This window comes from Myotis nattereri (assembly GCF_964212035.1).
Source record: "Myotis nattereri genome assembly, chromosome: 8".
NCBI classification, from domain to species: Eukaryota; Metazoa; Chordata; class Mammalia; order Chiroptera; family Vespertilionidae; genus Myotis; species Myotis nattereri.
In genome coordinates, this window is record NC_138083.1 from 5,703,387 (window position 1) to 5,847,565 (window position 144,179).

Genomic DNA, 144,179 nt, shown 5'->3' on the forward strand with positions numbered 1-144,179 from the left:
CTGGAGGGTTCTCCAAGGTTCCACAGGGAGTTGGTGGAAGAGCCTCCGCGGGTGTTTTTCTTGGCCACGCGGTTCCCCTGAGGGGTTCTCGCCTCCACCCCCCGCCCCCTGCTGAGCGGTCACTCTGTGAGCCCCTCGGCCAGGAACCGCTGTTGGCTCGAATCCTGCTTTCCCGCACAGCCCGGGGGCCGGCAGCTACCGTCCGAACTCGGAAGCCGCTGGACAAAACAAGGGATGGGAGGTGGAGGTGGCCGTCCACACCTGGGCTGTGGGTGCGGAAGGGCAGCAGTGAAGGCTACTTCTTTGTCTGAAATGGACACACCGCCTGACAAAGTGAAAATTCCTGTGACCACTGACTCCATGAATCCATCTGTCCAGTCCTCACAGACCGGCTATGAGCCAGGAGCTCATCCAAGCGCCCCGCAAGCATGATATCATTGAATTCTCAACATGGCCCGTGTGATCAAGGTAAATGACCACACGGACCCGTCACATGATGTGATGAGAAGGGCACACCTCCCCCAAACCCAACCCCAGCCTGATCCTGAGGAAGACATCGGACAAAGCCAATTGCAGGGACACCCACACAACACCTGACCAGTCCTCCTCCAAACTGCAAGGCCATCAGGGCCAAGGAAAGCCTGAGAAACCGCGACTGGCCAGAGGAGCCCGAGGAGACAGGACTGCCCAGTGCGAGGTGGTGTCAGGATGGGTCTTGGACCTGGAAAGAGCCGTGGGGTGAAAACTAGTGGAATCTGAATAAGCTGTGCGGTTTAGTTACTAGGAATGCACCAGTGCTGGTGCTGGGCTAGTGAGCAGTGACAAACACGGCTTAGAACAGGAAGACGCTGCCCGGCCGGCGTGGCTCAGAGGCTGAGCGTCAGCCTAGGAACCAGGAAGAGAAGGAAGATGTGTAAACGGTGTGTAGGAACTTTCTGTGCTATCTTTGCAACTTCTCTGTACATATAAAACTACCTTAAAATAAAAATGTATTGAAAAACTTGCTAAAAAATGTAACGCTCTAAGGTAAGCACTATTAATTGCCCCAATTGGATGGGTGAGGAGAGTTAAAAATCACGGTCTCCAAACCTGATTGTCATTCCAGCAACTTCTCAGACGCTGCTCTACGGCTGCTGCTGACTCCGCAGAAACCCTCCCAGGGCTACAGAGAGTTAGAGCCTGAGAGATCACAAATGGGCAGTTTCTCTGCTTGGAAGCTCAACCGGTGGGTAGCTAGGGAGAGAGACGACAGGGAATGAGTCTACGGGTCATTTTGAGGATTCAGTGTGGGTGCTGGGAGCTCGCTCAGTAATTTAACTGCTTGAGCCCTCCCAGGGGAAGACGTGACAGGATTGATTGAGATGGATGCTCAGAGACCCCCTCATATTCCTGAAAGTCTTGGATGTCTGAGGAGGTTGAAAAATGGCTCCAGTTCAGTGGGGCCTGGGTGGCAGGAGAGCATCCGGAGTAACCTCTCACACCAGCAACACACCAGACTCCCCCTCTCCAGGAGTCAAAGGCCACAGCTGCTTCCAATCAGCGAAGCAACCTTTCCACTCCCAGCACCGAGCACCGAGCACCGAGCACCGAGCACCACGCTCTCACACACCCACCCATCCCTGGCTCTTCCAGCACAGCTCCCTCGATCGGTGCAAGAAACAAAGCACAGGCCTGGCAAGATATAGGACTCATGTTCCCTTTCTCCTCTCCACACCAACCTGCTGCCTTTCTGGGTCCTCGGCCACCCCCAGCATCACCCCCAGGGGTTTCTCCCACTGGACACTTCCTCCCTGTACTAAGAGCTGCCCCCAAACGTCCCCCGTGGCCTTCAGGGTCATAAACCTCCCGAGCCGCACAAATGCGCGGTGCAACCTGTGGGTTCTGCTCCCTCCCTCCCATGCAGGTGGGCAATGCTGCGCCCCACGGGGCAGCTCTAGTCCCCGGGTCCCTCCTGCCTTGTCCAGGCCTGGCGAGTCCCAGTCCCGTGAATGTTGGGCTCTAGGGAAGGTCCTAAGAGCCAAGAGGGTTTGACTGGAATTCTGTCACCAGCCGAGGAGTGTCCCAAGTCCTCTTGGTCAAAAAGGAAAGCCCCCTGGAATGTGCCCGGAGGCTCGAGTGGCTTCAGGTCAGTACCTGTTGGGCAGGTCTGGCTCTGCCTCTTTTACTCTCAAAGGGGGCCCCTTGTTGGCCAGTTAATTATGTGACCACCTTACTTATGATACCGCCTTCCCGTGAGGAAGTCACCATCAACTCTTCACACATATTCTTCCCGCTATTTTCTTCTAGGCTCATCGCCCACACATTATTCTTTGTGCTTATTTTTACAAAAACGCAGGCACCCTACAAACGTTGCCACACACTTTCTTTTAGGATGAGGCCTCCCTTCTCTATCACGTGTGTCCATCTACTTGTTCCTTTGGACCCTGCAGGGTATCCATTGAGTGCACTATGGTTTATTTCCCATTGACTGTTGATGGGCATGTAGGTTGTTCCCCTATGTCACGGGGCTGCATCACAAATGGTGCTCATCCCCAGGAAGATGTCAGCCGCCCATGGGAAAACGTGTTCTTTTTTAAAAAAAAAAATATATATATATATATATATATTATTGATTTTTTACAGAGAGGAAGGGAGAGGGATAGAGAGTTAGAAACATCGATGAGAGAGAAACATCGATCAGCTGCATCCTGCACACCCCCTACTGGGGATGTGCCCGCAACCAAGGTACATGCCCTTGACCAGAATCGAACCTGGGACCCTTCAGTCCACAGGCTGACACTCTATCCACTGAGCCAAACCGGTTAGGGCGGAAAACGTGTTCTTATAGAATGAATGTCTGGAGGAGGACCCGTGACTGGAAAGGGAAAATGAGCCCTGACCGCACGTGGATAGACCTCAGGGGCTCACGACAGCTGCCCTTGATCGAGGCTCCCCATGGCTGCCATCCCGAGGGGACCTTGTGGCTGGAAAACTGAGATGAGCTCACACTGAGAGCACCTTCTGCTGTTGCTCTCAGACAGGCTTCTCCGCCTTTCAAACTCCAAGGACATGGAGTCCTGGGACTCAGGAATGGTTACTACCCATCTTACAGATGAAAAAACTGAATCTCAGGAAAAGGAAGGGGTTTGCCCCAAATCATCCTATATAATAAAAGCCTACTATGCTAAGTATCCAACTGTTTGACTCTTCAACCAGTAGCTATGATGCACACTGACCACCAGGGGGTAGACGCTCTTGACAAGTAGGTTAGCTTGCTGCTGGGTCTGGCTGATGGGACTGGGCAAGATGGGCTGGACACGCCCTGGAGCCTTCCCACGGTCCATCCCCAACCCCAATTGTGCATTGGTGGGGTCCCTCAGCCTGGCCTGCACCCTCTCACAATCTGGGACACCTCAGGGGATGTCAGAGAGCTGGTTTCAGCCTGATTCCACAGGCCAGGCCGAGGAACCCCACCGGTGCACAAATCCGTGCACTGGGCCTCTAGTATACTATAATGACACAAACACAGATATGGGTTTGACTGCAGTCCTGCCTGACCCTGGGGGTGCCCATCCCCATCCTCTCACTCCCAGTGGCTGCACACTTGGGCGCTGGGTGCATGTCACCGTCCACCTGCCTCCTGGACTCTGTGAATGCCCTTTCCATAATGATTGATTAGAAATCAGAGCAATTAGTGAGGGCTTGGACCTGAAGTTCTCTTCATCTGGTTTGAATTATTATAAAGTCGGGATTATGCTGGTATTTTTCATGCTACAGCCCAGAGGACAATGATTATTTTCCTTTATTCGTTTATTTTCTTTTTCTGTCAGCTCCGGCTACTAAATCCCCCTGTATAACCTCCCAGATCGCCATGAAATTGCACAGGATGAGGGGCTTTCCTGTGGCCTGCGCCAGTCGGCTTCGCTGGGCGGGTCTGGAGGCCTCACAGGCAGAAGGGCACTTACAAGGTCTTTTGGGCTGTTCTGTCCATAAACTTTTGCCTTCTGCAGGGGAAAATGTGATTCTTCCACACCCCGCTCCACAAACCTCCATGAACAACTTCACAAACAGAAGTTGTGAGTCCAAGTAGAAGAGTGTGTCTTCCAGGGCAGTGGCCGCCACGCCCCCCGGCGCTCATGGGCAGTGAGAGGCTTCATGGACCAACATGTACTGTTCTCTCACTCGTGCTTCCTTCTCTGGGCCTTCCACTAAAGACTTGTCTTGGAATTTCTGGGCTGCTGAGGGGCAGGCACGGTGACAAGCCACGCGGGAGTGATGGTGTGAGCTCACCACAATCACAGTGTCATCTGAGCATAGCTCAGAGGCAGGAGGTGGCAGGCTCTTGTGAGGGGTGAGGAGAGGAGGGTTCCACACCCAGAAAGGAACCCTTATTGAGAGGGAGGCACTAACACATTTAGCAAAAGCATCAAGGACATAACATGTATAAGAGGTTCACTTGGTAAACCTCCACCCCCATCCCAGGGTTAAAACTTGACTTTATCGCGTGTCAGCAAACTGAGAAATGCAGCAGATTTCCCACATACAAACACTGGAGACATTCCCAGCTGCATCACAGAGCTGAGCACCCTGGAGAGGGCAGGTGTCAGCAGCCAGGGCCAGCACATTCAGTCTTGTATGTTAGTTAGAAATGATAGGTGCGATGAACACCTAACAATACGGATGGATCTTAACAACACAGGACTTCATGAAAATATTGAGGAACAGGACAAGATACATAAGATCATTTATATAAATTGAAAATGCATGCCCACAATTTATCTATGGTGATAGAAGTCAGGAGAGTGGTTACCTTGGGGGTAGAAGGTGCAGTAATTGACTGAGAAGGACATGAGAGAGTCTGCTGGGCCCTCAAGGTCTTCTGTATCCTGATCTGGGTGGTGGCTATGAGTATAGACATACGTGAGGTCCACTGAGCAATACATTTCAAATTTGTATGTAAATGTACATGGATATAATGCAACAAAACATGTTTTCCAAAAATACGAATAAAATAATTAATACATTAGTATGGGCTGGGAGAGAGGGAGTGCAGTAGGCTTGCTGGCTGGCTGGCTGATGGATGGATGGATGGATGGATAAATAGAAGCATCAAGGGGTAATTGAGTGGCTGAATGGATAAATTGAGAGATAAAGCTAGTTGGTGGGGAGGATAATGTGACAATTCTTGACCCACCATAGTAGACACGGTCTATGTGGCAGGCATCAGAAGCTGACTCCGGCTGGCTTAAGCATTGAAGGAATTGATCAGAAAGGACATTGGTTATCTCACAGAACTTACAACAGTGTTGGAGAATTTGGCTCAGAAAGTAGGCCAGTCCTGAGGGAGCTGGGAAGGTCTGGCCTCAGAAGTCATGTTCTGGATTCTACAGCTGGCCCTGCTCTCAGAATGCAGACCTCCACTGCCAGGTCCAGAGTGGGCACTCGTGGTCCCAAAGTCTCCACATGTCTCCCTAAGATTCAGAGCCCTAGGGGAGAGCAGGCAGTTGCCCAAGGGAGGACGCATACCTGAGCTGAGTCCCAGGGGCGAGGAGAAGAAACCGGCACCTTTGGCTCCTGCAGTGATGGAGGAGGACCACACCAAGGGGATTGCCCCCAAGGAACATGGGAGTCCTAATGCCGCACCCACTCCTGCCTCACTGATCCAACAGGCAGAGCGAGGGCGGGGTGTGGGGTGAGGGCTGTAAGGCCAGCCCTTGCCAGCAGCCCAAATGCATTTTGGAAACATGAAGTTCCAGGCCAGCAGCAGCCAGGAGCAAAGTTTCAGATGATGGACAGAGCGGGGGTGGGTTCAAAGTGTGTGCCATCATCGGGAATTGCTGAATGTAGGGTGACCAACCTTTTCTGCTTCCCAGGACTGAGCGGGATCCTGGACACTGGGCTCCCCGTGCTGAACCTCAAGAAGTCCCAGGCGAAGAGGGACAAGTTGGTCACCTGGCAAATGGCTCCACCCAGTTAAGGATGGGAGACCCCACCCAGGCTCAGGCGGGATCCCTCCCCAGAGCTGAGCCTGTACCTCTTGATTCTCAAATCAAGTTCTGTAAAAGTTTGAGTTTGGAAATGCAATAAAAAATGTTAAATATTAATGACTTTTTCCCTAGGAACTTTTGATTGAAACTAGAGTGTTTGTCCATGACCTGGGCATGGTGGTCCTAAGGCAGTGATGGCGAACCTTTTGAGCTTGGCGTGTCAGCATTTTGAAAAACCCTAACTTAACTCTGGTGCCGTGTCACATATAGACATTTTTTGATATTTGCAACCATAGTAAAACAAAGACTTATATTTTTGATATTTATTTTATATATTTAAATGCCATTTAACAAAGAAAAATCAACCAAAAAAAATGAGTTCGCGTGTCAGAGGTTCGCCATCACTGTCCTAGGGTAAAGTCCCTGGGCCAGCCGCTGGTCCCAGCCAGGGCAGAAACGCCGTTCCATGCACCTCTGACAGCCCCTGGAGCATATGGGAAAGGCCTTGTAAATTGTAAGGCATTATGCAAATGTAAGTAAGATATCATTCTCATCCTGGTTTGTGAAGGTCCTTGCTGGTATAGATGATTTCTTGTATGACAGATATCTATGCCTTTTCTGTGCTGGATGAATAATATAGTTATGCTCATAAAACAAAGAAATTCAGTTGCCAGTGTCTCAAAAACAATCTCATTTCATCACATAAATTCTTTTTTAAAAAATTTTTTCCTTTTTTATTGAATTTATTGGGCTGACACTGGTTAACAAAATCATACAGGTTTTGGGCACATCATTCCACATCTTCCCATGAATTCGAATGTGTCTGGTTTTTTTCTCTTCTTTTTTATTTTTAATTGGCAAATGGGAAGAGTTGAGTTGTAAAGTCAGTGGAGAATTTTAGGCCAAAAAAGAGTAAATTATCCATGAGTTTATATATATATATATATATATATATATATATATATATATATATATATATATTCCTCTGTTCTTGGAAGAACTCAGGTTGTCCCCTCAGCTGCAGGTCATTTGAATCAATGACCCACCTTTTTGGTGAAAGTGTGAGACACTCCAGCTGGTGTGACTCTTTTCTCCCTGCCCCTCAGGAGTCCTGTTTCCTTGTTCTGCATAAATGTGCAAAGTCAGCCCTGGGGGCTAAGAGCTTCTCTGATGGCCAGCGGATGTCTGTAGCTTCCCAGCATCAGACAGACAGACAGACAGACAGACTCTTTCTCGGTGGGCATCTTCTAGTCCCTGGAGATGTTCCAGAATGATTTGGGTGAATAAAGAACGTTCAGATTCTTAGTGACTATTTCCCAAATCCTCAAATCTCAATCCCAGTGGGTTCTCCCCCGCCATTCCCCGCTCCATCTACCTCTCTGCGCACGGAGACGAACTGGCCCTCGGAGGGCGGGACAGAGGATGACCCGGCCCTTCATGCTGTCCCAGCTGCTCACGGCCCCCGCGAGCGTCCTTTGGCAGGCGCTGCTTGGCTTTCTCCCAGGACGGGTCGTAGTGGGAGGGGGGCAGACCGCTGGATTTCAATGCCAGGTCTGCTGCTCTTCCCTGTGTGGCCTCGGGCAAGATCCTTAATCTTTCTGTGCCTCGCTTTCCTGACCTGTAAAATGGGAATGGAAACAGTGCCAGCCTGAGGGTTGTAGTGAAGGCTGAATGACGTACCCCAGTGGTGCTCCTTGCAGGGTGTTGACACTGTTTTCCCAGTGACTCAGAGATGCCCGGCCTTTCACAGCACCCAGCTCCTCTTAGGAGCACACACAGTGGCCTTTCCAGAGGCTACACGGAGGGGATGTAGCAACAGATCTTAAAGAGGTGCAAACAGAAAACAAAGCCCTTCTTCTCGCTAAATTCGTGGTCTGGAAAATATTGCTGTTTTTTGTAAAAAATATATGCAATGGGTTTATTACTGCTATTTTTAAATGAATTACTGAATAGGGTTAAGTGTTTTCAGTGTTTTTTATCACACGGTAAGTACGGATCACTGTTTTGTGCTGGGGACTCAGTAACAAGAGCTCTCTATTACTTTTAAAGGCAACGAGGTGTCCTGAGACCCAGGCTGCTGACCAATAGATGTGAAGCATAGATTAATGCAGTAAACCTGAGAGGTGGCTCTTCCTACCCCCATTGGACAGAAGGGGAAACTGAGGCATAGAGCAAACTCAAAGCCACACAGCCATTCAGAGCAGAGGCAGACATAAGCCCAGGTGTGTCTGATTCCGAAGCCTGTTTGTTTAGCCAGACATGGAACTTCCTCTCACTCAATCCTTCGTTCAGCTTACACAGGACAACTTACACAACCGATTTGGAGCCTGGGCTAAAGTACGCTTCCCCAGAAGGGACCAAGCCTGTTTTGACCTGTGAGTGTGGTGCCCTGAGCCGATCGGGTTCATATTAGCTACTCAATAGGCAGATCAGCAAGCCAAGGTGAGTGTGTGTGTGTGTGTGTGTGAGGGGGGGGTGGGGGCTGGGAGGGGGTGTCTCTTCTCCATGAAAACAAAGGACTTTCTCAATAGAGGAAACCATTGTCTCTTCTTATAAATCAACCTCATCACAAAATCGTAGTCTTTCATTTAGGAAAACTCTGGAAGGCTGACAGAATCTTCCAAACTTGGATACCAAAGCATTCATATTAGTTCAGAAAAGCTTTCCCGGGTGGCCCCTCATCTTACCTCCACACTGAGTGAGCTCCTGAAATCCGAGGTAGCGCATGGCTGAATGCACCCCGAGTGCGAGCGGATCTGAAACCTCTCCAGGCCGGGCCTGTGCAGGGCTGTGCTTCCCGGCTATCAAGGTGGTTGCCCTTATACTAGGGTTTTACCCTCTCTGCTGTGTCCCCAATACTCTCTAGCTGCATTGTTTGGTGGGGTGACGTCCACACGGGGTGACAGTGCCCCAGCACACGAATTCCCTCTGGTATCCAGGTAGTCATTGGAAATTCCTCTGGATGTCACTGAAAGTTCCATTTCCGCTGGACCTGATGTGGTGACTGATGGTCTCACTTCCCCACCCCCAGCTCCCAGATTCAGGGGAGAAGTCAATTCAGGGGAGAAGTTTCCACCTTTTCGTTCCCTGCTGCTCCAAAGCATAGTATTTTATTCAATCTGTCAGTCACTTCCAACAACCTGCTTATACAATCAAAGTACAATCTGTGGGTTTTTCCCTCCATCCACCCTCCCTCAGGCCCTTTCTCCCCAGATGAAATAGTGATGAAATGTGCACAATGAGGTTCTGATCCTTTGTTGGAGGTCGTCCTTGCATGTCCCATGTCCACGGCTTTCTCCTGGGAAAGGACTGCTACCTCCCCAGTTCTCTGTTCATGTTGGTGGCAGACGTGTCCCACGGGAGAGGACCACAGCTTGACTCTCATGGCCACTTGTGAGAATTAGCTGTCACAGTTCGGGGAGTTGGCAGTTACTTCTATTCTCCCCCTTCCCCTACCACTGGGAAGCATTCAGCTTTGGATCAACTGCACAGGACAAGGCGGGTACCAGGACAGCTGGGACAACAAGCCATCTTCATCATCAGGGCTTCAGCCACCCACCTATAAGCCACCACCATTTAAGATATTAAATGTTCCTCACTCTCAACGCGGCCTTAATTGGAGGCCAACACGCATCTTCTGGTCCAGACTCCCGGCCCACATGTGTTAGTTATCTCCTGACATTTGAAGCCAGCACATGATGAAGTGTTTTTTCTGATGCGGTCCTTGTCACGTGTGGGCCGTTTTTACAAATACCAAATAAAGACTACTCGTTCTCGTGGACCGGAGTTGGCTTTTAATTGGACGATCTCTGTGGAGGAGCGCTCAGCTACCAACTGAAAAGGTTACACTTCTCAGAAACCTGGGCTACATAAGGGCTGAGACTTCAGAAGGAAGGAAAGTGCTGGGTTGGGGAAGTGTTCTGGGAGAATCCTGAGTAGGACCACAAATGGTCGGGGCCTCCCGCCAAAAATCCGCTTGTTTTTCCAATGCTTTTCCACCATTCTCTTTGAATGAAGAGAGAATGAGGGAGGGAGGGAAAGAAAGAGAGAGTTCGAATCTGAATCTACCCTTCTGGAATTTTCTCAGATCCCAATTCATCTCAACTCTGTTCTTACATAAGTCAAAGAGAAACTTCTTATTCCATGAGTCCCTTGAGACACAACACTGACATCAGGCATCTGGAATCTTCTGGGTGTTACAGTGACTCTTTTCTTTCATCTTTTCTTCCAGATGAAAGGCGATTCGAGCTGTCTCCTCCTTCATCAGAAGGTTTATGGACTGCACTTCTCCAAGATTATGGCTGATTGCCCCTTTAAGTATTGCATGGTATCGCTTCAATTATCCCATATGGATGAGCACCTGTGAAAATAATGGTTACATTACTTGCGATGCTGAGACAAGACACTGCACATGTCTGTATGGAATTTTTAGTGGCTCTGAACAGCTCCCCCTTGAGCCACGTTGACCAAAGCTATTTTAATTTTAGGCACTGCCCATTCTCCAGAACAGTACAAACCTTGCAGGCAAGAGTATGCATTGAAATTTTAAGCCAGCCCGGCTGCCGTGGCTCAGAGGTTGAGCATCAACCTATGAACCAGGAGGTCACAGTTCAATTCCCAGTCAGGGCACATGCCCAGGTTGTGGGCTCGATCCCTAGTGTGGGGCATGCAGGAGGCAGCCAATCAATGATTCTCTCTCATCATTGATGTTTCTTATCTCTCCCTTTATCTCTGAAATCAATAAGTATATAAAATAATAATAATAAAAAATGTTTTAAAGTCAGTTTCCAGTTTTCTGGGCCCAGGAAACCTTCTTCCTGGCTCTCCAAGCATGGTGTATATTTCTTGGTCACGGTGTAGTGTTTAGGATAAAAGTGTACTCCTTAACTCCGCCCACAAATCCTCCAGATCCGGCCATTGCCCGCTGCAAACACAGCCCACACCTGGGGCTGCACCACAGTTCTTTCCTTTCCTCCAATCCAAGCTCCCTCCACTGGGAATCCCTCTTTCTCTCTGGTCCTAATTCACCCTTTGGAATTCAGACTAAAGATTCCCTGATTCTATTGGTTCCCCTAATTCCTTTCTTTTTTCTACCTCATATGGCCCTTTTCACCATTTATCAATTTTTAAGTAGATAATGTGTAATAGGTGGTAGATGGCAGATGCTCAATAAATATTGGTTGGATGGAGGAAGGAAAAAAGAGGGAGGGAGGATGGACGTGCACAGAGCGGAGCCTCGTTGAGTGGATTCTGTGACGTGCCTCCCAGCTCCCCCTTAGGGAAGGGTTGTGCCCAGTTGCTGGGAGTACTGTTGGTAGGCAGGCTTTAACCATTGGTCCCTTCAGAAAGTGCCTCAGCTGCCGAGCTGCCTCCTCCATGGTCAACCCCTTCTCCAGTGTATCCCCTGGGTTGGCCAAGGCTGTCATTGTCCGTATTAGGGCTCAACCTCTCCCTCTCCCTTTCCTGCTTCCCTATCTTCCGCACAGGTGTGAACCCCAAGGGCCTTCCAAATAAACCTCTGGCCCACTACCCTGTGTTCCAGAGTCAGTTTCCGGAAGAGCCAGCCAGAAACTCTCATCAACCCCAGTCAACCAAGGTCCTCTCTTGGCAAATGGATGCTCCCCACAAAGCTTAGGATGAACCAACCCTAAAACTCAGGCTCCCGGGGGGGGGGGGGGGACATTGAGTGATAGTCCCTGCTGCACTTCTAAGTTTTGGGCAAAACCTTAGAAGAAATGGCCTTTCTGGAACCACTGCTGGAATCAGCAATGAGACATCTAGAAGTTTCTTTCCCATGATGGAAAGTAATTTTTAAAGAAGGAAAAGTCACAGAAAGTCTAGCCTGGTGCCTGGCAACAAACTCAATGCCCAATAAATGTTTGTTGAAACATGAAAGCTTCTGTTTTTTCCCCCCTTGTTCTCTCTTTCTCCCCTTACGAATTTAAAACCAGAAACGATAATAATCCTAACATATTCAGCCCATGCAGTTTCCTCCAAATCACTTGTTTTTAACACATAGGGACAACCACTTGTGATGTACTTTTCCATTACTTTCTTTGTGCAGGAGGTTTTAAAATTAATGTATTCTCTGTCTGTATCAGGTTGTCTTATAATTGAAGATGTGAAGTGTTTGTCTTCTAAAGGCTTTCTGGTGATGTCTTCTTTGCTGTTAACATCTTCTTTGTCTACGCTTGTAATCCCTACCAAATTGCCCACGGAACAGAACTCAAGTGCATAAATTATAATGCTGCTCACATCTATTTGAGTTGAAATGTCTTAGGAGAGAAGTTTTCTTTTTGCAAAACAAACACAATTAAACCTTGATTAACTAGAACATTTGGGGAATGGGATAGTCTGGATAATTTCATTTTCTGGGTAATTTCCAGGTAATCAGAAATCCATTGATTATTTCAAACCCTGATGCAGAAAATCCTTGTAAGATATATTGTTCCCTTTTATACTCTTAGCAAGAATAGTAGAACATAACGGAAAATTTCAGCGACAGAATGTGGTCATGTCATGGCAAGAATGTTGGACGTTAGGGCTAAAACCCTGGTATTAGTCACAGCTGTGTCCCTGACTCAAGCCAGGACAAAATCCTCTGGTTCTCAGATTCCCCTAAAAAAAAAAAGCAAAACTAGGCACAAACCAACAGACTAGATCATCCCAGTGAAATCTGAAAGCTTTCTGGTGCCCAGCACCTATGTTCACCCTCATCTGTCCCATTTGGCTCTGGAGGTCAAGGGAAACTGTGTGTGGGTTGTAGTTATCCTTACAGTCAAATCTGACCTCTTGACCTATAAATAAGTCCTGAATGTCTACTGCATAGTCATGCACCTGTGCACATAAACTTACCTTCCCGTGTCCACGTTCTTTCTTTTCAATGTGAATTAAAGAGTGAAAAAATGAGATTTGGAGTTCATTAAACCATAATCAATAGGAGGTTCATTGTGTGTAGACTCTAGAAGCATGCCCTCACGTGAAAGTTCAGATGTTACGCTGTGCAGAGAAAACAGGCCTGGGATTTGGAGCCTGGACCTACTTTTGGTCCTGCCCTGGGAAAGTCTTTCTCCCCACTCCTGTCTCATCATCAGTGGGAGGACTGAGCTGTTCCAAGGTCTCTAATAGATGGTAACCTCATTCCTTAGTCCAGGGTTTCTCAGCCTCAGCACTGCTGGCATCGTGAACTGGATGCTTCTTTGGGGGCCATCCTATGCATTGTAGGATGTTGAGCAACATCTCTGGCCTCTACCTACAATAGCATCTTTCACCCAAGTTGTTAAATCAAGACTGTCTTCAGACCTTGACCAAAGTCCCCTGGGAGGTAAAATTGTCCCCTTATGAGAGCACTGCCTTGAAGGGTGATCTCAAGCTTTCCTGAGAAAAAGAATTCAGGATTGAAAGTATCAAGGCATCAAATATTGGATGGCTTCTCTCCAGGAAATTAGATCTAAAAAATAGCATCCACCTGGGTTTCTTTGCTACTGCGGGATCCAAGAGGCATTCATTCCCTACATGCTGAGGTGCCTAGAAATCAGCATGTTAGTGCAGTAGACACAAGTCACCATGCTCAGGTGGAGGAAAGCCTATGAATGCTCATCAAAGCTACCAAGAGAGCAAGAAAATCTATAAACAGAAGAGGAGTGAGACATCACCCTGCAACGTTCTCTGCTTTGTGTGAAAGGAATCAGATTGTTGGATGAAGTGGAGGCAATGGATCTTGACATATAGGATGATTTCTCCTTCTCTACTGATGCCATCAAAAGAAAATCTTTGTTTTCAATCAATGTTTTGAATTACAGTATCTTTCTAACATCCCCTCAGCTTTCTTAGTTCTAGATACCATCTGATATTATATTCTTTATATATTTGTTGGCTTGGTTGGTTCATGAATTGATACTCCTTCCCCCTCCCGCCCCCCCCCCCCCCCCGCCAAATAAAAGCTCCATGAATCCTGTATGTCTTGCTTACTCCTATATCATCCTGTGCATGCTATATACTTAAACACTCAATAAATATTGATTGAACAAATGGAAAGTCATTGCTAAATTCTGAAATCGGTAAACAGAAACTTCTCTAGATGTCTTTGCGCATGTCTGATAATGAAGTAGACCCTCATGAGAACAGGGAGTGGGCCATGCTCCTCATCTGAGAATCTCTCTTTCCTCTCCTTGACTCACAATGGGCCATTTCCATTCATTTATTTAGCAAATGTGCAACTCATACCTTCTGTGAGCCAGGCACTGTTCCAGCTGCCAAGAACAAGATGAAGACACCTTGAGGCCTGCCTCCAAGAGATCTCTTTTGTGTCATATATGGCTGTCTCATATCCTAGATAAGTGATCCCACTACACCCACATTCAGTATTTTAATGAGAACTTTCTGGGTAGCTCTTCAATGTATGGTGTGTGTGTGTGTGTGTGTGTGTGTGTGTGTGTGTGTGTGTGTGAAAGAGAGAGAGAGAGAGAGAGAGAGAGAGAGAGAGAGAGAGAGAGTTTGTATGTGTAGTGGGAGCAGTCCTTAGAGTAAACATGTCTGACTGAAACACTTCTAATAGAGAAAAAAGCCTGCCTATTAGGCATTTCATTTGTAATGAAGTAATGAAGCTCATTTCTACTGAATTAATTATACCCCATTTCACACAATGTACACATAAGAAGACAACCAGATCTTCAGTATGGTCAGAGGTAGGGCTGGGCCACTCTTTTCCTGATACTAGACATACAAAATCACCAATTTCCTGTAGAAATCCATTCAGTTATTCATTTATGCCAAAAAAAAATCTATCTACTTCTGGACAGAAATTGTATGGACTAACGCCAGGATGCTCAATGATAAACGGTGTTGAATTTGTCTCTGAAAGAAGCTGAGGGAGACTAAAAGCAGATGTTGTCACAGCTGGAGACAAAGGTCTTGCACTACAGAGAAAGTCCTTCTGTGTTCACAGCCCCAAGACCAAGAGGCTGTCACCAAGCATCAGAATGGACAGTCACTGTCTGTGGCTGTTAGTACAGCCAAATCCATTTGCTGTGCATTCAAAAGTATGAAGAAGGTCTTTCAGTAGAATTAATGGCACTGCTTGTGATTGAGTGTGAATCCCTAATGATGCTTTCCTGTATATCATTTTGTACTCACCAACTAGACACCAAAACACCAAAACAAAAATGTAGATATTTATGCAATAAGACATTATATGATTAATCTTTTGAGACCAAAACATGCAATAATCCTTTGACTTGGAATGTTATTAATGCAACTGTGCTGTTTGGCTGAAGAAACTTACCTGATAAACCTACAACTCTACTTGTAGAGTCACTAGTTCTATTGCTTCAGAGGGAAAATGGGGAGAGAGCTGTGCTTAACAGAAATTAGAATAACTAGAGAAACTAACAAGGCATGTACCTTTTAAATTCATTCAATGTTTCCCCAAGTGTGGAGATGTACAACTGGCAGTATAAAGATGATGTTTGGTACATGGATGAATGATTCTTAATAATTTTATTTTACTTTAATGCATATCAGAAAATATACATAACTACTAAATCAAGACATATTATTGCCCTAAATAAATTAAGGGCAATAGTAGCTTTTTTAAGACAGAGATGATTTAAATAAAAGTATTAAGCAAATAATAGACCCAAAAGTGGACACATATGGCAATAAGCATTAAAATGGTTCTCAAATGGCTGAAGTTTAGAAATAGTGGATTAATTTATTACTAGTAGAGTTTGACGGGTTAGCAAAAATGCTATTAAGATCCATGAATTAGTATATCTGTTCCTTCCATGTTACCACCCCCATTTTTTTCTCCCTGTGTATTGTGTCTCCATTGACTTCAAGTGGCTTCAAGAGGTATAGACAAAGAAGAATAGTATTCTGCTGCTATGTAAAATAAGTCCACTTATCCTTACAAAGAGTGCAGGAGTTATCTTCATAAGGAAATTTTATTTTGAATTAAGGATGTTTCTCTCTATTAGTGAATAATATTAAAAATCAAGGGACATCAACTCTAAGGGGGAAAGTTTTGGAATAATGCACTGTGGATAGTGCCCTTGTGTGGCTTCAAAGTTTAGCTACATTCCAAGTTATGGAATCTAAAATATGGCAGACAATGACAAAGGAGACATGTGGGGAAAGGAAATGGCACAAGAAAATGTGATTGTTTGCCACTACCAAATCCTTTGGTTGAGTGGAATGGGTCACCAATATGGCAGACAGGGTGGCAAGTTCTTGGGGATAATCAGGATATTGCTTGTGGTATGTTTGGTCCTTTATGTTCACAAATCACACAAGACATTTTCATTTTCAGCTTTATTTTTATCAAAACAAAATAATTTAACCATATAAAGAAACAATCGGTAGAGTAGCAAGTTCTGAACAGCTGACTGCACGCAAGATGTTGAGTCATCCTCTATGGCTCCAAGTGACAGAGACTATTTTCCCTGGCTCCTTCTCTTCCCAGGGTGAAGCATTATGCTAGAATGTTCCTATACTTCCCCAGAATGAATTATGTATATTCCCACATAAGTACAAAGCATGGATAAAGAGAATGGTACAAACCTAGCACACAAGATTTGCTGGGTCCTGATACCTATATATAATGAGTTCTGAAATATCAGGATAAGAAATTGTGCTTAAGTATGGAGAAACATAGTGTTTCAAAAGCCAAAGAGCTCCCTCACAAGAGCTATAGGAATCACAACGGAAGTGAGCAAAAATACCCACACCCTCTTTGCTGCAGTGGTAGGCGAGTGATGGCCAAGGCCAGCAGACCATTCTCGCCTCACATATTAAATCACATCAGGGGAGGTGAGCAGCCGCGCATGCCATTGACCGTGACAGTTTCCCTAACTATAAAAATCTGCTGCACCAGGCAAATTGTGTGCAAAATGCAAATTTTTATGCTGGGCGGGGAGTGGCGGGGAGAGAATGGGATCATTCTAAGTGAGGAATGTAAAGTCAACAGGAAACTATGTGGTGTGAGGTTGCAAATCCTTTGTCTCGCATACCCAAGACCTGGGGTCGCCATGTATTTTATTTCTGCAAGGATGCTCCTCCCATCAGAGCATCAGGGGAGGGAGTTTACCTTGCCCTTCGATACTCACCATGCTGAGCAGGGTTTTTTGGTTGTTTTTAAATATATTTTTATTGATTTCAGAGAGGAAGGGAGAGGAAAAGAAAGGCAGAAACATCATTGATCAGCTGCCTCCTACATGCCCCAGCCCACAACCTGGGCATGTGCCCCGACTGGGAATGAAACCATGAACTCCTGGTTCATAGGTCTGACATTCAACCATTGAGCCATGCCAGCCAGGTTGAGCAGGGTTTTGATTCAAATCCAGAGGCACCCCCTGCCCCCATCTTTTTTTTTTTTACCTCTTAGCAAATGAACCATAGGTTCTGCTTGATTGTGAACTAAAGGGATGTTAGCTTTATCCAGAATCTCAAAGGTTGTATCTAACAGGACAGATGAGTTGTACTACATCATGCCTTCCGACAAGGAGGATTCAGGCTGTCCATCACAACCCACGTGACTATAAGAGTCCCTTAACAGTATAGGTTGCCAAGGGAGGACATAAAACCTTTTTCCTCCACACACCTCTAACAAGTGAGATCTGGCCAGGTGTAGGTACAGTGGCAGCAATAAACCTGATGGTGAGTCTTGAGCATCTTGGGTCATGGTACTTGTATACTTTGCCCCATGAGAATTGCAAAGGATTCTAAGTGTCCCTTGCCTTAGCTCACGTTGGCATTCCTGGATTTCTTCTCTGTGGAAGAAGCTGAGGAACCAGTGGTTAAGACCCTTACCTGAAGGTACAATAAAGTTAATAGCACTCGGGAGAGTAGGGGCCCTGACCTTTAAAGTATGGTTGGCCCTATTCTGAAATAGATTCATTTTTCCCTTACCTAATACAGAGCACACATTTGCAGGGTATAAAACTGTAGAAATGACAAATTGAGAATATTGAAATTTTATTTTCAGTAACCCAAACTGGGTTATAGATTATTCATGTTATCCTTAAAGATGTATCCCTAGAATTGAATTCTGCTTTTTTTAAAAAAAACCCATAGGAAACTAAGATTTATAAAAATCAGACACTGTTGGTTGCTTTATAAAAGGACCCTTCATTAACAACAACAAAAATCTTTACCTTAGGATGATTTTCAATAGCTAAGTCCTCTAGGGTCATTCAAAATACATTTTTAAGACATTGGAATATAGCTTTGCACAAATTCATGTTGATAAAAGTAAGGTACACTTTACTTTATATCAGCCACCAGCTAAATGACCAGCTGTGACAAGGGGTTTGTCAACCTGCTCACCTTTATAAGAGAGACACAGGGAGTTAGAGGTGAGCTCAACGTGCCTTATTTAGTCTAGGTTGGGATGCAGCAGCCAAAGTGGTGGCTTGTAGAGGACAGAGCTTCCGCCACCATGAGTTGCTGACTTGGATCTGGTCAACTAGCTGACAGCTTGGCAGCCCCCAGGAGCAAAGGATCTGGAAGGTCGTTTTCTCACCCTGACCAGGCCTCCGGAGACAAGGTAGCCAGTCCAGCCTGCAGACACGCAGTCTCCACTCACACAGTAGGTTATGGTTTTGCTTTTCATTTCTGAATGATGAACCAATGCTGATCAACTAAATGACTGCGCCCCCAAATCTGGAACTCTGGGGGTGAAATAGGTGGGGCATCTCTGAGCTCACATTCTTCATGGAAAAAAATGGCAGAAGGTGTTTTGGCTTCGGGTCCCCTCCCAAATAAATATCTTGGGTGCAAGACCCCTCCGCAGGGCGACCCCACCCAACCCACCCAGACCTCCTACGTGAAGACGAGGCAGCCCATGCATCCTCACAGGATCGGAACTTGGAGACACATCAGTTCACCTTGTCCACCTCTCTCACACTCGTTTGGAGAAACTTAGGCACAGGGAGGGCATGTGCCTTCACCAAGATTTCCCAGGTGGTTAAGGGCAAAGTCAGGCCTTTGCTCTTCCTCCCTCTGCACTCAGGCCACTTTTCCAGACAGCCTCGCTTATCAAGGTAGTGCAGATAGCTCAAAGGGTAGGTAATCACCACATCACTTTTGTTTGGTTCGGAAAGCACAGAAGGAAAATACCTAACCTCCTGTTCACCTCCCTCCTCATGTTTTTCTTAGATGGGCTTGACATCACTTGAGTATTTATGACCTCATATGAGATGACCACGGACACGTGCTAAGTCACCAGGGGGAGGTGGCCCCCCATTAATGTTTGCCATCAATCACCCTGAAATTGAAAAATTCACATGAAGTTCCTTGCAGTGTGACCATCCATAGTGACAGGCAAGGCCATGTTAAAGTATACCGTAGGTGTGAGATGTGCATCACACCATCTGAAATATGAGAGGAGGGCATAGGAACATTCTTACATCAAAGTTAAACCAAAAGAGCTGAGCTATAAATTTCAGATTGTACAAAATCATAAAGTATAAAATGTTACTGAAATGCAGCAGTGTAAGTCTCTTTAAGTTTTTCCTCTCCCATTCAAGGAGGAGAGGAAGGCAGGACTTCCCAGGCTGCGCGCTGAGTCGGCCGACACAGCCCAGCTATCTTGTTCTGCACTGGGGCGCATTGGCTTGGAATATTGGGCGATTTTTTCTGTGCTGTTCTGACTTGCACAATATAGAGGCTGATTTAATTTGACAGCAAAGTAACACTAAGCCCCCAAAATAAAATTACTGAGATGTACAACAGCGTCAAAACTCCAATTAGTTTTGTATCCTTGAAGCCTCGAGAGGAAACGAAAAGGCTCCGTCACGATGAGCAGGCAGCGGTGAAGCGCAGAGATCACTAAATGTAACCCTCTAATTGAAAGTGCTCAGCGCACAGTATGACACAGAGAATCAGAGGGAAATAGGTGGGTTTCCCCCCTCAATGACTCATTACAGAGACGGTTCTATTAACTTTCAATACAACGTTCCTTTGCAAGAGTTGGAAAAACCAAGAGTTTCAGAGGTCTCGACAGAAAAGGCACCAGGCACCAGACAGTACATGCTTGTGTCGCTGACTCATACATAAACATCAGCCACTGAGCGACACGGAGAAATAATCAGCATTTCACCAGATCACGCATTTTGAAGTATATTTACAACTTCCGAGGAGGAGGAGAATTATTCTGACCAAACTTCAGTTTTTTAATGAATCTGAATTTTGTCTCCAGAATGAACAGAAGTAATTTGGTGCTCGATTCACCCCCTAGTTCACGCCCCCACCCCCCGGTGCTTACCCCCAGTTGCTAATGAGGACATCGTTGCCTTGGCTCTGTGGGGTGAACTTGTTGGTAAACGTGGCTTCCGTGGCTAGTGCCATTTTACGGAGGAGGCAGTGAGGACTGAGGCAGAGCGTACCTGGGAGTCCAGCCACAGTCGCGTGTGCCAAGCGGTCACGGCCACCTTTGCCCTTCCTGGCACCTGTGGACACCAGCCCAGGGGGTCTGGGAAGGGTGAGGCTGAGTCAGGGGTTTGGAGTTGGTTGGGGATGACTTGGAAAGAACCCAACATGGCTTTCCCAATCGTTAGGTGCTTCATGACAAGGGCCCGGGAGTCCGCCAGCAGACGGCATTCACGGCAGCATGGCCAGTGTCCGACCGCAGACACCCTCTACCCGGGAGCATCAGATCTCTATCACCAGCCGGTCTTCGTCGTCGCTGCTGGTGTCACTGAACTCCACTCGCGTCTGCTTCCTCATTCCTCCCAAACTCCTCTTCTTGATGGTTTTCGAAGAGGCTTCCTGGGCACCCGCAGGCTGCCCTGGTGTTGAGGGAACCACACCATCCTTCAGAGCCATTAGTCCGGATTCTGGAGTTTCCTCAGTGTCCTTTCCTGCAGGAGGGCCGGGGGCCAGCACTTCCCCGCACTCTAAAGCACACCCGGGCGGGTGAGCGACTTCTTCCTGCCCCCCGGGGAGGCAGCGCACCTCGGGCCTCCCTTCCTCTTGCTGTGAACTAGCTGATCCTGGCCCTGAGGTTGGCGTGTCAGGATGAGCTTTCCCAGGTGACCTCAATGGGACCGAACCTGAAAGTCTTCGCCCCGGTGAAGGCTTCCCTGGCCTGAGTGACGGAGACAGGCCCTGGGCCAGAGCTTTGCTGTCCGGAGAGCTCTGTGTCTGAGTCTCCCCTGCAGCCTGCCCATGGCCTTGTGGCTCTGCACTGGGAGCTCCCCGGGTGGTGTGACCTCCTCCTGTCCCCAGAGAAGTACCAATGGCAGCCACAGAGGTAGCAGTGTCATGGCGGGGAGAGCTTCCTTTGGACTCAAAGGCTAAAGGCTCCTGAGCATCTGAGAAAGCGCGTGGTTTGGGATCTGCCGAGACTGGCTCCTGGGAAGGCAGCCGCTGAGTCTCAGGAATCCCCGGGTCGAGACCTTTGCCACGGGAGGGAAGGCTGTGGTCACCCATGTGCATGCGGGAGTCTGGTGGCAGGGCCAGTCCTGACCCCACTGCGGCGTTCTGAGGACAACGGCCACCACACTCACCGGCAGAGGGAATGATGTCCTGTAACGAAGTGCAAAGGGAAGCAGATGGAGGAGAAAACGTTAATTGGTACAAGAAACTTGTGGTCAGAAACATGGTCCTCAATGAAACATGGGCTTGAGTCCTTAATGATTCTTTACTGAGCGTGACCTTCAATATCATGTTCTCAATCGGTTTCCATTAATAACTAATTGGGGCATTAAGTTGACACAAAATCACCTGACGAGACTGCCCTGTGTTTTTGTCTGGCTTCGTGAAAACGCAAACCCCTCCATGACCCCACCAGTCCCGAGCCCACTGAGCACCAACAAGGACAGGAGAGCCATAACCCCAGACAACGGACAGACAGAGACGGCCCGAAGTCAGAATTCCCACCTGCACGGTCCAGGTGTCTCTGTCCCTCACAGCCCTTGGCCTTGTGCTGGGAGAGCTGCCTCCTGAGATTGGTCTCCAGGTCTTCTCCTCCTTCTCTCTGTCCCCACAACCAAGAGGTGATGCTGAGGCGGCACAAGATGACTCCCCTTGCAGACTTAGCCCTAAACGTGGGAGGCACATGTACATACACCTGAAATTATTAAATCAGCAAGTAGTAATTTCCTAGGTTACCTGTACTCTCAAGACGAGCTCTGAGCTCATAAGCCCTCATCTCACACGGGAAAGCGAAGTCCCTTGAACCAATTCCCGCCACCAAATAAAGTATCTCCAGTTCTGCTAAGACGAGAGGAAATGGGGCAAAACCAATTCCCAGAGGCGGGAAAATCCCTAAACCTTCCATGTGGCTCTTTTGCATCAGAGTCCTCTTCCATTGGTGAATCTCAGATTGAGTTCTCTGACCACAGAGCCAAGAAAATCCCCCCTTGGCACGCAGGAGTCTTCGGAGCACTGGGCAGCCAGCCGCGGGAGGCTAGTCTTGTGTTGCTGTTGTTCTGCGATGGCGATGGTTTGATTGGGGGGTCGGGGGGGCGGGGGGGAGACAAAGGTGTGACCTTCACAACATCCACAAAACAGCCTCCCCTGGAATGCAGGTCCGGGCACCACAGATCTCAGGGAAGGTAGATCCCATCTTGAGTTAAGATGAGAAGAACATTCTAGAATCGCTGTGTCCCAGAGAAAGCATTAGGCCCCATTTAAAAGTTGCTTTTAGGTTGATGAAAGCGACAAACGCACAGACTTTAAAAAAAACCAAACCTTTCTACTTATTAAGAAAAACAGCAGCACCTGTCCACCCACTCCTCTTCGCCTACTGGATCCTGGCAGCGGTTCTCAACCTGTGGGTCGCGAACAATGAAAATACATCCTGCATATCAGATACTTACATTATGATTCATAACAGTAGCAAAATTACAGTCATGAAGTAGCAACGAAAATAATTTTATGGTTGGGGGTCACCACAACATGAGGAACTGTAGTAAAGGGTCGTGGCATGAGGAAGGTTGAGAACCACTGTGTCTCCTGTCCTCCACAAACACGCTCAGAGCACCATTTCTTGGCTTGTTTTTGGTTGTTGCTTTTATTTCCAGTTTGGAGGACAGTCTGTGACTTCTATGAGGGATCAGGATGAGCACACCTTCTCCACAACCCTCATCACCACACAGGTATGCACAGCCCCCACCCCCCTCTCTTCTCAGCAGTGAGGTCACGGCTGTGGCCATCTGGCTGGAATGCTGACAGTTTCCACTGCTGTGCTCAGGAGTGCGCTGTCCGCGCCAGAGCCTCGGTGTGCTAGGAACGGCCTTAATTACCAACACGGTGTTCCCTGGAGTCAGTTTTTCTTTTGCTGAGTTTTCTATGGACTTATTACTAACATCACCCTCTAACCTCCTTCCCAATGGTCTAAGGTTTCGTTTTCTTAGAAGGATCTCTCATGAGACTACTCTCCTTTTTTTCTTTAAGCTTTTTAAAAAAAAATTGTATTGAATGCATTGGGATAACCCTGGTTAATGAGATTATATGTTTCAAGTGTTTAATTCCCGAATGCATCATCTGTGTATTGTGTGTTCAGCACCCAAAGTCACGTGTCCTTCCTTCACCATTTGTCCCCTTTACCCTCTTCCACCTCCACCGCCTCCCTTTCCCTCCGGTCATCGCCGTGCAGGTAGAAAGGGTCTCGGGCGGCGTTCCCAGGCCGATAGGGACGAACACCACTCATGCAACCTTCCGGCCTGCTCCCTGGACTGCAGCTCCAGCCCCCGCGAGGCTGTGCCCAGGCCTCCCTCCAGCCCCGTCCTTGGACCCCAGGCCCCGCAGTCCTTTCGGTTTACTGTCTGGCTTCCCTGACCCAAAGCTCCTGGTAGCTGCATGAGAAAGGGTGAGTGGGAGGAAACGTGGAGCCCTTCCCCGGCTGCTTGTCTGGGGAGAACATTCGAACGGGTGCATTCCCCTTCCAAGCGGGCACCGGCTGGCTCCGTCCCGGACTGAGGAGTCTGCAGCCGCAGGGCGCGCGGTTCGGGACCCTGGGGGGAAGGCGTTTGTTGTTCTCGCTCTGAGCAGTCCTGCTTCTCCTCTGGGTGTCACCTCCATCCTGGTCTATTTTCCTTTACCGTCTGGGCACTCGGTGCAGCCTTTTGATCTGAATCACGTCCTTCAGTCTCAGAAAAATACATTGTCTTTGATTTTTCCCTTATGTTTTCTTTCCACTCTCCGTGTGAAGTTATTGGCCCTCTTGGTCTCATCCTCGATTTTTCTTATCTTTTCTATTTTCTATGCTTTGTTTTCTTTCATTTTACTGTTGGGAGAATTCCTTCGATTTTCTATTCCAACTCATACTATTTCTGCTATCATGTTTTTCATTCCTAAGAGCCCACTATTAATATTAATCATTATTCCTGCTTTGTAGCATTCTGCTATTATTTCATGGCTCCAGCATCTTCTCTTACTGGCTCTGTTAATATGAATAATGGTTGGTTGATGTTGGTGAAGTTTGTCTCTCCTTACATCCGCTCCCTTCTTTCCAAACTCCTTGTTTCTGTTGCTTTTATCTTTTTTTTCATAGTAAAGACTTTCCTGAGGGATTCAGCAATCTTCACCACCATGTTCACCAAATAGGCACATGAGCGTTGGTTGGGCGCTCCTTCCAGTGCAATCTGTCCCTGTGGGCCTCCCTGCACGGTGACTGGCCGTCCCGTGTAAGTGGCAAAGCCTGGCGTCATTCTCTTTGGGTCTCCACGGGGCCTGGTCGGCGCACCAGGGCACAGCCTCCTGCCGGGGCCTGGTTGGCACACCAGGACTCAGCCTCCTGCCGGGGCCTGGTCGGCGCACCTGGGCACAGCCTCCTGCCGGGGCCTGGTCAGAGCACCAGGGCACAGCCTCCTGCCGGGGCCTGGTCAGAGCACCAGGGCACAGCCTCCTGCCGGGGCCTGGTTGGCACACCAGGACGCAGCCTCCTGCCGGGGCCTGGTCAGAGCACCAGGGCACAGCCTCCTGCCGGGGCCTGGTTGGCACACCAGGACTCAGCCTCCTGCCGGGGCCTGGTCGGCGCACCTGGGCACAGCCTCCTGCCGGGGCCTGGTCAGAGCACCAGGGCACAGCCTCCTGCCGGGGCCTGGTCAGAGCACCAGGGCACAGCCTCCTGCCGGGGCCTGGTCAGAGCACCGGGGCACAGCCTCCTGCCGGGGCCTGGTTGGCACACCAGGGCGCAGCCTCCTGCCGGGGCCTGGTCGGAGCACCAGGACGCAGCCTCCTGCCGGGGCCTGGTCGGTGCACCAGGACGCAGCCTCCCGCTGGGAAGCGCAGCCAGGCTGCCCGCACTGGAGCTGAAACTGGGACTGAGAGTCGGGGGACCGGCAGGCAGTGTCAACCCTTTGGTTGAACCCTCTGTGTTCAATGTGGTCCCCCACTCCCAGCTCAACTGACTGTGCCCGGTGGCCCCAGCATTTTGGACCCTCTCCAGGACTGAGCCCCCAGCATTCTGCCGGGGAGAGGGAGAGGGGTGACCATGCTGTGGGAGGGAGGAGTGGTGGAGGTTCGGGAGGTCTGCTGGGCTGTGGATTTCGGAGTTTTGAGGTGTGCCTGGATCGCTGTCCCTGCCGAGTCCATGTCACTGGGGCCTGCTTCCTCTGTCACTTTGTCTTTGAAAGCGGTGCCTCACAGACACAGTTCCTTCCTGACTCCCGGTTGTTAGAGGAAAGTGGAACCACATGAAGGTGTTCTGTCCTCCATCTTGTACCAACAGGACCGACCTACTGCTTCTGTCTCAGGGGCTTCTTGCCTGGTCCCCGGTACGCTAATCCCGAGCAAAGCAGCTTGGAAGACCCGCGAAAAGGGCATCAGTTTGGGGCCAGACGCCGTGGCCTTTCCTTGAGCACGGCTTTCACTGCGGCTCCTGTGCACGGGGTTTCCGATGGCACAGACCAGGCCCGTGGCATGCCATCCATTTTCTCAATGCGCTTCCCCCAGTCCCTGCTGTCACACTCCATCCAGAGGAGTCGGAGAGCCAGCCCAGGCGCCCTGGCCTTTGAGCTTCTGACCTAACAGAGGAGAAACCAAGGGAGCAAACTGGAGGATGAGATCGCTTCTGGTTGACAGGGTCATGAAGGACATAAACACCTGAGCCTCATGATGAGAAGGAGGCAGGATGGAGCTGCTGAGCATGAACAGGGAGGCTATGGCGGGCGGAAGGGAGCGCCTCCCATTCCTAAATCTGTGGAAAGGTGGCACCTCCCATGGAAATGAGGGTGAGGGGGACCCCCAGGGGGGCAGACCAGGGCCTGATGGGCAGCCAGGTGGAAGGAGGGTGCTGAGTGGGGCAGGGGCGCGGGAAAGGGGGGAAGCCCAGGGGCGCAGATCTTGTGGGTGCGGGCAGGTGCTGGGAAGGGGGCTGGGTCTGTCACGGTGAAGAAGCCAGCATGGCAGCAGGATGCCACAACATTTACGATGCAGGCAGCTCCTGTCTGGAGACTACATTTCCGGGAGAGGGGAGCAGAGCGGGAAAGCCACTTTCAAGGTCACCAGTGCGGTGGGGTCAGGTGGGAAGGCTTGGCTAGGGCAGAAGTCAAATAGATGAACGTGGATGATGGAGGACAGTTTCATTGCCACCCATGAAAAATCACCAAAAGCTAATAATGATGATAAATGTTTCACTAGCCCCACAGCTTACCAAGCGCCTCCTCTCCTTCTAAGTGGATTAAGCCGTGTCTCCACATTGACAAAACAACCAGACAATTCATTCAATTCAATGAAGTAAAACCAATTAGTAAGAGGAAATAATCAGATTGGTCAAATGTCTCTTCGGCAGCTCGTGCGGGTTTTTCAGTCTAACGGAAAGGCCATGTGCACATTTGACCAATAATTTCTGACTCACCTGAGAGCGAGGGGGGCAAATCCATTGATTTAATTTGCTTCTGACCTACAGTCTACAGAGAAAAGTGAGTTATCTTTAATAATTGTGTGGGGGGAAATGCCCAAATAATGTCACCGAAGTGTGTTAAATGAATTTGGGTTCTTGGAGCAGGACGCTAACTTGCTTTGAAAGGAATGGCCCTTTTCAGGAAGTCAAGTGCTCTGGTCACACGTTAAGGCATGTAGGTTTCTGCATCACGTAGGAACCTCTCCTTCCATCCTGAGAAATTTCGGATTCTTTCATCACCGTGCAGTCATCAGAAACTCCAGCACTCACGCAATTATGCAAATCTTATTAGAAAGCCCGTCTCTCATCACAGCTCCTTTGCCTCCCTGCCCTCCCTCTGATTAAAGCTGCGTTCTTAATAATTTTCCTCAGAAATAATTGCCCAACCATGCTTAGAGAGGCAGAGACCACTTAAAGCATCATAGCACACTTAAATTTAGCATCTTGAAAAGGCTTATAAGAAACTGCACAACAATTAGAAAGAAAGCAGAGTAAAGCAACAACAAGGCAAAGCTTCCAACATGGCGCAGACATCGCTCAAGGCCAATCTGCTCCCAGCTGTCCAACCCTTAGGCCTGACTGAAATGCTAATAGACACATTACTCTAACATCATTATCTGAAAACTAGAGGCCTGGTGCACAAAATTTGTGCACTTGAGGGGGGAGTCCCTCAGCCTGGCCTGCACCCTCTTGCAGTCTGGGACTCCTCGCTCCTTACCACCCACCTGCTCGCTGCTCCTTAGCACTACCATGGAAGCAGGAGAAGCTCCCGCCACCACCGTCACTGCATTCACCAGCCATGAGCTTGGCTTCTGGCTGAGCGACGATCCCCTGTGGGAGCACACTGACCACCAGGGGGCAGCTTCTGCACTGAACATCTGCCCCCTGGTGGTCAGTGTGCATCATAGCAACCTATCGTTCTGGTCATTCCACCTTAACGGACACTTAGGCTTTTATTATAGAGACTAGAGGCCTGGTGCACAAATTCGTGCACGGGTGGGGTCCCTCGGCCTGGCCGGTGATCAGATGGGCCAGAGGGGAGGGGAGAGACTGGGGGAGGTTGGCTGGCTGCAGCAGGTTGGCTGTGGGAGTGCACTGACCACCAGGGGGCAGCTCCTGAGTTGAGCGTCTGGCCCCTGGTGGTCAATGCGCATCACAGCAACCAGTCAACTGTCATTTGGTTGCTTAGGCTTTTATATATCTTGATGGAAGTAATTGGATACAGTTCTTTCGGTTGCCCCAATACACCAAGAACTCCATTGACTGGGAGTCCAAAAGACTGTGTTATAAGGAAGGGATAAAAATGAGCCTACCACATCGGCCTTCAAAGCAAGCTCTAAGCATAAATAATAATGCAACGTAATCTCCTATTAACTGATCTCAGATGAAATGGTTTCGCAGTGTCCCTGACATTGGATGCACAGGCTGCTGGCAAATATAATTTGCAATTATCTAAGGAAAGCTGAGCAGAACTCTCAAAGTCACCATTGCGTGGGCAGTGACTTCCTCATTTACTCAAAGGTTTGTTAGGCCCATTTTTTTGAATCCATATTTTTGGAGCCCATATTACTGTACCTAAGTATATCTTGAGTCCATGTTTATGGAGTATTGAGCACGGCCAATATTCTGTGCTAAGAATGGTGCTGAGGGCAGGCTATGGATGTGTCCAGGGGCAAATGGGACAGACACCCTCATGGAAATTATAGTCAAATGGGGGAGAAATCCAGTCCTCACATAATTACACAAAAATGTCACCAAGCGTGCCTGGCCGTGTCTCAGTGAGTGGAGTGTCGTCCTGTGCACTGAGGGGTTGATTCCCAGTGGGAGGCATGCAGGATGCTGCCAAACAATTGTTCTGCTCTCACATCTCTCTCTCTCTCTCTCTCTCTCTCTCTCTCTCTCTCTCTCTCTCCCTCTCTCTCTCAATAAAAATCTATTTTTAAATTTTTTCCCACCAAGTAAATGCAATAAATGCTATGAAAAAGCAAAGTGTGCTATGAGATGGTGACACAAGGCCCTGGCCCCACCTATATGATGGACATGCGTAAAATCACACATTCTGACATTGTCCCTATTTGGGCTGCTTTTCTCTCTAATAAGTTAATATAATTAATTCATGTAATTATTCAAGCAATATATATTCTCAAGTCTCTGTTGCATCTAGACATTGCACTAAACTGTTTTGGAAGTAAATTTGTTTCTTCAATCCTATTACAATTTTTGTTCACAAAGTTCCTATGGGGGAAAATATTTGGCCGAAAAGGATGGAGGAGACTCTTCCTTCCTCTCTGGCAGGGGCCAGGGGTCCTCCATTCCAACCAGAGAATGAACTGAAGTCAGTGGGTGGCCTCGGCAGAGGGGGCTGGAGAAAGGACCAGAAAACCCGTGTGTCCAGCGCAGCTCAGGTTCTCAGCCCTGCCCTACTGCAATCTTCTGAAAGTTTGCCTCCAAGCTATCACAGACGCACAGATCTTTTATTTCAGAAACTGCTTTTCTTAGTGGCTTTCATCTCTTTTCTATTTCTTTGAGGAAAGGCAGCCGGACAAGAACCCTTCCCACACAGGAGTACTCCACTAACCACAGGGAGGGTGAACTGGAGCTTCAAACCTTGCTTTAAGTTAAAGCCATTATTGTGTTCAGACAACACGAGTGTGACTTTAGCACATGGAGCAGAAACAGGACGATGGGATCTTGGGAGGAAAAAAGAAGAGAGCAGAGGAAACACCATGGGAGAGGGCAAGGCCGCGGCCGCGCCCCGCCCGCTGCCTCCTGCACCAGTATCTGAAGCTTCCGCTGCTAAATGAAACCTGTATGTGGGCTCTTCCTGGGGAGTAATTGATAGACTCGCAACAGTGTCTCATCTTTCCTCAAGGTTTACACCTGAAAATGAAGGAGAAATTATTCTGTTTCGGCAATTTCAGCGCATGATGACTCAACTAATAGCTTTAGGGAAAGAATTAATACTTCTCTATTAATTCTAATGAGTGCAGATGTCGGGGAGCCATGAGCTCCCGTCAGAGGAGAGAGAAGGACAAGGGGGAGAAGCCGGAGAGACCCCTCCGCACCCCCTGCCCAGGAGTCTGGTGAGAACAGGGGTGCAGAGCTGAGCTCCCCGAAGCCCCAACGAAACACAAAGAAAACGCCTGGAGGAAACGGTGGGCAAGGCAGCGCCCACCTTTATTCGGGCTCCACTCCCGCCACCTGGAGAGCGTCGGCCTGGAAGCAGCCTGGAGCGTCGCCACTGCCTGTTCCCAAGATGAGAGGGTTTTGATCACTCTCCTCCCAGAGATTTCCCCGCACTCAGTGACTGACCACCTACCTATTTATACTTGGGCCTGGCTACATACAAGGTCTATGAGGGAGAAAAGAGTTGTAGGTTACCACAGATGGTATGACCTATTTGTGTAAAAAAATAAAATAAGAAAGTGTCTGTTCACACCTGTCTGCCCACGTGGACAGCTGTGAGGCACATCAGCCTCTCCCTGGCCGCCTGGCCCGGGGCTGGGGTTGCCGCGTGGCCTGGATAGGCCGACGTTGCCGCAAGCACGGTGCTGCCGTAAAGGTTTGAAAGAGAAATGAGAGATAAACAATGACATGGGCTCTAACGTAACGAGGCAGAGCTCCAGGTGCCGGGGCAGCCGCACAGCGGTGCCGTCCGGGGAGAACGCGCTCCTGGGAGGGCAGTCGTTTCTGTGACAAAAGTTTAGTTTCTCAGGAAGAGAAAAGTTGACTCACAAAAGCAAGAGGAAAATGTATTTTTCCATCTTTAACCAAAGCTAAAGTATTTCTGCACCATCCTAATTTTTTTCCTTGAGATTTTGCCTCTTCCGAGTAATCATGTCCCATCTCTTTTCTCAGAAACCACTTTTCTCCTTGGTTCGAGCTCCTCCATTTCCCTAATGAAAGGCAATCAGTTCGAGAACACTCCACTTACCATTTTCCCCAGAAAACACACTGAGTGGGAGAGCATGCTTAAAACCTTTTGGTAAGTTGAAACTCTAATCATGCTCTGACAATAAGAGCATGCCCTAAAAAAGGAGGACAAATTGTGGGGAAGCAGGAAAACTACAGAAAAAAAAAACAACACACACACAAAAAAAACACAAAAAAACGGCTCATGTCATTTGAATTATTTAGTGCCAAAATTGAATCAAGAGAACTTACTTTATGGATCATTACTTTCAAACTTTCTCAACTCTAAATGAAAATTATAGCGAGAAGAAGTTCAGGCTTTGGAATATAATTGATGTGTTTAAGCAATTGCCTCATCATTTCTCAAGATTTACATCCTAGAGAAGGAGGTGTTATCCTGTTCCAGCGATTCTGTAAGCAATATTACTTAACTAATGGCTTTAGGAGAAGCAGCTCTCCCATTAATTCTGACAGGAAAACTGCGAGCAGAGCCATTACCGCGAGGCAGAGGCGTGGAGGGCGTTGGTGGCGGAGGGGACCCTGGAGTTCAGGCTGCCGCTCGTGCGGAAGGCATCACGGTGATGTGTGACAGAGCAGAGGGCGGGAGAAGCGCCCAGCCCACCTGTCCCAGTTCACGTGTGACAGACGAGCAGTTTAAAGGCTCAGAAGAAAGGAAAAAACCCCCATCTCCTTAATCTCAGAGCATCACATCAACACCCTCACGTGGTATTTACCTCGTCAACATGACGGGGTTAACCTTTTGTCTCAGAAAGTACCTGTCAGAAGTTCTGCTCAGCTTGCCATGTCTTCACTGGCTGCTTCCATCGCGTGATCCCCAGGGGTCTTCCCTGAGCTATGCTGGGGGACGGGGACGGGGGGGGGGCAGGGGGGTCAGAGGGGGGCTCCAGGTAACATATTTCAGTCACTTGAAAGTTGAGTTATGTACAGAACTTAAAAGGAGTGGTGCTGGAGAGAAAGGAAGTAAACGAGACGGGGAGGGAGAAGAGAGGGGGCCGCGCTCGCCCTGGAATTAAGCGTGGGCTTATTGGTGACGAGCAGCTCAGCTCTACCTCGCTGATGGTGTGTACATGGCGCTGAAGAGACAGAAATTAGGACATAATTGCACAGTGATTAGCATTGTGGTAAATGCCACCGTGGAGAGGAGCTGTGACTCACACCTCAGGTAAGCTGGCTCGAGAGTCGGATGTGACCTGCCTGAGCAATCCCTAAATGTCACCTCCCGAGCCAGCGGAGGAGGATGACTCAGAAGCCCCGCCTGCTCTTCGGAGAAAAGGTAGCTGAACGAGCCCTCAGAGGGACAGCAAATGGCACTGATGAGAGTCTAACTACATAACAGAGCATTGCTCCCTCCTGGCGCAATTTCTGGAAGTTTGTCTCTTCTGAGTAATCATGGTTTATGTCAAAAATGACTTTCTTCCTGGTACCTCATGTCTTTTCTACTTCTTTGATGAAAGGCAATCAATCTGAGATTTTCCTCCCAGAGATTTCTTTTTCCCTGAAAAACATTTCGTGGAAAGCTGTGTTTAAAAATCAATCCTTCGCTTAAGCTTTCGCCCAGACCATGTACCTAAGGTTTAGAGGGCAGAGCAGGCATGAGGTAAAGGGGAAAGAAATGCAGTTATTGAAAATGCCATTTCCAGCCCACAATGCCAGGGTGGACACCAAGGGTCTCTGCTCTTCGGATGATCGTTTTCCATGGTCCTCGGTATGAAATGAGTCTGCAAAAGCCAGTCCGCTTCCCGAAACACAATGGAGGCCTTGGAGAGGGCTCCCTTTCCCTCCAGATCCGCATCCTTAAAAAGAAGGAACTGATCCATTTCGATGACACTGGCTAGGAAGAAAGATCTTCCCTCCTCTCCTTCATTGATCCCGAGAAGGGGAAATAAACTCATTTCAGACCAGAGACAGAGGGAGACAGCAAAGGTGGAGGTGGCCTCATCGGTTCTGACTCCCCGTGACCCTGGGACCGACACCTGGGTCCTGGTCTTCCCCAGACCCCAGTGGCAGGCGGCCCAACCTGGTTGGACAAGATGACCAGGACAAGAGGCTGAGGGAGCACTATCCTGACTTCATAGCACATCTATCTGTCCTGTGGTGCTTGGGCTCAGGTTTTCTTACTCCTCTTTTTTGCTTTTTTTTTTTTTTTTTTTTTTTTTTTGAGGGAAGGCAAGTGTTTGGCGAGCGGAATGCTCTCTCCCACTCAGATATTCCTTCTAAACAACATTGGAAGGCCAGTTCTAAATATTTTGTGAACAGGTACGACATCCAATAGCGTTTCTTAAAAACTATTCAAGAGCCAGGGGACTGATATAAAAAGGGGAAGAATAAAAGCAGCTTCAAATTGGCTATAGAAACTTTTTATACCCAAATTTACTCAGGAATGTATGCCTTCGGGCTTGTTTTATAAACGTGGCTCTTTCTTAGTAATGAGAGAAACTGGCCAGGCAGGCCATGCTGAAATTGAAACACTTTCAACTTTGTTCATCTCAGCTGAAGGTTTCCATCTCCAAAGAGCGAGCGAGTGCTTCGCGCCTACACCCGGGGCTACGAGACTCAGGAGTGCTTTTGAGCAAAAGCCTCTCTCTGGTTTCTATGGATCTTGACAGGAAATAAAGGGGGCCGGTCATGACCGAGGGAGGGGGACGGCTGCACTCCACCTCGGGCTGCCTGCACCCTTCGAGCGGAACAAAGGGGAAAGAGTAACAACAGGGCTCAATCTTTAGGACTCTATGCAGACACTCCTTTGTCCTCAGCCCAGCTTTAGAGACTCCACCTCTTATGATGTGAGACTTCAATGCCGGGACTTTCTGACCTCCAGAAACTACCTGCTAGCCTCAGAGTAGCATGCTTAACTTCTTCCTAATTTAACCAGATTGGTTATTGCCCCGGAAGTCATTTTTAATCTTCCCACACTAATTAAGAAATCGTATTTCTAAAAACAACCCCCCCCCCAAAAAAAAATAAATAAATAAAAAGCAGTAATGGAGACATTAGGATCCTTCAGAAAGTCCATGCTTTGTGGCACTTCACAAATCTCCCCATCGCCCCTGAAGATTTCTAGTTCGCTCCCACAAATGGAGCCTGCTTTCAATTCTAAAGCGATAGGGAAAAGGAACCTATGGCCTGGCAGAAAAGGGGAAGGTACCCCTCAGGTCTTGTCTGGAAAGGACTATAATCAATGTCAGGCACTCAGAAAATGCCCCCGGGGGTAGGATGGAGGTGGAGGGGGGGGGTGAGTCTGGAGGTAGCCACACAATTCGCATGGGCATCCCACCTGGCCATTTTCTTAAATGAAAGACAGCTAGGTTGATACAATTACCTCTTGGAAATATCTTCCTGTCTGTCCTCAGTGCCAGCAGAAAGAAATGACAACTCCATCAAGTACGGAAAACTCAGGTCCAATAAGAAGAGATGACAGAGAAGGAATAAACCTTAAACAATGCTTAAACAATGTTCGGGAATTCTTCTTGACTTCTGTTTAAAAATACGTTATTACCAAATTCAGATCAGGAAGAGAGGACACAGCTCAGATAACCATGCAGTCAACTAGCATAATGGTCTTAACAGAAAGGCGCTCACACTGTTCCTGAGGGTGCTGGCACAGAAATAGTGAGAAAGCCGCGCGAGCAGCCAGCAGAGGGTGAGGCCGGCACTCAGGGAAGTGCGTTCTGGGAGGTTTCCCCACGCGGGGCTTCCAGAACATCGAAAGAAAGTCAGTGGAAAGCAGGAGGGAAGCGTGGAGTGGACTTGAGGCCCAGGGGACGCCATGCGGACACACCGCTGCGGCCCGCCAGGGAGACAAACAACTCAGATCGCAATGGCAGGCTTTCTCTCTCTTCAAGGGGGTTTCAGCTCCCTGTATGCAAAGGTAACCTTCAAAACTTTTTTTTTGAGGGTGATTAGTCTATTTTCTGTCAACATTTCTCTCAGACAGAAAAGCCAGGCTCTCCATTTTTCTTGCCAAATCCCCCCCGCCCTGTATCCCCCTGAGTGACGACCGAGCTTCTTCGCCGTCATCATTCGGGGAAGGCGTCCAGCCCAGCCTCTGGTGGAGGGCGAGGGGCAGTAATGAGACCTGAGCCAGGCCTCCGCGTGGAGGCGGCCTGGCTGTGGGGTGCTCACCTCCAGGCCGGGCTGCTGAGAGTATTTTCTGAGCCAGAATGGGGGGCGCTGTGCTCTCCCCTCCCCCTCCCCATTTCAAAGAGGATTAACCCCTGTCCTCCCAGGGCTCAGCCCTGACCAGAGAGTGAAAGTGACCTCACTGATGAAGGAATGGGCGATGGAGGACCTATGCACCCCCAGCTCGCCTCTGGTCAGAGATGCAGGGGTTCAGCTAAGCAACCTCCGGTCCTGAGAAGCCAAGCAGCCCAAAGGGAAGAGACTGGGAGAGACACCAAGTGGAGAGAGAGAGACCCAATGGCCTGCTCAGGGGGATCAGGAGGGCCAGGCACTCCAGTGACTGCAACCACCTCCCACCCTCTTAGGAGGTGGCCCATGAACCGTGTGAACACAATGCCAGTGTCTAATGAAAGCGTGTAGAGAGGCATGCAGCCCAGTGTGCACATGTATGAATCTGTAGCACTACTGTCTGAGTGTGTTATGTAAGCAGTAACATTTGCACAAAACAGGTATCTTTAAAAGATTAAATACAGATACTAGTATACATTTTTTTTAAAAAAAGAGTTTAAACAACAAGCATCCCAGAATCAACCAAGCCAAAGAAGGGTGCAGGCCGACTGGGCAGGGATGAGTGAGGATCTCAACTGGATCAGGATTCGGAAGAGAAATCAGATTGGAAAGCCTGTTCAGAGAGGTTGACGCCTGCAAGGGGGTCTGAGGCCTGAGGGCAGGGCTCCCGGGGAAATGTGGGCGCCCTGTTAAATGGGACTTTGAATCATTGTTCCCATCAGTGTGCCTGATGCAGTTTTGGGGCATAGTCATGCTGAAAAAGATATACTCACTGCTGATCTGAAAATCAAGTTTAACCGGGTATTCTGCGCTTTCATTTGCAACTCAGGCCACCTGCCTGGGAGCGTAGAAATTGGGGAGCAGGCTGGGGCTGGCTGGCCCTGCTCAGAAGAGTCTGGCTGAAGCCTTGGGCTGGGCAGCCACCTCTTCCCCACGCTCCAGGCTCTGTCGCCGTGGATCCGGGGACGGCTGTGGGGTCTGGGTTGATTGAGATGAACAGTTATTATCAACAAAGATGTCTGTGGGAGGAGGGCACCTCAAAAACACCCTGAGTGTGGAAGTGTTCCCAACAGCTCTCAATGGAGAAATAACTGAGGGGGGTCTCCCCAAAGCCCCAGGAGCCCAGCCCACGCCAAAGCAAAGCAGGGAGACGCAGCAACCCAAAGCCCTCCCCCCATTAAAAAAAAATTTAACACCACCGTGAAAACATAGCCTTCAGAAAGTCGATTTTGAAAGCATATGAATGTTTATGATCTCCCTGTATTTCTCTCCCTGCCGTGTATACGAAGACCCAAGGCTATCTACCCACTTTCCGCCCCAGTGCCCTCCCCCATCCGCACTGGGTACAGGTGGTTATTCTGAGGGCTCTTTCTGGAGGAGAAACCTTAGTTAGCCCTGGAGAGATGCCGGCGAGGAGGGCTGGCGCCGTCAGGATGCTGGAAGGGGCGTTACTTAGAATCGCAGCCCAGAGTTAGGCCGAGGCCACCATTGCAGGTCCCGGACGTTTTCTAGATGAGAGTTGGGTCTGCTCATGCTCCTCCCTCAAGAATCTCACAGCAGCAGGGAGGGAGAGGAAAGGAATAAACTTTCCTTCTTCTCTTTGAGCCGAGGTGGGGAAAGGGATGCAGATTTTGGCTTTTATCGGTAAACCTGCCGGTGAACCACAGAGGAGGACACCAGAGGCACCTCTTTGCCCGATGACAGGGGCTCACGAGACAATGACCCACCCTGAGGCGATGGCTGTGACTGGGAGGGAGGGCACAGCGGGAGTCTGGTCCATGCGGCCAGGGCCGGGCTGGGGACAGATGGACGTCTGTACGTGCTCACTCTGTGGTCGTGGCCTGGCTGCATACAGGCCGAGAAAGGCACAACACTGCGTGGAAACGTCTTGTTTGGGGGACCTCAGACAGGCATGGCGCTAAAGCCACAGGGGGCTGTGAGGCCCGGAGGCCACAGGACAGGGCCAGAGTGTGAGGGCCGACAGGCAGGCTGAGGACCTATGGCCGATAGCCTTCCTGTCCATTCCAGACAGTTTTAGCCTCACTGTGCAGAAACAGCCTTTAACATCTCTATTTAAAAGATTATTAGTCTATTTATCTCAGAACTACTTCTCCCCTGTATGAGGGCCCCGCCCCCTGCACTGGCGGGAAGAGAAGGGACAGGCGCTGTCCGGAGGGCTGTCCAGGGAGAGGTGACGCCCGCCTGCGGGAAAGCCAGGAGAGTGATGGGAGTAACACAATCGTGTGGTAAATAATAAAATGTAAGCAGGTTTCCGTGTAGCCATGCACCCTATGGGCCTCTATGTTTCGACGGGTAACGTCTCTCCTCCGATGATAGGTTCTGGGCATGTTTTCTCAGTGAGGATTCTAATGCAGCTCCTATCAAATATTTCCAAGGAAGACGAAAGGAATTTACTTTCCCAATAGTGTTTTGATGCAGTAAATACAATGGTGAGCTCGGTGTCATGGAGCAGGTCCGGGTTATCTTTGGTCCAGAAACGCTCATTACACCAGGCATCACGGAGGATAGACGAGGGTGGGCGGGCGGCACAGGGCAGAGGGCAGAGGCCGCACTGACGGAGACCGGGGAGGACAGGGGAATGGAGGCAGGGGCTGGAGACTTCTGGTAGGGAGAGCAGAACTCCTGCGGGCAGAAGTCTCAGGGTGGGAGGGGGTGGTGTCACTTTACAGTGGAGAACGTGACACACACGACCTCACCCAGTGGCCAAGGTCAACATCCAAAGCGTTGAGTTGCGATGGCACTACGGACCTTTGACATGTGATGAGAGGACACTTCCCCTCAGAGGTCTTGCTCCCTAACCCATCGCCCCAGTCTAACCATGAGGAAAACATCGGACAAACGCCAGCAGAGGAACGTTCTGCAAAATACCAGAGCAGGACCCCTTTCAATGGTTAAGTCATCAAAAACAAGGGAAATCTGAGAGACAGCCACAGCCAAGAAGAGCCTAAGGACAGACGACGGCCAAATGTCACGTGGTGTCGTGGGCAGGGTCCTGGACCGGAGAGGGACACTGAGAAAAAGCAAGGGGACCCTGAATCTACTGCGGGTTGTTAGCAACTCCGTGTCCATAGCGGGTGTAACAAATGTGCCACACAAACGTGCGATGTTGACAGGAGCACCAGGTGCAAGGCCTATGGAACCCTCTGTACTACCTCATGACTTTTCTGTAAATCTAAAACTGTTTTCAAATAAAAAGTTTGTTTAAACCAGGGTATGGAACCCTTTTTCTGCCAAGGGCCATTTGGAGATTTATAACATCACTAGAGGCCCGGTGCATGAAATCTGTGCACTGGGTGGGGGTATCCCTCAGCCCAGCCCGCACCCATTCCAATCTGGGACCCCTTGGGGGATGTCTGACTATGGGATTAGGCCTAAACTGGCAGTCAGACATCCCGCTCACAATCCGGGACTGCTGGCTCCCCAACCGCTTGCCTGACTGCCTGCCTGCCTGTTTGCCCCTAACCGCTTCTGCCTGCCAGCCCAATCACCCCCTAACCACTCCCCTGCCAGCCTGATCAACACTTAACTGCTTCCCTGCTGGCCCAGTCACCCCCAACTGCCCTCCCCTGCTGGCCTGCTTGCCCCCAACTGCCCTCCCCTGCTGTCCATCTGTGGCTGTGGGCACTGCTATCTTTTAGGGTGGGGCAGTCAATTAGCATATTCTCTCCTTATTGGCTGTAGCATGTGGGTCAATTAGCATATTCCATCTTTATTAGATAGGATTTGTGGGCCATACAAAATTATCAACTTAAAAATTAGCCTGCTGTATTCGGTCAAACATTTAATGAACTCACCCCTAATGCCTTGGCAGGGCCAAACTGAATGATTCCTCAGCCCTATCCAGCCTGGGCGGACGTTCCCCACCCCTGGTAAATGAAGAGAAGCCATGTGCGAGGTGCACTTTGAAAGTCTGTGCAAACTTCTGCCTCCTGGGCAGAGCTCTGTGGGAAAGGAGGTGGTCTTTCACTTCCATTGCTGCGAGTGTCTCTAAAACTACACGAAATCTAAAAACCTTCTGAGGCCCACACTCTCCCTTACGCCCTTACTGTGCAGCTCTTCTCAGGCATGGCTGTGAGCCTGTCTTCCCTGGTTTGGTGAGTTCTGTGCCTCAGAGTTTAAAGAAAATCATCAAGTCTCCCCTCCGTGCAGAGGCCGTGTGACCTGCAGCAGGTCTCCCTCAGCAGGCCCCAGTGTCCTCGTCTGTGCAATGGGAGGAATGTGTTAGTGCTGCCTTTATCATCATGACATGCTCTTGTCTTCGTCACTTATATGTGAGTTGTGCCCGTCTCCCCTCAGCAAGAACAGCAGCTCCATAAGGGAGGAGACTGGCTCAGTCTTGAGCATCATAATTTTTCCGGCACCTAAAACACTCTAAATAGCACATAATAGGTGCTCAGGAAAGACCTGCTGTATGAACTTACTGACTGAAACTAGTCTGGCTCCAAAACTCATACCCTCTGCTGCTTGCCCACTTCATTTCTCAAAATCGTAACTAGGACCCTCCACAGAGATGCTCCACCGACTTGGTTGCAGGTCTTGGCTCGTCAAAGGGTTAACTAAGTGTCTGGCAGGTCCAGGCCCCAGGGTGGAGTGGGCCCCAGGGAGGGTTCTGGACAGGCTGTGCAGAAAACCTCCTTTTCTGATTAATTCACAGCAGTGACTCCCTCCCACCCCCACGAGGGAGATCAATAATGATTTGACTCTGATCCGCTATTCTCACTGATTATAATCATATTCAAAACCCTGATCATTTTTTTTAACTCCATTTAATGTCAATTTGCATTCATCAAGGTTTGTGGGGTTTTTTTCTTTAAAGGAGTAGTTCTCTTTAAACGGTAACTATGAGTTTTGAAAGGCATGGGCCCTGTATCTGAAGAAGACTGGAAGACGATGGAAGGTGTCCATCATGTCAGCCCAGTTCCTGCCACGAGCCTGACCCTGAGGGCAGTCACCAGCCAGCACGTGTTTGCATGTTCCATAGACTTGGTCTGCTCTCTGTGACATATGATACTAATTTTCTGTTACGGGGTCATATATAGGTATATCCAGGCGCTCTCCCTGGGTGAGTACCGGTAAGGAATGATGCAATACCCATATATCAATTACGACAGTTCATGCTTTGCTCCATGTAAATAATAGCAGGGTACTGTTACTGCTGCATTGCCATAGCTCACCATATAATCTGACATCCTCCAAGTGGGCAATGACTGAAAGGAAGTGGCCAGGATGACGCCAAACACCGCAAGGGGCAGTACCTGGAATGGTGCGAACAAAGCAGGAAACCTCATTCCTCATTTTACAATTGGGCAGGGGGTGGGGAGCAAGCCACAGCGGTTTGTTCCAGGCAGAGCATTTGGAAGAGGAGGGACTTGGAGAGACGTGCACAACCCCAGCCAGGAAGCAACCACTGCGTGTTAGCGACCAGGTTCCACATAGCTCTCTAAATACCAACAAACAAAAACATTTTTCTCTAACTAGAACTTCAAAGTTCTATCTATAATTTATTGGTGGTAACAACTTTTTACTGTGATGGGGAGTTCAATAAGGAATAAGAATGTGGCTCTGGCTGGGTAGCTCAGTTGGTTAGTGTCGTCCAGATATGCCAAGGTTGTGGGTTCGATTCCCGGTCAGGGCACATACAAGAAACAACCAATGAATGTGTAAATAAGTGGAGTAACAGATTGATGTTTCCCTCTCTCTCTAAAATCAATAAATAAAATTTTAAAAAGAAATATGATTTTAGTACCACTTATAGAGCCTGCTGGTCCAGGCACAGAGGAACGTCTTAGCATGTGAATAGTCCCTGAAAAATGACATTGATGGTATGACTGTGAGCAGGAAGTTTTCTCTTTAAGGAGGGAAATGGCGGACTTCACCCTGTCTCTACCTCCAGCCCGTGTGCAGACATGTCAATTGTTTCCCTGGTTCTGATGCTCTTTCTTCACGATGAGAACCGACTCTCCAGCTGGGCATATCGCTGTGCCGCTGAGAGCTTTATCTCCCAGTGTTTCTGCAACCAAAGAGAAGTCATTTTCCCACCGTGAATCTGGGCAGGTCCCGGACTCCCCTGGGCCTGTGGGGTGGCAACAGAAGTGATGGCATGCTGGGTCCCTACCTAGGTCTCAAGAGTGCTGTGTGATCTGCGCTCTCTCTCTCTCTCTCTCTCTCTCTCAACCCGTGGGAGGCTGGGAGAAATCTACTTCATCACCACCACCACCACCACCCCCCGCTGGCAGCCAACCCTCATGTGGGTGAGGCCATCTTAGACCAGCCAGACCCACCAACCTGCCAGCTGACTCCCAGACACAAAAGCAAACCAGCAAACCAGCCACTGGCAAAATGCCTAGCTGACCCAGACTCATGGGCAATAAGAAATCCTTATTGTTATAAACCACTGAGTTTGCGGGTGTTTTGTTACACAGCAGTAGCTGACTTATATCACAGGTAAACATATGTTTGATATCCTATATAATAAAAGCCCAATATACTAAGTGTCTAGTCAACCAGTCAGCTGTTCAACCAATCAAAGCGTAATGTGCTAATGATATGCTAAGGCTGCTCAATGGCTCGCTATGACATGCACTGACCACCAGGGGGCAGACAGTCGACTGGTTGCCCAGTCGCTATGTTGTGCACTGACCACCAGGGGGCAGACGCTCCAACTGGTAGGTTAGCTTGCTGCTGGGTCTGGCCAATCGGGACTGAGTAAGATGGGCTGGACACACCCTGTAGTCCTCCCACGGTCCCTCCCCAGCTGGCCAACCTCCCACGTTCCTCCCTGGCCCTGATCGTGCACCAGTGGGGTCTCTTGGCCTGGCCTCCACCCTCGCGCATTCTGGGACCCCTCAGGGGATGTTGGAGAGCCAGTTTTGGCCCGATCCCGCAGGCTAGGCCGAGGGACACCACTGGTGCACAAATTCATGCACTGGGCCTCTAGTAAGTTAGATAATGCTGTATAGTAAGTACATATATAGTTACCCTTGATATAAGACATATGAATATATAGATATGCATTTATGATGATTAATATATATATTGTAATTTAAAAATTTCAGATTATTTGTTCACAAATCACAGAGGTAATCATCCTATACTTTGGAGCTTCCAATTATAACTAGTGAGGTCTGGAATGAGAATCATGACCTGTGATAACCTGGGTCTGGGGTTAGACCACCTAAATGTGTAGCACTTGCTTGTGCGCAGCCTCCAATCACCACTCTGCCCTTCCATGCATCTACAAGTCGAGCATAATGATAGCACTTGTACTGCTGTCAACGTCTCAAGGAGATGATAAAAGGGCTCAGATAGTGACTAGTCCATAGTAAGTACCCCATTGATGTTAGCTAAGATTATTCCTACTATTATTCTTATTAGATGCTATAAGATATTACAAACAAATTATAATATGGCTGAGCAACTGACAGAATTGACGTTTGAGAGCAAAAATGTCCATAATAAAGAAGGTTAGAGTGAATGGCTAGTTAAATAATGCATGAAAAAATATAGTGGCTCTCAAATAGCTCCCTCTGATTGGATCATCTTTTAGATTTTCTTCCTCTGTTTATACTAACATGAAGAAAACATTCCTTCTCCATGTCCTCCAAAATTTTATTTTACTTTTGAAATCAAGCAAGGCCAGTTGGTCCCCCTTCAGCTCCTTTTCTGATCAGTCGGAAAAGATGTTATGCTAAGGACCACGTATGCCTAAGTATGAGAGAGGTTTTACCCTCAACATGGATCCTTCAGAGAAGAAGCAGTTATCTTATAATAAAATCCTTATAAACTCTCATTCTGTCGGAAGCTCTCCCAATTACTTCATGGCAGATTACAAAGTACTGTTTAGAAAGACTCATTAGCCTGAAATGCCAATCAATGCCCGTTTGGGTCAGTCCTTGCTATCACCTGACAAAATTGATTTTTAAAAGATGATGGGAAGGAGACCTTTGAAACAAATTTAGTCATTCTTCCTGGGCATTTGGGACACAATTATAAGCACTGAATGTTGTAAACAAGTCTCTTGAAGTCTGCTTTTAAAAGCAAAATAGGACATGTTTATTTGGTGGAAATTGCGAACAGGCATCTACCAAGGAAATAAAAGCGACTGTCCTGACGTTATCTAAATGGGTCCTCGTGGCTGTGGGTAGATTTCTATGATGGCATTGTACTCAGCGTTTTAAAGTCCTAGCTCTCAAAGCACAGGGAATGAAGGGAAGATGCAGTGTTCTGAACGCCCTATTAGATGACTCAACCAGTGGCTGGGGCGATGACAAAGGCCACATCAAAGACACAGGCTACAGGTTCACCTAGAAGGGCTCCATGAAATGTGAGCAGAAAACGCAGCATCACCACACTAACAGTTTATGTAATGTGTGATTTAAAAGGGGAGATGCACCTCGATGAATCAATTAAATGTTGTAAATAGAAACTTGCCTATCTCATCTACATCTTTGTATGTTATATTTCAGGTTGGCTCCTAAATCCCTTTCAATCTTTGAGTTGAGAAAATAGGAATAGTCTTATATTGGGGTCTATGTGATAAGTAGCTGCATTTCATGATTTACAGATAATTGGTAACTGGGGGGTGTGAGGGGGATGCTCCTGGAAGAAGCCTAAAGATGGTGAGAGAAACAGGAGGAAGATAGACAAACATGATTTACAGAGAGCCTTCAGGGAGCTCTGGAGTAGGAATTGCATCACAAAATTTGCCCCACCTAGGGGGACTGAGTGGGCTCACCCCATCAATGGGTCAGTGGCTGTGGCCACCACCCCTTCTCCCCGCCGTCTGTGTGTATGTCAGGAGCAAGTTGGTTCCCTTTCGGGAAATCTTTTTAGAGAGGGGCAGATATAAGCATAAGCAGCTATCACCCTTGACAGCTAGGGCGTGGGCCGAGGTGGGTCCCCAGCCTGAGCAGGGACCCGGGCGGGGCACAGCAGCATCTAGCCGGGCACTTGCAGCATGTGGGGCGCAGAATTCTCCTGGCTGGGTGCACCGCCTCTGTGACCTGTGCCTGGGAAGCAGAGGAGACTGGGATGCACACCTGTGGTTCTGTAATCTCAGCACCTGATCCTCCTCTGGGAGCAGCCTGCTCAAAGCAAGTTGGCCGGCTCATGCTGACCACCTCCACCTCCGGGGGTGAGGGGGTACATTCTACACACCGGGCCAGACAGAAGGCTCAAGGCTAGGCATGTGAGCCAACCCTCACTAAATTACAGTCAGTGCTGGGACTTTCTACCACCAACACTACGTGGGTGGGCCCCCGGGACCACCACACACCTAGGGGTGCAGGCCACAGAGGAAAGCCAGCTCAGAGAGGAAGTCAGGTAAACAGGACCCTGGTGACATCATCGAGCCCGCAGATCCGGCCTTGGCTTCTCATTACAAATTCCCTATTGTGCTTAAACCTTTTTGAGTTGGATTCTGGTTCCTTGCTACCAAGAATTGTGACTCATACCCACACATTCTCCTGACTCTTACAGACATTACTCATCCTCCTTGTGCCCCGGAGAATAAGATGGCTGGGCACCATGGATGCCTACTGACCCCCACCACCCTCCTAACCATATCAAAGGTGGGATTAGGGACTTATCTCACTTCGCCTAAAGACACATTTAAAATTCAAACCTTGATTGTCTGCTCCAAGGCCCTAGAAAATCAGTTCCTGCGTTTGCCTATGAGACACAATCATGACTGGGATGAAAGCAGCCAGTCTTTTCTATAAAGACGCATTTCCAAAAGACATTGATTAATCTAGCTGCCCATTCTTCTAAGCAAAACACTAGAGAACTCATCATTTTCCTCCTTATCTAACTACCCAGATGACTGCTTCGTGACTCCTCAAATTTATTGAGTGGCAAAACCGGAAGCAGAGGAGAAATAGGACTGTGTCCTCAGAAGCACCGAGAGCTCAGGCTGCCAGGACCGAAGCAAGGCCTGCTCAACCAGCTGTGCAAAATCCACGGAGAGATGGGGAGAAGTAAACACAAAGCCAAACAAATTAAAAAGAACCTCTTCCTCTTGCGGGAGACTTCTAGAACAGGCCAGGTTAAGTGGGGTTTCTCAGCATGGATAAAGAATTACTAAAAACTCATTAAAATTGTTCCCCATTTCTTAATTTAAAAAAATAACATGTATGCCTTGAATCTATAATGAAATGCTACTTTAATGAACCCAAATTAATTGAAATTAAACACGACAGAACACAACACAGGATTTAAAGGGTAAAGCAGTTAAGGATTCATAAGTCAGAAATGGCGTTTCCCCCCTCCCCAGCAGTAACTCCCCTACAGAGGGGAAGGGAGGGAGAGCCTGCAGACCCAGAAACAGATTTACAAGGAAAATAATTGCTTTCATATTAAAACATTCAAACCCAATTTCTTTTGAACCACTAATGTGTGGATCTTTAAAAATCAATAGCATATTGTGTTTAATGCACGCGAATGAAGATGGATGACGCTGCACTTCCTCGGAGCTCGGCAGTCTCCACTGTAATGCCTTTTGGAATCGCTGTAGCATGTAATTTCTGTTCTTGTTTTCTCTGAACTCCGAGAAGCTTTAAAGGTTTGAGGAGACAGTGGGAGCTCAGTGAAACGTGCTTGATTTGCCCTTCAAAGGGCAACGTTGACCTGCACAGTGGGTGCTCAGCAAGTAGCCCTGGAGGGCGGGGCTGACCACCTGGGTGAGCACCGCATGAAGCCCCGGCCCCTCACAGCCGGCAGCCTGCCAAAAGCAGTCCGATTTATCAAAGCAACGGGCAATGAAAGGGGTCTCATCTGACTCTATCTGGGTCCAGACTAGTGTGTGTGTGTGTGTGTGTGTGTGTGTGTGTGTGTGTCCATGTGCCTTAATTACTCTCATGTAAAAATTGAGAGATTTTTCTTAATGGAAAATTCTGGCTCTCTGGCTCCCCTGTAGAGATGAATAACAATGAGCTGTGAGGCTCACTAAGCCTGCTTTAAACTTTATACAAAATGAAAATGAATACTGTTATTACCACCCTCAAGTCACACAGGGGGAAACTGAGGCATAGAGGAGCTAAGACTGGACTCAGGACTCCAGGTGGTGGCATGAGACCGCCCCCCCCCCACACACACACACACACAAGAGTGCTGGACCCCTGGGAGGCTGCCGCAGCCTCTCCCTCTGGCATCTCCCTCTTACAGTTGCCTTTGAAGATTTCTGCGTGTGCCTGTTAACAACATGGGCAGGTCTGGAGGAGAGCCGGCATGTTCCAGGCTGGGGAGCGCGGCAACAGCCCAGCCTCAGCACAGAGGGTCTACAGTCCAGCGCCCTGTGCAGAGGCTGGGGGCCCCATGGGCATGGAACCCAGGACCCTGCCTCACCTGCCTCGGGACTGGGAGCCCCGAAGACCCTTGCACCCCACTTGGTCCTTTCTTTCTCCCCTTCCTCCTGTTATCAGCTGCGGCCCCTGCCCTCTCTCTCAGCATCATTTCATCCCTGCACATCTGGGAGGCATCATGAGAGGTCAATGAAACGACGTGACAAGCCGGTCACCTGGGGGCTGGGACGGTGGAGGGGCTTTCTCAGTGGGGGTCGGCCTATTCGAAAAAGGCCAGGGACTGAGGTCAGAGCCCTGCTCTCCCTCCTCTAGCTGCAGCTTAGCATCTTAGTCCAGCCGCCTGAGCTCCTAGGGACATCGACAAAACCCGTGCCCGGGGGTCCCCTGGTACTCAGAGCGGGTCTTCCGTGTGCACAGGTGCCCCCCGCCCCCCCCCCCCCCGCACGGAAGCCAGGTCCAGTCCGTGCCCAGGCACCCCTGGGCGGCCGCAGGACCCCGGCAGGACCGGGGAGAGCGCAGGGCTGGCTGCGGCGCGGCTGCTCGCAGATCGGCGCTAGGGGGAGCCCTTGAAGTGTGGAAGCGATTTCTCTGCAAAATAAAAGACGCGCTTCGTCTCTCTCGGTAATAAATTCACAGGCTTGTTTTTTAACCCCCACCAGAGGTTAGATGAGTTTCAGAAAAAGTTTTGATAAATTCATGGCTAACTTTTGAGGTTATGTGAGGCTGTTGTTAAAAAAAATAAAAAGAGAAGAAGAAAGGCAAAGAAAAAAACAGCCTTTTTCTCGGCTGCAGAGTCACGGAGCCGTGAGGGCGGAGGGGAGGGGGGCTTTGGGCTTTGAGTTCTTTCCAGAAGGGTCCACGCAAAGAGGGGCTTGTCAAGACCCCCTCCTGTCCCCGGCGGGGGCGGGGGCGGGGCACGGGGGATGAGGGAGCTCTTTCTGCACCAGGGCTCAGACTGCCGCCCAGACTGCCCCCCCTCCCCCCGCAGGCTGCTCTGCGGCTGGTGGATTTTTCCATTGCTCTCCCTGCAGTCCCGGGCGCTGCGGGCAGGGGCTTCCGCGCTCACCTCTTCCTGGCAGGTAGTCAGGAAGAAAGCAAAAGTTCTAGCCCCTGAGTAGGGGTTAAAAAGCACCAGAACTTTGTCGGATTGATAAGCAGAGGAGAGGGAGGAAGCTGAAGCAAAACAGAGCAGTTAAGGGAGGGGGCGTCGCGCATTAACTATGATTCAGAGACTCAAATGCGCTGAGTTCATTTTTCAATCTGCCTTTAGCTAGGGGAAAAAAAAATAAGGAAATTATAGAAAATTGAGAAACAAACATCTCCGAGAGTGCTTTGCACCCGGGGTGCTTAATGAACACTTAATAATTTCAAATGCTAGTACTTAGAAAAATGGCTTTTGTCCATTCCCGGAACACCAGGTGCCTCGCAGCAACAGCGGAACACTGAAAATAATCATTAACGTCCATGTGGAGGGGCACAGAATTACTTTGTCATGTCTCCGGAAGTTAAGAAAATAAGCAAGCTGAAATTTGAAGAGGTTTAGCAAAGGAGAAACCTTAGAATTAAACTTGCAGTTCTCCCCCTCAATGTCTGAACTTGGACAAGACTAATTAAGGGGGAGAGTGGCCCCCACACCCCTCATGGCCCTGCAAGGCCATAATGAAAATTAGAGGAGGAAGAACATTCAGAGGAAATGGCCAAAAGCTCATGCAGGAAGCAATGCTCTCAGAGCAGATTCTCCGGGGTCCCGCCAGCACCCAGTGGTGGGGTCAAGGCCACTGTGAATGACTTGATGGAGAGGAAGGCAGCGCCCAGAAGCAGAGCCACCATCGCCAGGAGGCCGAGGTGCGGTGGGGCAGGAGCACGGAGGACTATTCTGGTCCCTGGTCTTCTCTCCCTTCCCCTCGGCAGGGAAAGCAACATAAGCATTCATGTGGCAGAAGTTCAAGTGCCCCCAAATACCCTCCCAGATGCCGGCTAGCTCCCCTTCTGAAATTCACCATCCATTACTCCTTCCTCTGGCTTGCCGAGGTCTTCTCCAGACCTGGGCTGGACTCTTAGCCAACAGTCCCCTGCTGTGAGCCATGCTAGCCACCCTCCCTAAGTCTCATGTGGCTAGGCTCTTCCCACGGTCATGAGCACATGTTCAGGATTCATGGGGTTTTCAAGGGCCAGGTTAAAAGTCAGTGTAAGTCAATGCTTCTGGAACCTATGAACTTAGAAACTATACCCCCACTTTACAGGTGAGGCTCTGAGGCAGAGAAGGGATGGCCCTGACCAAGGAAGTAGTTTGCAGCGGTTCTCAACCTGTGGGTCGCGACCCCTTTGGCCGTCGAACGACCCTTTCACAGGGGTTGCCTAAGACCATCCTGCATATCAGATATTCACATTACGATTCATAACAGTAGCAACATTACAGTTATGAAGTAGCAACGGAAATAATGTTATGGTTGGGTCACAACATGAGGAACTGTATTTAAAGGGCCAGAAGGTTGAGAACCACTGAGTTAGAGGGAAATGTCCAGACTCACAGGAGTTGTTCTGAATCCAAAACCAAACTTCCTTCTCCTGCATCACTCCTGACCCTACAGGAGGCCGAAAAGCGGGCGGGGGTGGGGGTGGGGGGGGGCGGTTGACTTTGCAGTCTATTGTAAGAGGCAGCTGGAAGGTGAGGTCTCTGGCATTAGAAGGTCCCTGAAAAAATAAATGCAATGAAAATAGAACTCTGTTCTCAAACTCTAGCTAGATGCTGAAACCTAACCTCTCTCCATTTAAAGGGCGATTAGTAAAGAGCTCGCTGAGCAGATGTCAAAGACGTATTAGCCCCGAAACAAGACTCTCTCCATGATGCAGGCAAGAGGCTTAACAGGGACCTGAGAAGAGAACTACTTTCTCATCATGATCCCATGCGTCTCCGTTTGTCTATATGTCACTTAGAGTTATTTCTTCTCTAAGCTCACCATCGGCCCTCTATGCTGCCGCACCTCGCCACTAGCACCTTAGTTAGAATTAGTCCTAAAGGCTCACCTGTCTCCAAAACCAAATAGACCTTGCCCCTCCTGAAGGCCAGGTGCCAGGGGAATGGCCCAGGGAGATGAGCCCTGAACCTTTCATCACTTTGTGCCCCACCTGGAGGTCTGTGGACCAAGCCTGAGGTTACGGTGTGACATCCCACCCCATCCTTTGATTCCATTTGGCTCCTGGCTCCAGCACTTCACTTAGAAGGTTCTAGAACAGGATTCAGACTTCCTTGAGGGCTGTACTGAGAAGGAGCTTGCCAACTCCAAGGTGAGGAGGGTTTTCAGGAAGTCCTTCAGAAGCAGAGCAGTCTAGAACAGTCTCCTTTTCAGGTTTGGGACTGAACCTGAACTTCCCAAGATTGAACCCAAACCTGAAAAGGAGGCTTGTTTTTGTAACGTTGACCATAACCATGCATTTCTCTTTCTAATACCCATTTTTCAACTTTTCTTTAATTATGGTCCTGCCCTCCCACATCCCCACCTGGACCAGCCCCTACTGCCCCGCCAGTAGGCCTTCCCACCCTCTGTCTGCCCAGAAGTCAGAACTCAGAGCATATCATTCCATTTCAACGGGAATCTATTAGTGATCACGAAGGGAGACACTTAGCGTTTTAGATAAATAAATAAATAGAAGTTAAGTGCTGTGTGCCTCAATTTCCAGCATTTGAGTGTGTATGCAAAAAAACTCTGATCCAAGGAAGGAAAGGAAAGGTATGATAAAGAAGGACAGCCACAGCCCACATCACTCCCCCTGCAGAGGGCCGGATGGAGGGGCCTTGAGGATGGAGGTGGTGGGCCTTGGAAACGGCCCCTCCCTGTTGCTGCTTATGCGAGCCCACCCTCCCTCTTCCGCGGCCTTGTCAGGAGCCCTCATTTGGGAGCTTAATCACATCAGCAAGCTCACCGCACTGCATTTGTAATGACTTGTTTACCAGTCTGTGCCGGCTCCTCTGCCAGACTGGGCTCTCCCTAAGGACAAGGGCCATGTCATGTTCTTATTTGCCTCGCTTCCTGCTCCCACACACTGCCTGGCACGGCTCGGCCTCCGGTAATTGCGTGGGCACCTCGGGCTGCGGGGCTGTAATCTGCTTCGCAAAGGTGTCTCAGTTCACCACCCTGTCCACGCTCTGCGCGAGGAGGCCCAGACCACCTCCTACTTCTCCCCTCTCCGGGGCCTGAGGGGCTCTGCTGCTCGCAGATGCACAGAACGTCATTAAAGCATGAGTCAGAGGCATCTGCCTGTTTACCTGCGCTGCCCCTACTTCCTGTGGGAGCCATCACTCCCGCCCGGGCTGGAGCAGAGAGACCCCAGCCCCTCCCTGCCAGATGCCTGGCCCAGTCCGAGCCACTCAAATCCCCCGGGTGGGTCCAGGAGAGACCCAGGCCCGCCCTGGTCCATGAGAAGCCAGCATGAATGTGGGCAGCTAGGCAGGTACCAGAGGAGCCGGAGATATGACCCAGGAGAAAGCCCAGCCAAGAGATGGAGAAACTGAGTCCCATTGACATCCCTGGTCCCTCCTGGGTCCAGCCAGCCTGAAGCCTGTCTGTCACAGGAGATAATGAATATTTTGTTGTTGTTGTTCAGACCAATGAGAATCGAGTTTCTTTTCCTCACAGCCCAAAAGTCCTTCCCAAGGCAGGGTGCAGAGTTGAAATCCCACCTCCAGCAGCACCATTTCGGGGTGTCTGTCTGGGGACAATGAAAGCTTACAAAGAGAGACATTGCTCGCATATTGTGGCTTCAGCCCTGTGAGCCTCTCATTTTATCCCGGGAGTCTGGGCTATGGCCACAAACCCCACACTGAGCAGGAAGGGCCGAGGAGTCCAGCTCTGGCCCCTGTGTATAATGAGGGGTGAGGACACTGCTCACCCTTTGACTGGAGCCTCCCCTGTTAGTGGCTGCCCCCCTTGCCCCCCCCCCCCCCCCCCCCCCCCACCGAGCTCCCGGGCGGCCGGAGCCTTCTGGGATTTAGCCGAGTAACACTTCGGGCTCCGAAGCCTGCAAATCAATTAATCTCTCCTGCAAGTCGCTCAGCGGGCCTAATGAATTGGCCAGGCACAGAGGAAGGCCTGCGTGGCTCTGTGTCCTTCGCAGTGGCGGGCTCTGGGAGCAGCCTGAGACATCGTGCCTCTGCTGAGGAACAAATCTATTAATATTTGGAGAGAACATCAAATGTACCCAGTGGGCTTAGAGTTTGGTCAAGAGAAACTCACTTCTCTGTGATTAAAAAATATAGTCTTATCATCCCTCTGCGTGTTTATCTACAGTGGCCCAGGGAGGGCAGGGTGCAAGGTCGGGTAGAAAGCCCCTCCTGCCCAAGGGCATTAGAAGTACCACTTCTCAGGAAGGAAGTACTCTGGCATGCTGCTGATGGGACAGTAAACCGGGAAGCATTCTGGAAGTAAGCATTTTAAAGTGAACAGCCTAAGACTCAAAGACCCAGCAATTCCTCCCCCTGGGTCTTCCCTAGAGAAACCCGCAGCTCAGGCCGTGGAGTTAGGGACAGTGGTCCCAGGAGCAAGACGCAGCAGTGACATATGGAGATGGCCCACTGCCCTGGTCAGGAGAAAGGCCACGTACATCAGAGCACCTTCCCCCAGAGAGACCCTGTTACAGGGTGAGATCGGTCATATGCATCAACCGTGAGAAGCTATGCAGAGTTGTTGAGTAAAAAAAGTTGTACGGTGAAATGTGCAGCGCGGTCCACTCGTGTTAGACACATGCACACGCACACACGTGTGCAGATAATGATCTGGCAGATGCCCTCCAAACTCCAAACTGTCCTTTTGTCTGCCGAGGGCATCGGGGGGAACAGATTTACCTGGGGGTGTGGGGCGGGTGGTGGTCAGAGCAAACAGGCGCCTCAATCACCTGCTCCATGTGCGAAGGGAAGCATCACATGGTTACAGTGCATGGCTCAGCCTCTTGGCTCCTCTAGGTGGAGCCTCACTTTTCCCAAGTCCTTTCTGAGCACAGGGGCGCCGGGCCCGTCTCAGAGGCTTTCTAATCAGCCTCCCGGCGTCCCCTCTGCTCCCGCCCTATCCGCCGCAATCCTCGCGCACCCTGCGCCTGGAGGGGCCTTTCTGAAGCCCGCATTGCATGGGCACTCCTGCCCTCCACCCTGCACCCAAATCCTGCAGTGCCTCCCCATTGTTCTCAGGAGAAAGATGAGCCTGCCCCCCACCCCGCACCACCAAGGTCTGCAAAGCCTGCAGATATACAGTACACCCCCCCGCCCCCCAGCCTTCCCCCTCAGCAGACTCAGGCTCAGTCAACCTCTCAGAATCGTAGAAATGCAGAGTTTGGCTCTGGCCAGTTTTGCTCAGTGGTTAGAGTGTCAGCTGGAACACTGAAGGTTTGTGGGTTCAATTCCCGGTCAAGGGCATGAACCTCAGTTGTGGGATCGACCCCCACCCCAGGTCAGGGCATGTGCAGGAGGCAACCAGCTGATGTATCTCTCTCACATCGATGTTTCTCTCTCTCTCTCTCTTCTTCTCCCTCCCCCCTTTTTCTCTCTCTCTAAAAGTCAATGGGAAAACATATCCTCATGTGAGGATTAAAAAAAACAAAAAAACAAAAAGAAAGGCAGAGTTTGAAGCTGCCTGAGAGCCCCATTCGGCACCCCCAGTGAGGCAGAGAAGGCAGGGTCTGGGGGCGGATCTTTGCAGAATGTCATCCCACGGCCTCACCCCCACCTGCTGGATGTAGAGTCTAAATCTATGCAGGTCTAGATTAGACAATACAAGCCAGCGGGGGTCCTACTGACAGAGCCGTGGTCCCAGGGCGGGGCTCAGCCCGGTGGGGGTGACTCGCAAGCCTCGTGTTAAATAGCACTGAGTGACACAGTGAGAAGGCTGCTCCTGTAGCCTGCCTCATTAAGGAAAGACAAAAGTCTCGCCTGGGAGCTGATGTCCCTCTAACACCTCCCTCACACTCCAGTCTCCTTCTGTGAAGGGAGTAGACCTAGGGCCATGCCTTCTGCCCAGGGCAGAATCCAGCTAGACTTACTTACCGGAAAACACTGTCTGTTCCCAGTGTTTTCCATTCTGTAACGTGTTCTTAATGGCTCACGATATTGGTTTTCTGTTCTCATGGCAATAAACAGTTTCTCTTTAAAAAATAGATGTACTTATGTTTGTGGTGAAAAAATTTTAAATGAAGTAAAATGAACAATATTTACATTTTCTGTAAGTGAGCCTAAGGATAACATAAGCCAATCATCGTGTAGGTGGCGGCAGAGGCAGCATCGCTGAAGGTGCAAGTGACTGACTGGAGTTTGGGAAGCCCATTGACCACTCTTGTGGCCCCCAGCAAGTAGCTCTGAGTCTCGGATCCTCTGTGAGCAAAATGGGAATAAGGTCCTCGTCACAAGTTTGTTGGGGGAACTCAAGGGGGACGAACTTCCTAAGTGTAAGGTACCCTCTGCGTTTAGTTATTGAGAATTTTCTAGAATCTCACTGTGAGATGTAGCCCCGAACTTCACCGTGTTTACTGCTCCAAGCCCTGCCAGCTGCAGGAAATCACAAAACCATAACCTTGGTGTCATTCTTATCATTCAACAAAACATCTCCCTCAATCAATACGACTTCAGATGTGTCATCCGGGCACAAGGCCACTCTCTCCTCTTCAGTGTTCCAATTTTAGTCTGTGTTCCAGCAGACGCAGCGCGTCCCAATGTGCCCAGCAAAAGCCAAATAATTAACCCCAACCACATCAATGTTCCCCATTCAGATCGGCAAGTGCGTTTCTAAGGAAATAGAGAAGGAAACACATGACGGAATGTTTCAGTGCATCCCAGCCCTGGAGTAGATAGAACAAATCTCAGTTAATGGAGCGGGTCCTTTTAACACAAAGTATTTCAATAATAAAAAATAAATAAAGGCTGATATATCATCGGCTAGAGAGAAAGAAATGTGCCTATAAACACAAGAACAGAACAAATCTAATTAGGAAGTTCTTTTTTGCAGCCCAGGGTCAATAACTGTGATATTAGGAGACCAGCAATAGGGCTGTATGCTGATGAGTTTTAAGCTCCCAGAGTCCAGAGAGTCCCACTTGAAACGCAAGCAGAATTCAATGAGATGGTGTTCATCGCCCACGGTGCCCCACACTGAAAAGAAAAGTACATATTCATTTCGGTGCCGTGACCTCATCAGAGAAGTTCATTAGGAATTGTGTAACCACAACAAAGGGGAGTCGGTAGAGGCTTCCGTTGGTGTATGGATGGATGTACCACCCACTTCGTATGGGTGTGTGGGTTTTTCGATTGCTTTTTCTAATGGAAAAATAACACCTGAATGCAAACACGTGTGCAATGGGCTTGCACACATACCTGCAAATCTTCTCTTCTTAAGTGAGACACTGACTTGGGAAGTAAACATCACAGAGATCATTTTCATGACCAGACTCCTTGAACTTCCCCTTAAGCTAGAAAACGTGGTCTTTGGCTGACCCACACCAGCTGGCTCACGTTGGCATGGAGTGGTTGCCAAGCGGAGACCTGCCCCCCAGTTATTAAGTGAGCGCCAGAAAGGCAGGTGTTCATGTGAGATGAGAAGCCACCCAGCAGGGTCCCCTCACACATTTAACCTAAACCCTGACTTTTGAAACATGTTGTCCCCAATGCCACCTGGAAGACACGCTTCAATATCTTGGTTAATCCCCAAGGCAACAAACCAATCCATTAAGACACCACACAAGTTTTAGTGGTTTAGCGCTAAAAACACTGCGTGGGAAGTTGGGGCACGTGAGAATTCCTCACTCCCCTGCTCTATAGGAGGACTTGCTGTTTATCTTCAAAGCAGTTCCAGGGATGGTCTTTTTTCCTCCTTTACCACAGTGGTTCTTAAACATATTGTGCATGAAAATTTCCACTCAGTTGTAGACACCAACTATACTCTTAGGATTGCATTTGTAGATTTTTCAAAGATAATTTTGACTGCAAGTGGTTTTGACTAAAAGGCTAGTTTTAGAAATGAATCCCGCTAGAGGGTAAGAGAGGATCCAGATTAAAAGGCATCAAAGTGCACATCTTCAGGTTCAGAGTCACTGTCTTCAACTATCTTTACAGAACTTTCACCTGTAACACTGAGGTGGCAACTCACATGCCATGTGCCTGCCTCCACACCCTCACCTGCATTTGGTGTTGTCACTGTTCTGATGTTTGCCATCTAAGAGGTGTGGGCATACCTCACTGTGGTTTAATTTGCACTTCTCTTGTGGCTGATGACATTGAGCATCTGTCCACATACTTGCATGTCTTCTTGGGGCTGGTTTTGTTGTCCTTTCAATTGAGCCTGACCTTCAAGGAAGCTCAAGGTCAGAGGCTTACTTCTGCTTATTTGGCTGTTCATTAAAAAACACTTACTGAGGACCTGCTATGGTGCCAGGGCCCGGTACAAAGATGGAGATGCCTGTCATCTGGGTAAACAGGGTCCTTATTATCTGAAATCTTTGCCACTGCGAAAGGCCACCAAGAATGAATTCATTCACAATGGGGACCAAAAATGTTATGGTAAATAGTGAAGAATTGAGGACTTTGAGAATTTATCTTGAAAAACAAAGAAATCAAAAGCTATTCTCATCAGTTTTCTCTAGTTCATTTGTCACCTGATCTGATTCTGCCAATGATTATGAATCAACCCAGTGGTCACTTCCATCAACTTCATGAAATTCTATGTTTTGAGCATGATTTGTCACTTGGCAGTCAATGTACATTATATGTGAAAACTAGAGGGCTAGTGCATGAAATTAATGCACAGGGGGGGGGGGGCGGTCCCCTTAGCCCAGTCTGCACCCTCTCCAATCCGGGACCCCTCGGGGGATGTCTGACTGCCAGTTTAGACCTGATCCTGGCAGTCAGACATCCCTCTCACAATCCTGGACCGCTGGCTCCTAATCGCTTACCTGCTTGCCTGCCTGGTCATCCCTAACTTCCCCCCTGCCAGCCTGATTGTCCCTCACTGCCCCCCCCCCCCCCCGCTGGCCTGGTCACCCCCAACTGCCCCCCCCCCGCCAGCCTGGTTGCCCCTCACGGTCCCCCTGCCAGCCTGGTTGCCCCATGCAGCCTGCTTGTTCAGTCGTTTGGTCGTCCCTCACTAACCCTCCTGCCGGCCTGGTCATAGGCAGCCATCTTGTGATGGCATGAAGGTTAATTTGCATATCACCTCTTTATTATATAGGATTACCCTGAAGGGCAGGAATGGATGCTAATAGGGGAGGGAGGGTGGGAGAGAGAGGGGGAGAGGGGCGGTGGGGAGAGAGAGAGAGATAGAGAAAGACATGGAGAAAGAGATGGAGAAAGCTACTAAATTTATCAATTTATCAGCAATTTATTCAGGAAGGTCTTTATCCCATGACAATCATTGTGTCCCCAGCCAACCTCTGACTGGGGTGCCCCATAAAGAATGCTTGGATTACAAGGTTTTTCCTCAAGTAGGTGTTTGCTGTCCTTGGAACATTCAGTATTTGATATCTAAGAACCTTCTCTCACTAATTCCTTCAATGAGGCAGCTTGAGCTCCTGGGATTAAATCCACCTAACGCCATACCTCAGCCCTGATCCTGAAGTGAGCGTGGGAGAGGAAAGATGTTCTCTGAAATATTGATACTCCTGCCTATCCTGGGATGTCTGGTAAGTCAACTCTATTTGATATCTGAAAAGAAACTTCCAGTTTCCCCCACCCCCTTGCTGGAAACTTGGATGAGATAGACAACTGAATTTAGATTTTAAAAAAAGACAGTTCTCAGGAGAATCTCAAAGACTCCAACCACTATAAAATATTATACATTAGGTCTTTATCCTTCATAGCTCCTATGGCCTTCTGCTTACTTATGACTTCACTGCCAAGCCATCTGTTGTTCGAATGATTAGTACCAAGCTATCAGAGTAGTTTAAAAGAGAGGGACATTAAGCATCCTTTTAAAAAATATTTTTTATCCTCCTAAATTATTGACAGGAAGGTTCTCCAAAAATAAAGAGGACAAAGAATCAGTTATAACATCTTCTTGCAGTCCCTGCACACAAGTATTCCTGACTACTTATTTTTTCAATGTTTTACTGACTCTAGTTGGCCTATGAGGACTAGGGCCAAAGGTTTTTCCTGCTTTTTGATTAGAAAATCCTCCCCCCACCCCACAGATCACTCTCAATTTCTTTTTTTGACTTCATTACGTTCCCCCAAGTTACAGCCTCTCAGGTCACCCCAAACAGATCACCTATCACTGTCCTGCCAAAAAAATATGCACACTTGCATGCACTTGAAAGTACACTCATGGGTGCACACACACACACACACACACACACACACACACACACACACACTGAGAAGCCAGCTCTGATTTCTCCACCCACTACCTGCTCGGTCAAAGGAGATGAGAACGTTGTTTATAAATGGTGGACAACCAAGGCCCACCTTTCAATGCCTTTGAAGTTACAGCACTTTGTCTTGGAATAACAACACTCTCAGAGTGCCTGTCCCTCCACTGTGAGATATTGGCATTGCATGGTGTTGGCAAAAAAGTCCCCAAACCACTTTGATTTCTAGGCGGTATTGATTTTAAGGTACTCTGCCACCCTCCAAAGTGATGGTGTCCATTCATGACCTGTCTACGGGGCTTGCTGGCTTACCAACCAGCCATCCCTGTTCCCCTGGCAACAAGCAGCAGGCGTGATTGATATTCCCTGGGCCAATGCTTGGGCCACATCCCGCAGGCTCACACCTGCCGTAGTGTCTGCCCAAGCTGTGGCCCAGGGAGCCTTTTGAAAATGGTCGCTGGTGACCCAACCCTCTGCTCGAATAATCAACATGAACGTGCCGGTGGAGACATCTGTCACCACTCCAGCTGTTGCTGCGACCTTGTCACCTACACGGGGACTACGTTCCCAGGGAGAATCTGAACTACTGAGGGCCTCTCGTTTCTTAGTTCCACATTCAGGCTTTGTTTCTGATTTTTTTTTTCTGTTTGGTTCCAGTTTTATCCTTTGGCACCCCGTTTGCGCTTAGGATTTGGGTATGACAGCCACTGTTGGGCTAGAAGTGTACAAAAGTGGAGTTTCTCCCAGTGTATAAGGAGTCTCCAGATCTCCGCTGGTGGTCCATGGGGGCGGGCAGGGCAGTCCCAGAGGTTGACAAGAGCTTTTAAAGAGAAGAAGGGGTGAAAAGGACAATAAAATTCAGAGGCTTTCTCAGGAGTCTCCCTGGGTCTCCCTGAGCACACAGGGTACTCGGGAAGAGGTCCCCACTTCCACTGGAGGACGTGTGAAAGAGCGCCCCCTGAGGGAGGAGGGCAGAGCAGCTGGTGTCCTCACCTTGGGCTGACATAGCCCCATACCCAAAGCACAAGGCCAGACGAACTGGGTGGTGACTGGACTTCAGCCCCTACGGACACAATCCACAGAGCCACACAAGGAGGCTCCGCCCACCCCTATGCAGCCTGTCTCCGGGCCTTCTTCCGGAAAGGAAGCCAATGCATCCCACAGTCCAACACACCCACTTTAGGATGGATGCTACCTATACCACTTGGACAACTCTTCTTGAGTGGTTCTGTTTCTATGATGATATCTTGATTTAGGTTTAAAAATACAACTTTCCTAACCAAACTGAATACATAACAGCACGGACGAGGTACATCATTGTCCACTGAATGTACGTATGTGCCGTGGCCCTTCTCACTTAGAAACACATGTTGGGGTGACTTCTGTTCGATTGCAGATGGGGGAGAGTTATAAAAACGCTATAGTGGTTGAGTTGAAGCCCCCGCAAAAACGTATGTCCAGGATAAAAGATACAGTTCATGGAGCGTGCGACTGTGGCCTTGGAAAAGGGGTCTTAGCAAATGGAATTAAATGAAGACTCTCAAGATAAGATGATCCTGGATTTAGGGTGGGCCCGAAATCCCATGACAAGTGTCCTTAGAAAGACAGAGGGAGGAGGCCATGTGAAGACAGAAGCAGAGACTGGAGTGATGCTACCACAAGCCAAGGATGCCTGGAGCCACCCGAAGCTGGAAGAGGAAGGAAGGTTCCTTTCCTAGCATCTTCAGAGAGAGTATAAGATTCCCGATCTGCAGAACTATAAGAGAATAGACTTTTGCTGTTCTAAGCCACCAAGTTTCCAGAAATTTCTTTAGCAACCCTAGGTACAGTGGCTTCAATGGCTCCCTAGGTCTTCCATGGACACCAGCGCACACCAGCCTGCCTGAACTCAATCTGCCCTCCCCAGATTCTCTGTTCTCACCCCTGAGCCTTGACACACCACTCCCCAGTTCAGAAAACCTCTGTCCTATTCTCCCCGGATCTGAACTTCCAGAAGAAACCCTGTTGCTCCCAAGAAAATTCCCCCTTTGGGTTCTTCCCTTAACACTGCCCTTGTCCTTCACTAGACAACAGAGACCATTATTACCACGTGTCCCCCATTCACCTGGCACTCACCTGGCATATGCCAGGCTTTACGGCTGCATGCTCATTATGCTCAGGAGATAGTAACAGCCAACACCCTTCTGCTTAGAGTCTGCAAAGCACTCACCACACACAGGAGCTTACTTGGCCCTGACACTGAGCCATTGAGTAGGTAAGACCTACATCGACAGCCTCGCCCAATGGTCGGCAAACTGCGGCTCTCGAGCCACATGCAGCTCTTTGGCCCCTTGAGTGTGGCTCTTCCACAAAATACCAATTTCTGCACATGGGCCACAAAGTTTCAGTCGCACTGTATGTGTGCGCCCGCACGTGGGATTTTGTGAAAGAGCCACACTCAAGGGGCCAAAGAGCTGCATGTGGCTCGAGAGCCGCAGTTTGCTGACCACTGGCCTAGCCTAACGGACAGATCTGAGGAGAAAGCTGACCCCAAATATCAGAGCTAGTAGGAAAGCTCTGACATTTGGGACCACTGTTGGGTTGGTTGGGGGCTGGATTCACCCAAGCACACCCCCATGGGCAATTCCATTGGCCGTATCTATTTGAGGAGGAGGAAAGGAATGGAGTTAAGGATGAGGGACACAGGCATTCCCTGATATTTTCCCCACCCCACCCCCTCATCCCAGCCTCTCCCACATGATCTTAACCCTCCAAATGCCACAAACACAGTGCTTTCCCATCCACAATCGGCCATCCAGTTGAGCAAATACCTATACCGATTTCAGTTCTCACTGAGAAACCAATCTTTGTCCTTGCCTACCAGAACAGGCTTTGGGGGCTGGGGGTTGGGGGTTAGGGGTTGGGAGTGGAGGGGGAGCAGGAAAGTAGCTCCAGTGCCTGTAGGGGGCACTGGAGCTACACAAAGGTGGAGGATATGTCCCCAGGGAGCAAAACTTCAGCCACCAGACAGAGCCCATGGTCAGCCCTTGAGTCAAACAGACAACAATCAGCCACAAAAGGATGGTAATTCAGTCACTGCTGGCCAGACAGGACCCTGCAGCCTTTTCACAGATGGTCTTCATTTTCCCAGTCAATACCCAGCAAGCAAGGCTAAGATGGGGCTCATTACTGCTGGGGAGAGGGGAGAAAGGGAGGGAAAATTGAGGTCCAGAGAAGTTAAGTAATTTGTGCTGGTTGCCCAGTGAGTGCAACTTAAAATAGCCCATGTTCCAGGAAGCAGTCTCCATTAGTTCATCCTTTATTTATTTCCGAGCATGAAGAGTGGACCTCTTACCGCTTCACATGTAAGCAGTGTTCCCTGCAGCTCTTAACACATAATAACTACTTACTCTTCTATTTCACGTGGACAGGCAGGCCCATCCGCTGACCTATTTCAGCCTCACAATGGTCCGGTGGAAAGAACCAAGTCAACTTTTTTAAAAACGTGGGAAGGTAGACACACCAAGAGTTCTGACTCCCTTTTCCTAGGTCCTGCAGGACACCTGTGTCCAGTACACGTGCCCAGTGCTCAAGGGTGTCTGTCAACTTCTCAATATTGGATTCTCAATCAATCTCACTGGGGATTCTCACTGGCATCCTGTCCACTAGTTTAGGGTCATGTTGACTGTCCCACAGATGTCACACCTTTGTGACACCACCTGTACCCCCCTGGACTTTGGGCTCCTGAGGGCAAGGGTGGCTGTCTCCTGCTCACCCTGCATCCCCAGCAGCCTGGTGCCTTTTCACGCCCAACATGATTCACCTCCAAGGAGAGCATTACCTGCCATTTCGGAAGAAGCCTGCCCTAGGGTCCTGCGTGGGTCCAGCCCCTCGAGTGGGGGAGGGTGGCAGTCTCTTCTCAGCACCCAGAGTGGCTTGCGTAGTCTACTCGCTCTGAGTCGAACTCGACCCTGCAAGAAACTCCCTCTGTACCTGTGGACAGAGAAGCACACGTGCAGTGACCAGCCTTGGGAGCATGTGTCCAGAAGCTCATACACACAACATCCCAAACAGTGATGCTCAGACAATAAAACCCAAGTCCCTGGGAGAACAGAGGGCTGACCTCTGCTTGTCAGCTCTTAGAAACGCCTCCTCCCTCCTCACCTCGTTTTTACTCCATGTTCATGAGGTTGTTTCAGGGACTAAATGAGACAGTGTCTATGAAATGTCCTCCGTGCTGTATGGCACATAACATGTGCTGTAATTAAAGACTGGGACAAATAGTCTTGAATATTTAATAAAAATGGCTGTCAAGTAGGAATTTCTGCAATGATGGAAATGTTCTGTAATCTGCATTGACCCAGGCAGTAGGAGCCACTAACTACGAAACTGCTGAGTGTTTGAAATATAGTGAGTGTCTGAGACACTGAGTTTTACATTTTTTTTCATTTGAATGAATTTATATAGCCACACGTGGCTCATGGCTACCATACTGGACGGTGTGAGTCTAAAACAGCGGTTCTCAACCTGTGGGTCGCGACCCCTTTGGGGGTCGAATGACCCTTTCACAGGGGTGGCCTAAGACCATCGGAAAACAAATATATAATTACATATTGTTTTTATGCTTTAATTATGTTCAATTTGTAACAATGAAATTGGAGGTCACCACAACATGAGGAACTGTATTAAAGGGTCACAGCATTAGGAAGGCTGAGAACCACTGACTTAGACATTCTTATGTCTATTGTTGCACGTCCTTTGTAATGTGCATAACACATGTTCTGCTCTGCCTGTGCTGGGAGAATGCGCCCGAGCTAGCCGCCTGGAGGATGAGAAACCCATGGAGCCAAGACAGGCCTTCACAGGGGCTGTCCCTCCTGCCCATCCAGTCCCTGGCAGACCCGGCTGCTGCCCACAGACACATATGCAAGCCCAGCCAAGATCAGAAAAACCACTCAGCTGAGCCCAGCCTGAAACACCTCCCCATAGAATTTCAAGCTAAATAAATGGCATCATTTTAATCCTCTGTTTTGGGCTGTTAGAGAGCAAGAGCTAACTGAACAAACAGTATGACTTCAGCACGGTGCCTGACTAAACAATTTTAAGGGTAATTTTGACCAGTGGTGATTTTTGCCCGGCCACATATGTAGCATTTGTAAATGAACAGTTACGCATTTATTAGGGTACAGGCTCACAACTTGTTACTAATAGGAACGTGCAAGTAAAAGCAGACCAGCAAGTTAGTCTAGCGCCCCCGTGTTGCAGGGGGAAGAACTGAGATGCAGAGCAGCTGCCAGGTACCTTGAGACTCACAGACCAAGTGGCCACTTGATCCAGGGCTCCAGACCACTTTGCAAAGGTCCCCATCAGTGGTGAGCTCATTAAAAGGGTCTCTACCCAACTTCTAGCTGCCTGGTTGAGCCACAAGGACTCGTTCCATTATAAATCCTCAGATCACAAGAATCCTACTCCCACAACACTCCTCAGAACCACCTGGCTTGGGGGTGAGGGAAGGGAAGGCTAGGCAACCTGCTCGGCCATTTTGCTTTCTCATTTGTCTGAGCCTCTGCCGGCATCCAGCCGCAGTCCCATGAGTGCCAGGGCACTGGCAGAATTTTAAATCAGGTCTGCAGAATGCAGTGTCCTCGGGCACTGATTTGACTGCAGCAACAATGAGAAAGGGACTTTCTGTTCATCGTTTCTGGCGTCTGGGTTTAGGAGACGTGCCACTTATGGGGCACAGTTGCCTTCCTGGCCTTGGGCAGGAGCCATCACTCCTAGGGGTCCCTGCTTGTCACGACCACAGGTTCCTGAAACTGCTATCTGAGCCAGGTGGGAAGCAACAGGGCTGCAGTTTCCATCATCACAAAGCCTGCACCAGTGGGGGCTCCTGCTGGTGGGGGGGCCTGGAGTGATCTCAAAGTGCAGAGACAAAGGAAGGAAGGAAGGTGCGGGGTCACACGGAGAATTCTTCATGCTGCCGTCACCTCTGCCCCCACATCAGTGGGTGGCTGCCAGGCGCTTGCAGGTGTTAAGAATGCACAGCTTGAGCTGCAGGGAGGTTTTGCTGTTGGAAAATGTAGGATCGAGGCACTCCACTCAGTGAAATAGCTAGAAGCCTGCTCTGCTGGAAGAGGCCAGCGCTGAACTCAGATTTTGTGAGGGTGGAATTTGGACCCTTTGCCCTTAGGGGGAGCCCAAGTAGGTCTTGGCATTGTCTCCAAGGCACTCTTTTGCTTAGTCATGCGCAGGGTCTGTCTCCTTCTCTCCTGGCTTCTCCCAGAACCTTCTCGTGCAGCCCCTCCTGGAGCAGCATGGCCTTGGGAAGAGCAGCCAGGGTGAGGCAGGGGCTGCAAGCTGGCCATCGCCAGCCACACAGCCTCTTACAGCCTCGCCTCCACCAGGCTGCACACCCAGGCCCGGCTGCTGGAGTGCTGGCTACTAGTGACTCGCTCCCTCCCTCCCTAGGGAATTGCCCTTGGCAGATGGGTGCAGTCTTGCCTGGGGAGGCCGGAGGGAGTTTGCACACACCCCCAGGAAAGGCTGCCGCTCAGTCCCGGCTTCCAGCAGGGCAGTCTCTACTGTACATTTCCCACTCCAGAGCTCCCCATGCGTCAGGCAGGACTGCACACCCAGCAGCACATCCTCCCCTTGCCCTGGTCTGCTGCTCGCACTCACCAGCCTCCGAGAGCCCTCCCTCCATCAACCAACCATTCGAACAAGAATGCCCTCTCAGGCTCTGCTTCTAGGGAGCCCAACCGCAGACACCATGCAGTGTTTCCCCTCTTCCCTCCTGATCCCCACCCGGGGGTGTCGGACAAGCACCTTCAGTAGGCGCACAGGCCTCTAAATGTGCGCGGCGCTTGTGCGGGACGCTGGGCCAGAGACTTCTTTTTCTCACTTTGTTTTCACTCAAGGCCGTGCTTCTGAGATCCATCTCGATTTCTGTATTTGTGTCTAATTTGCTATTTTTAGCTGGCCTGATGGTGGTTTACTTAAAAACAACAAAAACACATAAGCTGCCATGTAAGGTCCAGGTTTTAAAGGTGACTCCTCCGCTCGCCACAGCTTCCACTGTCTTTGTCCCTCTCTGGAGGTCTTCCAAGAAGAGCCTGTGTCACGGACTCTGATGTAAGACCAGCAAGGAGCCGCTGTTTATAGACCTCATGGGAGAACATTCAGGAAAAACGCCTTCTTCCCCACAGCAGCTTCAGCAGGGACCCCGACGGCTCGCTGGCCAAGGCCAAGAGCTCAGGGAGCACCATGTTCACCGGAGTCCAGTGGGAGCTCACAGAAGGAGCAGGCCGAGGCTTGGCATGTACCTTGACGCTGGCTGAAAGCCACTGGCCATCCTGCCTCCTCAAGCCCGCCCTGCCCTCCTCCAAGGAGAGGTGTGCAGGCGTACACCCCTGCTTCTCACCTGCTCCTCCGGGGAAAGAATATGTTCGCAGGATCCCTCTCACTCTCCTCTCTTGACCCCACAGGGAATAACGAGGCAAAGAGAAGTGGAGTGGATGGCCGGCGGGCGCTCGGCTCCCACTAAGTAGGGCCGGGACTGTGGTGAAAGCTTCCGGTGCCTGTACTAGTGGCCGTCACAACTCCAGGTGTGTGTCTCCATCTCACTTCGGAACGGGGCTCCGGTTACTGAGAGGGCCACCCCGTCAAACAAGAAAGTGCATCATGGCCAAGTGAGCAGACCCCCCCCCCGTCCCCCCCCCCCCCCAGGCCTCATGCTGTAACGCAGACACCAGCAATTAGGGGAATGGTGTGCACGGCACCCAGGGTTCTCTCCTCTGCTCTCCTCTTCAGGGATGAGGGCATGTTTCAGGGTTCAGGGAGAGCCTCCTCCGCCATCACCTCCCATCACCTCCGTGCTCCTGGGACGTCACCATTCATTGTTCCCTTTGCCGGGAGCTTCCCAGATCAAGGCTCAGGTGTTTCATGCTCCATAGGGCACGGCCCACGGTTACAGATTAATCAATGAAATCCCATTCCACGGTCCAGCGCTTCTCCGGCCCAGGGCGGTGCATTCGTGAGCTCTCCGCATTTCTGTGCCTCTAGTTAGCATTGGGCGAGGAGGCGTGGAGCCTGAACCTCCCCGCTTCCTCAGTTCCACTCGCAGGATGGAGCCTGCGCTCTACTCCCGTCCTTCGGCTCATGTACTTTCATGATGGAAACAGCCATTTTCATAAGTGTGGTATTTGGAGTTGACAACAAAGAGATGGATGAGACGGAATGGAGCCCGCCGCCCCCCCCCCAAAAAAAAAAAAACTCCAGGTACAAATCGGGAGTTAAAATATAGCAAATAAGTGAGAAAAAAGTGATGAATCCAGGAGTCTTCAGGCTTTTTGTATAAAGGTCCAGATAATGAATGTAATAAATATTTTAGGCTTTGCAGGTGACACACAGTCTCTGACATATATTCTTCATGTACACATGAGTGTGTGTGTAGTTTTATATGTATCCTTTCAAAAAATGTGGAAGCCATGCCTCACTCACAAAGGCATACAAAAACTGGTCAAGAGCCCAATTTGACCCCTGCATAGTTTTTTATATGGACCAAAGTAAGTTTTTCTTACATTACATAGAGAGAATGCATTTTCGTATTTATGATTGAGAGTAAGAGAAGATGTCTCAGACAAGACCAAAAAGTTATCGTTATAAAGGAAAACGTAGCTCCACTTGCCTACAGCAAAATTACCGCTTCTTGATGACAAGAGAATCGTAAACAAGGTTAGAAAATAAGAACCGTTTCCCACAGCAGCTCCCCGATTGACGGCGGCCACACCCACCCTCGCACTGAGCACGACTCAGATGCGTTAAACAGAAACATGCTGAACACAATGAAGTGTATTGGTGTTCTGATCAGAAGGTAAGATACACTTAAAAGTCAAAGACCCAGAGGAAACAGAACCCTGGAAAGGTAGGAGAGCTTTGTCCCTCTGAGGGCGCTTGAGGTGCGTTTGGTCCTGCATTGGCTGGGTCTGCTGGGGTGAAGGGTGCAGGATTGAAACCCAGACTCTCTCCCAGGTCAGAGTCCATTCCTTCCTACACAAGGCAGAAACCTCAGAGGGTCATACCCTCAACATGTGGGCGAATCAGAAATAACACACCCGACCCACACCACCTGCTCTGGGGACATAAAAACTCCAACCTTCTCACAGAACTGGGGCGGGGGGGGGGGGGCGGCAAAAGTCTCTCCCGTTGATTTCATAACAAGAAGACAGTCTTCTCACGGGCTTGCAATTTGCATTCACTGCCCAGGAATGCATGAAGGAACCTAAAACAAAGATTTTTCTTTAAAGTAAGTGACCAGAGGCACTCGGCAGAGGTGAAGCGTGTCACCACTGAAGACACCCACCTCCAAGCCAAGTCTCAAAGTTCCAAAAATCTCAGCTCACCGCCAAAACTCTGAGAGCAAACCAGGAAGCCAGGAGCCATTAGTGCGAGCTAGCACAGGAAACAGTCAGATAGGCCGAGACGTCCTATGTGGGCGCTGTCAGGCATAAACTAGCAAAAAACTAGTGTTTTTTGAAAAGATTGAAAATACGAGTAAAGACGAAAAGAGTGGCCACACTGAGTGTTGGTAAGGATGGGGAGAAGCTGGCACTCCCCACACTGCTGGTAGGAATGAAAACGATGCAATCACCTTGGAAAATAGTTTGGCAGCTTCTTAAATAATCAATTATGCATCTACCATATGTTCCATCCATTCTACTTCTAGGTATGTACCCAAGGGAACTGGGAGCATAACCCACACAAAGATATCTAGAAGAATAGTCATTCTATTTTAACAGCCCCAAACTGAAACAAACCAAATGTCTACCAACAAGTGAATATATAACTAAATTCTGACATATCTACCCTGTCTATTTATATAAAAACCCTGGGTGTAACACCCATCACGACCGAGGCTCAACCAACTGGAAGGAAGTCAGTCCTGCAGGGGTTGACTTGGCAATGGTTGCACCCTCCCTGAGCTGTTTCCCCACGAGGGCGAGGTTTGAGGCAGGAAACGGCCCTCAGGGTGTGGAGGCATATCTTTAAAAAGTTTTAATACATTGTATTAGATGTTGTGGTGGTACTGTTTTACCAACAGCGTCTACAGGAATTGCTGCAAATTTATTTCTCGATGGAAGAACCTTTCATTCTCAATATAAATTACCAATTCCATTAAATGAAACTTCAATTTCTAGACTCAATATAAACAGTGAAGTTGCTAAAAGTATTAAAAAGGCCCAACTTCTCATTATTGATGAATGCACCATGGCATCCAGTCATGCTATAAATGCCATAGACAGATTACTAAGAGAAACTGTGAATTTGAATGTTGTATTTGGTGGGAAAGTTCTCCTTCTTGGAGGGGATTTTTGACGATGTCTCAATATTGTACCGCATGCTATGTGATCGGCCATAGTACAAACAAGTTTAAAGTACTGTAATGTTTGGGGATGTTTCAGAAAGTTGTCTCTTACAACAAATATGAGATCAGAGGATTCTGCTTATAGTGGATGGTTAGTAAAACTTGGAGATGGCAAACTTGATAGTAGTTTTCATTTAGGAATGGATATTATTGAAATCCCTTGTGAAATGATTTGTAACAGCTCTATTATTGAAGCTACCTTTGGAAATAGTATTATCTATAGATAATATTAAAAATATATCTAAACATGCAATTCTTTGTCCAGAAAATGAGCATGTTCAAAAATTAAATGAAGAAATTTTGGATATACTCGATGGAGATTTTCACACATATTTGAGTGATGATTCCATTGATTCCACAGATGATACTAAAAAGGAAAATTTTGCCATTGAATTTCTTAATAGTATTTCTTCGGGAATGCCATCTCATAAATTAAAATTGAAAGTGGGTGCAATCATCATGCTATTGAGAAATCTTAATAGTAAATGGGGTCTTTGTAATGGTACTAGATTTATTATCAAAAGATTACGACCTAACATTATCAAAGATGAAGTATTAACAGGATCTGCAGAGGGAAAGGTTGTTCTGATTCCAAGAATTGATTTGTCCCCATCTGACACTGGCCTCCCATTTACATTGTTTCAACGACAACTTCCCGTGATGCCAGCATTTGTGATGACTATTAATAAATCACAAGGACAAACTCTAGACAGAGTAGGAATATTTCTACCTGAACCTGTTTTTGCACATGGTTAGTTATATGTTGCTTTCTCTCAGGTTCTAAGATCACGTGACGTTAAAGTTAAAGTTCTAAATACTTTAACACGAGGGAAATTAGTCAAGCACTCTGAAAGTGTTTTCACTCTTAATGTGGTAGACAGGAGATATTAGAATAAGTTCAATCACTTTATCAGTCATTGTTTGCATCACTGTTGTTTTTATATCATGTTCTTGTTGCTTTTATATCATGTTTTTATTGTTTTCATATCATGTTTTTGTTGTTTTTATATCATGCCTCTATTGTTCTTATATCCTTTTGTTACTGTTTATTAATAAATTTATAATTATTTTCATATACATTTTACTAATTTCCTTTCATCTCTCACACTTCTATTATAGAGAAACGGCAAATAGAAATATTAAAATATTTCCTCTAATTAATTCCCTTTTAATGTGCATGAATTTTGTGCACTGGGCCACTAATTTGGGAATAAAAGGAATGAATTATTCATACACACAACAACATGAATGGACCTGAAAAGCCAGGGCCCCTCCCTCAAGAAACAGAGCACATATTGTACGACTTTATTTCTATAAGATTCTAGAAGTGAACTAAGCTATAGTGACAGCAGGCACATCAGTGGTTACCTGGGGATGGGCAGGTGTCAGGTGGGCCAGAGGCAGGAATCACAAAGGGACACGTGGAAACTTTGGGGATATGGGCACATTCATTATCCTGATGGTGTTATTGGTTTCACAGGTGTGCACACATGTCAAAACTTATTAAATTGCATATTTTAATTATGCATAATATTGAAATTCAATATATTTCAGCAGAAATTTTCAAAAATTAGTCAGTGGATTAAGAAAATTAGTAAAATTTTAATGATAGCTCTGAACAAAGCATGGAGATGATAGCACAGAGAGACAAAGTTATTGAAAATAGAGGTTAAGAAGAATGGAAGCCCTAGTTGGTGTGGCTCAGTGGATAGAGCATTAGAGCATTAGCCTGTGGACCGAAGGGTCCTGAGCTCGGTTCTGATCAAAGGCACAGACCTTGGTTGCAGGCTCCTCCCCAGCCTGGACCCTGGTCAGGGTAGGTACAGGAGGCAACCAATTGATGTGCTTCTGTCATATTGCTATTTCTCTCTGTCTTGACCTCTCTCTTCCACTCTCTAAAAACCAATGGAACGGTACCCTTGGGTGAGGATTAAAAAAAAAGAGGCGTGGAAGACTGAGGACACCTACGGTACATTATTTTAGAGTTCCGGAAAGACAGGGGAGAGAACGGGGCAAGGGCAGTGTTTGAGCAATGAGGCCTGAGAATTTTCTAGGTAGACATCAATCCATAAATCATAAAAGCCCAATGGATTTCTAATGGAATAAATAAAAGTAACACATACTTCTCTACATCAAAATAAAAGTGTGGCACACCAAAGATTAAAAGGAGATCTGAAATGAAGCCAGAGATGGAAGACCTTCAGAGGACAGAGCTGACTGCCCTACCACATGGCACAGCCTTAGGATAGCTTTGCATGCTAAAGACAAGGCCAACCTAGGACTGCATACCCAGCAGAAATATTTCTCAAGAATAAGGATGTTTTGGAAATAAACAATGAAATAAATGTACTTTCAGACTGATAAAGTAAATGTAGTTTTTATCCTCTCAAGGGAATTCTTAAAAACATGCCTTAGACAGAAGAAAGCAACCCCAGAAGGAAGGTCTGCTACGTGAAAAGAATGAAGACTCAGGACATCTGCAGTGAGGTGGGAAATACAAATGAATGAGCTCACACAGACAAATAACAGACTTGGAAAAACTATCTGCAATATATGTATATAACAGGCAAATAATACAGACAGAATTAAAATAGGTGCAGAACCCTACAGATTCTGGATGGGCAAAACATTTAAACATCTGCTAATAACAGACCTTAGTAAGAAAGTGGGCGAGGGCTGCCGCTTGCTCCCAGAGGAGGAAAATGGCACTGCCATTGTGGAGGGACTTGGTAATAACTTGTAAAGTTGAAAATGTGATTACTTTATCATGTAGCAATTCCACTTTTAAGTATATTTCTTAGACCACCTCTTGCACTGTGCCTACGGAGGCATGCATACTCATGCTCATCGCAAAATAAGTCAAAAATTTTGGAAATAAATGAAATGTTGTACTCATGAGATGAGCACTCTACAGCAATGAAGGGAATGAATTTGAGCTATATCTTCAGAAACACAACACTGAGTTTAAAGTCAGGCAGAACAATAAATATAGCGTGATATGTATATACATATTTTAAAGACAGAAATCAACATTATTATGTGCAAGTAGTGGATACCTCAATTTTTCAAGTATGAGAAGATGGATTGAAACAATTAGTGCCAAATACATAAAGCTACATCATTATCTTCTGTGTTTTATTTATTTTATTTTTCACAACATATAATGTATAGAGTAACCGTTTATGTGATTTTTTAAAGGCTCAGAAGCAAATATAACAAAATGTTAACATTTGTTCACACTGGATCATTACCCAGGTGTCTGTCATATATTTTCTGAGCTTTCCTGTATTTTTTTTATGTTTTATTTTCCAAAACAAGAAAAAAGAGAACAGATACTCTGATACAGAAAGCTCATCATTCTCTGTGAGCAAAGGCCCCGGGGGGGGGGGGGGGGGGGGTCTCGAGTACAGTATTTCGTTTTCTATAGAACATTAAGACAACTGAAGTAAAATGGGAAAGAGAATTAAAAATATAGGCTTCTTTCTTGAGGAGAGAACACACAGGTTGATAGATGATAGAGATGGATATATAAGTTGAGACATACAGGGTGTCCCTACAAAATGTATATGCACTTTGAATGATTATAAAGTCAGCGTTTATAAACATACAATTCATTTTCAAGATTTAAAAGAATCTTACAGAAATGATTTTTTTTTTTTTATCATTTCCATGTTTTTGAACTGATGACCATTCTGGTCCAGGCACTGCTGATAACGCGAAGCAATGGAGGGGGATCAGGAATCATTTCGTTTGGTATTTATATGCCCTCAATTCATTGAGTGTTGACAGTTTTGTGCTGTGAACTTTATCTTTTATGTATCTCCCATAAAAAATAGCCTAGTGGCACTTTACGATAAATTTTCTTTGTTCAAAGCTTAGTCTGGTTTCATCCATTATTTCAAATCAGTTAAACCTGAAAAGAAGTGAAAATTAAGTGAGCTATCAGCTGTCAAAGTGTTTACATTTTGGGGACACGCTATCTATATGCATACATACAGTCATGTGTGTGCGGGTGGATGGATGGACAGATGGATGGATAGGGTGGCAGGCAGAAGAATGGTGTCCAGCCGTTCATCCCCAGATCCTGTCAATGTGTTACTTTCCATGGCAAAAAGGACTTTGAGGAGTAATTGTGGGTACGGTAAGATGGTGAGATTAGTGGGTGAGCCCCATTTACCACCCGAATCTTTCAAAAGAAGAAAGCGGAGGGGGATTGGGTCAGAGAGAGGGCGGGCGCTGGGAAGGACAGGATGTGGTGTGGGCAGAAGCATGGCTCCTCAGGACGCTCCCAGTCAGCAAACCAGCTTCACCAGGGATGCCAGGAAAGCAGACCCTCAGCCCCCACCCCCAGACCCACTGAGTTCCACCCAGCATCACAGGAAACTCCAGAAAACTGCAGGCAACTCTGTTGCCCACTGCGGGGGGGCGGGGGGGGGGGAGGCCGCTGTCTGGCATACAGGCCCCTGGGAGGTCACCTGACTTCTGTGTGTCTCAGATTCCCCTTGAGAAAAGTGGGGCATCATGGTGCAGTGCCCTGTACAGAACAGCCCTCAGCGATGGCCACTCTGGACGCCCGATCCTGGCAGACACTCAGAGCAGGGGCCCGGGCCTCAGAAGGGGGTGCCTGCAGCCACGGAGGGCGGAGCCGCTGCAGGGCCGAGTCAGGAGTTCACGTTGCCTCTGGAAGCAGAGCTAGGCTTTGGATGGATTACTGACAGTCATGGGGTGCAGAGGCTGAGCATGCCTGGAAGGGGAGCTGCTGGGGGCCGGAGGGTCGTAGGGACGTGGGGTCAGAGTCCTATTAGAGAGTGGGAGAGGGCCAGTGACACTGCACCGAGGCACCGGGTGGGAGAGGAGGAGGTTGTGAGGAAAGGAGGCTGAAAGCTTGGGGGGGCGGGGGGGTGGTCTAGAGAGGGCAGGGGCTGGATAAAGAGCTGGCTTTCTAACTCACACGCCACGGGCAGCACGAAGGGTTATGAGCAAAGGAGCAAGACAATCAAAGAATGGCATTAAAACCCACACCCCGCCACGTGCTGCCTGTGTATTATGCGTGAGCACGTGGTAGAGAACAGTCTGGAAGGGCATCTAATGCTGACGCTGCCTGTCTCTGGTGGAGAGATTACCAGGAGTTTTATTGTCTTCTCTTTGTTCATCTGTATATTCTAATTTTTCTGCAAAAGACCTGCATCGCTTGCATAATTAAAAAAGCAGTAAACGCTGTAATAATTAACACACTTTCTCCTGAGGACTTAACTTGGATGGGTGTGGTTCAGGTCAGTTATTTCAAATAGTCGCTGGGGTCCTGGCCTTGGAAAGGTGCCACTGAAGACTCCGTAGCCAGAGGGCTGTGGGGACCAGCCGGGTCCTGTCCCCTCGAGAGCCCCGACCCCGGCTCTTGGCAGGAACCCTTTCCCTGGAGCGCAGAGGCGCCTTTTGAATCCCAGGGGACGTTTTTCCTGGGAATTAGTGAGGCCACGGTCTGTAGTTACCAACACGACAGGCACCTGCGGAAAGGGCGGTGGCCAAACACCTACCTCCTCAGCGCTTTCCGCTTGCTGCTCCCCCAGCACATCTTCGCCCTCCTCCGAGGCGGTCCCTTCGTCCAGCCCGGCTCAGACCCCGGGTCCCCGGACGTCATCCCTGGGGCTGTTGGGCAGGAGAGCTGAAAATACCAGGCACGTTGGCATCATATTGCTCAAAGCCCTCGGGTGGGGACAGTCCCGGAGGGCTGTGTCTGCACACAGGACACCTATCTGGGGAAGTCAAGGCACGGAAGTGCTGCATAGCCAGACAGTGTAAGCGTTCCTGGGAGGGACCGAGGACTGCCCAGCGCGTCCACAGAGGAAGGCCCGGATGTGTGGTGTTCACTGGAGGCCTGGGGACGGCACGGCCGGTTCTTCTCCATCCCCCAGTCTCCCTCCCCCGGAACCCCTATGCCCAATACCTCCTGTCTCTCGGAGAAGGAAGGCTAACCCAGGCCTTGCAGGCCCCTCTCTCGGGCCCAGCGCCTTCTTTATCACCTGCCAGACGCAGGGGGAAGAAGCGCGGCCCCTCCCTCTGGCTCCACTGCCCGCTGGGAGAACAGCCTGCCGGGCTCTGGGCCGGCCCTGTCATTGTCCCCACCGTGACATTAGCACTGAGGTCCCCGCACCCTCGTCTGTTGCCCTGTCTGAGGCCTCCCGAATGGGACAACACCCCCCATTATGAAATCCAGAGGCGTGGGATCCCTCCCAATGGGACCGTGGACGTAAACTAACTGTTCAGTCACCAGGTGGGGACTCACCCCCACTCCCCCTTGCCTGGAGTCTATCTCGCAGTAAGAGATTCTGGCTGATAATCTTAGATGACCCAGAGAGCTCTCTTAGGCAGCGTTCATTTCACAGGTTGCCTCTGTTACCGGGAAGCTCAGAGTTCGATTTATGTCTAGTTAGGGAAACTGTCTCACCCAGAGTCTTGGGGACAATTAATCCTTCCTTTGAAACATGTCCATGATTTTCTTTTGTTTGGCATTGGGGGCCTTTGTTCTCTCCTGTCCCCGCCCCCGGGTGTGGCAGCCACTTCCCTGGAGGACAGGCGGGGAAGACGTTCTAACGGAGGCAGATGCCAGGGGACTGCGTCACCCTTCTTCTCCATCGTGGCACGTCCTACCTGCTCGGCAGTGCCCTCAGCCCGGGGCCCGGGGGCAAAGCTGTGTTACCTTCCATGGCTGCGTCTCCCCTCCTCCTGCAGCGCTGGTCCCAGTCCGTCGTCCCGACTCTGCCTTGCTCACCGGCCGGACATCTGCAGCCTGGGCCGGGGCACTGCTCCCAGGGCAGTGCAGTGCCCGGTACGCGGACGTGGCCTTCTCCTTCTGCTCCGTGGGCAGAGGCAGGCTGCCCCTCAAGCAGCACCAGGTGAGCTGGGGCTCGGCCCGCAACAAGGGGAAGGGGCCCTGGGGCCCGCAGAGGCCCGAGCTCTCGGAGGTCCTGCTCCAGGCCAGCTCAGGGCAGCCCGAGGGCGGGGGGGCCGGGAGGACGGAGCTGGGCTCGAAGGGGCAGCAGGGACGGTGCCCCGCCAGGGGCCCTGGAGGCCCCGCCACTTCCCTGCTGAGTGTCCAGGGACCCTGGACACTCCCAGAGGGCCTGAGCCTTGCCCACATGCTGCCCACACAGAGCTGTCCAGCGTCTCGGGTCTCACTCCTCCCGGGGTCACAAGGCGGGGTGGGCAGGGCAGAGGCTGTCTCCCTGGGGGCCCCAACACTCCAGCCCGGAGACTCGCCGGCTGCGGGGGTGCTGGTGTCCAAATCTCCTTTCTCTTCTCCTGGTACCTCCTTTCTCCTGCCCCACAGCTTGGGCCAGCTGGAGTCCTCCCCGAAGTTGTCGGCTCTGCCTGGGGCCAGGCGGGGGGCTGGGCGGGTCCCCAGCCCTGGCCCAGAAGAGGAGGCCGGGTCCTGGGGCAGCCCGCTCCTGCAGAGAGGGCCCTGGCTGCGCTCCGGGGCACCAGCCTGCGGCTGCGGGCTCTCTCCCTGTGGTAACCTGAGCAGGTACTTGGGGGGGAAGGTGGTGTCTGAAGGCTGGGCCGGCTGGGAGGCGGTCCCCCCGGGGGCTCCAGCGGCAGGACCACACATAGGCGCCTCGGGCCTGGGCCCCGCCGGTCGCAGGGCCACCGAGGGCGCAGAGAAAGATGTACCGGAGGCCCCCCTGCCGTCGGCACTCGTGTGCAGCCTGTCCCCAGAGTCACTGTCCTGGTTCAAGGAGGGTGGGGAGCTGTCCTGCGCTGGGCCCCCAGGGGCCTGGTCTCTCACTCCCAGAGACCCCAGCTGCTCTGGGCAGCTCAGCTGCTCCACCCGCAGCTTCTTCCTCTCTGAGGGCAGCTTGTCCCCTGCAGGCTGGGGCTCCTCAGAGCTTCCGCTGGGCCGTGTCGGGACCGCGGGGGCCTGCTGCCAGGGCCCCTGGGTGTCCCCGCCACTCCTGGGGCCTCCTTCCAGCTTGGGGTCTGGCAAAACCAGCCTGGGAGCCTCCAGATCCCCACCTTTGAGGGGACCAGGGATGGGGGGCAGCTGACACCCCAGCTTCGGCCTCCCATTTGGAGGAAGCACAAGGCTCGTGCTGCCCAGACACCAGGGTTCCTGGATGCTGAGGGCGGGAGGCGACGGGGCCCTGCCCGCCCCCGGCCCTTCACCGCCTCTTGCTCTGGCCACTGGCTCCCTCTGCTTGGGGGGCTTGGTCACCAAGAAGCTTCCGGCGGCTGGTGGACTTTCCCCAGGCCCTGGCCTGGCCCCCACAGAAGTGTCCCCACAAGCAGGGGTCCTCCTGTCCTGAGAAGGGGCTGCACCCTCGCCCCCCACCGCCTCCTCCAGCACCGGCAGGTCCGGCTCTGCGCCCCAGCCCGCGCCCGCCTCCCTGGGCCTCCTGCCTCGCGGGCGGCCGGCGCTCTTCTGGTAGATCCTCTGGAACGTCTCGCAGCCGTACACCTGCCACTTCTCCTGGGAGAACGGCCTGGGCTTCCTCTGGCTGGGCCTCCTCGCGGCCGCCTTGCCCTTGCCCGCCGGCCCCTCCCCGGCTGCAGCTCGCTTTCCATCCGGGTCCTCTGCGGGGGCCTCGGCGTCTCCAGTGGCAGGACACGGCAGGTCCTCCACCGCAGCCTGTCTGACCAGGGCCCGGGGGTGGCTGCCGGGGACCTCCCCGGGTCGGGCGGGGACAGACCTGGGGCTCAGAGGCCCCCGCCTCCCGGGACGGGTGTCCTGGGGGTCCAGCGGCTCCTGCCACGTCCTGGTGCCCTCGACGAAGGGCAGCGAGTGGCTCCTGGTGACGGGCACGCATTCCACGGTGGTGGAGAGCTGAGTGGGCACAGAGTGGAAGAGGAGGGGCCGCGCCCTGTCAGAGGCCACGCAGGTGGAGCGGGCGGGGCAGAGGGCCCCGTGCCTCCTGCGTCCCGGCCCCGGTGCCCGGATCTCGAAGTGGAAGGAGTCCTTGTAGGTGTAGGGCACGGGCAGGTCGATGCTGCCCTGCTTGGACAGGACCGTCTTGCGGGGCCGCACGTGGTCCAGCTGGGGATCGTCCACCACGGCCTGGTTGTGGGAGATGAGCCGGGCGATGCGTTCCTCCAGCTGCCGCTTCTCCCGCTCCAGGCTGGGCTCCTGCCCTCCTGGCTCAGCCCTGGCCCCCCCAGGCCGTGGGGCGCCCTCCCTCTCGGACTCCACACTGTGATCCGACAGGCTGTGTGGGGGGCTGCCTGGGGCCGGCGGCTGCTCCGAGCTGTCCGAGCGGGACAGGTAGCCCGAGTCGGTGCTCTCACACTTCCTCAGCCGGCTCTCCGAGGCCTGGGTGTCCTGCCGGGAGCACACCCTGCCCGCTGTCGGAGACTTCTGCCCCGGTGGCCTGCGCCCCTGCTGAGAGCTGGCCAAGGGGATCCCAACGGGAGCTGCGTGGGTAGCGTCCAGAGGGGCCTCTCTGACAGCCAGTGTGGACGCTGGACAGAAAAGAGCTTCTGCCTGCAGATCTAGGTTCTTGGCAATCGGGGGCAGATGCATGGGGGGCACCGGGCAGTGCCCGGAACCCTGGACACCTGGAGAAAGGGGTCTCTCTGATCGAGCCCCATCACCCCCACCGACGCTCCCGCTGTCCCCCCTGCCGGCTGCTCCGGGGGTCTCCGCGGCCTTGTCGCCCTCCTCCAGGAGGCTGCCCCCCGCACCGTCGGACCCCACAGACAGCCGGGAGTTGTTGAGGTGGGTCTGGGTGCGCCTGTGCTTGTACAGGTTGCTCTGGGTCTTGAAGGCGATGCCGCAGGTGGCGCACGGGAAGGGCCTCTCTCCGGTGTGAGACCGAACGTGCTTCTCCAGCACACTGGGTTTCAGGCAGTCCCGGCCGCAGTGTGGGCACAGGTACTTGCCAGCTTTACGCGCCTTCCCCGGACTGCCCAGCGTGGGCCCTGGTGACAGGACAGGGAGAGTGCCCACGATGTTCACAGTGACTGTTGGAGTCACTGGCTTCCCGACCTGGGCAGGGCCAGGGCCTTCAGGCTGCAGCAGGGGGCTGAGGATGAAGGGTACGCTGCCCCCGTCCACACCGCCCGTCACCAGGGGGGCACGTGGCTGGAGACCCCCAGGAGGCACTGTGTGGTACAGTGGGATGGGTAGTGCCTTCAGGAACACAGTGGGAGCCAGGCTCTGCTCTGGCGGCAGAATGATGGGGCCCAGAGTCAGGTGTGGTGAGGCCTGCTGACCTAAGGCCGCTGGAGTCCCAGGGGCAAGAGCTGGCTGATCCCTGGCAGGTGAGGCAGGGCAGTTGAGTTCTGGCACCTCCATCCCACATCGTCTGTGTGGCCCAGGATGCTAGGTAACCTGCAGGCAAAACCAGACTTTACCATGGGCACCTGTCTTTCATCACATGCACACTCTCCCCTGCCGCCCACCGGGCATTCATCACCCACTGAAACCTGACAACAATCCCCCAAGAAAAGTACTCTTATCCCCATATCAGGAAAGGGGAAACTGAGGCTCAGAGAATGGAGGTGACTTGACACGCAGCTTACGTGGCAAAGGCAGTGGCATGTGGGAGCCAGCTCAGACCGGTTCACACTGGCTCGTGAGAGCTGATGGTTAAGTTTTCAGGAATTTTGCAAGCCAGTTGTTAAACATGGCCATAATTAAAAGTTATATTACATAAACTTACAATTAAATAACATATTTAAAAGGCACTACAACAGGATGTCACATGCAGAAGAATGAAGTTAAACCTCTACCTCACACCATATACAAAAATGAACTCAAACTGTATCACAGACCTAAATGTACGAGCTAAAACTATAAAACTCTTAGAAGAAAACAAAGGAGTAAATGTTCATGAATTTGGGTTTTGCAACGAATTCTTAGATATGACACCAAAAGAATGAGCAATTCAAAAATAAAAAAAAAAAAGGTAAATTGGACTTCATCAAAATTAAAAGCTTTTGAGCATAAAGGGACATATCAAGGAAATGAAAAGATAAAGGACTCTTACAACTCAACAACAACAAAATAAACAACTCGATTTAAAACTGAGCAAAGGACTTGAATAGACATTGCTCCAAGAAAGATACACAAATGGCCCAAGTACATGTAAAGATGCTCAATATCACGAGTCATTAGAAAAATGTGAGTCACAAATGCCATGAGATATGACTCTACACTAGCTAGTATGGCTATGGTAATAATAATAATAACCTGGAAATAACAAGTGCTGATGAGGATGTGAAGAAATTGGAACCCTTCTGCACTGCTAGCGGGAATGTAAAATGGTGCAGCCTCATGGAGAACAATTTGGCAGCTCCCTAAAAAGTTAAATATAGAACTACTACCTGACCCAGCAATCCCACTTCTGGGGATATACTCAAAAGAACTGAAAATAGGTATTCAAATACAAACCTGCATACTAGCATAACTGGAAATAGCCAAAAGTTGAAATCAACCCAGATATCCATCCACTGATGGATAAATAAATAAAATACATTATATCCATATAGTGGGATATTATTCAGCTATAAAAAGAGAATAAACCTTAAAAACATGCTACAATATGGATGAGCCTTGAAAACATTATGCTGAGTTCAAAAAAGCCAGACTCCAGAGGTCACATACGTATAATTCCACTTATCTGGAAAACCCAGAATATATAGACACACACACAAAAAAACAGGTTATGGTGATTGCCAGGGGTGGAAGGAGAATGAAGAATGGCTGTGTACTGAGTCAGGGCTTCCTTGTGGGGCGATGACATGCTCTGGAGCCAGATCGAGGGGGTGGGGGCACGCTGTAAATGCACTGCCTTGATTGTACACTTTACAGAGTTAAAATGCCAAATTTAATGTTATGTAAATTTTACCTCAGTAATAGGTTACTAAACACTCAAAGCTCATCACTTACTAATTATTTTATTACATCTTGCCATTCTCAATGCTCTTGAGGTTACTTACATTGATTGTATCATTATAATGGAAATGCCATCCAATGGTGTGGTACCTCTCCCCAACTTTGGATTCTGTAATGTTATGTTCATAGCCTGGAACTGGCCATGGGGGGAGCATTTACACCACAGTAATGGGCAGGTGCCACGTGAATCTTCTTTTTCTTTTATCCTGAGACCATCTCTCCCACTCTCTGTTCCTCACAAACTCATCTAACTTTATAGATCTCACAGTAACATGCCACCTGCCTCAGAGAGAGAGAGAGAGAGAGAGAGAGAGAGAGAGAGAGAGAGAGAGACCTTATACTTTTTAAAGGAAAGATTTGAAGACACATCTTTAGAGATTAGTCGGTGGCTACTAGAATTCTTCAGCGCTGACATAGTGGAAGACTATGTCTGACCTCGCGGTGCTGCATCCTTGCTGTGAGCTGAGGAATTTCACGATGCTCCCCAAGACCACCAGACCTGAGTTCCTGACCCTCATTGCCCCCCTTGCTGGGGATCCCCTGGACCCAGGTCCCTTGGCTCTGAGAGCAGGTCACTCGGCAGAGCTCCTGGAGGAGCAGGTGAAATGACGCCTGTGACAACACCGAGTGCAGTGCCAGGCACGGAGCAAGAGCTTGACTCACTTAAGTTTCAAAGATCTTCCATAATCTTTTGAACTATTAATGCGCGATTGCTCCCCCACCCGATCATGCCTCCGACCCCCTTGCTCTTCCCCCAGAAGTCAGTGCAGCAGGCTCCCTTAGGGCTCCGGGAAGGGGTGCTGTCTCAGGTTGGGTTCCCAAGTAAAGGGTGTCATTACCAGGACCTTATTTGGGAGGTGGCCCCAGGAAACAGCTGCAGGGGGTGGGAAAGTGGAGCTGTGAAGCAAGTCCCACCGTGGCAGCTGGAACTTCATGGGGGTTCACGCCGAGATCGTGCAGACACACATCTCAGTTACCCGACCCGTGGCGGGGGTGGGGGGAGCCGGCACGCTTTGAGGGCCACTGCTCGCAGGTCCAGCTGGCCGAGTGGACACACCACGCCAACCTGGTGGCCCCAGAGAGCCACATGCTGCTCGCAGTGGCCTCCAGATGGTACGTGCGGAGAGAGATCGATGGCCAGGGCTTCTGCTGAGCTGCTGTGGCCGAAACGGGGTAGAGCCTTCTGGCTACCAGAGCCTAAACCCCCGGAGGAGATCGGAGGGCGAGCAGTTCACCCGTCCTCAGGAGCAGGGGGGAGGCAGATGGTCAGGACGGGAGGGAGAGGACCCTCAACTTCTGCTTCAGGGGGGAGTTGGGTACAGGGGTGACCTGGACCTTGTTCCCGGGGCAACTGGGGAGGCCCCCGGCCACAGAGCAGCCACAGCCACAGCACGTGTCCCGCTGGGAGGGACGGATGGTCTTGCACCCAGGGCCGGCAGCCCAGCACGACCTCCACGGCTGGGACCAGGGAAAGGGTTGGACAGAGGGCGACCAGCTCGCGGGGGCCTCAGTGCGGGCCTGCGTGGGGTGCTGAGGCCTGAGCCCACGCGCCCCGAATGAGCCCAGCCTTGGGGAGGGGGGAGAGAAACCCAGACTGACTGCCTCGGGGGTGGGATGGGGCTTGAAAACAGTCACTGCAGGAGAGGCGCGGAGCTGACACACTGTCACCGCGGTGGTTTGTCCCCTGCAGCCTGCTCTGTGCTCACAGCAAAAGCCACATCTCTTCGTCGCAGCTGATCCCTGGGGCAGGGCAACATGCCCGCTAACACCTCCTCCCGGGAGAGGGCACTTTCCTCAGGAAACTCAACCAGCAGCTGCCCTGTTTTTCTCTCTGAATCGAGGAGGTGGTCGATGGGAGCACCTGCATTGCACGGAGGGGGAAACGAGGAACCAGGCTGGGAAGGCAGGAGCCAGGGAAGACCACCTGGCCAGCTGGACTCACTGTCCAGTGCTCCCCCTTGCCACCCTCAGAGGCCACAACGCGGGGACTCGACGGGCCCCTCGCTTCCTTCATGTCCCCTCTCCGCCCACCAGCCATCTTCATCGCGCCAGTGCACAGCTGCTCACAGAGAAGCGGGAGAAATCCGAGGGACAGAGTGAGCAATCCCAAGGCCCCCGTTTTAAAAAGCAAATCACGGGGCCTGGGCAAAGAAATAGTTTCCAAAATTCACTGTTGGGGTCCTGACGCTGGTGGCCGCTGAGAAATGCTATCAGTGTATTAAACAGACAGACTTTCTCAGGAAGAACGCGGAGGCTGAAATGCTTCAGGGACAAGTCCCCGGCCTCAGCCCGCCCTGCACGCTGACGCCTCGCACCCGGGGGCTGGGGCTGTCTCGCTGACACACTGTCATTCCAGAAGCCTGTGCACAGCCATGTGCGAGTCCGTGTGCTCAGAGCCACTCACTGCACACTTAAACGCGGCTAAAGTGGCACATCTTACATTAGGTATATTTCACAACTTTTAAAAAGTGAAAAGATGCCCTGGCCGGTGTTGCTAAGTGATTAGAGTGTCAGCCCACGCACCGGAGGGTCCCGGGTTCAATTCCTGGTCAAGGGCATGTACCCCGGCTGCGAGTCCACTCCCAGTCCTGGTTGGGGCGCGGGAGGCAACCAATCTACGTGATCTCTGACATCAATGTTTCTCCCTCTCTCCCTCCTTCTCTCTCCCCCGCTCCTCACTTTCTAAAAAGCCATCTCGTGAGGACTTAAAAAGAAAAAAAGATACCATTACCCAATGAGCTGAAAACTTACATTCATAACAAAACCCTGCACGCAGATGTTTACGGCGGCTTTGTTCACGATTGCCAAACCCCGGGAGCAACCAGACCTCCTTCCGTAGGTGATGGGTGAACTGTGTTCCATCCAGACCATGGAATATCATTCAGCGCCTCAAAGAAAGGAGCTATCGAGCCATGCAAAAGCATGGAGGAAACTTAAACGCATGTCACTAAGTGAGAAAGTCAACCTGAGAGGCTACATACTGTGTGATTCCAGCTCCCTGACATTCTGGAAAAGACAAAACTGTGGAGACAGCAGAAAGACCCGTGGTTGCCGAGGGTCAGAGGGGAGCGGGGGGAGCAGGCGGAGCACAGCGATGCTCAGGGAGTGAACTGCTGTGCGGGGACCATAACGATGGGCCCAGAGGATATGCAACACCCAGCGGGAACCCTGGTGTAAACTACGCACCTCAGTTAATACTAATGTGTAAGAGTGGCTCATCAATTGCAGTGAAAGTACCACACGAATGCAGCATGCTAATAACAGAGGAAGCTGTATGGGGGAGAGGGTGGGTGGTATTTGGGAATTCTATCTTCCCCTCATTTTTCTATAAACCTAAAACGGCTCTAAAAAATTAACTCTATTAATTAATTTTAAAAAAATTTTAATCAAAACAATTTTAAAAAGACATTTGAAAAGATGTTTATCCTCACTGGCCAAGAAATGCGAGGTACATGCCTCAATGTAATAACTGCAGAAGAAAGGGGGAGGACTATGTCATTATCAAAAAGAGAAGATTGTCATTTTTTTCTAAGAACCATTACCATAAATATATAACTATGAATATTTTAAAATGCGTATCTGTGGACCCCTCATATGCTGTTGCACAGAGTGATATGGCTCCATATTTGGGGGACTGCACCTCTAAGTTAAGATCTTGACCAGGGACACCTGGCTAGCCCCTCCAGAGAGAGCTGACCTTCCCTCCTCCTGGGCCCCCGAGCCCAGCCACAGGCTCCCCAGTCCTCTGGTGTCCACTCCGGCCAGTCGGAGCGGGAAGGGAAGACGGTCAGCCAGGCCTGGCTCGTCTACTGAAGGCCACGCTTTTCCCAGGTGGCATCTCCAGGTCCTGCCCCTGGCCTCTGGGGCCACATTGCCAGTCTTCACCCCTCATTAACCTCCAACTGCCTGCTCACCTATGCATCTGGGCCCGCCAGGACCCAAAAGAAATAACAACTTAAATGATGTGTGTGGGTGAGTTTCCCCAGAGAGCCAGGGCGTCTCTGAGTTTTGTCAGGTCCTAGGGTGATCAAGAAGGGTGACCGGATGGGGTCGCCTCGGTCGGATGGAGCATCCCCTCCCCCAAACCTGGGTCCCTTCCCCAAGCTGCTCTAGACACACAATGGCTCTCGCCATGACTTCACCCAATTTCATTCCTCTGGGTGACAAAGCACATTCTGCTTAAACACATCGCGATTAAGTGAGCCAGGATGGAGTTTATCCTCAAAAACCCTGGGCACCGGGCGGGGGGGGGGGGGGGGGGGGGCTTGTCTAGGAACACGTCCCCTCAACTGCCTGATTTTCATAAATGAATGATGTGGTTTCTCTGCAGATGGCCCAGAGGGTTCAGATGTTTGCAGGGGAAAGGCTGATGTCAGGGAGGCTTTGGCGGGACAGGCTGTCCCTGGCCAGCTGTCCTGGAGACATGGGGGTGCCTTGAGGGAAGACCCCAGGGTTCCAGCTTTAGTTTGCCACTAACCCCACTGAGTGGCTTCTGCAAGTCCCTCTAACATCAGGACTCTCATTTGTGAAATGAGGGTGAGGCGGAGGATTAAGCAGATTCCATCTAGCAGCACTTATCGCACCCTCTGTGCAGAATGGGAGCAATCGCTGAGAGATTAATGCGCTTTTCTCTCTTCCTTTTCCAAGTCAATCACTTACCTAAGGTGTCAGTCTGCCTAAAGGGAGATGAGGGCTTTACAGATTTTAGCAGACGTAGCGGAGCCTTCTACGGAGCCTGCTCTGTGCTGGCTACTAGTCCAAGCATTTTAACTGTCCCTGGTCACCTGACCCACATAACAGCCCATCAGGAAGGCGCTGGAGGGGTCCCAGGGAGGGGAACGAGGCACAGATAGGTGGAGAGATTTGCCCAAAGTCAAGTGGTTGGGACGCGTAGTCCCTCAAGAAGAAGGAAGACAGACAGAACAAGGTGAGACTTGGCCCCCAGCCTGCAAACGAGGCTTTCTGGTCAGACAGTAATCTTGAGAACAGATACTGATATTGAGGGAAAGGTTTTCCAATATCACCTTCTCTCTTTGTTTTATTGTTTTGAGCTCTAAGGCAGGAGGATTTGTACCTGGAGTCAGGTAGCCCTGATCCAATGACCAGTGTCCTTGTAAGAAGACAGAGGATTCAGAGGTGACCATGGAGGCAGAGACTGAGGCGACGCAGCCACTAGCCACGGAATAGCTGGAGCGACAGAAGCTGGAAGAGGCAGGAGGGTGCCTCCCCTGGGGCCTCCCGAGGGCCACGGCCTGGCCCACACTTGATTTTGGACTTCTGGCTCCAGGCTTGCTCCCATCAATCTGTAGTCTGAAGACATTCCCACGTGCATGGACCACACTGCTCCTGTCTTTGAAGCCTGAGACTCCCCCGAAGGCCCATACAGCGGAGTGGCTGCACATATGCAGTGGCTTGAATTCAGCCTCACAGTTCAGGCAAAAAAGAAACCGATGCCAACCACTTGGCACTGCCCCAGCTGTCAAGTCAACAAGCAAGTGCCCAGCAAACAGGAGAAGATCCGACGCCCTGGAGGCTGAGCCCCCTGGGCCTCCCCACCATGAGCTTCTCACTGGTGAGCACGTGTCAGTGTCTGGTGTATAAGGTGCACAGCCCCCTTCTGCCTTGTTGATTAAACAAGGCAATACGACAAGTTTCAGCACCCAAGGAGAGACTAGCTGAGTTGGAGGTGCTGAGAAGCATGGTTAGAGGCTTCATAAAACGGCCTTGACCCTGTACAGCCCGGTCTCCAAAGCCTGTGCAGGGGACTTAGCTGCTCTTTCCGTCAAGAGAGTGAGACTTTGTCTCCATCCCCTTACTCTGGAGAAGAGGGTGCCACTGGTGATGGTCAGCTGGTTCCAAGACTAGGGCTGGAGAACCTGCATGTTCTGCTCTGCCTGTGCCATGAGAATGCGCCCGAACTAGCTGCCTGGAGGAAGAGAGACCCGTGGAGCCGAGACAGGCCATCCCAGGGGGTGGCCCTCCAGCCTGTCCAGTCCCCGGCAGGCCCAGCTGCCGCCCACAGACACATATGCAAGCCCAGCCACAATCCGACAAACCACTCAGCTGAGCCCAGCCTGAAACACCTCTCCATAGAATTGCAAGCTAAATAAATGGCATCATTTTAATCCTCTGTTTGGGCTGTTAGAGAGCAAGAGCTAACTGAACAAACAGTATGACTTCAGCACGGTGCCTGACTAAACAATTTTAAGGGTAATTTTGACCAATGGTGATTTTTACCCGGCCACATCCCTCAACACTGTGAATCCACAGATAAGAGATAACCCACTTTTCTCAGGGGACAGACCTGGGACAGGTAAATGCCATAGCATCGAAGGGGTCATTATTGATTAATCCCCTGTACACGGCATTGTACTTGGCATTTTCTTCAAATAGCAGAGTCCTGACACGCCTTGGACCCAAGTTTCCTCAGCTCCCTTCTTCAGCACCAGCCACCCTTCCGGCCCAGCCCGGTGCTGGTACGGTACAGCCTCTGTGCCCTCCCACCTTTACCCTCTTTTCTCACCCATTTGTTTAAAGAGCCTGGGTTGCCCATAAATTTGCATTTTAACATGTAACAAGATGATCTTCCTCCATTTCTTGGGGCACTCAGCTCAAGCACTTGCAGATATTTTGACATTCATTTTAGATCCAAGATATTTCCTGGAATGCAAACTAACTAGCTGGGACACAGGTGACAGGTCACACGGCAGAGCTGTCACCGTGGCGCCAAGGGCATGGAGTGGCCGCCACTGGCTGGATACCGGAGAGAAGGACGGGGACGGGCACTCACATTAACACACACGAGGTTTCTGGAGTCAAATATTTCAAACAGAAAGTGGTGGGACGAATTAGCCTCTCCAGTGCGACATTAAATGGAGCACATGACGACGCCAGGTTAGTGTGCCCTGTTGGAAACTGATCTTTGCACCCATTGAGAGGTTCACGGAGCCCCTCCCCAGGGCCAGGTGCTGTGTTCTGTGTCTGTCTCCTGCAGGTGCACCAGGAAGCAAAGGTTATGGAGCTTATATTCTAGTTAGGAAGACAGATAAGGACGTTTTTTTGTAAAAGTCAATTATATTATGCATCAGAGAATGGTGTTACGGGGGGAAAGAGCATGGTAAGGAAGGATAGGAGTGTGGGGAGGGGCAGCAGGGAAGGGGCTGCCATGGTAAACAGGACGGGCAGGCAACCCTCACTGCGAAGGTGGTGCCTGAACACACACAGGCGCTGGCGAGGGAGTGGTGCGGGAGCAGCAGGAACGTGCCTGGAGTGCGCGGGCAGGGCACACTCACTGTAGCGGATGCCTTCACAGACCCAGCTGCCCAGCAGTGCTTTGTGATTCTTTCTGGGAAAATCTGCATTTCCCTCAGGCTTTCCTTCTTCAACTGCACAACGGGGGGATTGGGGCAGGTCTGGGTACAAAAAGCCCTGAGATTGTAGACAGGGGGCACGGTTCTCAGTTAAGTGACAAGGATCCCCGCTGTGACCAGCACTCTCCCCCATGGCATACGGAGAAAGCACAGCATCTGGCTTTTTTGTTGGCTGGAAGGCAAGGCCAACACAAAGGTGAGAATGATCACCCCGGACCACCCGCTTTCTCTGGGGAACACGGCTTTGAAGGTGACCTTTGCTCACCATGATGCATCCCAAGAACAGCTCTTTCCACTGCAGGTCTGACCACACAGGTTTACTGTGACCCCTTGCAGCTCAGAACACATGAAACACGATGGCACGCAACACCACAACGCCTGGTGGCCTGGCAGGAGCTAAACAGATTCATTTGTTTAAGAAGTGAAATCACATAATTCGGAATATTGTGTTGGTGATGGTTATTGTTTTCTATAATTACATTAATTGGCCAGGAAAATAGCAAACGGATGCCAGGCAGAATTCAAGGGTCCCAAGCACTGATGGGGTTCTGAAGGTTGCAAGAGTAAGCCCTTGCCCTAGCTGATTTGGCTCAGTGGATAGAGCGTCGACCTGCGGACTCAAAGGTCCCAGGTTCGATTCTGGTCAAGGGCATGTACCTTGGTTGTGGGCATATACCCAGTAGGGAGTGTGCAGGAGGCAGCTGATTGATGTTTCTCTCTCTCATTGATGTTTCTAACTCTCTATCCCTCTCCCTTCCTCTCTGTAAAAAATCAATAAAATATATTTTAAAAAAGAAAAAAAAGAGTAATCCCTGCACATTGAACTGTGCACTTGGAAACACAGCACATGGACAAGCATTGGGCATGCTCACATAGCACGCTCACCACACCCATGGCCCAGGTTCGCCTTGGAGGGGCCTGCAGGTTTTACCCCTGGGTGTTGTTTTGTTATTTTTTAATATTTTAAATTTATTTCTCAATTACCATGGGCACATGGTAACGAGGACCTGCAAAGATGATCTTTTGACTGCAAATACTTACCAAGAGATCACGCTCCTGGAACTTCTCCAGCGTCAGCAGTACCATCCTGCCTAGAGTTTTGTGTTTTTAATTAAGGAACAGCTTACATACCATACTATTCACCCTTTTAGTGTACAGTTGTAAGAAGTTTGATATGCAGACACAGCTGCCTAACCACCAACAGAATCTAGCTGCAGAAGGACCTCCCTGTACTGCCAAGGTGCTCCTTCCCTCTTTTGGTCAGCCCCTTCCTCCACCCAAGCCCCTGGCAACCACAGATCCATTCTGTGCCTATCGCTTCGCCTTTTCCAGAATGCCACATAATTGGAGCTGTTGCCTGAATTGCTTTTTCAGTCTGGCTTCTTTTGCTTAGCATGATGCCTTTGAGATCCATCCACGTCGTTGCGTTTCAGCAGGTCCCTCCTTTCTCCTGCTGAGCAGTACTCCAGTGTGTGGGTGAGCCAATAGTGAGCTGCTGGGTAGTGTCTGAGGAGGCCTGGCTGGGAGTCAGGACGGTCACCAGCATGCGACAGCAGTGAAACCTCTCTTGCCCATGTTGTCGGTGGAAACCACATAGAGAACAATACCAAGTCATCCTGTCTCCAAGGCACTCCCTTGGAGAGACCAGTGGTGGCCTCAGGGGAGCCAGAACTACCATCCTCACCCAGCAGTAACGAGGAGCTCCCCTGGGGATCAACAGAGAGTAGGTGGGTGGCCCGGGCTTCTATCTACCCTCCTCTCTTGCCAAGTAGCATCAAAGAAAGCCAGCTAAAGCAGAAGGTTTAATAATCCAGACTCTCATAACATAGTACCCAAAATGTCCAAATTGTTATCAAAACCCACTTATACCAAAAGCTGGAAAGAGCTCAAACTGAATGAAAAAAGTTAATCCATAGATGCCAACACTAAGATGCAAGAGATGTTGGAGTTATCTAACAAAGATTTTAAAGCAGAGATCATAAAAATGTTTCAAGGGACCCTTACACATATGCTTGAAATAAAAATCAGAAAGTCTCAGCAAAGAAGTAGAAAATAATAAAGCAACCAAGTGTAAATTTTAGAACTGAAAAATATCACAACCAAATTTTTGAAAACTCAATTCATGGGCTTAAAAGCAGAATGGAGATAGTGGGGGTACAGAATTAGCAAATTTGAAGTCGGGACTATAGAAATTTCCCAATCTGAATGACTGAAAGGAAATAGGTTTAAAAAATAGAGCCTCAGAGACCTGTGGGATTTCACATTCATGAAATCAAGAGTCCCCAAAGGAGAGGAGAGGGAGGACTGAGCTAAACCAGTCAAAAAATCAAGAGTGAAAACTTTAGTTTAGCAAAAGACATAAATCTATGTATTTGGGAGGCTAGTGAACCCCAAATAGAATAAACCCAAAGAAATCCTCACCAAAACACATCAGAGCCAAATTTCTGAGCTATAAAGACAAAAAGAAAATCTTGAAAGCAGTGAAAAAGAAATGACACCTTACCTGCAGGAGAAAACAAATTCTAATGACAGCAGAAACTCAGAAGCCAGAAGGAAGTGGCAAAACATTTTTCAAGGGATGAAAGGAAAGAATTGTCAATGCCAGATTTCATATCCCACAGAAAGATCCTTCTTGAACAAGGGGGAAATCCATACATTCTCACATAACAGAAAACAAAGAGAACTTGTCAACAGTAGACCTACACTAAAGGAACCACTGAAGGGATTTCTCTAAACAGAAAGAAATGAATAAAAGAAGGACAGATGGAGCAACAAGCAAGAGAAAAGGACAGTGGAAAAAGTAAAAATATAGGCAAATGCAATATTTCCTTTGAAGTTTCCTAAATGATGTTTGATGGTTGAGACAAAACAACTGTCTGATATGGTTCTAAATGTATTTAGAAGAAATATTTCAGACAATTATATTTGGGAAGGGTACAGGGAGATAAAGTTTCTACATTTCACTCCACCTGGTATATAGTGACACCAATAGACTGTGATGAATGCAGCCACATTATCAACATGAGGCTATCCGACAGAGCCCGTCCAAACCACAGGCCACAGATGTGATCTGCAACCTCCCAGCCTCAGATTGGAGATGATGAGTCTGCAGCCTTCTTGACAGTGAAACTAGGGCCCTGTGCAGCCACCTGTGGCTGGAGTCTACATACAACAGCTCTCCCTCTGCAAGCCCTACTTCCTCTGCACAGCCCGTGAGCTCTGAAGGCCTCTGTCCCCACCAGTGCCCAGACTCCCAATGCACACTGACATCTCCTGTTGTTCATCACCTGCTTCCTGCCCGCACTCCAGAGGGTCGCCTATTGTTTGCTCAGCAGTTCCAGACAAAGTTGTTCCAGTCTGGCTCATGGAGCTAACTTCTCTTGTTCGAGGGCCAACCCACAACTTCTCCAGTGAGGTCTGAAACGCTTCCAAGTTTCTCCTTCCTCAGGTATTCACTCTCAATTGTAGGGTGCCACATAGAGTTTCCTTCTATCTTGTGGTTACCCTTTTATTACAGTGAATCAGTGTAACCTACTGTGTGATTCCTATCTCCTGAGTAGATAAAGACTACTACAGAATTGGTACTGGGAGAGGTCCCAAGAGACAGATCCCCAAAGATGGGATCTGGAGGTTCAATTGGTCATGCTCTTGAACTGGAGTGAAATTCTGAGCTCCTTGCCAGTGCAGTGGCATCACAAGTCAACAAGCTATCATCTGTGCTTGATTGTGATTAGGTGCCAATAGGAGCACATGCCTTAGGAACTCAAGTACTAGTAGCTCCCACTCTTGCCACCTGGCAGGGACAATGATTATAAGGGCTGTACTGTGAGATGAATTTTTTAGTGCTCTGGAACACTTACAGAGAGAAAATGACCAGCTCAGATTCATTAACTCCCACCTTGAGTCACAGTCAGAGTCAGATAGCCTAAACGGATCTCTTATTCCTTAGAGCCACATGACTGGCATTGCTGAAAATCAAACATGAAACTTAATGGTGCAGGTGGCTGGGTTCAAATAGCCATTGAATTCAGTCTCACCATGTTTCCCACATGTTAATTAGGGTCTTAATTGGGCAAGAAATAGATCCTAAAACATGAAATAAGGATATCTTATTGGACCTAGAGACACTGGCAGTGTTGACCTCAAAATCTTTTTGAGTCTCTCTTTCTAGCAGTAACAACTTTCTCTCTGTCTGAGAAGACTGGTCTTCCTCAGCTTGGAAAGCCTGTGACACCCTCACTTGGGGTTGATGCTTTGAAAGGGGTTGTTCAGAACCAAGATGGTGGCATAGGTAAACACCAGTACTCGCTGCCTCCCACAACCACATCAAAATTACATCTAAAATACAGAACAACCACCATTGATAACCACCTGAAATTTGGCTGAATGTAAGTCCTACAACTAGAGAAGTAAAGAAGAAAGCACATTGAGACTGGTAGGAGAGGTGGAGGTGCAGAGCAGGCTGGTCTGACAACCATGTGTGGCATTTTTTAATTGGGAGGGTTATCTCATTGGGGTGCCCTCCCGTGAGGAGCAAGGGGTCCCAGCCCCACACCAGACCCCTAGCCCAGGGCTGGGAAGAAAAGTCCCTGTAACTTTGAACTATAAAAACCAGCGAGCATTGTGACTGAGTGACCTGGAGGCTACTGAAGACCCAGGCAGTTCCTCTTAAAGGGCTGGAATATTGACTTACTTGGATTCAATTCCTCTGGGTTCCAGCACTGGGGCAGCAGCATAAAGGAACCTGGGACATTTAGGATGGAACTGGATTGTCCGGCATCAGGGTAAGATCTCAGGGGCAGTTTTCTCCCTGACAGAGGTGCTCTCAGGCGTGATTGCTCCTGTGCTGAGACTGCCCCTGTCACAGAACCCCATCCAATTTGTAGCCCCACCCATGCTGTTTGCAGTGGCTTTTCCATATGAATGGCCTGTCCTGGCTCAGGCTGCAGACTTTCCTAAAATCTCTCAAATAAACAGCAGCTGGTATCAGTGTTACCCATACCTATCAGTAAGAGGCCCAAAACCTGGCATTAGTCCCAGCTGCCTTGCTTCACAGCTTGGCCTTGCCTAGGCACTTCTAAGCCCAATACAAGTGGTAGCTATCCACAGATCACTCAGTAGCTCCTAGTAGTGGTCCCAGGCAGAGTACAGGCAGTGGCTGACCTTGCACTTCCTGGGAGGCCCCAGAGGCAGTATAACTGGTGGGCAGCTTCAGACCATACCAGATTACAACTCTACACATCCACAAGTGACACACTCAAGGGGAAGACTCAGTGAGCACCAAAGACCCACTGAAGCAAGGCCTGCTCCATAGGGGTGTCTCTTGCACAGCAGCTTTTCCACTGTAGTCGCAACTGTTTCTTATAACCAATTGGCTTGGAGGTCAATTCCTCCTAGTGGTGCCAACAACAACCAAGGCTCAACTGCAACAAGACTGTGCACACAGCCCACACAGGGTCACACCTAGAATACCCAGCTCAGGTGACTGGGGAGGTTGAGCCATTGGGCCCCACAGGACACCTACTACACAAGGTCACTCTACCAATTCCAGGAGACATATTAGCTCTACCTAATCATAGAAACAAACACAGGAAAGCAGCCAAAATGTAAAGAAACATGTCAGAAGTGAAAGAACAGAAGAAATCTACAGGGGAAAAAAACTAAATAAAATGGAAGCAAGCGAACTACAGATGCAGAGTTCAAAACAATAGTTTCAAAGTTGCTCAAGGATCTTAATGAGAGCTTCAAGGGACTCGGTGAGACTTTCAAAGGTCTTAGTGAGAATTTCAAGAACCTTAGTGAGAAGATCAAAGACATAAAAAAGGACCAGTCAGAAATTAAGCATACACTAACTGAAATAAAGAATCGTTTATAGCCGAAACTGGTTTGGCTCAGTGGATAGAGCGTCGGCCTGCAGACTGAAGGGTCCCAGGTTCGATTCCGGTCAAGGGCATGTACCTGGGTTGCGGGCACATCCCCAGTGGGAGGTGTGCAGGAGGCAGCTGATCAATGTTTCTCTCTCATCGATGTTTCTAACTCTCTATCTCTCTCCCTTCTTCTCTGTAAAAAATCAATAAAATATATTTTAAAAAAAAAAGAATCGTTTATAAGTATTCAACAGTAGAGTAGAGGATGCTGGGAATAAAATCAATGATTTGAAATATAAGGCAGCAAAAATCACCCAATCAGAAAAGAAAAAAGAATTCAAAAATATGAAGAAAGTGTAAGGAGCCTCTGGGATAACTTCAAGCGTACCAACATTCACATTATGGGGGTGCCAGAAGAAAGAAAGCCAGATGTTAAAAACCTGTTTGAAGAAATGATGACAGAAAACTTCCTCTACCTGAAATAGATAGACTTACAAGTTCAGGAAGTGCAGAGAGTCCCAAACAAGAAAAACCCAAAGAGGCCCACACTAAGACACATCATAATAAAAATGCCAAGGATTAAAGACAAAGAGAGAATGTTGAAAGCAGCAAGAGAAAAGCAGTTAGTTACCTACAGGGGAGCACCCATATGACTGTCAGCTGATTTCTCAACAGAAACTTTGTAGACCAGAAGGGAGTGGCAAGGAATATTCAAAATAATGAATAGCAAAAACCTACAACCAAGATTACTTTGCCTAGCAATGCTATCATTTAGATATGAAGATCAGATAAAGAGCTTCACAGACAAGAAAAGGGTATTCTTTAAGAAGAATATTCTTTAAGAAGGGTATTCGTTAAGAAGAGGAAGAGGAGGAGTGGGAGGAGAAGGAGGAGGAGGAGGAGGAGGAAGAGGAGAAGAAGAAGAAGAAGAAGAAGAAGAAGAAGAAGAAGAAGAAGAAGAAGAAGAAGAAGAACAACAACAACAACAACAACAACAACAACAACAACAGAAAATAACACCAGTCATCTGGCCAAATTCATTGATAGCACCGTACTGACTAGAGATTCTCAATTTAATGTCTTAGTTGTAGAGCTGAATGTCGCTGTAACAGCTTACTTGGTTGGCTGACTGGATCATGGGCACAATGGTCACCTACATTTAGTGAGTCTGGGTTTCTCCAGCATGATGCAGATGAGGAGTCAGGTAAAGAGGAGCGCTGAACAGGAAGTATTGTGTGCAATCATCAAACCCACTAAGCCCCCAAACTCCAATCCTCAAAACGACCCAGAAGTCTCTCTTGTCACAGGACACTGAGCAATACATTAGGAGGGTCCTCAATTCCTGAACACCTGTGTGACTGCTCTTTTTCCGGTATGACTATAGGGATGCACCTTGGAGACAGGCTCCCTGATTCCGACAGGAAGATGGAATTCCAGAATAGCAGAGGCCGAGGGGCTGCACTTAGTTGTCGAAGGAGGAGTGGGCAATACGGATGTGCCCGTAGTCGGCATACTGTGGGTCTCAGAGCCTCTATTAGGTGCTGATGGATCAAGGTGTCCCTCGCAGTGAAGCAGGGGGTCAGCATGCTAGGATGTCGCTTGATCTGCATTACGAGAAACACTCTAAGTGTGGTAGCCAGAGACCTGACAGAGTCACCAGGTTTCAGACCTGTCAGTCTGCAGGCCCAGAGGCCCCTGATGACAGGGAAGCCTGGTCCCCTGTAAAAGCACCCTGTACTACTGGGACAAAGACACTGTAATCCTCCTCGCCTTCTCCAGAGACATCTATGGCCACAGATTCAAACTTTTCAGGGATAACTAGACACTCCAAGAGATAAAGAACCCAGAGCCGCTGAGGTTCTGCTCTGAGGGCAAGCAAAGGATGGAATGGGAAGGTCATAGATACAAATGTCAACCCATGACCAAGTGCAGCAGGGAAGACAGGAAGAGCATGGCTTGCGATTGCTATGCACATGATATGAATGAGTTTATTTACATATACTAATAGGTCTCTATGTCTTTCTCCTTCATCTTTTAAAATTTTAAACATGAGTTATTGTAGGTTAATTTTACAATTTAGTCTTAAGGAAACAGAGATGTTGGAAGGACATTCCAGGAGGGAAGGACATTCCAGGAGGGAGAGGCTTCCTGTCATTTCCAGCAGGGGCCAGGGAGAGGGTCAAGAGGTATGGGTGTGAGGATATCTGCAGGAGCCAGCCTTGCCAAGAGCCCCAGATACACGCCCCGTGCAACCTTGCAGCCTCAGCCTGGCGCTAACCTGTCTGCAGCCCCCTCATATGGAAACTAAAGCTCCTGCTCAGCCTGCATGCAGCCTGCCTGTGGCCCAGAGGGTCCACGTGGATGTGCAGCTCCTTCTGCAATCCCACACAGCCTGCGCACAGCCCACCTGTGGCCTGGTGTCCACAGAGAACCACTCCTCCTCCCCACGTGCAGCCAATGAGCTGGGAGGCCTTTGTCCCCACTGGTGTGCAGACTCCCGATGCACACCCACACCTCCTGCTGTGACTGCATGCTTCCTGCCCACACTCCAGAGTCCACCCTACATGCCAGACACGCTCCAGTCTTCTCCTCCAGCCAACTCCTCTGCTAGCTGGTGGCCAGACCACAGCTTCCCCAATGGAGTCTGAACCTCTTCCAAGTTCGCCCTTCTCTCAATCCTAGGAATATATGTATAGACATATGTATAGTGCCCTTGTGTCTCACAGTCACTCTTCATAGAGTTAATAATTCTTATGTTCAATGTCTCTTGTTGAATCTACTATGTAGCTTCTACTTCCTAAATGGACACAGATCGACTGTGATACCAAAATAGGTCACATTTCGGGCCATAAGACAAACCTGGGCCGATTTAAATTATAGAAATCATATAGTATGTGTTCGCTGACCACAATGGAATCCACCGGAAATCAACAACAGAAAGATAACAGGAAAATCTCCAAGCACCGGGCCACTAAACAGCACTCTGCTGAATAACCCAGGGGTCAAAGAGGAAAGGTCCATTGTGACCAAAACATACAATGAATGAATGGAAGTGAAGACACCACCGACCTGGTGCTTTAGTGGAATGTTATGGCCCCAAGTGTTTGTGTTAGAAAAGCGAGAGTCTCAAATAAATGACCTAAACTCCAACCTCAATAATCTGGTCAAAAAAGCTTAATAAACCCAAAGCAAGCAGAAAGAAGGAAATAATAAAGAAAAGGGAAGAAATCAATGAAATTGGGACAGAAAAATAATAGTCCATTTTTAAAAAAGCATGTTCTTTACTAAGATCAAAAAACTGATCTTTAGAATCTCCACAAAGATTGAAAAGGGGAAATGAGAAAAGATACAAATGTTCCTATCAGGATACAACTACAGGCCCTGCCGCTCTCAGAAGGACACGGCAGGAGTCCTGTGACTAACTCCATTCACATAAATTCATTCACTTAGAGCAAATGGACCAGCCCCTCGAAGAACACAAACTACCACAACTCACCAAATATGAAGTAGGTCATTTGAATAACACATAACTATTAAGTGGACAGAATTTGTCATTTTAAAACTCCTAAAAAGAAGTCTCCGGGTCCTGGTGGCTTTACTGAAGAATTCTACCTAATGTTTACAGAAGAATTAAAGCCAGTGTTACACAACCTTTTCCAGGAAATAGTAGAGGCGGGAAAACTTCCCAGTTAATTTTTTGAAGCTAAGTATTACCCTGACAGCAAAACCAGACAAAGACAGGACAGAAACAAACAAAAAGTACACAGCAATATTCCTCATGAATGTAGATGCGAAACCATTCGCAAAATATTAGCATATACATTCTGCAACATTAAAAGAATCAGGCACCTTAACCCAAGGCCAAAGTGATGCGTAAATGGGATCCACCATGTGAACAGAGTAAATAAGAAAAGTCACAGGATTCTATCAATTGATGTAGAAAAGGCTTCAACAAAAGTCCACACTTATTCATGATAAAATCTCTCAGAAAACAGAAATGGAGAGAAAGCTTCTCAACTTGATGAAGAGCCTCTACACAGCACCCACAGTCAACGCCTCACTTAACGATGTAAAACAAAGAATCCCTCCTCCCGAAGAAGGGGAGCGAGGCAAAGATATCACTCTTATTCAACATCAAACCGAAAATTCCAACCAGCGAGGTAAAGCAAGAAAATAAATACAAGACCTACATGTAGGAAAGAAAGAAACGAAAGTGTCCCTGTTTTCGGGTGGCATGATTGTCTGCCTAAAAAATCCCAAGAAATGGACAACAAAACCTTCTAGAACTCATGAGGAGCTCAGCAAAGTCATCAGATACCAGAGCAGGCGTGGGCAAACTACGGCCTGCGGGCCGGATCCGGCCCGTTTGAAATGAATAAAACTATTCAAAAAAAAGACCGTACCCTTTTATGTAATGATGTTTACTTTGAATTTATATTAGTTCACACAAACACTCCATCCATGCTTTTGTTCCGGCCTCCGGTCCAGTTTAAGAACCCATTGTGGCCCTCAAGTAAAAAAGTTTGCCCACCCCTGTACCAGAGCAACACAGACACATCAATTCTCCTCTATTGACTAGCGATGAACAATTGGAAACCAAAATTAAAAATACAATGCCATCTTGGCTGCCATGTGATCAGAGCGCTGGCCTATGCGCCGAAGGGCCTCGGGTTAGATTCCCAGTCAAGAGCACATACCTCAGTTGCAGGTTTGATCCCCAGGCCCTGGTCAGGGTGTGTGCACAAGGCAACCAATCAATGGGTCTCTCACACATCAATCTTTCTCTTTCTCTTTCTCTCTCCCCCTGCCCAGTCCTCCCTCCCTTCCACTCTTTCTAAAAAATAAAATCAATGGAAAAAAATATCCTCAAGTGAGATTTACAAAAACAAAGTTTCTCTGTCTTGCCAGGGTAGCTCAGTGGTTGAGCATAGATCCATGAACCAGGAGATCACAGTTCAATTCCCGGTCAGCGCACATGCCTGGATTTTGGGCTCGACGCCCAGCATGGGGCATGGATGAGGCAGCCAATCGATGAATCTCTCTCATCATTAGTGTTTCTATCTCTCTCTCCCTCTCCCTTTCCTCTCTCTGAAATCAATAAAAACATATTTTAAAAATGTATATGTTAAAAACAAAATTAAACTAAAAAACAGACCCACACAAATATGCCCAACTAATTTTAAACAAAGCTACAAAAGCAATTGAGTAAGGAGAGTACAGACTTTTCAACAAATAGTGTTGCAGTAATTGACATCCATGAACAACAACAACAAAAAATTGCTCTCAACCTAAACCTACACCTTACTTCTACAGAAATTAACTCAAAATGTAAAACATGCTTAAATGTAAAATTATAAGGCTCTAGGAAAAAATGTAGGAGAAAATCTTCAGGATGTAGGACACAGGAAAGAGATTTTAGCCTTAACGCCAAAAGCATGAATCATATGGGGAAAATGGGTAAATTGGACCTCATCAAATTAAAAGTATTTGTTCTATGAAAGTGTTGGCTTTTAGGAGGATGGAAACACCAGCAGTAGACCAGGAAAAAATATTTGCAAACCACACATCTAACAAAGGACCCATACCCAGAATACATAAAGAACTATGAAAGCTTAACATTAAAAAATTTCAACAACAATCCAATCAGAAAATGAGCCAAAGACACAGAGAGACCTACTGCCAAGAAGACACGCCAGTGCCTGGACAGCGCTCAATGTCATCAGCCGCCGAGAAGTGCAAGTGAAACCACGGTGAGGGTGGCAAACGTCACCACATGCAGTGAGGGTGTGGGTGCAGGCACATGGTGGGGGAGCGCAGAGGGAAGCAGACAGCCATTCCGCAGAGAATTGGGCAGTTTCTTTTCCAAAATGATACGTGCAACTACCACTCCACCCGAATGGCTCTCCCGGGCATTCGTCCACAGAAATGCAAACTCCCATCCTCACAGCAGCCCAGGCACGGGTGTTCAGAGCACCTTTATGTATAGCCCCCAAAAACTGGCCCCAGCGCAGATGTCCCCCAGCAGAGGGTTTTCAACCACGGTCATGCGCCCATTACAGAGAATGTTACTTAGCAATAAACAGGGGGGACTCCCAAGACAGGGAACAATTTGGGTGACTCTCCAGAGAATTGTGCTGAGTGAAAAAAATCAGTCCCAAAGCCACAATGTCACTGTATGGCTCCATTCATATGGCATTCTTTTTAAATTTTTTTATTTTTCCATTACAGTTTACTTTCAGTTTCAGGTGTGCAGCACAGTGATTTTTTTTCACTCAGAACAATTCCCTGGCGCTGTGCATAGTTATCACAGTGTTACTCTGTTCCTAGCCCAGCGGTCACCCACCTTTCGGACCTCAGAGACCACCGGTTGGCGACCACTGCCCTAGGCTGTACTTTACATCCCCGGGACTGTCAGCAACGTTCTTGAAATGGGACTGGAGCCCAGGGAGTGGTTACCAGAGGTGAAGAGGAGGGAAGTGAGTGTGGCCACGAGGGGTCCTGTGGTGACAGAAATGGCCCGTGCCTCAACTGTATCCATGCCCATCCCCGGGCTGTGATTTTTAGAGGGCCACCATGGGGGGAGGGAAGTGGGTCCGAAGCACATGGGACCTCTCTGTATTTCTTACAACTGCATGGGAATCTACCACCATCTCAAAACAAACAGGCTCTTTTATAAAAATATGATAGTAAATAAATAGCCAAAGAGAAAATTGAAATGGGAACAAGTTGAAATGAGTCGATGTTACTTGATGGAGCATCTATTGTTTCCCTAACGCACGTCCCCAGCCCTGAGCACCACAAAGCTACCCTTGGAGAAGCAGACTCAACATGGAGCCTCTTCCTTGGCTTTGTTTTCTGTGTATCAACTCACTTCTCCTTACGGACCTCTATATTCAAAGGGCGTCCTGCATCACTACGGCACAAGAGAAAGCCACTCCATTGCCATGGCTACACAGTGGTCATAACGAAACTACAACTAAAGCTCTGCAGACCTGCCAAGGCCTCTCGCTCGGTTACAAGACAAAGCAGAACAAAGGGCTTCTGTTGGGCTCGGCAGAAATGCCTGCACATGACTGTTCCAGGGAGCTCAGTCGTCATTTAGATCTTTGGGGGTGACCCTGCTCCTCTAGGCCCACCCGTCACCCCCAACTTCCCAGTCAAAAGGTAACCTTCATCTGTTAGCTTTCTCTGAATCTTCCCACAGCCCACTGACTCCTGCTGAACCTAAACACTTGCTCTAATGTTAATATTAGCCTTGTGATCCTAAATGATTGATCTTTCCAGGGGCAATAGAATTAGGGCGGTTAAAAGGCGCATTATTTTAAACCAGCCCTGACGTTGGTTCTGCAGTTCCCAGTCGGCTGATGTTATCACTTTCTTAAGTTGCATCCTGTTCCCTGTGGCGCTGGGGCAGATAGCATCTCTGCTTTCATTATTACAGAAAGATTTGCTACGGGAACGGAGACCCATGTCACCTCCCAGAACATGGTCTCCAGGGCTTATCTGACAGGCCTCCAGCTCTTAGCTATTTTGGATGCTGGGAAACCAAATACGTGTATAAATACATGGTCCAGAGTCCATGGTCCCTTGTAAATCTCATTGAAAAATGTTCCCCCTGGAACTGCTATAAATACATTGCCATCAAAGACCTTGATATTTAGATCTACTGTACATCGTGTTTTCCAAGCCCGCGGGCTAATGCGGCTGATGTTTCCACTCCATTCACACCTTTGTGAGCAGGCCCATCGGTGCCAAGGACAGCGCTGCTGAGAAAGCGGCAGGCGGTCGCTCCGCTCGCCTCTGTCCTACAACGCGCATGGCGGACCTGCTTCCAGACAGCCAGTATGAATCACAGTAAATATTGTGACAAAAGCAACAGTGGGGCTAAGCACACAAGAGGATTACTACACTGGGTCAGACCCCGTTTCACGTGGCCTGTTCTTCAGCACTGCATGCTTGAAGATAAATATATCATTAAGAATACAGGGTAAAAAAAAATCACTTTTTTTCTTAACTGACATCTTCTGTAAGCCAATCACACACAGCACGATACATACCTTCACGAAGAGTGATGAATTTTCAGCCAGCGATGCTCAGATTCAAACACAGATGGCCTGGCCTGAAACTGGGGAGACATCAACAGGTGGCTGGCCGCCCACCTGTGCAGGGAGTTCGCGCCTCTTAGCTGAGAAGGTGTCGGCGGCATCCTCCGCTGTCCCTATCTGCAGGCCGTGTCTCAGAGGACAGCGAGGCAGGCCCTGCGTCTTAGAAGATAACAGAAAAGAGTTTGGCCTCCCACTGCTCTGCCTTTGAGTCAACTCTGTGTCTAACCGAGAAAAAGCACCTTTGGAGCAACCTGGGGGAAACTCAGACAGAGATGAAACTTGAACTGACTCCGAAATAGGAAGTAAATGATTGTCTATACATTTCTTAGTGTCACAGTAGCAACCCGTCGAAAACAGGAAGAGACAGGCGCAAAGAAGGAAAACACTAGAGCCACAGCTCATGATGTAGTGACTATCGGTCAGACAGCCCTAAGGCAGACTGCCACCTGGGATGGAGGTGCAGCCGCCCTTGCGCTGCAGATGACGCCTCGTGCAGGCTGAGGGTCGGGGCCAGCGGGGCCCTCTCCTGGCTATGGGGTTGGAAGATGCATCTGCCTGGAGCTTCCTGGGCCCAGAAGGGGCCCGCTTCAGGTGCTGATGGTGGAGGCCTCGAACTCGCTTCAGGTGCTGATGGTGGAGGCCTCTCAGGGATCTCTGTGATGTTTCCTCTACTCAAAACTTTGATATTTGGTTAATAGGGAAGTGTTTGATTAATTTTTATTTTGAAGATATTGCACTAAAATCTTACCTTGATGGCTGAGTTTCAAGTGCCCCTTGAGTTCTGCACCCACGGTGAGCTCCTCTCTCTCCCCGCCTGAGTGCTGGCCCTGCTCTGTGACTTTAGAAGGAGCCAACACAGGGGTGATGGAGGGTGGAAATTCAATGATTCTAAGTGGTGGAGGCTGAGAGGCAAGCGGATCTCTAACTCAGAACAGGAGCTAATGGCGAGAAGCACATTTGGGTCAAGAGGGCCAACCAGATGGGAAGCCAGCCGCGCGGAGTGGCTGTGTGTCAGCCCCTTCAAGTCCCTCCCGAGGCTCTGAAGGGGGCTGCTTTGTGATGTTTTTCCACTGGGAGAGAGGCGTCCTCACCCCACTGTGCCATCCATGATTCCCAGCTAGCCATGCACCTCAGCCTCATGTTAGCCAGATTGGGTTTGGGGGGACTTCATGTGGCCTGGTAAGCTGAGCTTTGAACCAAATTATGCAGATTTCTGTGGCTTCAACTCCTGGTATCTCCACATCCGTGAGCAGGCACCTCGCTGGCGTGCCAGAAGCCACAGGGGGTGTGCAACTGAGAATGGGAGAAGAACAGGTGCACAGCCAGCTGCTGTCAACTCCAGCAACCCTTCCCCTCCCCAGGACCCCCAGAACCCACAGCCAAGGAGTGAATGCCTGCCAAGCACTGACCCCAGCATCCATCCCAATATTAAGTATTGTAAGAGCCCCCCCCCCCCCGCTACACCCAGCCACAAGACATATGAACACAGCATATAGGAGCCCCAGGAGAGAGGGTTTGGGGAGCCTTCCTGGAGGAAATGGTGGATGAGCTGGGCATTGCAGGATGCATAAGAGTTTGATGGGCAGAAGCAGCAGCAAGAGTAAGCTAGCCCTGGCCTGGTGACTCAGTAGGTTGGAGTGTCGTCCCATACACCAAACGGTTGTGGATTCAATTCCTGATCAGGGCGCATACCTAAGTTGTGGGTCCAATCTCCAGTCAGGGCATGTCCGGGAAACAACCAGTCAATGTTTCTCTCTCACACCGAGTTTCTCCCTCTCTCTCTCCACCTTCCTCTCTAAAATTAAGTTAGAAAAAGAAAACAAGAGGTAAGCGAGGGAAGCCTGAAAATGCACAAAAGCCGAAGCCTTGCGAGTACCCGACCACCTCCCAAAGCGGGGGAAGGCCTGGGGCAGCCTCAGCCCTGAGGGGGGCGAGCTGCGCTGGCAACGTGGCTGGGGCAGGCCAGCAAAACACACCTCTCATGCTGAAGAGATGGCCTTCCCAGGAGTCAGGGAGACCCCCAGATGCCTCAGAGCAGGAAACTGCGAGCAGAGAGCAATGGAAAGCGGTAGGGAGGGGTGAGCAAGGCTCCCCTGGGGCTGCAGGTTCCGGGCTTCCCGGGAAGTCCTCAGGGACAAATCCGCTCCTGTCCCCTCAAAAGACCTGTGATTTGCCTTTTTTCTCCCAAGTGACGGTCTGAATGCCCTTCATGAAGATAAACCAATGAAAGAGTTTCCTGTATAAGAACTTTTTAAAAATACCTTTGGAATTGATTAAAAATAAATCTATCCACAAACGAATGAACAGATAGATGGGGCACACTTGTACACCTGAAGAGCATCGCAGCCAGAGCAGCGAGGTCCCGAGAGCAGCACACAGGCACCCCGGGGCCACGTGCTCAGCGAAGCAGCAGCGAGAGCTGAGTCCACAGGAAGTGTCCAGAGTGGCCAACTGAGACGGGAAGCTCACGGGGCTGCCTGGACCTGCCAGAGGGAGGGTGAGTGCTAATGGGCACGGAGTTTACTTGGGTGGGAACAGAGAATGTTCTGGAATTACAAACTAGTGACGACCGCCCAACTTTGTGACTAGACTAAAAACCACCACATTGCACACTTAAAAAGGATGAGTGTTAGAGTATGTGAGTTACATCCCATCATCATAAGCGACAAGCACTCCCTTTCCAATTGTTCTCAGCACCAAGCTGCAACTCAACTCTCCAGGGCGCAGCAGAGAACATCCAGCTACGCCTGTGGCAGTAGTCACCAAAGAAAGACATTTCCAAAGAAGGGGGAACTTGCTTTCTCAGTCCTTTTATTCCCAAACAAACAAAAAAGATATTATCACCCCCTCACCAAAAGCCAGGCTCATTTGGCAAAATTGCAGCCTGAAATGACTGTTTCTTCAAACAAAGCTATCTCAGAGACAAAGCAGCAGATGCAGGAGCCATCAGGCACCTGGGCTGAGTGAGGCCAGGAAGGAGGAAGGAATAGGGGCCCAGGGACCACATACACCCACCTCCCCCAAGGGCACAGGTCAAGGACACAATGGTCCTGCCTTTGGAGCTCAGTCCCTGGGACCTCCTGAGCCCCAGACATTAGTTGGTCACATGGCAGGAAGCCGAGGGGGCGGGGGGCACCTGGCGGCCCAGGCCCCGCTGCAGCTCTGCAGGCACCACCTGGCTCACCCAGGGCTGGGCGGGCCCCTAAGCCTGAGCAGGAAGCCTGGGGCCCAGGAACCAGCCCAGCTCACCAGCAAGCAGGCCTCTAAGAAGCGCTTCTCAATGCCTCAGATGAGTCGAATCGATAGTGACTATAAGATGAGTCTCCCCAGATGGTCCCCACATCCTGCCGCCTGCCTCCCTCCCCTCCCCACCTCCACTGGCCCCCTTCAAAGCACCCAACTGAGCCCAGCCTGGTGTCATGGTCCCAAAAGTATGTCACACAAGCGAATGACAACGGGATACACTTGCTTGTTTGCTCGCGGCAATACTCTTGCACACACCATGCAACACAGTGAAGAACCAAGGCCACGCGGAACGGGGGACACCCGTCCCCCCACCCCCCCGCTCCCCCCTCCACCATGCTCTCGGAGGCAGACAGCCGCAGCACGTCTGCCCAGCTGTGTCATAGCGATGCTTCAGCCCTCCTCTGTCCCTGCCAGGCCTCAAGCCATCCGACCACGTGCCCTGCACAGTGCTGGGCACAGAATCCGCCTCAGTCAGCATCTGCTGAGTGCCCTCACTCCCTGAGCTGCCCCAGACCTTCACTGAGAGACCCCGACACCCCTACACCAGGTGCCACCCGCCTGATACTTGAGCCTTAGAGGCACCCACTTGGCTTCAAGCCAAGCGCGGGGCTTCTGGCGGGGCAGACAGTGGGGCCCAGCCCCTGCAGCCCTGGGAGCGATGCTCAGGTCTTCATTTAAGCCTGTCCTGTTTTTGGGAGCAGCTCCCTCCTCCACACACTGTCCTCATAGTCAAAGAGGGGTGCAATCACAGCCCCAAAGAAAGGGGCCCTCCACAGCTGTGTGGCCGACTCGCTGGCTGCCATCATTCTGTGCGGACAGCACCGCACCCTGAAGTGCGATTCGCACAGGCCACCCTCCGCCCCCGTCCTCGGGGCCACGTAAGCCGTGTTTTCGTTAAAAGCTGATGCCTCCGCCAGGTTTTGATTATCCGTGGTAACGGGGGTCAAGGATCAGTTGAGTAATGGAAATGGAAACTTTCCTTCCACCCAGAGCTTCCGCGGCCTCCTCCAGCCCGCCAGCCGGAGAGGCGCAGGGGCCGGCGAAGGGGCTGGGCTGGACGTCCCCCCAGGCCCCGGCCAGGCCTGGCCAGCACTTTGTCACTGGCTTTCTAGGGGATGAAGAGCAACACCCTTCCCTTCGGGGGGCTGGGAAGAGGAGGGCTGGACGGACACCGCGCGCCTTGCTCCTCACCACCGCGCTGTGTCCGCGGCATTGACAGTTACCGCGTATTTCTTCAAATTGGCCCACTCTTATCACTTGATTGGCCCCAGCTGTAGTCACAGTGGATGTGCTCATAATGTATTTATATAATAGCCATTAAAATAACTCCCTAAGCACTAACTTTTTAAAAGGTTATGAAATGATACCCCGGGCCCCAGCTTGGATCCTAGTGCAGAAAGACAACATTCACGAAGCACTGTTTGAATCCAAAGATGTCCAGAGCCCATCACAGTCAGGCCAGTGTCCTCCGTGGGAGCCCCCAGCGCTCAGGCTGGAGGGAGGGAGGGCCAAGGGCAGGGCAGCTCCCTGCGCTCACTCCACAGCTTTCCTAAAGGCCTACAAGGACAAAGACAACGAGGAGGAGGAGGAGGAGGAGGAGGAGGAGAGGGGATCAGCCCTGTGAATGCTCCTGGTCCAGGGACAGGCTGGCCCAGTGCGTGCGCCAAGTGAGGAAGCAGAAAGATGCCCGTTGCTGTTGAAACCGGTGTCTTGGTGGGCAGAGGGCAGAAATCCACCAAGGTAATGTCCCTCTGACTCAAAAGACAGTTTTCCCCAAACTGTCTCTGCCCCTTCTCCCTGTGCAGCAAATGCTGTTTGGGAAATAACGGCTGCCACTGTGATGGTGGCAGCTCCCAGGGCTGTCCCCATGGGCCTCCCGCCACCGCCCGCCGTGCCCACCCACAGCCACATAGAAAGCAAGTGCCTGAGCGCCGGACAGAAAGTGAGGGAAGGGCGCGCCCACCCCCTACAAGCCGGGTCCCCACGGAGGAAGACCTGACGTGGCTCTTGAGCTTGTGGCTCGCAGGCTTTCACTCGCAGAGCCTAAGACGAAGCCACGGTGGGCCCCTGAAGCGGTTTTGCTGGTGGCACCCACTGGTTTTGTAAATGAATGTTTTAGACCAGAAAGAAAAAGCCTTACATTTCAACAATAACAAGAAAAATGGGATTCCCCCCTCCTCCCATCCTCAAAACTTTCTTATCTGAAGAGTTTATTTTTTTAAGGGGAAGAGTTTACCCACCCCGAAGGGGGGCAAAATGACTAAGACCTCCCCACCCACCACCTGGGAGCCGGGCTAATCGGCATCTTGGGGATGTATTTACAAAAATGGTGCTTCAGACATTTCCGTGAACAGGGAGAGCACAGATCCGTCTATAGTCCCTGCCGGCTGCTCCTCCAACCCAACAAGCTTTGTCCCTGTGAAACCAAATGGGACCGTGTGCGGCCAGCCTGGCGGAGACCCGCATCCCCCAGCCTCGGCTCTTTTTCTGCAGCCTCGATCCCACACCCTGGCTGTTTCCCACCATCTGTCCTCTGCTTGTGTTCTTACTGTAAGTCCACCAAATCTTTGTTGGGCGAAGCACAACTCAAATCATAAGCAACCCAGTTTCCCTCGTCCCCTGTGTCATAGCGATAGGGAAGAGGCCGCCAGCCCGCGAGGCCCACCAGACCCCGGGCTCCTGAGGGCTGCGCACACAGCCCGCTTCTCAGCATGCTCCAGGCGGGCAGGGGAGCATGGGGGCAGCCTCAGCTCTGCGGGGGGAGGAAGAGCTGCCTGTGGCTTCCCCACCCAGCACGAAGCAGCAGGCAGACGTGCCCTCTCTGAGGCCAGGTTGGCCAAAGCACCCTGGGCCCCCCGTCCCTCCAGCTCAGCCTGGTGGGGACCCCCACCTCTGACAGGCCCTTCTTAGGGTGTGTGGGTGAGCCCTTGGGACAGTCACACATGTTCGCCCTGCCCCCAATCAGGGCTTGGGCGCGGGGAGACCCAGAGCAGCGGCCAGAACAATTAAGCACTTCACCTTGTGGGCCTGGGAGCGCCCGGGCAGTGAAGCAATCGCTGCTCCTGCCAAGCCTGATCCCCAGGAAGTCCAGCCCAGGAAGACGCCCGGCCCAGGGCCGAGGGCCAAGCAGAAACCAGGCCCTGACCTTCTCAGCACTCAGGCAGCGGGTCTGAAGCACGCTTCCTATCTCGCTGACTCTTTCCTGTTCTCCGGTTGTGCAGAACTTGGCCTAGAGAGGAAGACTCGCAGAGTGTGGGCTCTGAGCCCAAGCACGTGTCCTCCAGAGGGCGTGGGGGGCAGTCGCGCCGGGACTCAGGTGCAGGCTCTGCTGAGGTACTGTGGCCACTAAGCAGCCACTGAGCCTGCTGGCCAGGGATGGCGGAGGCAGCCGAGCGAGTGGTTGAGTGAATTGTATGAGCCACAGCTCACTGAGGTCGGTCACTACCTGCACCCCTGCCCTCCACCAGTCCACTCTGCAGCCCTAACAAAATGACATCTGCAGGCCCCACCCTAGTGACAACCCTGTCAGCGGCCCCACTGCCCGCGGGATTAGGTGACCGTCCCTACCTGCTAGCTCCCCTGGGCACGGGCCTCTGCCCACCTCCCCTTCCCAAACCCCATCCCTGCCTCTGCTCCCCAGGAGGCCAGTGCTGGTCTTTCAGCTCTGTGTCAGGGGCCCCTGCAGCCACACGCCCATGGCCTGCAGTTCCCACTCACCCTTTCTACCTTAGCTCAGTCTCAGGTCCTCACAAGCCTTCCCAGACCCCACTCCCTGACCAGTCTGACCCCCTGTCCTCACCATAAGGATAATGAAGCATCACTTGCTTAATGCTGCAACCCCAGAGGTCAGGGACCTTTCCACCATGTCCCCAACCCTGAGCCTATTGCCTGGCACAGGTGGTGAGAGAGGAACCCTCCACCCACGCCAGCTGCTCGTTCCTCTGCCGCTCCCCAGCCGCACTCCCTCCCCACCCAAGCCCACTCTCCTCCAGGTGGATCAGAGCCCTGCCTCTTCCACAGCGGCCTCCAGCGTCTGCCCCACTGGAGTGACCCCAGCCTGACCCTCAGCAGCACACTGTCTGCAGCACTCTGGGGCATATCTTTAGGAACCTCACACAGTAAGGACTTAGCTTGGTTTCCTGGGTTCTAAGAGCCCCCAAGGGGAGAGCCACACCTGTCCGGCTGCTGGAGCTCTTGCAGCACCTGGGTGGGGCCTGGCTCCAGCAAGGACTGAGAGCAGCCCAGACTGGGAGGCACTAGGCCAGCAAGACTGCCATGTCCCAGTGCGCGGCCATGTCTCCCTGGCCACTCAGCCAGCAATCAGCAAGGACAGTGCGTGGACCCGTCACCCAGCCCCACTCTAGCATCCGCAGTCATTAAGCCAAGCTCCCCTTCAGCGGAGGAGAGGGTGGCCGGGGACACCACCCCCACCGTGTTCTCTGGCCCGGCTCCTCTCTCGGAGAACATCCCCCAACACACCAGGCTCTGTTGGCACCAACATGAGCCCAACCCTATCAATCCTAAGAGCACAAATCCCAAAACATCTCAGTTAAAACTCTTGCAAGTCTCCATCTAGAACTTTCCAAAAGAGTGCTCTGTCTTTCGAAAGCTCATGGCAAGACCCAGTTTTTAGCACCCTTTATTCACCTGGCCAGTTACAGAGCGCGGGAGTGAGGGCACCTGGGGTTGAACCAGGGCTGGGGTCTCACCAGCGGTGGGCACGTCACCTCACCTTTCAAAGCCTCCGGGGACTCCCTGTCAGTTGGGGATGGTAATGACCCAGGCACTGCTGAGAAGGAAGGACCAGGTGCTCACCGGCAGGTAGACCCGGGCCCTGGAGATGAGGACAGCATCCTGGTTATGATGGTTCTCATCACATCTCCAAGCCCAGAGCTCAGAGAAGGACACCCACAGAGAGGGGCTGCCTCTTCCTCTCCGGAGACAGATGCCAGAGGAGCCTGGGAGAGGTTATCCCAGGAGACAGGAGCCATGCGGCTTGCTGGGGGCGCACGGATCAAGGTGGCAAGTCACGCACACATCAACATGCTCCCTCACATATCCACCTCCACACCAGCCCCCTCGCATCCTCATCCAGCCAAGAGAACACGTGTGTTCACTCACTGACACACACACACGCCTCCCACCCCAGCCCACGTGCACGCCAGGAACGTGGACCTCTCACGGGCCCGGTGTGCTCAGCCAGGTACACGGCTCCTGCCGGAAACCCAGGGCTGGGAACCATGCTCGTAGGTCTCCCATTCAGGGAGGGCAGCTTGCAGGCGGCCAAGGATATTTGCATATAATTTGCATGTGTTGATACAACCGTTCCCAAGCTAACCTGTTATTACTGCTCCTCCAAGTCTGCTTTCCCCAGCACGCAGGCTGCTTACCCACCCACTGCCAGAAAGTTCTATTCAGGGAGACAGGCCACAGCTTTCCAAACACCCCTGAGTCACGCCAGTTCCTGAGCCTCAGTTTCCCCTGAGACAACGAATAACAACACGCTTCCATTGGGCAGACCCCTCCCACACGTGACCCGCGCTGAGGACCCGCTGGTTGACTGTGACAAGGCCGCTTTATCATTCATGTCAGGAGCCGGAAGCAGGGCCTGAGAGAGATGTGGACCCAACACTAGACAAGATGAAACTCCTGAGGCCGCCTGTGTGGCAGTCACTAGTAGCAAATGTATAAAGACACAGGATGCCTGGTTAAATGTGAATTTCACAGACACAAGGGTTACTACATTAGTGTACGTGTGTCCTGTGCAATAGTTGGGACAGGCTAATGCTAAAATGTTTCTGTTGCACACGTGGCATCCAAATGCTAACGGGCATCCTGTGTTTGATCCGACAGCCCTACCTGGGGCCGAGGTCCGCGGGCTCCCAGCATCGCTAATATCCTGTTTTCTCACAGCTGCACCCTCAGCCCAGAAGAGCGCGGACTCTGTTTCCTAAATGTCCTGCTCCCCAGTGGGGGATAGGAAGGGAGGGCAGAGGGTACGTGTGAGGCAAACCGAGAGTTGCTGAGGGGAGAGAGGGCACGAGGGAGGGAGAACATGTGTTTCCTAATTTAGTTAAAAATCTGAAATCTGTTCCTCTTTGGTTTCTGTGAGGGGCCCGGTGGTTATTGCTATGAACGTGAGGCCGCGCTTCCTGTGCTGATGGGTACGTGTGTTTTCATCAACACGGCCCGTTTCTAGGGCTCCCCTCAGGATGTGAGGCCCGTGGCGGGTCACAGAGCAGGAGGGGAGGCGGCAGGGAGGGTCCTGAGCCTCCCCGACTCTCTGCCCAGCTTCCCCCTTGCCCACTAGTCAACCGAGACCTTTGCAGAATGTCAAGGTGGTGATGTGCCTGGTTCCTCTTTTGCTGAAGGGGGCCTGCAGGGGGGCGGACGGGGTCAGGGGACACTGCCCTTCCTGGGAGTCACCCTCAGATGCAGAGGCTCAGTAGGAGCAGGCATGGAGAGCAACTGCTCTGGGCTCGGCTTTCTGGCTGGGACACGTGCTTCCGAGCTGGGCCGGGCGCCTCGGGTCCCACCTACTTGGCAGCACAGGTAAACGGGCACCTTGCCCAGGAATGACACTGTTCCTTCACGATTTTATTTAGGGCCAAGTGTCCTTTCATAGCAAGATCAATGACTAGACCATGAAGTGCAAATCAAGTCTATACGGCTCCATTTCCTCCTCCTCTGTGAAGTAGTGATGGGGCAGCACCAACCTCACAGGCCCCCAAGGATTCGAATAAGAAAGGCAGGTCAGCCCTCTGGGCACAGCCTCAAGGCCTTCTCCAATCAGCTCCTCGACCACTGTGGAGGCAGGGCCCAAGGACGAAAGCCTTGCAGGTCAGAATTCCATGTGCAAGAAAAAACTGCGAAGCAGCCCAGGACTCTAGATTGTGGGCACCGAGGAAGCGCTCACTGGTTTTCCAATGGCGTCCTCTGGTGGGTCTCAAACAGGACCAGAAGGGGCCAGAGACTCGCATCAGCAACGGAGACGCCAGGCACTGGCTCCCCTCTCAGGTCCACGTTCCTGACACAGGTGTCCCCAGCCCAGGGGCCCTGGGGAAGGATGCGGTCGGTGTCCTCAAGGAACACGGCATGGTCAGGAGAACAGGGCTCATCAGACAGCAGCTGAGAGGACGCAGGCTCAGAGTCCTGGAGTCAGCCGTTGGGGTGAAAGAATGGGATGGAGCTAGTAGCAGAACCCCCAAGGTCAGGCCTGCTTGGTCACACCCTCTGGTGGCTCAGACCCTGCTCCAGGATGTCAGAAATGCAGTGCTCCTTCTTGAGGATCTGAAAATTGACTTTGCTGATGGTCCCCAGAGGTCATCTACACATCTTGTATTTCTCCACTCAACAGAGAGGCCAGCCAGGTGCCCAGTAACCCTCTCGGCCTACTCAGGAGGTTGTCTGTGCCCTGTCTTGGACGGACCAACCGTACGTGACTTTTCAAGTAAATGAGGACCACACGTAGGCCTTGGCAAGTGGCGCGGGACCAGTCATCAGTGACGCGGCCTGACTCTGGGAGCGAGGGGGGCATGCTGAATGAGAGCGTATAAAGGATGTCTCTTCTAATTAGGGCCTGATGAGTCTCACTTTCTTATTGACCTAATAATTGTTGCAAATGTACAAAAACATTGTCCCAACAGTTTGACTACCACGTGGCCTTCTGTTGCTCACTCTTGCCCATGACTCAAGCCGACGGTCAGCCTGTGCCACCGTGCAAGCCAGGCACACACTCCTGTCCTGCATGTAAATTCTCTTTGGAGTGGAGGCCTCAGCTCTGACACACACAAACAGGCTAATTAGCCTCACACATAATTGCAGCCAACGTCCAATCAACACCAACCCAATACTTGGTTCCTGCTAACATATACTTTGTCTAAACTCCGTTGGAAAATGTTCCCCACTTACGAAATCTACTTTGTCAAACTCAGTCCTGTTTGGGGATTAGGGGGCCTCCTTCCTCTTTGCGGTGATTGAGTTGCCCCCAACACCATTTTCCTTATTCCAAACCACTATCCAACATCTTTTTTTTTTTCCTTCAATTTCAGCCTTTCCTTTTTTAAAAACAAAGCATAGCAATCACAACTCTCGCTTGGCCAGTGGCCAGACCCCCGAGGGCCGGAGCCAGGAGATTAGCGGATACACCCGGAGAGGGCAAGGCCAGAGAGCGGAACATTCTGCCCCATGTTTGTGTCGGAGCCCAGACCCCTCAGACCCTGAGGGCGACCTTCCACGAGGGTGGATGCCCCCTCCCGCCCAGTGTGAGTGACATGCTGAGGCCCTTCCGAACCCGCGGATGTTCATGCCTGTGACATTAATTAATGCCAGGCAAATGTAACAGCAGATCTGAGGGACTAAAAATAGGCCCGCTGACTGATTCATCCCTGACTGCACAGAACCGGGCCTTTCCCTGCTTCTCTCCTACATGCACGTAGCATCAGGGCCTTTCTTCTTGCCCTCCATCCTTGCCTTGGTCCCTGATGTCGCTCCTCCCTGGCAACAGGTTTCAGGCCTCCAGGAGCGAGGTCCCCACTCGGCTACCCTCCGACCCACAAACATGCTTAATAAGCAAGGAAACCGAGTCTTTTCCTGGCTCGTGTGGCCATGAGCTCTGTCATTGGGACTTAATATTTTCCAGGCAAGCGTCCCTGCCTGTTGCACCGCAGAGAACTCTGCGGCTCTGTTTCCGATGACAGCCCTTCTATTTTAAACTTTGTTGATTTCTACTGGGAAGGAAGCCTATTTCGTACAGATTAGCTGGACAGCTGGGTCTGATTGCTTCTGATTACTGGGTTTGGGGTCACTGGGGAAACAGGTTTCCCAAAGCCCCTTGGACGGAGAACCCTTCCATATGGCCCCAAAGGAATCGGTCTGTGCTCGCTCCGGGGGGCAGGAGGGGTGGGGGTGGTCAGCAGCCTCAGGTGGAAATCAGCAGGTCAGGCCAGAGCAGGATTAGACCTGAATGCACATCCCAGGATGTGCTGAGGGTGGCAGACGGGGGATCAGACACCCCTTGGTCACAGCGCTCACGGGGACCTGGGTGGGGCTGTGTCAGAAATGACTGCGTGTGCCTGGCAGGGAGCGTCCATCATGCTTGCCTGATAGAATCACTCGGGAGGCATCAGACAGACTCAATGTTTAAGCCCCTTCATCTGGCCTGGCCTCCCAGACCTCCAGGTGCACAAAGAAATCACAAAGACCTCTCTCACCTTGCAGTCAGTCCACAGGCAGGCGGGGGCTGGCGCGCTCTCCCGAGGACTGGTGGCTCCGGTGCAGCAGGAGCTTTCTCCCTGCTCGTCCCATCCTGCCTTTGCTTCTCTCTATGCCTCCTCTAGAGAAACCGGGGGCTGCAGGTTTTTTTTAATTGTGTGTGTGTGGAGGGTGGCGGTGCCGGGGGTGCCGGGTGGTATGGGTGCTGAGGGATGCCGGGCACGCGTGCAGCCTGCCCCGGGGTGGCTTCGGTTAATGGCCGATGCTGGGGCGACGGTTCGCCGGGGAAGCTAGTGCCACGGCAGCTCTGTGTGTGGGCGGCGGCAGCTCCACGGCTGGGTTTCAAACCATTACACTGAACATTTGCAAACAGATAAAAAAACAAAACCATCCAGTACAAGTGGAAACTTCTGCTTCCCTTTCTCTTTCTGCATGTCTGCCCTTTCGCCCTCCCCTGGGGTTTCAGAGGAGGAGGGTGAGGGTGGGCATGGCACCCTGGGCGCCCCGGCTCCATCTCTTGCAGCCAGACATGCACAGGTAGGTCAGATGGTGCAGGCTCGCCCCCACAGCTTGGGAACACCCAGACATCTGAGAAACACTTTCTCTTCTCCAGGGTCCTGCCCTGAACCCAGCCACTAAGCACCATCACACCCAAGGGGCGTCCCTGTCTGGCTGCTCTCGTCCTTCCTAGTTAAAGCTTCCTGAGAACTGCCCGGCGAAGGCCACCGGGTGCACGTTCACTGCTGGGTGACACGTTCCCATGGATATCCCACAAGTGGAGGGATGAGATGCTCCGTGAAAAGAAAGTGTGCTGTGGTCACATTACTTGGGGAACCGTTGCATCCTGGGTAGCTGTGGGACCACCTCAGAGCAGGTGAGCAGGTAAAGGCTCTGGAAGTCCTGCAAGAAAGAATGCTGTTTAACGTTGTTGAATCCCACATTTCCTGTTGGGGCCTTAGAGGAAAGAACCCATTCTTCAGCCAGAAAGCAAGAGAGGGCGGGAGGTGCGCTGATACTGGGGACCGGAGACACCCAGCTTGGCATCAACACAGGTGCCCCAAATGGTTATCAAAGAACTTGGTCTCTGATTCTTGAAGAACAGGGAACGTGAGGGATCCCAGCGATCCCTCGGGGCTGTGGGCGCTGTCACTCCGTCTTCTCCTCCACCCAGGGGGTACCCTCCTCACTCCCATGGCCCGGGGAGCTGAGCTGAGCTGAGCTCCTGGGGTCGCTGTGGGGCAGTCTCCCCGGATGGGACATTGGAGTGTTCTGCCCACAGACCTCCGTGGGACACAAACAAGATGAGATGTCTGAGCCTGCCCCTCTGGGCATGAAACTTGGGAGTTAGGAGAGCAGACCCATGAGTGACACCCACACTCCAGAGACCAACATGCTGGAGAGAGGCATTTGCGCGGGGAAGGACCATGATTGAGGACAGACTGGAAAGTTGAACTGGAGACAGAGAGGATGAGATGGCCCCCTCGGCTGAATCAGGGCTACTGTGGGCTGGCGGTGCCAACAGACTCTGGGCTAGAGCTCCCCACTGGGGCCATGGGCAAGCCCTTGGTGCCTCGCTCAGCCTCCCCATCTGAAAACTCTCAACCAAGGGGGATTGTGCCCGCCAGAGGGGACATCTGGCAGTGTCTGGGGACGTTTTTGGTCATCACAACTAGAGGACAGTGCTGGCATTTGGTGGGCAGCGCCCAGGGGTGCTGCCAACAGCTTACGATGCACGGGACAGTCCCCAACAGAGAAAGGCCCAGCCCCACAGTCAACAGCCAGCAGAAGCCGACACCCCAGTCTAGGTGAACCCTGCAGTCCCTCTCCATGGGGCTCAGATGAGACAACGTGTGAGGGGATTCGGAGGCCGATTCCATTGCCGTAGCTAAAAAAGCGACTTCCATAGCGTGTGGCTAGCATTTCTTTTCTCACAGGTGACAGTAGGAGCAGCTGGAAAGCTGAGTAAAGCTCTGCCTTAGGTCAAGGGCAGAGAAAGCCCACCCGCCTGGTCAACACTCCAAACGACACAATTAAAAAAAGAAGAAAAGGGGAGAAAAGAAATGCCTCCTCTTGCTTAAGTCTCTTGGAGAACTTGAACTCTGGGAACAGAGTGAAATGGGTGGAGAAAAGCTTTAAAACACTCACAAGCGCTTGGACAAATAATGTTGGCAATTAACACATTTTACAGAATCCATTAAAGAGGCTCAAACGAAGCCGAGTTCACTTGTTGACCTCCCCGCCTCCACCCCCCGAAGGAGGGTGCTGTCCTGACACAACACCAAGGCCTTAGCCTGGCGGGGTGCCTTCTAAAGAAATCTTCCGCGGGCTTGCAGTACAACCCTCAGCACACAGCGAATTAACAGTAGAGGCCAACAAGAGAGAAAGTGCAATTCCAGCTCAGACTCCGGTTCCAGTTGGCTGCCCGGCCTCACAGAAGGAGGCTGGCCATGCCTCGCTCTGGGCCCCCACTCTGGTAGAAGCCCCAAGGTGGGACCAGGAATCGGCTTTCTCCTGGCTGGTGGGAAAGACCCAGGTAGGAGTGAGCTCGGGACAGGGGGTAAGGCCAGGCCTTCTGGGACTGCAGCAGGGGGAAGACCCATCTCAGGAGGGAAGCAAGAGAGGATGTGTGCGGGATAAGTGCGCAGAGCAGCCCCTGCTAAGCTTTCAAGGAAGGAATGATGAGCCAAGTTCCCAGCATGGAGACTGATCTGGGCCCACGCAAGCCAGTTCCCTCGGCTTCCCCACAGGGTCCAATCAGAGAGCAAGGCCACCTGTCCGTCTTGCCTTCCCAAGCCCTCCTCACCCACCCATCTGCTCAGCCACCAGGACAAGCCATGGTCATGTCTCTGAGAACCTCCTGTGCCAGCACGTTGCTTGTCTCTCAGAACAAAACAGTGAAAGAAAAACAAAAGCATAGTCCTGGCCTTCATGGGGCTCACAGTCAGCTGGGGTAAAAAGATGAAAATCAAGGAATAATGAAAAAATATCCAATTCATCTAATCACTTATTGCCTGAGAATTTGAACCTCTACTGTGTACTAGGCATTATTCGAAGATGGGGGATGGGAAAATGTGTAAGCAAATTACTATCAAAAACCACAAAGGGCTGGTCAGCGTGGCTCAGCGGTCTCGCGCTCCACCATCGCTGCGAACCCCAAGCTCTACAGTAAACACGAAGGAAGAGTTGAAGAACCATCCTGCTCATGATTTGTCTTGAAGATGGAAGAAGGCTGTTCAGGACCTAGGACAGCTCTTGAGCGCCTGATGGTCTAGTTCCCCACCCTTCCTGGCACTGCCAGGCCACAGGACTGCCCCACGTGGGAGACCGCTGCCTTCTGCATGCCTCATCCCTTTGAGTGCCTGCTTCTTTATGACTCCACCCTATTCTCACTAACAATGCCTGACTCTTTCGCCTAATTGGTTCCCATATAGGGAAGCTTACTCATCCTATAGATGACTTTTGTGGAATCAGCCAGCTGACACTGAGCCAGCCCTAGACAAGGGACAGAGTCATATGAATTTCCCCAAGGGTGACAGCCAGCATTCTATGGAAAACCCCCTCCTAATATATGGGTGTGGGGAGATAAGGGTCTGGGCCAGTTTAGCGGTTTATGAGATCATTTCACATGGTTTATGATGAATTTTTTAATTATAGTAGTTATATTTTTATTTTAATGTGACTTAGGTCACATCCAATTCTAACTAACTTTTCTTTTAAATACGTTTTAATTGCTAATTTAAATAAAATATTAATTTTATTCTAAGATTTATATGGAAATCCAAAACCAACTAGAATAACTAAAATGATTTTGAAAAAGAAGAACAAAGTTGGAAGACTCACACCATCTCATTTTAAGACTTGCTATAGAGCTAAAAAATCAAGGCAGTATGGTATTGATGGAGAAAAACACATAGATCAATAACCCAGAACAAAATGAATAACCCAGAAATAGGCCCATACAAAAATGCTTGAATGATTTTGACAACAGCACAAAAACAAATAATCTTTTCAACAAGTGATGTAGGCGGAATTTGGTATCTTGGAGGTGGGGGGGTAGAGGAAGTATGCTAAACATCACACCATACACCAAAAGTAACTCAAAATGAAATGTATATTTAAATGTAAAACTATAAAAGTGTTAGAAGAAAACATAGGAGAAAAGCTTTGGGAACTAAAGTTAAGACAAAGAGTTCTTAGACACGACACCAAAAATGTAATCCATAAAGAAAAAAATCAGTAAGTTAGACTTTATTCAAATTAAATACTTTGTTCTGCAAAAGACCCTGTTAAGAGGATGGAAACCAAGCTCTATTGAACATTGGATGTCCATGTGCAAAAAAAAAAAAAAAAAAAAAAATAATCGACACAGACATAAAGGCAACATACAAAACTATACCACTTCTGGAAGATGGCCTAGGAGAAGACCTAGGTGGCCTTGGTATGCTGATGGCTTAGCCTAACACGCTCCCAACATGTGATCCAGCAACCATGCTCCTGGGTCTTTATCCAAAGGAGCTGAAAACTTATGTCCACACAAAGCTTGCACATGGATGATTATAGCAGCTTTACTCAGAATTGATAGAACTTGAAAGCAATCAAGACATCCTTCAGACAGTGAATGAATTAATAAATTGTGATCCATCCAGAAAATGAAATATTATTCAGCACTAGCAAGAAATGAGCTACCAAATTGTGAAAAGACATAGAGGAGATTTAAATGCATAATACTAAGTCAAAGAAGCCAATCTGAAAGGTTACAAACTGTATGATTCCAACCATGTGACATTCTGGAAAAGCCAAAAACTATGGAGAGGGTGTAAAGATCCGTGCTGGTTGCCAAGAATTTGAGGGAAGGTGGAGGGATGAATAGGCAGAGCACAGAAGATTTTTAGGGCAGAGACAATACTCTGGGTGATACTATAATAATGGATACACATCATTGCACATTTTTCTAAATCAATAGGATGTACCACACCAAGAGTGAACGCTAATGTAACTTGTAGACTTTGAATGATAACGCATGTCAATGTCGGTTCGCCAGTTGCCGCAAATGCACCGTCCGGCAGGGGGTGGCCATGGGCACAGGCTGTGCATGAGGCCCAGAGGCAGCACAGGAACTCCGTGCTTTCTGCACAGCTTTGATATGAGCCTACAACTGCTCTCAAAAGGTGTCTTTATAAAAAAAAAAATTGGAAGAAATACCTGACAAAAGCCTCATACCCAGAATATATGAAGAGCTTCCACAACTCAACAGTGGAAAAACAATCCAGTTAGAACATGAGCAGCAGACAGGAGAGAACACGCACCGAGAGCACAAGCAGGTAGCCAGCTAGCACATGGGGAGCCCCGGCCAGTTGAGCTCAGTGGTTGGAGTGTCGGCCCTAGAACCAAAGGGTCTCAGGTTTGATTCCGGGCCAAGGGCACATACCTCAGCTGTAGGTTTGTCCTCTGCCCCTGTCGGGGCACGTGCGGGAGGAACCAATCAATGTGTCTCTCTCATATGGATGTTTCTCTCTCTCCCCCTTCCTCTACTTCCCTTCCACTCTCTCTAAAAAATCAATGGAAAAAATATTCTTGGGTGAGGATTGACAACAGCAGCAAAAATAAGCACACGGGAAGACACTCCGCATCGTGGGCAATGGACACTGAAACACGATGGGATAGCACTGCGCACCCATCGGAGCCTGCAATTAAAATGACCAGCACTGCCAGCCACTGGCAAGGACGGGAGAGCCTGGGTCTCCCACACGTAGCGGTGTGAGCCAGAAGTGGGCAGTCACTCTGAAACCCAGCCTGGCGGGGTTAAACATACCTGTTCGACAGCCCAGCCGCTGCACTTGGGGCGTTCCTGTGAGTGTTTATAGGTGCTTCATTTGCCATAGCCAAGAACTTGAAACAACCCAAATGTCCTTCAGCAGGTAGGTGATGAAAGCTGGTGTGTCTATCACGTGGGACACTATTAAGCAATAAAATAGTAACAATACTCTCAGCAACTCGGATCACTCTTAAGGGCGTTACGCTGAATAAAAAGGAAAATAACCGCACATACTATGGGATCCCATGTACATGCTGCTCTCAAAGTGCAACGTCATCCAATGGAGAGCAGGTGAGTGGCTGCCAGGGTTAGCGACAGAGAGTGGGTGAGACCACACAGGGGCCGCACAGGGCCCTCCTCCGTGGTGACAGACAGCTCTGTGTCTCAATAGCGTCCACACGTCATAAAATTGCCGAGACCGACACAGAGAAATGAGTGCGCGTGGAAACCGGCGCCACCCGCGTGCAGTCTGCAGTCTCTTCCTGGCCCTGCAGCAGTGACCAAGTTGAAATTGATCACGGAAATTGGGTGAAGTGCCCATAGGACCTTGCTGAGTCTATAATTAATGAAAAATCCGTTTCGAAAAGAGAAAACTATTAGTTAAATAATAGTACAAGTGATTCGCAAGTTCAGGGGAAAGGTTGTGAAGGTGACAAAAGAGCTGCCCAAGGTCCTAGGAAGAATGTTCTTGTGGTGCTGGGGCCAGTGCCGCCCAGGGCAGAGCTGGTGGGCGCCCGAGCTCGAGACCCTGGCAGCACCAGAAGCAGAGCCTGGCCCTTCTCCAGGTCAGAGCGGCCAGATTTAAAATCACAGAGGCCTCTGAATCCAAATGAACCAACTTTCTAAATGGCTACAGACCTTGTTTAAACTCAACCAAAATTGAATGGAATGACACAGCAGATGTCTTTGTGATAAGAGCAGCTCAGACAGAAATACCACATTTCACCAATTCTGAGACACAATGGCAAGAAGCGGCATCATTTTTTGTTTCGCTATGAAAGAAAAACACACTGCCAATTACTCCATGACACAATGCTTTCTTATCGGTCCGCATTTTTAATTTTACTTATTGAAAGAACGCTTTGAGGCTTAATTAGACAGATTTTTATCACATATCACTATTGTGCATACATAAAAATGAAAATACAAGTGAAATAAATTGGTTGTTATTCCTCAAACTTTTTTATACAGAGTCCAACTCCTCTGAATCACTTTTTGACTCAGACTCATCAATGTCTGGGTTTTTCCATGCTGTCTTATCCTTTGTGCCTTCATCCATAGCCCTAATGATGTGCTTATTTAAAAAAAAAAAAAGCATCCACAAAAGAATTAAAAGTCCTGGGCTCTTAAGAAGATGTTAGAATTCTATATATTTTTTCTGCTTTGGTTCCCACTTTAGCAACATCCCTAAATATGTATGGTTGGTTCAAGTCCTTCACTCCATCCCTACAACCATGACGTTCCATAGAGGTCAACAGAGGGCTCCATGTCCATCCCAGTTGTCTTCCCATGTGCTGAGACTGGTCAGTGGCATGTAAGTTACATGTGTTACCGGCAAAGGGAAGTGGGGCTTGGATGCTGGACATTGGTGTTTATACATGCACGAGCCATTGGCTGTGTCGCAGCCTATAACACACCATGGATCGTAAGATCCACCCTGATTTCAGACATTCAAACATGTGAAAAAGTGTTTCTCTTAGAAGCAGTGAAATGCCACAAATGGACAAATCAGCAAAACAAGGAGAGCCGCGAAGAAAGGAAAGCTGGGCCGGACGGAGAGCGGCTGGGAAGAGGCAGGCAGAGAGCACTTTCTGAGGACAAGATCTGAGAAGAGGCTGAGCATCAGGGAGGCATCGGCGAAGGAAGGTGGGAGGCAGTCACCCGCAGAAGTTAGGTGATGCTGCAGGACAAAGCCCGCAGGTCTCTGACCCTAAGCAATCAAAGTCTGTTTCTAAGTCAGACTCTGTGTCCACGGCAGGGAGGCTGAAGTATGTTTCTCCCTTTAAGACCCGGCGTTGACGGAGAAGACACTGTCGAGAAAATCTTTGGTTGCCATGGCAAAGGGAAAGGAACAGGGAAATTCCACATGGGTTCTGAAAGTGCCTGCCAAGAGGACATGAGGGTCCCTCCGCCCACATTATCACCCCCGGGGCGGGTGGAGCAGCGTGCGATCTGCCATGTGCTTGTGAGCGGCCATGATGATGACCACATTGGCAGGGGAAGGTCAGGGTGACCGAGAGGGCAAGGGAGAGCCAGTGGCCATAGAAGGCAGCACCCTGGGAAGTCCTGCAGCCCGGCCACGCTCTGGGAACCACAACGTCCCCAACCAGGACCTCAGACTCCTGTAGACAGAATTAAGTAGCTAATTGTATAATGAGGTGGTTGAATTACACCTAATTCCTGCAAATGCTTTTGTTGAGCAAACACTTGCATTGCCAGAATATGGTTTTCAGTCATTGAATTAGTCTTCCCAAAAGGCTTCAGAATCAGTGTTAATCACAGTTTTAAAATAATGCATTTAATGTGTCCTTAAATACCATATATTTCAGCATTAATTCTACAATTAAATATGTTGAGTAATTGATGCACATTTAACACCTAGCACTTGGATGTTGAAAAAAAAAATGCATTTCTGAAAGAAGTTAGCTGACAGGTGAAGTCCAGCGAGGTTTTTGGGAATGGTCAGGGACGGAGGGCTGGAGCTTGGAATGGGGGTGGGTGCAGGGACGAGGCTGGCACTATAACAAAGGGCTTGGGGCGGGATGCAGGTCAGAGAGCTGTGCCCAAGGGCACCTACGGGCATTGCCAGGCAGGCTGTGGACTGCTGTAAAGCTCCCGCCTGCCTGGAGACACCCCCAGGTGTGGCCATTTTGATGATGATGCTGAAAATCAAAAGTTTGAAACAGCAGGTAGACTTCATGACCTCCACTCAACAGGAGACTCCCTGCCCTGTTTGCTCCCTGCCCTGTTCACTCAATGTCTAGGAGCCAGCGAACACTCCAGGGGCTAGAGAGCTGGTAGGGAGCCGGCTTTGTGTGCCCATAAAGTTTGAGCCAGAAGAGAGCCTGAAATGGCTGAGTTTGAGGTTGACCACCTCTTGGGATCCAGAGACATAAGTTAATCTCTGTGCTACCAATTCTTCATCCCAACTTCGCCAGAGAACAGAAACAAAGAGGGCTCTATACCATCTGTAGAAAACATAATGGAAAATGCAAGAAGTGTTCATCTTGTACACTGGGCTTCATTCACTGCAAGAAAAGGTTTCGTTGGGAGCATATTAAAGACATATTAGAATATAGGGCATGTTGCAATATGGATATTGCTGTTTTCACTTTCATAATAAAGACCAAGAATAAGCAAGATGGCTTAAGCAAGATGAATATTTACTAGTAATTCTTTGCAATATAACAGTCCCGCCACAGGCAGTCCAGGAATGGACGGAGGGTCCACTGAGTCAAAGCCATGGCGCTTCTAACTGGCTGCTCTGCCTCCCTCCCTTTGCCTTCACAACTCTTTGGCCAACATGTAGCCACAGGGCTGTATCTAGCTGCAACAGAGAATAGAAAGTTTTATTTTCAATCTAGGTGACCAGGTGTCCAACTAGAAACTGGAGGATCCGTTACTATGAGACAGAAAGGGAAAGGAATTGAGGGGACACCTTGCAGGCTCTACCATGTTACCCTGTGGAGTTTGAATCTGCTGGGAAAGAATGGCCGAGCCCCAAAATCCCGTCCTTGAATGGGCCAAACACCTGTGAGGGTGGACGCTCGGAGAAGCAGCAGCTTGGGGACCAAAATCAAGAGGGAGCTACAGTATCTACCGCAGAGAATCGGTCTGGACTTAGCATGAACTCAGAGCAGAGGCAGCCGGGCGGTAGGAGGCAGTGAGGGTTCCAGGGTCCCAGGACAGACCCGGAGTCCGGCCCCACACTTCCTCTCTGGGCGATTCCTGATCCCTGGTTATTCGATCAGACAGGAGTCTAGTCCTCCTGCAATGGGACTTTGCTGATGGTGTTAAGATTCCTATCAGCCGACTTGGCAGCTAGGGGGTATTCTGGATGATCCAAGGGAGGCCGCCCTGTAGGTGCATAAGCCCTCCCAGCAGAAGAGGGAGGCCGAGAGGCGCAGGGGGAGGGGAAGACAGGAGATAGAGCAGAACGGGAGGGAAGAGAGAATCAAAGCGTGAGGCGGACTCGGCTGCCGATGCTGGGCCACGGGCCAGGGAACACGGAGACCTCCCGCAGCTGAGAATGTCCCCGGCCCACAGTGGGTAAGAACACAGGGCCTCAGTCCTCCAACCGCACAGAACCGCACTCCGCGGACGGCCCCACTGAGCTGGGACGGGACCTTCCGCAGAGCCTCCTGGGTTTCGGTGTGAGACGATGCAGAGAGCCAGCCGAGCCCGACAGATGCCGAGATGATAAATGGACTTAAGCCGCTACGTTTGTGGTAATTTGCAACAGCAGCCAGAGAAAACGAACTCTGTGGCCTTGGGAAGTCCTCTGAGGCGTGTTTTCCTCTCGGGTCAAAAGAAGAACAGCAGTGACACGGCGGGGAGTTGCAGGCTGGGGGACAGGACACGCCGACAGATGCTCCTGTGATAATACAAATGCTTATCGCTCCCACCTTGGAGACAAGGGGACCATCAAGACTCAGGTGGAGATGGGCACTTTCCACGCCTGCTCTTCCTCAATCCTTACCTTACAAGGCAGGTGTTCTTTTTAGCCCCATTTGCAAAAGAGGCACAAAGAGAGTAAATAATTTTCTCAAGGTTATACAGCTAATAAGAAGCAAATCATCCCAAGCCATGAGGGTCTAGAGGAGAGAATGCAATAGCCCCCATCCCACCCCCATTGTACAGATGAGCAAAGAGAGGCTGGGAACATTGGGCAGCACAGCCAGTCAGTGGTGAGCGGAGCTCCATGAGAACAGCGGGTCTTGGGCTGAGCCTCGTTTTCCAAGCTCTAGAAAGATCAAGGGAAGTTAACCCCTCAAGTCTCCTCCAATTGCCAGGCTCCAACATGTGGTCCTCCCTCACACCCCACCAGCTCCTCTGCCTGCTCGCTGTGTGCCAGCCCTGCCTCCATAAACACTGCTCCCAGGTCCCTCTTCCTGCCCGGCGACCATCAACTCCAGCCACACGGGGGCCCCTGGTCTGTCATGGGCAGAAGTCCACTTCTGCACAGAGGTGCCTCTGTGTGGATCTGCGTGCGTATATGTTGCTTTATTTTTATTTTTTAAAATCTTTATTGTTGAAAGTATTACATATATCCCCTTCTCCCCACCCCCATTGACCTCTTCTAGCTCGCCCCACCCCAGCCCCAGGCCTTCACCACCCTATTGTCTGTGTCCATGGATTATGCATATATGCATGTAAGTGCTTTGGTTCATCTCTTCCCACCCAGCCACCCTCCCGCCTTCCCTCTGAGATTCGACAGTTTCTCAAAGCCGACTTTGGGCGAGAGTTTGACAGGTGAGGTGTGTTTTGCTACTGGAACAGGCCAAAGTGACTGCATGGCATCACGCGGGCCTAGAGGTTGGCTAGGCCTTAAAAGATCAATTGCACCCTAGCTGGTTTGGCTCAGTGGATAGAGCGTTGGCCTGTGGACCGAAGGGTCCCAGGTTCAGTTCCAGCCAAGGGCACATGCCTGGGTTGCGGGCTCGGTCCAACGTGCAGGAGGCAGCCAGTCAATGATTCCCTCTCATCATTGATGTTTCTATCTCTCTCTTCCTCTCCCTTCCTCTCTGAAATCAATAAAAATATATTTAAAAGAAAAGAGAGAGAGAGGGGTCAGTTGCAATGCTTCCAGCTTGGTCAGCAGCATGGGGGAGCCGTGCCAAGCAGGCCTCTCAGCCCGCGGGCACTGCTCCTGGCTCGAGGCCCCTGAGGCTGTCACCCTGCACTGGCTCACCTTCACCAAATGGAATCCATCAGTTTAGTGACCCAGCCGTTTACAACGATGACGAAAAGAATAACGAGCCCCCAATGGACATATATTTCCAGAACATGTGCGAAGTCCCAGGAGCACATATAAAAGGTGCTTCTCCCTGGTCTCGAAGGAAAGAGCAGGGGGAGCGGGGTCATCGTGAGGTGATGCTGCAGCGCTTGGAGCGTTCCCCTGCCATTGGATGGCATAAAATGGTCACCTGTTTGGGGCCCACCTCGGCACTATTAGCCCAGCATTTAATTATCTAGCAATTTTTTCCTGAAAACATAATCAGACAAATGCATAACATGTATGTACAAAGTGGTTTGTTGAAGCCAGAAATGCTTCCCCTTCCTCCCTCCCCCCAGCAAAACCCCCAACGGAAGAGCCGTGGCTGCTCAGTCAGGGGCCTCCGCTCAAGGAAATCATGCACCCTTCACCTCGAGCTGGAGTAGACATTTCTCACTTAGGAAGATGTCGCTATCATAGTCTTGGGCAGCAAAGGAGCAAGTTACAGAACAGCATGGGGTGGGGGTCCCATTTGCAGGAAGCTGTCCCACCTGGGGCGTGTGTGCCAGCCACCCCGCCGCTGTGACACCACCGCGTGTTACCCGCCCGGGGGCCGGAGGGCTGGACGTTTCATCCGCATGCCCTCCAGTGTGGTTTGAATTCTTTACAAATGATTGTGTATCATTTTTATAATCAGGAAAAGGAGTACAATGCGTTTCCATTTGGAGAGAGCAAATTCAGTGGGGCACCAAGCCTGCAGGCACCGAGGCCTCCTCGTGCCCGGCAGGAGGTGAAGGGGCCCCGCCGGGAGAGCCAGGACCAGTGGGCAAGGCCGCCCTGCCCCGCGGGCCATGCGCTCCCACTGCTGCCCCACAGCCCGCTCGCCCTCCCGCCAGCCAGGATGCAGGCCTCCCTGCCCATCAGGGCCCCACGAGGACCAGGATGCCCAGGGGCACAGGCACGAGGCTAGAAGGAGAGGAAGAGGGCCAAGGGTCACCGCGGGCCATTTAGGGGCACCGGGCAGAGCGGGGAAGGCTTCTGGAGCCAGACAAACTGGCCGGCGAGGCGTCAGCGAACAAGGGACGCTGCGTCCCCTCCTGCCCGAGCCATGCCGTGGCAGCTGCCTCGCAGGGATCCCCTGAGCTGACGCGTGGGGGCGACTTCACAGCGGGGACAGACGGGTCATTTGAGTCATTATCCTTATTAAGAGTGTGTTGCTGTAACCGGTTTGTCTCGGTGGATAGAGCGTCGGCCTGCGGACTGAAGGGTCCCAGGTTCGATTCCAGTCAAGGGCATGTACCTGGGTTGCGGGCACATCCCCAGTAGGGGGTGTGCAGGAGGCAGCTGATCGATGTTTCTCTCTCATCGATGTTTCTGACTCTCTATCCCTCTTCCTTCCTCTCTGTAAAAAATCAATAAAATATTTTTTTTTAAAAAAAAGAGTGTGGCGCCAGCCCTTCCAGGAAGTCGAGACTCTGGCTGGGGGTGAACTTAGCATCACATGACTTTGGGTCGGAGGGCCAGGAAGGGTGCAGAGGGAGGCCTCCCCGGGCCTCGGACCAGGAAGCAGACGCAAGAGGCTGGCATTCATGCTGGGACTGTGGCTTCCCTCACCTGCCTCATCGCAGACCATTTTCACAGGCTGCTCCGAAACAGCTCACACGTGCTGGGCACCTACCCGTGCCAGCCACCTTCGCTGTTCTTTCCTTTGGGCATCGGAATGACCTGTAATGGGCACAGCCAGCCCTGAGTGACAGAGACGCCAGCTCAGCCCTGACCCCGGGGGTCCGAGCTCCAGAAGTTTAACCTGGAAAACCATCCGGAACTCCTGGATCCCCAGCCGAGGGACCATTTACAACCCGCTGCTGCCCCACAGCCGCTCGCCCTCCTCGCCCATGTTGGCACCGTGGTGCGTTGGGCCATGTCACCCTCTTGGGGTTCATCCTGTCAGCTCCGAGGCAGGACCTTAGGTTTCAGAAGTGCTCTGTGCACTTGGAGGCGCTTGGGCTCCTGAACTTCGGGCGCCTTCATAGCTCGTCTCACAGGCCAGACAGGATGGAGCCAAGGGCCCCAAACCTACTTTCTGACGCTGCCCACGGAAGGAGCCCATCCGATGCCCGTGGGCTCCTAGCGCCCAGCGGGCAGGACTCGCCGTTCAGTGCACCTGCCAAGCCCCCGGGCCCAACGCCAGGCGGGTCCCGGCCTGCTGGGAACCGGCAGCGAAGGAGAGCACAGTGCCAGCAGGCCCTGCTCCCAGCCCCACCCGACTCACCTCACAGACCTGCCATGAGAAGCCTCACCCGGCATTCCAACCGCCTTCTCTCTAGTAACAAACTAAATGTTCCTAATTTAATTGCAAATGTTGGTCGGTTCTTACCAGAAGCCAAGCCCGTCCTGGCTCCCACCTGCCCACCCCCAAGCCTGTGTGGAAATATTGTCTCTATCCCCACTTGACAAGTGAGAAAATGGAGGCTATGAGGTTAGGTTCCCTTTTCTCTCTCTAATCACCAGTGCCGTTGGCTCCTTCGAATGCCATGAGAAGACAGCCATCTGCCAGCAAGGAGCCAGCTCTCACCAGGCCAGCTCCGGGACCTTGGGCTTCCAGCCGCTAGAGCTGTGGGAAATACATTTTTGTTGTTTAAGATGCCCAGTCCATGGTAGTTTCTTACAGCTTCTAAAACAGGCTAAAACACAGGGCAGGGAGTACTACACAGCCATGAAAAGGAACGGACTACGGATACACCCAACAGCTATTGATACCACAACCGCATTCAGTGAGTGAGAAAGCCAGGTGGGCACATGTTGAGCTTCAGTGTATATAACATTCTCCAAACACAGAGCTATGGAGACGCAGAACGCCCCGTGGTTGCCAGGCATTCGGAATGGAGAGCAGGTGAGACCAGGAGGGGCACAGGGAGCTGCACAGGTCCATGTCTCCACACGGCTGGGGTCACAGGAACCCACGAAGCACATTCTAGAAACAGAGGACGGCAAGTGTGAACAGCCTCAGATGAGACCAGGTTTGGAACCACCGAGGCACAGCCAGGAGCCCCTGCTCTGTGGGGGCAAGATGTGGGGCCTGGAGGCCACAGTAAGGATTTGGGATTTTACTCTGAGTCAGAGGAAAGCCATAGGAAGAGTTCACCGGCGAGTGAGCGGCACGATCGGACTTAGGTTTAACAGGTCCCAGAGACTACCAGGTAAAGGACAGGCTGTAGGACACAAGGCTAAGGCAGGGGCAGCAGTGAGACGTGTAGGGTCAGCCCTTAGAGGAGACGGGGGAGTTGGGGTGGACCAGGAGACAGGAGGGAGGGGGACAGACGCGAGGGGACACCCACACCCACACCTGGGAAAGTGGGCCGAGGGCAGGAGCCCAGACTTCGGAAGTACATGCATCTCCTAGAGCAACTCCTCCCTCCCCAGCCTGGGCGATGATGAAAAGTAACTCTGAACAAAGTGTGCTCTGCCAGCCAGGCCGTGTGCATAAGGGACACTCAATAAAAATTTGCTGGCGGATTGATTTTCAAGCTCAGCTCCTGCTCAACTTGAGCGGACCGAGGTGCATGTATAATTGGAAGCCTCCCCTGGAGCCCAGGAGCGCCCAAAGGCCTCCCACCCGGCTCCTCGTCTGGGTCGCGCCCCAGCCAGCCCTCAGCCTGGCCCCAATTTAAATGATGACTTCAACATCCAACATCGGCCAGGCAAGAACTAATGAGATCTTACTGCACTCGCAACTTTAGGTTAAAATCAATGCTGAACCCAAAGGCGAGTCGATGAACAACAGTTGGGGAAACTTGTAAACAACACTTAGATTTGAGGGTGAGCCGCTGCCAAGGCCTCCCTCCACCTTCCCAAGCTTGACAGGCAGGTCCGAACCTGCAGACCCAACACCTACTACTCTGTCTTGGGGGGGAAATGAGCCCGTTACTGTCAAAACCAAACTCCCCTCCAGAGGGCTGTTGAACAAAGGCCTGGCCATCAGGGCGGGGCTGCTGGCAGTGTGCCGGTCCATCCCAGAGCAGAGGCTGCGGCCGGGGGCAAAGTCCACGATCCTCTGGGCCCTGGTCAGGTTGGAGCCACAGGGAGGGAACAGCAGCCAGCACCCCACAGCCTGAGCCGATGGACCTTTCTGTTATCTCAGGTAACCAGAGGCCCTACAAGGGGCAGAGCAGGGACCACAGATCCAGGGGCCAGGCTGTTCCTAGCAGAGACCACAGTCCTTCCTTCTCGCTGGTCTTGTGCCCTGGAGTGTCCTCACCTATCCCTGTCACCGATGGCCGGTGCCACACCAGACACCACACCAGTCCCAACAATGTCCCGCCAGAGAAAAGAGCCTTCTAGGCTGGAACTTGTTTTTAAGAGAAGTGTTTCCCGAAGGCCCCGACCCCTGGGACAGCCTGGAGCCACTGCTCGCACAAAGCTAGCCCTGGTCAGAGTTGGCAGCGTTTCCCCGGGCGTGGGGGCGGGGTTGTCTCCCTGCCCACATTCACATTTGCAGCTTAGAGGGGGCGGGCACCACACCACCAGAGGCTCCCCAGCAGCGCTGAGGGGTGGAGGCTAGCGCTCCTGGGGTAACCCCTGGATCGCAGACTGAGCCCCACAGGGGCCCGCGCTCCATGGGAGGAAGCTGAGGCCGAAGGGTGGTGGCAAGGCCTCAGCCCGGTCTTCTGACCATCAGCCCAGTGTTGCCTCGTGGGACCCCCTCCTCGCTCTGCTGGGGAGCCCTGCGGGAGAAGGGGGCGCTCCCGGCCATGCTGGACCAAGGAGGCCCTGGGCACCGCACCCGAGGGCCTAGTCACTAAAAGCAGGTCAGGTACCAACCACAGCTGCGGGCCGACTCCTCACAGAACTTGGGCTGCTGATCCTCAGACCGATGGCTGTCCGTTCACAAAACCAAGCCCAGCGTGGCACTGGGGGGCGTGGCCAAGGGACCAAAGAGGCGACAGTTTTACTCAAAATCGGAGTCTGTAGCCAGCTGCGCCTCCAGCCGCCTGTGCTAAGGGGAGGCCGACCAGGCCACCACAGCAGCAACCATGGTTCTTTCCAACGGGGCTGAGGGGGCCCCTGCCTGGCCGCCCCTCGGAACCTGGGGAACAGAAACCCCAGAGAAGAAGCGTTTCTGTAGCCCGAGGTCTTGGATGATCACCTGACGTTGCCGCCAACACAGACTATTTTGTATGGGCGCCACCTGCCCTCCCCTGCTCACGCTCCTGGCACCGGAGGGCAGCGCCTGCTCTGTGCAGCCTGGCTAAATAGTTAGAATCGAAACTTCAAGATCGGTTCAGCTGGCAGCCAGAAGAGCTGCTCTTAAGGAAATGCCCAGTCAGGGACCCCCACTGGAGGGGAGGTCTCCCCTGGGAATCTCTGGGCGGCCCACTGGCCCCTGGGTGGACTGTCACTGAACCCCTCCACACCGCGGCTCCCACTCCTCTGTCTCCCGTCGTGTTTGTCCAACTCAAGGCTGCTGCTTTGACCTGCCCGCCCTCCCTCCGCCCCAGGCCCTGCTTTGATCCTGGCTCAGATTGACCTCCTTGGACGCTGTGGGACCCTGCTCTCCGTCATGGCCAGGCCACGCACAGAGACCCTGAGTCCCGCCCCTTACAAGAGTTTTTGGTTCAAGTCTGAGATGTGCCCGTGACTATGCAAGTCATTTATTTGTTATGTGACGATTTCCACCAGGGCTGGCGATTTTCTCTCATCAACAGCCCCAGACTTCCTCTCGCTCTGAGTTAAACCCCACGCGTGGGCCATCTGTGTGGAGGCGACATTGTGAGGGGCAGCCATGTTCGGGGGAAGGAGATGTGGCCGGAGGAGCCGGCTCCAGCCCTCCAGCAGCGGAAACTCTCCAGGGCCTTTGGGCGAGTTCCTCTTTGACAACATGAAAACGGGAAAATCAATAGAAATATGAAATTTTTTTTTTAAAGGGAAGCTGTGTGACCCCTCCCGCCTGCCTGTCCTGGCTGCCACAACAAGAAACTGAAAGATATGACTGCTTTAAGATTTATAAGCTACAACAGCACCTGTAAAAGACAGAAAATGACAGTGGCCATCTTAAAAGTCACTCTCTGAGAACCGCCAGCTCCTCATGGGCCTCCCGGGTCTTACTTTGATGCCTGAGAGTAGAGGCAGGGGGACGCGAAGACAGTAGCAATAACAGTAAGCAGGTTACTGCACACCCCTTGCAGGCCGGACGCTGTGCTAAGCGCTTTCTGTGCATTCGCTCCCCGAGTTCTCACAGCCATTCAGGCCCATCTGATCAACAGGCATCCCACAGGAAGAGTCCAAGTCCGGGGCTTGCATCACCTCACACAGCTAGTCAGTGGTGCACTTGGACTTGCCCACTGCACTCGAGCCAAGTCCTGACGTCATGCCTGACCCGGAGTGGGCCTCTCGGCAGGAGGGAACGAGTGAGGGCCCAGATGCTATATGACCCCTTCCGGCTCCGGCGAGATATAATTCTTGGAATGAAACTTGGGGGCGAGAAAATTGCAAACACCTCAAGGCAGCACAGAGTGAATGTGCTTCCCGCTGCTCCCAGCTGAGCGATGTCTTCCTGCCGGGGAGATGGCCGTGGAGGGGAAGAGCTGCCTGTTGCTCACTTTATAGCCCCCGACTCGGGTGAGCTTGCTTCTAACAGGCGGATGACTCCATGAGAGAATTTGCTGTTTCGGGGGAAGCTTTTTTAGCTAATTTCCCCTCTCCTCCTGTTCTTCCTATTGTTTTTACAGGTCTTTGCCTTACTAGCCTTGGATTCTCAAACCTGTTGTCAAGGCAACACTCAATATCTGTCTTTTCACTCTAATGTCTCAATAGGGGTATCCATAGCAACAAGAATACCTTCCATTTTCAAAGTCAGTGACCTCCCAAAGCTTTGAGGGACTTGAGGCCATAAATTATGTCTAGGCAACTTTTTGCCACAGCAACCAATTTAGATCCTAATGAACCTAACAGTCGATGTCTGTAATGGTTAGCTTTTTCTGCGTAACAAATAATCCCAAAACTTGGTGACTTCAAGCAATAAGCATTTATAATTGCTCTAAATAGTTCTTCAGGCCTCAGCTGGGCTTACCCACACATCCGCAGTCAGCTGCTCATCTTGACTGAACTGTCTCACGCATTTGGGGGTCATCTGGCCATAGACTGGGGGTCAGTGGCCTCAACAAGGACACTCAGGTTCTCTCCTTTAGGGAGACAGCAGGCTTCTGAGGGAGGGAGGGAGGGAGGGAGGGAGGGAGGGAGGGAGAAAGGAAGGGAGGGAGAGAGAAAGGTCCTAGGTTTGGTTGGAACTGGCTCAGAATCCCTTCCACCACATTCCATTGGCCAAAGCAAGCCACAGTCCAGGCCAGATTCAAGAGGTAAACAAATAGTCCCCACCTTTTGATGAAGGGACTGAAAGTCACATCACAAAGGGTATGGGTGGGGGGAGGGGAGAAGTGAAGAATTGTGGCTGTTTTGCAAACTGTCTACCCCAACAATACCCCACATTTCTTGGGGGAAGACTCGGGGAGCAGTTACATTCAGACCACGTTTCAATAGCCAAGAAGTCATCTTAGCACAGATGGACGGGACCCTCAGGATGCTCCCATCTCCCTGAGTTCTTCTGCAAACACCTCTGGGTCCCTCCTTTCTTATGACCATTCAGATTCTGTCTGTAGCACCAATTCTGTGCACACTGGCTTATCCCCTGAACCACATGAGCTGAGGACACCTGGGTCTCCAGCAGAAAATGGTGATGCCATTACCAGGAAAAGGGACGTGAGAGCTGGGCAGCCAAAATCTACAGGTGAATAAGAGAAATGGAGTGATTTCTAACCAGGTGAAACCTTCTTCTGCCGTGAAACTCACTGGATTTCGAACTTTTTCAAAACTATTTAAAAAAACACACACAAATTCTCAAAATCTCAGCTGGCCTCCTCCTATATCAGCAAAGCAGGAGTACCTTTTCCATTTGCTGCAGGAGTCTGCTTCTCTCCTAAGGCAGGTGAAGAAAGCTGTGCTCCAGAATGCACCAGAATGTTCCAGAATGGAGGGTCATGGCACACCTGGGTGTCACCAGCAGCCCAATACAGATGAACTAAGACACCCTCTAATGAGTGCTCACCATATGCCCCTGCATAGCAAATATTAGCTTCCTGATCCTGGAGATTTTGGGGGTGGTGATAGAAGCCCAACTCAGACTGGCTTATGTCCAAAAGAAATATGTCACTCAGGCTCAAGCAGGTGATTCAGATGTGGCAGCTCAGGACTTCAGATGACATCATGGCCACATCTCTCTATCCCTTTGATCCTGAACAAGGTCGCTTCAAATGCAGGTTCACCCATGGGTGCCCCGGCCCCACCACAGAAACCCCAACATCCACAATTGGGGCCTAGTAGATGCTTAGAGAAAGAACTACTGGACGAAAGACTGTGAAAAAGGAGTCTCTCACGCACCAACACCTTCTGGCCCACGCGGCATTTTCCACTAGGAATTTTAAAACCATCCTTCCTGCCTGTGACTGCAGCAGGGAAGAACCGGGAGGGCCGGACCCTGCTCGCGCCTTCCCCGCTGAGGCCAGGACAGAGTTAACCTGCTTCCAGAGCAGGAATCGGCGGCCTCATCAGCCTGTACCTGTCACCCATCCCCACTCCCTGTTCTCTGTGCAAAGAAGTTCTTCTCCACCGTCTGGCCTTCTGCCCCGTGGCCGGGCCCTCCCTCCAGCTGCCCTGGTCCTGCTCTAATCCCCCATGACTCACCCACTTTAAAATTCCCGCTTCCTCCCATGGAAATGTCAGGAGCACCTTGCCACCACCTGATCAATTTCCTAATCCCCAGTTTGCAAACCTATGTTTTCCAAGATGGTTCTTTTAAACAGAAGCTAAAAAGACTTGCACGGGGTAAAGTCAGGACAGTCTGTGGAGGGAGAAAGTCGGAGACAGGGAGGAGGGTTGGTGAAATTTTCTGGAGACTTTTCTCTTTATTATTTTTTAAGAGAACTTGCAAAATGCATCCAGGGGCAGTGACGATTAATTTGCGTTATCTCACTGGTGTGCAAAACAGTGGTTGGAAATCTTCACCCAAAATAACCCTGCACAGCTTTGCTTCTTGCCAAAGACATAATAAGACAAATCCTAGTCTGGTCTTTATTAATAAAGGAGGTTGTTGCTTTTTTTTTTTTTAATGAAATGTACTTCAGATCAGCAGCAAGTTCAATGGCTACAAAGTCAACAAAAAAGCAATATGTCAAAACGGACTTTTGTTCAGGGCTATTAATGCTTTCAGATAACTTTTGGATTCACAAACGTGCTGATTTTCAATGACCACGTTCCATCTCTGTCTAAATGTAATATGAGGAAATTGGACAGCCTGTGCCTTGGTCCCCTTGTGGGTCAAGAAGTATGTTATTGGCTAATTCAGAAAACAGTGGCTTTTAACCCACTGTGAAGTTTTTCATCTCCACGGGCATTGTGTGTTTCTGTTTATTCGTTTTGTAATACAAAGAGACTTCGCATTCTATAATGCATTTGTGAAATCTCCACATTTGTGAATTAAATAGTTGTTGTTGCACAGTTGAGATATTTACCTTCAAGTTCCTGCACTGGCCATGGCCACATCCCCGGCAAAATGTCCCCAACACAGAGCAAGCTGGCAAGAGCTGCTGGGTGAATGAATGGACTTTAAAGGGGACATTTAGTATCATAACAAGTGTCCTTGAATTGACACACCTAGGTAATTCTGAATTCTCCATGTGGAATTTTCTGGAAGTCTCCCACCAGGGTCTCAGATTGGGGAGGAAGGGGGCCGGCATTGGCTTGAGCTAGAAGACAAACCCTTGGCCCATATACAATTGCCATGGGCCTCTTCTCAGTGTTTATCAACATATTATTCTCTCTATATCAACATATTATATTAAAATAATTGTCCGAAGGCATCATTTTGGGAGACAGGATTGGGGCCAGGAAGGGGCAGGCCAGGAATCTCCCCAACTGTTCCTTTCACTGGCCGTGCCATAAATACTTTTGTGTGTGCTTCTTTCTCATTTTACTCCCAAACCCCATGTTTGACAATATGAAGTATTTCCTCCAATTTTCTTTTTCCTCTGTGGGACAGAGAGCTGGCCTCCATCATTAAGAAGATGCAATGTCTGCCATAACCGGTTTGGCTCAGTGGATAGAGCGTCGGCCTGCGGACTGAAAGGTCCCAGGTTTGATTCCGGTCAAGGGCATGTACCTGGGTTGCGGGCACTTCCCCAGTGGGGTATGTGCAGGAGGCAGCTGATCGATGTTTCTCTCTCATTGATGTTTCTAACTCTCTATCTCTCCCCCTTCCTCTCTGTAAAATATCAATAAAAATATATTTTAAAAAAGAAAAAAAAAAAAGATGCAATGTCATTGTTCCTCCACTTAGAGCAGAACGCCTCCTCCGGCCCCCTGAAGTTCGCTTGAGGACACTCTCTGTACAGATTTCATCTGGGCATCAACTCAGAAGTTCCTGCCACCTCGAGGTCCAATATTCTCTGAGGAGATTAAAGAAGAAAAACAATCCCTTGGAAACACATGGTAATTAAACCTATATGTGGCCCAGAGCTATGAGCATTTATGGGCACTTCTCCGCTGGCTCACAGGCGGTCTCTCCAGGGTTGCAGATGCTGTGGGATGAGCTCAAAGTGGCCCATGTCCCCAGAAGCTGACATTTCATCCCCTTAAGGCTGAGGGCCAGGATTGCTGCGGGGAGGGTGTGCGAGCATCTGTCCCAATAACAGTGAGCTCTCAGCTCCCTCCAGTCGGCTCAGAAACACCAAACCCCCCAGGAGGCGGAGGTCACTTGCTTTATCGACCCACAGAATTAAAGACCAGGCCTCCTTGGGGCACAAGGACACTGGCCCTTTGTCCAGCTCTCAGGGACATCTCAGGCGGTTTGAACCCACCACTCAGCAGGGTGAGCCTCAGAAAGATGCCCTCTCCCCTGACTTCCAGGAACCGTCTGCCTCCAGAAGGTGCTCCAGCCCACTTGAGCTTCTGCACCCACAAGCAAATGAATTTAAGACACTGAAGGTGCATGATCTCTGTTCCTAACAACAAAGACTTGGGTTTTCATCTGTTGTCAAGGCAACACTGGCAGTCTTCTCCCTGGCTTCTCCATGCCTAGATTTATGTTTCCATAGTTACAGGAGATCCCTAGGTCTTCCAGTAACACACCGGTCCACCCGAACTTTCAGGGAGGGGCAGTGGCCTCTGTTCTGCAACAGCAAAGTTCCGGATGGGGCTCGGCGTGGCCTGGAGCGGCTGAGGCACCTGCTGGGACGCCAGCCCCCAGGACCCCATCTCTGAGACATTGAGTCCCAGGACCCAGGAACCAGTCTTTTCTCCGGACTAACTCACAAGGAACCGACCACTCGGATGTTTGTACAACCGGCTGACAGTGTTTTGTTTAAACTACTTGGTTAATAGATCATTACTTTACACCCCTCTGTGGTCTTGTTGGCCTTTCCCAGGGTTTTATTACCTCAGGAATATTATGGCAAATAGTTGGATATTGATGCTCAAAGTATTAAAAGCAAAATTGTGTGTACATGTGTATGCGTGCGTGCACATGGTGGGGTGTGGGCTGTGCCTAACCTAATGAGTTGGCGATCTTGTCAGGGTGAGGGCGATGTGGTCAAATTAAGAAACCCAAGCTAGGAATCCTGAATTGCGGCAATATCACCCAATTTCAAAGCCCTTCTTTGCTGTCAAACCATCGGCATTCTTAGCAATGCCTTGCTGCCTCCCGGGAAAGTCTGAAGAAGTTACTGGGCAGGTGCTGTAAGGGCAACAGGCCCCCGTTATGTTAGTTTGATAGGACAGCAGTGACAACGTACCACAAACTGGTGGTTTGAACAACAGGATATTCTGTTGTTTATTCTGTCACAGTTCTGAAGGACAGAAGTCCAAAATCAAGGAGTCACAGGGCCTCTCCCCAGCTTCTGGAGGCTGCGGCCACCCTTGATGGCCCCTGGCCTGGCCCCTGATGGCCTCTCGCTAGTGTCTGCCCCCACGGTCAATGTCTACCTGGTCCCTGCCTCTCCTCTTCCTACCAGGACATCAGCCAGAAGGACGGAGGGCCCTCCTCCTCCAGGATGACCTGCTCCGCGCTCATTCCATCTGCAATGACCCTGTTTCCAAAGACGGTCACATTCGAAGGGTCAGGGAAGGACACCGAGTCTGGAGGGACACTGTCCAACCAAGTGCAGGGTCAAGGCTCTTGGGCAGGGAATCAGCTGCCTCTCCACGGGGTTTCAGCCCAACTGCCCCTTCCTCCAGGACACTGGCTCTGACCCCCAAACCAAGTCAGCTGCCTCTTGTCTGAGCCCTGTCCCTGGCCTGCCCTTCCCACATGGTGGCCCCACTGTCACTGCCCACCTACTTGTCTGAGGCCCTCACGGGACAGAGGGCAGAGCTCCCATCCTCTCCTGACCCTCATCCTTGGGGTGGCCTCAGGGACTGCTGCTTGTCTCTGAGTTTAAGTAGCAGAGAAGCCACGCTCTCAAACGGGCTAACCCCTCTGATCATTTCTTTTCTTGCCCAACAGGAAGTGCAGAGGTGGGCGAGCCCCGGGCTCAGGAAGCCCGGCTGTGGCGCTGCATGTGCCCAAGTCCACGTGTCAGCCTCGGCCTCGGGTGAGGAGCAGGAAGGCAGCCTCAGGGCCAGACACACCTTTTTCGAGAGGGGACATTTCCCAGACTCCCAGCTGTGTCAGGGTTCCCACATGCCCTGGGTCAGCCCATCGCTGGCATGGCATGGCTCTGTTCCTTCTGAGGACAGTGAGGGCGGGATCTATTCCAGGCCTCCCTCCTCTGCTTACAAATGGACGTCTTCACCTCACATGTTGATCTCCCTGTACCCCTGTCTGCGTCCAATGTCTCCCTTTTATAAAGGTGCCAGTCATGCGGATTGGGTGCCCACCCTTTTCCAGTAGGACCTCATTTATCAAATCACAACTGCAATTGCCTTGTTTCCAAATAAGGTCACATCCGGAGGGACTGAGGGTTAGGACTTCACTGTAACCCGTGGCACCAGCCTTGCCACCTGCCCCTCATGTGCTCTAACCACGTGCCGGGCCGTGGGCCAAGCCTTCGACAGCCTCCACTGCCCCGTGTCCTTCACAGAGAGGCAGCCGAGGCCATTTCCTGCATGCCATCGTCGTAAACGTAGCAGAGCCAAGCGTCTAAGCCAGGGGTGGGCAAACTTTTTGACTCGAGGGCCACATGGGTTCCAAAAACAAAAGCATGGATGGAGTGTTTGTGTGAACTAATATCAATTCAAAGTAAACATCATTACATAAAAGGGTACGGTCTTTTTTTTTTTTTTAGTTTTATTCATTTCAAATGGGCCGGATCTGGCCCGCGGGCCGTAGTTTGCCCACAGCTGGTCTAAGCCAAGAACGTCAGGTTTGAAAATCCTGACATCAGGGCGTGGAACGCTAACTGAAGGTGCTAAATGATACTAGATACACACTAGAGTAATACATGCTACAGTGAGTAAGGACCAGAATGCTCTTGGAACTTAAATGGGGAGAGATTATTTCCAGGGCATGCAGTCAGGGAAGGCTTCCCAGAGGAGGTGAGGTTTCAACCGGGCCTTAGAGCAGCGGTTCTCAACCTGTGGGTCGCGACCCCTTTGGCGGTCGAACGACCCTTTCACAGGGGTCGCCTAAGACCATCCTGCATATCAGATATTTACATTACGACTCCTAACAGTAGCAACATTACAGTTATGAAGTAGCAACGAAAATAATTTTATGGTTGGGTCACAACACGAGGAACTGTATTTAAAGGGCCAGAAGGTTGAGAACCACTGCCTTAGAGCAAAGCACAAATGTTTGTTGCCACGCACCAGGAGGTCACAGTTTGATTCCAGGTCAGGGCACATGACTGGGTTTCAGGCTCAGTCCCCAAAAGGAAGCAAACAGGAGGCAGCCGATCAATGTTTCTCTCTCATCGATGTGTCTATCTCTTTCTCCCTCTCGCATTCCTCTCTCTAAAACCAATAAAAACGTATTTAAAACAATTTTTAATGGTTTAAAAAGACTTTATTTTAAACATTCATTGTGGCAATAATCAAGCATGCTCCAAAGTTGGGAAAACAATACAATACACCCCGTTGCCCACCACCCGCATTCTGGGGTTTCCAATGCTTTGGCAGTCTCCTCTCCTCCTGGGTCCTGGACTGTTTTGAAGCAAATTGCAGGTAGTGTGTTCTTTTGCCGATCACCACCATCAGCTGACATCTGTGTCAATTGAAGATGCTTTTTACATAACCACAATGCTGCCCCGCGCCTAGAAACAATTAACAAGAACATCCTCTTATATTCAGGCAGCCACGCTTTCCCAATTATCTCAAAAGTTTCTTTCACAGTTCACTCACTTGAACAAGGCTATAGACCAGTGATGGCGAACCTTTTGAGCTCGGCGTGTCAGCATTTTGAAAAACCCTAACTTAACTCTGGTGCTGTGTCACATATAGACATTTTTTGATATTTGCAACCACAGTAAAACAAAGACTTATATTTTTGATATTGATTTTATATATTTAAATGCCATTTAACAAAGAAAAATCAACCCAAAAAAAATGAGTTCGCGTGTCACCTCTGACACGCGTGTCATAGGTTCGCCATCACTGCTATAGACACTGTCCATATATCACATTTAGTTGCTATGTCTTTGACATTTTTTTAAATGTAGACATCTCACCCCCTTCCTCCCTCTTCTCCCCGCTGCCCTACTATTTGTTAAAGAAACTGAACCATCTGTCTTCTTTGTGCTGTTATTTCACGTATCCCCTTGCCCCTAGTGTTCCTGAGAACAGGTAGTGAGCTGTGGAGACTTACGTCCAGGTTCAAAGCGTTTTGGCAGGAAAACAGGTGGTGCTGTGTGCTGGCTGCTGCGTCACGTCAGGAGGGCAGAGTATCGGGACGCTGCGCTGTCAGCGCGCTTCAACCCGACCAGAGCCTCCGACCCCTCTCACCCATGGCTGTAAGAGCCTGGAGGTTGTTGCCTAGATCCATATTCCACAGGAGATAGCAAAAACGGTAAATCCTAACTCCATTAGTCCTTCTTCATTTAGTAACTAAAAGTCTTCTATAACAGCGGTTCTCAACCTGTGGGTCTCGACCACTTTGGGGGTTGAACGACCCTTTCACAGGGGTCACCTAAATACATCCTGCATGTCAGATATTTACATTACGATTCATAACAGCAGCAACATTAGAGTTATGAAGTAGCAATGAAAATAATTTTATGGTTGGGGGTCACCACAACATGAGGAACTGTATTAAAGGGTCATGGCATTAGGAAGGTTGAGAACCACTATTTTATAAAGACCTGTCCCGCCCTAGCTGGTTTGGCTCAGTGGATAGAGCATTGGCCTGCGGACTGAAGGGTCCCGGGTTCGATTCTGGTCAAGGGCATGTACCTTGGTTGCGGGCACATCCCCAGTGGGAGGTGTGCAGGAGGCAGCTGATCGGTGTTTCTCTTTCACTGATGTTTCTAACTCTCTATCCCTCTCCCTTCCTCTCTGTAAAAATCAATAAAATATATTTAAAAAAAAAAAAAGACCTGTCCCTCGTCAACGTTTGGTGACCACGAAATGCAGTCAGTGCAAGAAAGACAATATCAATGCTTATTTCTTTTCCTTTGTTTATCGTTTTTCAGAATCAGTCGGTGCCCCGTCCACCTTCAAGAGTGAGTTGCTGGTTTTCGGTGTCACCCTGGCTTATTGATTTGTTTCTATCCAGGGAGTCATTGTTTTTGTTGTCGTTGCCCAAGTTGCCCCAATGTTAATGCTTCTATCCTTTTGAGGTGATCCTTTTGGCTTTTGATTTCCCGTAGAACAGTCTCTCCTGTGTTCAGCTGGTACATTTCCTCTGCTTGGCAAATTCACCTAGTAGGTCCTATACTCACCATCCTTTTTCCTAATGTTTGAAGATTTCACCCCAAGCTCCACGTGAAGAAGGAGGCTGTTCTAAGAGGGGAAGGGCAGGCGCCCTGAGGAGAGCCAGCACCTCACAGCGTGGCGGAGGGAGGTTCCGGCAGCAGCTCAGGGGGAGCTGATGGGCAGGTTTTCCTGGAAGAGGGGCGTTCGTCCTGCTCTCACCTTGGAAGTCGAAACACCGCCAGAGCCACACTCCCTTCCTTCCCACGTCAGCGTGTCTAAACAGAGAGTGACCTGGCCCCATGATCTCTCAGCTGCAAAAGTCACCAGTCACCTCCAGTCCTCCCCTGCCCCCTTCTGCTAACCAGCCAGAGCCAAAATCCTGAGCTAAGGAGGGCAGCTGTCTGCCACGGGCCAGCCTCCAGGCGAGCCACACTCCTTCAGACCTGGGGCAGCGGGCGGGGGGAGGAGTCCACCCCCACCTGACCTCAGAGCGGCCGGGAGCCTGTCTCAGGAACACAGAGCTTTCCAAGAAAGAAGCTGGTTCCTGCCCAGAAAGAACCCGCGGCGTCCCCTCGGCTGACCCCCGTGGAGCTGGCACACAGCGCGGTCCTCGGGAGAAGTGGCCCAGGCGGGAGGAAGCATGTTTCCACGCTTCTCCTGACCCTGAGGAGTGGCCCGGGCTCCGGGCTGGGCGTGGGAGCTGTCCAAGTCCCCATCAGAAGGCAGTGCGCTGAGCGCTGCCCCGGGCCTGGGCAGGGAGGTGAGGAGAAAGGAGCGTCTTCATTCCCTCAGTGAACTGGTCCCCCAACACCTGGTCACCCCTAAATGATGAGTCCAAGCCGTGACAGTGATGGGCTGACCCAAGGCATGTGGGCACCCTGACACAGCTGGGAGTCTGGGAAATGTCCCCTCTCGAAAAAGGTGTGTCTGACCCCGAGGCTGCCTTCCTGCTCCTCACCCGAGGCCGAGGCTGACACGTGGATGTGGGCACAGGCAGAGCCACAGCCTGGCTTCCTGAGCCCGGGGCTCGCCCACCTCTGCACTTCCTGTTGGGCAAGAAAAGAAATGATCAGAGGGGTTAGCCCGTTTGAGAGCGTGGCTTCTCTGCTACTTAAACTCAGAGACAAGCAGCAGTCCCTGAGGCCACCCCCAGGATGAGGGTCAGGAGAGGATGGGAGCTCTGCCCTCTGTCCCGTGAGGGCCTCAGACAAGTAAGTGGGCAGTGACAGTGAGGCCACCGTGCGGGAAGGGCAGGCCAAGGACAGGGCTCAGACAAGGGGCAGCTGACTTGGTTTGGGGGTCAGAGCCAGTGTCCTGGAGGAAGGGGCAGTTGGGCTGAAACCCCGTGGAGAGGCAGCTGATTCCCTGCCCAAGAGCCTTGACCCTGCACTTGGTTGGACAGTGTCCCTCCAGACTCGGTGTCCTTCCCTGACCCTTCGAATGTGACCTTCTTTGGAAACAGGGTCATTGCAGACGGAATGAGCGCGGAGCAGGTCATCCTGGAGGAGGAGGGCCCTCCGTCCTTCTGGCTGATGTCCTGGTAGGAAGAGGAGAGGCAGGGACCAGGTAGACAGGGAGGAAGGCCATTGACGTGGGGGCAGAGACTGGAGTGAGGCCGCCAGGGGCCAGGCCAGGGGCCATCAAGGGTGGCCGCAGCCGCCAGAAGCTGGGGAGAGGCCTGCCTGAGGGGTCACACCTGCTGCAGACCCTGGGTCCTTGACCAGCCACCCACCCACGATGTCTGGCAGCCCCCACCGTGCTTGGGCCGCTCCTGTGTGGTTTGCTGTGCCCTGCAGTCTGCTCTGTCCTTAACTGACACACACTGAACAGGCAGGTCCGAGCCGGGGCCATGTGAGCGAGGAGGAGTGCTGGGCAGGGCTGTGAAGTACGTCCCAATTCAGAGAAAGCCCAGAACAAGGTCTTCAGACAGACGTGATGCAGAATGGATGGAGGGACGAGAGTCCAACACCCGGTCAGGGACCAGGCAGTGGAGCACAGCAGCCATCACTGACCGGTCCCCTCCCTGCAGTGGGGCTGCTCAGTGCACCCCAGCCTACCCCCACCTCCAGCCCCTACATTTCTTCATCAGAGGGTTTTTGGGGGCCACAAATGACCGGGAACCAGCACTGACGGGAGGGGCACATAAACACCCACGGTCCCTGCCCCTGGGGCAGCATGACTTCCAGGAGCATGTCCCCAGACTCCCTGAGCTCCCCCGTGGCGCTGAGCGCCACCTGCTGGAGGTGGTAACCAGCTGACAGCACGCTCTGAGCCTGTTTCCCTTCCCTGCCTCATACTCCGATGAGTGAGCACGGATGCTGCACGAATGACCACAGACAGGGGCCTTCAAACCACACAAACTCGTTCACTCCAGGTCTGCAGGCAGAAGTCCAGCCCAGGTGTCCAGAGGCTGCGCTCCCTGAGGAGGCTCCAGGGGAGAATCCTTGCTGGCCCTTCCAGCTTCTGGTGGCCCTGGCATCCTTGGCTTGTGGCCACATCATTGCAATCTCTGCCTTCACCGCCACTGGCCTTCTTCCCTGTGTCTTGGCCTCATGTCCCCTCTCTGTCTCTCATAAGAACGTCTGTCTCTGGGTTTAGGGCCCACCTTAAATCCAAAACGCTCTCATCTGAAGACCCTTAGCTTAGTCATTCCTGCAATTAAATGAACTCAAATGGAAAGAAGGTCACATTCATAGGACTGGGGGTTAGGATGTGGACATATTTGGGGAACACAAGTCAACCCACTGCACCCACTCACACCCCCAGCTGCCAAATTGGCTACTTACACTCAAATCCTTACCTCAGGGTCACCGGCTGGGGAGCCCAAACCCAGGTGGAGGCTGGAGCCTCATGGA

General features: G+C 50.6%; 1 protein-coding gene across 1 annotated transcript; it reads right to left on the minus strand.

Moving 5' to 3' along the window:
• Window positions 1-20,615: 20,615 nt before the first annotated feature.
• ZNF831 (zinc finger protein 831) lies at window positions 20,616-78,277 on the minus strand (the record flags this gene model as incomplete). Its single annotated transcript, XM_081098009.1, has 5 exons — window positions 20,616-21,491; window positions 21,846-22,006; window positions 61,411-61,562; window positions 73,527-73,654; window positions 74,690-78,277. The coding sequence occupies 5 exons, from the start codon at window positions 78,275-78,277 to the stop codon at window positions 20,616-20,618; spliced, it is 4,905 nt and encodes a 1,634-aa protein (XP_080954135.1).
• Between the last annotated feature and the right edge of the window lie 65,902 nt (window positions 78,278-144,179).